Source organism: Gobius niger, assembly GCF_951799975.1.
Source record: "Gobius niger genome assembly, chromosome: 11".
In the NCBI taxonomy this organism is placed as follows: domain Eukaryota; kingdom Metazoa; phylum Chordata; class Actinopteri; order Gobiiformes; family Gobiidae; genus Gobius; species Gobius niger.
Window position 1 is genome coordinate 23,591,878 of NC_136862.1, and position 144,179 is coordinate 23,736,056.

At 41.6% G+C, this 144,179-nt stretch overlaps 6 protein-coding genes and 1 long non-coding RNA gene across 8 annotated transcripts; 5 read left to right on the forward strand and 2 right to left on the reverse strand.

Moving 5' to 3' along the window:
• The first annotated feature begins 11,415 nt into the window (after positions 1 to 11,415).
• Positions 11,416 to 41,400, forward strand: rad50 (RAD50 homolog, double strand break repair protein). Its single transcript, XM_079565940.1, has 28 exons — positions 11,416 to 11,525; positions 12,277 to 12,428; positions 12,551 to 12,634; positions 12,839 to 12,990; positions 13,089 to 13,274; positions 14,388 to 14,592; positions 15,223 to 15,351; positions 18,619 to 18,784; positions 21,037 to 21,095; positions 21,181 to 21,315; positions 21,473 to 21,679; positions 21,826 to 22,008; positions 22,918 to 23,075; positions 23,262 to 23,437; positions 23,568 to 23,805; positions 24,183 to 24,372; positions 24,832 to 24,958; positions 29,073 to 29,266; positions 32,400 to 32,510; positions 32,625 to 32,717; positions 32,792 to 32,905; positions 32,983 to 33,110; positions 33,185 to 33,286; positions 33,913 to 34,035; positions 38,910 to 38,995; positions 39,074 to 39,216; positions 39,463 to 39,596; positions 40,837 to 41,400. Exons 2-28 carry the CDS (start codon positions 12,300 to 12,302, stop codon positions 41,021 to 41,023), a joined length of 3,939 nt encoding a protein of 1,312 aa, XP_079422066.1. The 5' UTR covers positions 11,416 to 11,525; positions 12,277 to 12,299; the 3' UTR covers positions 41,024 to 41,400.
• Positions 41,401 to 42,037: 637 nt separating this feature from the next.
• Positions 42,038 to 42,693, forward strand: LOC306970050. The gene is made up of 3 exons (XR_013793374.1): positions 42,038 to 42,126; positions 42,389 to 42,496; positions 42,571 to 42,693. It is a non-coding gene; the product is annotated as an uncharacterized lncRNA (long non-coding RNA).
• Positions 42,694 to 54,403: 11,710 nt separating this feature from the next.
• Positions 54,404 to 56,463, reverse strand: pou4f3 (POU class 4 homeobox 3). Its single transcript, XM_079566963.1, has 2 exons — positions 56,188 to 56,463; positions 54,404 to 55,796 (listed from the first exon to the last, which is right to left on the reverse strand). Exons 1-2 carry the CDS (start codon positions 56,305 to 56,307, stop codon positions 54,879 to 54,881), a joined length of 1,038 nt encoding a protein of 345 aa, XP_079423089.1. The 5' UTR covers positions 56,308 to 56,463; the 3' UTR covers positions 54,404 to 54,878.
• A 2,100-nt stretch (positions 56,464 to 58,563) lies between these two features.
• On the reverse strand, positions 58,564 to 72,705 carry rbm27 (RNA binding motif protein 27). Its single transcript, XM_079566962.1, has 21 exons — positions 72,527 to 72,705; positions 71,423 to 71,541; positions 70,957 to 71,084; positions 70,786 to 70,865; positions 70,381 to 70,571; positions 69,417 to 69,842; positions 68,126 to 68,353; positions 67,705 to 67,869; positions 67,219 to 67,368; positions 66,482 to 66,629; positions 65,662 to 65,815; positions 65,329 to 65,562; positions 65,087 to 65,212; positions 64,257 to 64,379; positions 64,059 to 64,133; positions 63,612 to 63,788; positions 62,919 to 63,023; positions 61,802 to 62,023; positions 61,064 to 61,147; positions 60,858 to 60,977; positions 58,564 to 60,609 (listed from the first exon to the last, which is right to left on the reverse strand). Exons 1-21 carry the CDS (start codon positions 72,583 to 72,585, stop codon positions 60,514 to 60,516), a joined length of 3,210 nt encoding a protein of 1,069 aa, XP_079423088.1. The 5' UTR covers positions 72,586 to 72,705; the 3' UTR covers positions 58,564 to 60,513.
• Positions 72,706 to 72,910: 205 nt separating this feature from the next.
• lars1b (leucyl-tRNA synthetase 1b) lies at positions 72,911 to 101,731 on the forward strand. The gene is made up of 32 exons (XM_079565941.1): positions 72,911 to 73,032; positions 73,267 to 73,388; positions 73,499 to 73,586; positions 73,651 to 73,731; positions 73,948 to 74,085; positions 74,172 to 74,333; positions 74,916 to 75,028; positions 75,257 to 75,320; positions 75,386 to 75,474; positions 75,556 to 75,781; positions 82,047 to 82,134; positions 82,233 to 82,309; positions 82,398 to 82,451; positions 82,525 to 82,665; positions 82,748 to 82,825; positions 82,893 to 82,978; positions 83,060 to 83,125; positions 83,213 to 83,295; positions 84,324 to 84,462; positions 84,844 to 85,056; positions 87,092 to 87,149; positions 87,404 to 87,467; positions 90,264 to 90,447; positions 91,207 to 91,297; positions 91,663 to 91,803; positions 94,150 to 94,290; positions 96,098 to 96,208; positions 96,312 to 96,422; positions 98,306 to 98,410; positions 99,880 to 99,975; positions 100,687 to 100,819; positions 101,156 to 101,731. The coding sequence occupies exons 1-32, from the start codon at positions 73,027 to 73,029 to the stop codon at positions 101,359 to 101,361; spliced, it is 3,555 nt and encodes a 1,184-aa protein (XP_079422067.1). The 5' UTR covers positions 72,911 to 73,026; the 3' UTR covers positions 101,362 to 101,731.
• A 2,429-nt stretch (positions 101,732 to 104,160) lies between these two features.
• plac8l1 (PLAC8 like 1) lies at positions 104,161 to 107,229 on the forward strand. 2 transcript variants are annotated; one of them, XM_079566007.1, is made up of 4 exons: positions 104,161 to 104,195; positions 104,775 to 105,010; positions 105,295 to 105,431; positions 106,369 to 107,229. In XM_079566007.1, exons 1-4 carry the CDS (start codon positions 104,170 to 104,172, stop codon positions 106,498 to 106,500), a joined length of 531 nt encoding a protein of 176 aa, XP_079422133.1. In that variant the 5' UTR covers positions 104,161 to 104,169; the 3' UTR covers positions 106,501 to 107,229. The 2 variants fall into 2 exon arrangements, with proteins under 2 accessions (XP_079422133.1, XP_079422134.1); XM_079566008.1 differs by having other exon boundaries at positions 105,295 to 105,418.
• A 25,287-nt stretch (positions 107,230 to 132,516) lies between these two features.
• On the forward strand, positions 132,517 to 140,990 carry grxcr2 (glutaredoxin and cysteine rich domain containing 2; the record flags this gene model as incomplete). Its single annotated transcript, XM_079566001.1, has 5 exons — positions 132,517 to 132,573; positions 132,858 to 133,044; positions 136,040 to 136,149; positions 137,872 to 138,129; positions 140,610 to 140,990. 5 exons carry the CDS (start codon positions 132,517 to 132,519, stop codon positions 140,781 to 140,783), a joined length of 786 nt encoding a protein of 261 aa, XP_079422127.1. The 3' UTR covers positions 140,784 to 140,990.
• Between the last annotated feature and the right edge of the window lie 3,189 nt (positions 140,991 to 144,179).

Below are 144,179 nucleotides of genomic sequence, written 5' to 3' on the forward strand. Positions count from 1 at the left end.
TCCATCTGGGGGTAATACAAGTGTTGATGGGATGATTTGGGGGTATTTCATCTCCCCCTGGTGTCTCCACACCACAAACACAACTTTGCTGCGCCGGGTCGGAGGCGCAATACACACAAATGGAATCACGAAGAAGAGGCAAACAGGCTAATGGGAAAAGCTAACTGCGGGCTAGCACCACTTAAACAGTATTTACAGACAAGTTTGAGAGAAAATGATCTCCATTCTGTAATTGGATGTACAATATCCCTCTCTCCCTTTGTCTTTTCAGCGTAGTATTTACTCTCATGGACAATTAATAAGTAGAAAAACGCAACATGCTATGACACCTGCAGTAGTGCTTATGGCCTCTGGAGGCATGGGTTACATGATACTGCTCGTCATTTTGAAATAACATGTTCAGTTCCAAGATATAGGTGACTCTTTCTCTTCTCAGATTAAGAATTGAGAACTAAGAGTTTTTCCAAGTTTTTTCCCCCCAGGAATTAGCAACCGCTACAACAAAAGCAACACATCAACACTGACCATATCTTTCCAATAAGAATATTTGCCGGCCTGTTTCAGGCTATAAACCTGATGAAACAATCTCAGGGTGCGCTCTCCCGGCGATCATTGAAACACAATTGTCATCAAATATTTCAATGGAGCGCAAATAGCTCTCAATTTTGCTAAAGGGTATTTTGTTGCAGTACCTAAACAGAAGAATACTTTAGCAGAGTGGAGCTGAAAGCACCTGAGCAAAATAATTGTTCTGTCTGAGAAGGGAAAGGGTGACTTGGTGGAAAAGCAAATGGATTTTAGGAACAAGCTGTGACTCAACAGACTTGACATTGAACATGGATTATTATAGCAGGACTCCAATCTCTTGATGCCGTTTGTCATATTTGACTTTTAAATGATATGTTCATGAAAGCAGAAGAACTAATGAAAGGTGGGCAATAGAAACCAAAACAGGCAAAAGTTTAGAGTAAGTCTATAAGGTCAAAGTAGATTTTATTTTTTGTTTTTGTTTTAATAAATACAATAGCTTTATCATATTATCTAACTATCATTGGCACCGTCTTGGTTACTGTGCTGGGTGTGGCCTCCCTTCGTGGTTATTTATATCCTGCAAACACTGAACGCACCACTCCTTCGCTGGGAGGCTGAAACTGAAACCTGACATAACCCCGTGAGAGTATCATAAACGCTTTACTAAATATGCAGTTCACATCACCAAACTCTCCGTCCATCCATTCCGAGTTATCAGCCTCTGCTCTGACTGTGGCATTTGTGTTTGTTGTATCTCGGGTGAATGGAGTTGATGTTTGCTGTCGGGACACAGCCTGATCAAATCGAAAAAACATCACTCACAAACACAGCAGAGCCATTGTCCTGGACGGAGCTTTTCATCGCAGCTGCCATTGTTCTCTGCCCAGAATCTGATAAAAACCTCTGACAGAGACACACATGGGCAATAGATGTTTATAGAAGTCAATGTGTGAGCTCCCTACAGAACAGCGTGGTCAGTAAGTGGAGAAATAGCGGTTGTGTACTGATACGTGACTGCATGTGATGGTAAAGTAATGTACTAATCGATGGAATTCACAGACACGTTGACGAAATGGGAGAAGCGGCAACAACCTGACGACAGCAACAGCAAGTGCCAACAGACTTTTCATGAAGATAACAGGAGAATGGTTTGTCCCGCTGAACTACTACTACTGGAATTGTCAGGGGGGGCTTTCCTCCCCGTGTCGCATAGTAAAACATCTGAGGACAGTGCTTGAGCTCAGCCCATTGGGGATGACTGGGGTCGGGCCCTTTCAGGATCTGTGCTGCGGTTCGTTGAATGTACTGTACCTCCTGCGATTTTCCGACACGTGCGCTCAGTATTCGGCAAGTGCTTCCTGTTTTCCAAAGAGAGAGCAGCAAAACCAGCATGTAAAAGAAAAAAAGTAGAAAAAAGACATTCTCGAAAAAGTCTTCGAAATTTCTGACTGACTGAAAACACGTCTTCTGCCATGCAATTCGTGAACAGCACAGAATGGTGTGATTATGAGGCAACTTTACACACAAAATATTGCATTTCACTCGAAGGCAATGTAAAACTCTTGTGTGGGAGAGGCGCATGCATTTCAGGAACCAGAGACAACTTGTGCTGTACATGTAAAATTGCCTGCATTATAATAGCAAAAATATATACTCCTTCTATGCTGGATCTTATAAAGCTAAGAGACATCAAGTAAGTCAATCATTTCAAGGCAGCATTAGTCCTTTTGACATTTGTAATACATCGTACAATTGATTTCACATTTGCACATAATAAATGTCATTCTCAATCACTGAACAGAAAAGACTCTGCATATGTCAAAGAACAAAAAAAAAAGAAAGACGGAAAAGCAAAAAAAAAAAAAATCCATTGCATTAATTTGATCATGAAGTGAACCCAAACACAAAGCAGATGGATGCCCCATTTGACAGACAAGCAGAGCAGAGCGCATCTCCTGTTCAAAGTAATTGCTGCCTCTTCGGTTGGCAGTTGTGGGTGAGCTCTTCTGGAAACCTTACCTCTGCTGATTTCACGCGCCGCTTCACTCTCCATCACGCACAAATGCTATCAGGAGTCAGGCACGAGGCAGAGATAAGATGGGAAAAAACAGTGGTGAGAGCTTTGAACATGAAACATGACTGCTTTAAATAATGTCTCTATATTTGAGCAAGCACGTTTTGCTTGTTGGCAAGTCAAAACAACAGTGAAAGCCACATTACGTGATCATGACTGGGCTTTAAGTGACAAATTTCAGCGTCTCCGTGCATCTCTGTCGAGCAGTGTACAGGGAGTTACGAGGGGAGATCACCTGCTCACGATGAACTTATGATTGATGACCGCACGCTTGCAGGGATTTCTGACATGTTTGATATTTCTGATGAGTCAAGGGATCTTAGCGCTGCTGGAGCCAGCTGTCGGCTGAAAGCAACATGTACATCAGGGGTGTCAAAGTCAAATGGATGGGGGGCCAAATGAAAAATTTAGGAACAAGCCGAGGGCCGGACTGATCGAATGTTCATTGAAAAAAATGTAATGACCGCATAAAGTCTAGTGATCCCCATTAAACGGACTGAAAACCTAAAAATATACTACTATTCAGATGAGTCGTGATGTCACACAGAAAAGTCCAGTTCTCAGTGTCCACCTTCCGTTTTGCCATTTTTAAGGGTAGACTATCTGAAAGTTGACTTTTGAAGTGATGCTAATGCCCGCTGATGAATAATGAAAGGAAGTGGCCTCCCGCTCGGAGTGCCACCGTTGCATTGTGGGAAATGTAGTGCGTTGGTGCGTGTAAAGTACCTGGATGCTGCTGGCGTGCAGTGACCTGCGGGCCAGTTCTAATAATAAAATTATATAATCCCAGGGGCCAGAAAAAACCCTCTCGCGGGCCGGATTTGGCCCGCGGGCCTTGACTTTGACATATGTGATGTACATGATACAGTACCCGGCGCCAGGTGGAGGGAAACACAGAATGGACTCAGAGCACGGAGGAGAGTGAGGGCAACAAACCACTTAGCCTCTTCCTGAACATGTCACCGTACGCATGAAGGTCAGCAAAGGTTTAGTAAGTTATTGGCAGTCATTTTAAGCTAGGCATATTTTCATTTCATGCTTTTAGCCTGGCCTACTGTGTAGGTGTTAACGCGCTGCTTGGGAAGATGGTAGAACTCATATAAAGAAGAAGCGGCGTACGATCCTAACATACGCTGACAGTTAGCAAGAAGCCTAGTCCAGGAGACTTTCCAGAGTCCGTTATCCTGCTCAATGTATTGAGAACAGGCCACCGTTTTTCCATACTGAGATATGTTCCTACCTGAGCTTAGACAAGTTGATGCGTACCTGTCTGGTCTTTGTCCGTGTCCGTGGAAGAGCTTGGTCGATTCTAACTTCACCCCGTTTGGAGCTATGGGAATATGCTGGGAGAGGCCAAACGCTAACAACATGTTTGGTCTTTTTGCATGACTGAGGGCACACAGTTCTTCCATACTGTGATATGTTCTTACCTGAGCTTAGACGAGTTGATACGTACCTGTCTGGTCTTTGTCCGTGCCCGTGGAAGAGCATGGTAGGCTAGCGTGGGCGCCGCCATGAATTGTGCCCGCCCCTTTTCTTCTATCTGTTAACATGGGGCCGGAGAAGTCCACATAAAATCAGTCACTACACGAAAACAAAGCGGTTTTCAGGCCACGCAGAGAAACAGTGCAGTGTTGACTTGTTGGTGCAAATGAACATTGGACATTTTACACAAATCAATCTACTAAACATCAGATTTGAGCGGTGAACTTTTTCCCCTCGTTCTCCGCTTAATGAACGGGCTTCTCGCTCGACCGGAAGTGTCAGGACAACGCAAATGCAGAGACAAAGCAAAAAGAGTCAAAAGTGGGCGGGGCAGAATAAGGTGAATAAGAATACATTGCAAGAGGCCAAATGCTAACCACATCTTTGGTCGTTTTGCGTGACTGAGGGCACGCACAAAGACCAGGCAGTTTCGCATCAACTAGTCTAAGCTCAGGCAAGAACATATCTCAGTATGTATAAATGGTGGCCCGTTTCTTTAAAGAGTTTGGGAAAATGTACTGTTACCATGAATGTCCGCCATGTTTGTGGGTACTAGCAAATATTTTCCGTAGACTAACATTAGCTAAAAACAACTCTGCTGCTGAGTCACTACTGGTAAAAAACATTACGATCCTCCTGAACTCTACAGCCACCAAACATAGCCAATTATGAACAATCCAGATGTCTGTTGTCAGCCCATCGACCACACAGACCTTTTGCTATTTTACTTTAGATACAAATTAGCTCATAAAAGTGTCCTCCTAAATGCTAGCTCAAATTCTACTTTTTATGGGATCAGGTACACATCCAAAGGCCACTAAACTTCATCTTAGAATATGCTAGTGATACAGAAAGCACAGAATAAATGCCGTGAAAAGTACAAAACATACCTCCCATACGTCAGTAATGCGCTTGTTCAGGATTCGACGGCTAACAAAATGTGTGCATTTGTAGGAACAGCCTCAGATACTGTAGCAAAAGGGATTTCTGTGATTTCTATGGAAGAACTGACACAACCTTCATTCAGGACACAGCCACACTCTGCTCGGGGTCTCACTCCAACAGTGTTGTCAGGTCATCCATGTGCGTTATCGCTCAGTTTACATTATTAGCAACAGAGCTTGGAATCGCCTTGTGTTCAGTTGCAGAGAGTGGGTTGAAGACTAATTTTGCAGGTTCGAAATAGACCCAATAATCTCTCGATGTAAAAAAATGCTTTTACTCTCACAAAGACTAAGTTCTCCAGAGGAAGAGCCTGTCTCAAGATCTGAGGCATGTAGATGTGTTTTAACAATGGATTGCTTCCAAAACCTCTATGAGATAAAGGGGCACACTTGCTTTAAATATAGGAACATAAACATTCCCGCTGCATTTAGCATTTTGGTGTAAAGCCTTTTATTGACAACATGCTCTTCAAAACGACTTAACATGTCATAATTTACAACTGGAGCACATGCTGTAGCTTGTTTCCCGCATACTAATAATGCTAATAATAATGGAAGTACTGGAATTGAAGCTGTTTGGTAAATTCAATTGGACACATCCATCCCTTCCTCTTCCTTTCTGTCTTTATAGTGTAGATCTCCACTGCAGCCTCCGCGGGACCACAGAGTGAAAGAAAGACACTGGCCATTTATCTCAAGTTGCCAGATTTGTTGAAATTTCCACTCCAGTCTTCAGCCTCTGCGTCGGGCTGTTTAAGCTCCTGCTATCTCTGTCTCCAGCGGTGTCACCGTTAACCTCCTTTGAGCGTGAGCCACAGTCATGCTGAGAATCCTGACGTGGTGCTCTGCAAATAAACTGTGTGTTAAAGCCATTCATCTTCAGCACATTGTTGAATTGCACTGTGGACTGGTGCTGCTAATGGTGCAGAGTCTTAATTGCCGTTGTTTAAGTTCACCGGGGCACCTCACGTCTACCTGCCTTTTCACTTTGCCATCTTGCCATGCTATATTGCCATACAAATCTTTCCAAAAATAAACTCTCGTAAAGTGAATGCAATTGTGAAATGTGTGCTTCAGTGCTTAATGAGGTGTGCTCGGTGACGTTGGGTAGATTATCAAAATGTAATAGGACCATATATATAAACTAGAACAAATAGCCTGTTTGCTCTAATGGCCTTTTTGCATAAGTGAAACCTGGGAACCATCGATGAGCAATTACTCTCTGCAGCATTCAGGAAGCACCAACCCGAAAACCAGATTTATGAGCATTGGTAATGGGGTTTGGACACACTGTCACTAAAAGGTGAGCAAATACAACATAGTTATGTGGTGTTTGTGAGTAACAATGGTTGTGATTGACAGGCGGATTGTCCTATCAGCGCAACACATTCAGCTTTAGTGACTAAAAGCAGTTCTAAGTAACTTGTTTACCTTAATAAATCCTTTCCGTAGTCCCTCTGGGGGCAACACAAGTGTTAATGGGATGATTGGGGGGTCTTTCATCTCCCCCTGGTGTCTTTGGCCAGCAATCCACAACTGTAAATTCACTGCCTTCATACACTAATGGAATCACGAAGAAGAAGCTTACAGGCTAACGGGCAAATCTAAATGCGGGCTAGCACCACTTAAAGGAATAGGCCACCGTTTTTACATACTGAGATATGTTCTTACCTTAGCTTAGACGAGTTCATTTGTACCTGTCTGGTCTTCACGCGTGCCCTCAGTCACGTAAACACAGCACAGACGGCGTTAGCATTTAGCCTCTCCTCTATGGCTCCAAACAAGGTGAAGATAGAAGCTACCAAGCTCTTCCACGCTTTCCCTTTTTAAATATGGCTATGTGAAGTGGTACACGATCCAAGCATAGATACACAAAATGAAACAATGTGGATTTTCTAAGTGGATAAAAATGGGAACTATATTGTAAGGCGTAATAATACCAGGAGTACTTCGACATCCGCGCAGCACTATCTTCACTTTACTGTGCAGACGCCAAAGTACTCCTGGTATCATTACGCCTTACAATATAGTTCCCATTTTATCCACTTAGAAAATCCACATTGTTTCATTTTGCATTAAAAAAGAAAGGATGATATGGAAATGAGGATGAATAACACAGAATTGACAAAAGTCATCCGCATTTATCGTGGAATGATACAGAATCCGCTCCTGCAATTGAACAGTATAGACCCCAGTCTAATAATATTGCTCACACAAATAGACTTTCAAAAATCACTTTCAACTTCTGCTGCATGAAATAATAGACCAATAATTTCAGCAGTGCGTACTTTCAATTATATATTTCCACAGACATGACAAATAGGCCGGCGGTGACACAGAAAGGACAAAGGAGTCCTCATTATTAACATTAACAGCCTGTATTGCCCTCTGATGATCAGCCTTCATTGAGCCTGTTATCATGTGAGCGGGGGCCTCTCTCGTAATTGCCGGTGACAAAATCAATGGCCTCCACTCGTCGATTACAAAGTCACCGTGAATGGAGCGCACCCAAGGGCACCCTCCACTCTGATAAACAGGGCTTTAATACGGACTGAGTAATTGTCATTCGCAAACGTGAACAATGATGCTCAGACCGAAGCGCTCACCGTCGCTGAATTATGGATTCAACCTTTAAGTGGATGCAAAGGGCATCTCTGGAGTACAGTGAGAGATAAAATCATTAAGTAAGAGTGCCATAGTATGTCATAGTCATCATTCCACGTGCTGCTAACGGTATACCCACGCAAGAAGTTTGCATTTGTGCATGTTTGAGAAATGCATGTACGGTGAGTCTCCTTCTCGACACACTGCCGAAGCCGTGAGGTGGTAATCCTGGTGTGTTGTCAAAGTCCAAAACCAGTATGTCAGCTCTCTAATTCTGTACTCATGCTTGACAATTCTTTAATGATGCCGTGACAGATCAATGGTCAGGAAAGTTAGAGGAATAGCATGGGGAAACCAGAGCATAACCAGATATTGCGAGTCGTGATTGAAGTAGCCAAGGCAAACAAACAACAATAAATTATGTAGCATATTGTATCATTCGCTCTCACAATAAGAAAAACTAAAACAATCCATCAATTTTCAAGTATTGCCAACCTGAAAATGGCAAAGAGAAACAGGAACCAACACCTACTGGTATAAACATTGCATGAAACTCTCAGTGAAACATTGATTATTCTAGTGAAATGGAAACTTATCCCGCCCCAAGATCAAAGTCACGCTTCCTACCTTTTTTCATTTGAAGAAATATTCCTGGTGGAGAGAATGCAAGATTTAATTTTACCACATCTTACTGCGTTGGATTCGTAAGTCTTTATTCTCTGATCACATCAAGTACACGGCTTCAAAAGCAGACAGCGTCCTGTCACTGATTTCATTTCGGCTATACCCCTGACTGAGTGGGTGCAGCTTTAGAGATATGTGCATCGAGCAGCAGGCTTTACATCACAAACAAGGTTATTTTCAGACATCCCAGTGCCATCTCCCAAGCCCAAAAAGTGGCAGTATAAAATGCGATTGGTATGGCTGCTTTTTATAATGATCACTCACATTGACAGTGGTTCAAAGTGAAAGCGTTTTGGAAGAGTGTTGTCATAAGCAGGTGATGTCCCGCTCGGTCAAGACTTGAATTTCTATATATCTACTGGGTCAAATGTTAAACGCAGTGTGGCTATAAATCTGTTTTGACTTTTCCGAACTTGTGAACTTGAGGCCGCATTTTAAATCGGAGACCGCGCTTTCGAGACAAGTACAAAGGTGGCAAGAAGGGGACAAGTCACTTCCAATTGCCGTAAGTGCAGGTGAGAGGGAAATGCTGTTTCTTTCAACACAATCTTTCACTATTTTTGGCTCGGGGCGATTTTTGAGCCTCTTTCCCAAACGGAACCGATTTCCACTTTGACGCAAAGATTGCCTGTCCAGCTGAGAAACCATTTTCGCATAGCCTATGCAATAATGAAAAAAGATATCTATAATTTACAGTGAAGAGGATGATGTCAATCCGTCACAAAGCTCTGGAAGCGCAGTCAAGCTCTTCACTTTTCAGTCCTTTCAGATTTCACCGTTGCCTTTTTCTTTGACTGACTCCTATTTGCCACGAAAATAAAACACGCTCCAGGATTAAATCATATGACTTGCCAGTGCGCTGAAAGTGGAAGGTTGAGTGAGTCTGTCAGACCAGAGACTATTGTTTATTCAATAGATTTTTGACATCACAAAACACCTGCACTTCACATCAACAGTGATACAGGGGTTTTGTATGTCTAACGAATGGAGACATGCAAATACTTGGGCACAACAATAGTTCACAAACTCACATTTCAACCCAACATTGAACAAGATCTCTTCTTTTTCGGAAAACGCCATAAGCCCCAAGTCCACCGGTCTGTCCTGTCTGTCTGTCTGCCTTCATTCAGTGAGTTGTTTTGCATTCACCGCAATCACTCAACAAAATCATCAAACGGAGCAGTGAAATCATCGCATGGGAACAAGAAACGCTAATGGACATTTACAATAAGAGTCAGATCCAAATGACGACAGATTGCACACTCAGTCCTCCAGAAAGTCAGTTCAGGTCACTGTCTCTAAGGAAAAAGAAACAGACCTGCTTCGTACCCACTTCAGTCAGACTTTCACTAATGATCTTTTAAAGGAATAGGCCACCGTTTTTATATACTAAGATATGTTCTTACCTAACCTTAGTCGAGTTAATATATTCCCGTCTGGTCTTTGTCCGTGCGCTCTGCCAGGCAAACGGAGCACATACGCAGCCTCTCCCACATGTCATATAGCTCCAAAAAAGCTCACGATAGAAACTACCAAGCTCTTCCACGTGTTCCCTATTTAACTAAAGTTACGTGAAGTGTTTTCATGCGAAGTATATTTACACAGAAATGTAGCATGTCGATTTTATAAGCAGATAAAAAGGGGTACTATATTGTGAGGCGTAATGATACGAGGAGCACAACAACTACTTTGACAATATTAAAAATGTGACTTTGAAATCCAATGGTGACAATTATTGTGGTAAATCAGGGGGATGTCAACTATTTTGTAGCCGCGGGCCTCAGTACAACAACAACAACAACAACAACAACAGCAACAACTTCAACATAATTATGAATGTGCCAGTCAATTCTCTTTCTTTGTGTTTCTCTCTTCAAACTTTCAGGTTATGTAATCTTATAGCTGTCTTGCCAGCTCTCTAAGAATTTGAACGTTGCGGGAAAAAGTTTATTCAAGCTCATTATTGTGCATATCTCAGCTGGTTGTTGACATTCTCAAAAGGTGACCCTGATAAGATATGACTTTATATATAGGCTCTATACAGCCCTGATGTATCTCCATGGTACTGTAACTGCAGTGGTCCAGCGGAGCACAACACAAGGGCATGACGCCGGGATGATCCTGAAATAGAAAGAGAGCCACGAGCTGCACGGGCATAGTGAGTCAGAAAGCCGATAACACAGACAGACTGGACCAGTGGGCTCTGAACAAGGAGGGGGTGAGAGAGAGAGGGAGTCAATGAGATGATGAAGACCTCTTACCTCCACATGCAGGGACAATTACAGAAATAACTAGCCGACAGCATATTACAAGACATGACAATTACAGATCGTATAATCACAGAAGCTACCAGTGACACTAGACTAGGCCCTAGGTTATAATTATTTTGAAATTGAATGGAACAGGGAAATTAGCAAATTATTTCCACAATTAGCAGATTTGACCTGTACAGATTACCAGTAGGGGTGTAAATCCATCCACCAGATATACGGTGGGAGGAAAAAGTATGCAAACCCTTTGGAATTTTTCCTGTGAATGTGTATATGTTTTGGCCAATAAAAATATGACAACATGTAACTGTTCGGGTGGTATTAGTTTAAGCAGACACTGTTTACTCATTCTTGTGATTTCAATAAAGATCTGACCACATTTTTATGAAAAATGTAGGCAGAAATGTACTGTAACACATTCCAGAAATCCACATACGTTTCCCTCCCACTGTCTGTGTATGTCAACACACAGGCAAGACAGAACTGAGAGCTGAGTCTAATAATTCCATGGCAGGGAAACACTGCCCTCTTGTGGTGGCACAGTGTTCTGAAATATTCAGGATGGCGATATATGTTTTTTTTTCTTTCTTTCCTGAACTGTCATTTTGTTATTTTTCATCATTCTAAATGTGGTTTTGTAATTTCAGCGTAGCTCTAATAAGGCCTTCAGCTGTCTTGATTGGACAAAACAGAAGTTATATTCATTCTCACGGTCTACGGTACAAACCACTCTGATTTTGGGCTTTAAAATAAACAGTTAGCAACTCTGAGGAGGGTGAAAGCGCTGTAGAAGTCACTGGACGAGGAGTCTGCCAGATGTATGGATCCTACGTGAACCGGAAGTGTGCAGTCGACGTCGTGACGTCATATACCCACAGCGCGAAAAGAGTGGGGATGGTCTCTTGCTGAAGCTGCACATGTCAACACAGTTCGGTGAGCTGTTCATCTTTCTTATCTGCCAATATTAACTGTCTAACTGAATGGCGACGTTTTACGATTTCTAGAAAGAGACAAGCAAAGACCCTCGTAACATTAGTTTCACTTTCACAAATGTCAAATCATGTTAGCTTTGTTTATACTTGCACTACTAGCTGATGATGGATGAGATATTGATTTCTTCTTACAGTTACGGTTTGATGTTGAATACGTGTTCTTTAGTAACGCAGTCGGAAATTACGCATTAAGCTGTTTTTTAAAATCATAATGCAATGTTTATGCAGCTCTTCCTGCTAAGAAAGTCATTCTTCGAGAGTAGTGGCATGGTTTGAACGCTAGTTACTGACAGGCTGTCAATGATTGAAACCTCTTAACCCACACCTGAACCGAGCGCATTCAATGCCAGTTCGGCATTACCCAAATCTAAAAGCTTCTTTCAAAAAGCGTCAAAACAGCGACGAAAACAAGGTTGAAAAAGCAACAAAATGTGACAAAAAAAGCAACGACATAAACGATGAAAAGAGCAACAAATAAGCGACAAAACGGTGACAAAAAAAACAAAAACAAAAAATGAAAACGAAAATGCACTCAGTTAAAGCAGGGGGTAAGAGGTTAATGTGATCCTAAAATGTATATTCTATATGTCACTGTTGTTAAAATACACCACATGCACATTTTAACTTCTATCCCAGGTCCATATATTACTATTTGACCGTTTTTTTTGCTTCCTGTTCCCTCCCTCTCCCAGTTCTCCTTCAGTAAGCTGCAAGCATGTCGAAAATAGACAAGATGAGCATCCTAGGGGTGCGGAGCTTTGGCATTGAGGACAAAGACAAGCAGGTCATCTCTTTTTTCAGTCCTCTGACGGTGCTGGTCGGACCTAATGGAGCGGGGAAAACGGTATGGCCATTTTTTGGGACAAGTTCAGAGGTCAAAAGTTGAGGCGTGACGGTGACGGAGGGCTGGTTTCATGATGAGTGCAATGTTGTGATTCGTCTTTTTCTATACATCTTTGTTTTTAGACGATTATCGAATGTCTAAAATATGCAACAGCAGGCGAACTTCCTCCAGGATCCAAAGGAGGTGCTTTCGTACATGACCCGAAGGTCAGTTTACGAACTTCTCAGCCTTTTGTTGTTGATGTTTTGCACTTTTATTGTACTTTCTTGCTACTTAGACTGTTTTGTTGATTGAGCGAGTCTAAAAATATTCCTCTGTTCTTACTTGAACCAAATTTAGCCTGCTAAAAGTCACCCATATAAGCGCTTTAAGACCTTGACAGAGCTAAACTGAAAGCTGTGTTTTTACAGGATGCCCATGAGACCGATGTACGAGCTCAGATTCGTCTTTTGTTCTCCGACGTCAACGGGGAGAAAGTCACCATCCATCGCTCCATGTCCTGCACCCAAAAGGCTAAAAACTACTCGTTTAAAAGCCTGGAGCAGGTCATCACCCGAATAAAGTAAAAATGAAAAACCCAATCTATGTGAAATATTAGTTAATCATGTTGAAAGTGGTAAAATGTTCTTGAGCATCCATCATGTTTGATATGTTATCAAGGGACGGAGAGAAGGTGAGCTTGTCGTCCAAATGTGGTGAACTGGACCGGGAGATGATTTCGGCGCTGGGCGTGTCCAAGCCTGTGCTGAACCACGTGATCTTCTGCCATCAAGAAGAGTCAAACTGGCCTCTCAGCGAGGGCAAGGCGCTGAAGGACAAATTTGATTCCATCTTCGCAGCAACCAAGTGAGGCTGGAACTGCTTTTTCACCTTTAATCTCATCCTAATATGTACATTTTTAGTGTGTTAATATGTAGTCTCCAAAATCGACTTTTTCAAGCTTTTTACCATGTTCCAAGCCCAGTTTTAGGTCAATATTTTGCCTTAAAGTATAAGAGTGTAAAAAGATGGGTGTTTGAGATTAATGGAATACCTGCAAAAAGCATAATGTCCCCTATTCTTTTTTAATAAAGCAAAATTGTTATTATTTATTCATCCCTTGAAACATACATTTCCCTATTAAAAAAGATAAAGCTAATAATAAGATACAGCATTTTATTCAAATGATATTTTAAATACTGTTTGATGAAAAAAGAGAGAAACAGAAGCAGTCTGTTCTTGCTCTATGGTTCTGGAAGTATCTAGACTGAGGTAGGTGGGAAAATTGGTGTGGGCTTATATACAAATGAGCAGGCAGTTCTTACCTCAGCTGTACACGTAGGCTTTGAAATGATTTAGTTTTGTCAAGTAATCAACAGATTGCTCTGTCAAATCACAGCTTCTCATTGTATTCCCAGACTTCTTCACATGTCTCCATGGTTACTGCAAGTGAAACAGATCCTAGATGACTGCGGTATCTCCTATATTTGGAGATCCCAGAAAATCACCAATGTTAAGTGGCTGAAACTCAAAGTGGAACGAACCCTAAAGGACCAGTTTATACAGAAATGGAGAGGAGAATGTGAATTTAAGACCGTATTTGAATCAGAAAAGTATCTTTGTGAGAATGTCTCCCACAGACACGCCATTTAGTAGTAGTTGTAGGCCGATACAAAGGCATTGACCGAAAATTTCGTTATTGTAATCTCTGTAATGATAATGTTGTCGGTGAATGTTATGTAAGACATCCTTCAATGTTTAAATTTATTTCACTTATGCAAAATCAAAGTCAAAATGTAATCAGTAAATTTGGTACATTTTTGAAAAAGGTTCTTCTGTTGAAATGACATTTGTTATTACTTTGTTCTGTTTTGTTTTGTTTTGTGAACTTGTGCGTATGGTCGTGAGCACTGAAAAAAAAAAAAAAACATTCTGTATAGCAACTCAAGTCTGAGGTAAAGTTTGCCCTCTGTGTCCCAGGTACATAAAAGCCCTGGAAACCATGCGTCAGCAGCGTCTTAAGCAGAGCCAGACGGTGAAGGAGTGCCAAGTGGAGCTGCGGTACTTGAAGCAGAACAAGGAGAAGGCTCAGCAGATCCGCGAGACTGTGGCCGCTAAAGAGGCGCAGCTCGCAGCCTCCAAAGACAACGTGCAGCAAATCGAGAGCCAGATCGACCCTCTGGAGGTACAATGAAACACTAAAAGAGAAAGACTCAAGAACAAAAACAAGACCCATTAGCTTAGTTACAGACTCATGGATGTAATCTGCCCTGTTGCACTGTGTGGCATGTCCACACTTAGATCCGCTGCTATCACTTTATCACTTTATATCAATTTATCATCTTATATCAGTTTATACACCTGCACATCTGTAAATACAATCCCGCTGTTCTACGTCAAATTGTTGTCGTCTACCATATTTAATTATTTTTTTTTTTAATCCTATTTTAATATTCTTTAAGCATGCCTCTATAGCCTTACAGTTTAAAGTGTTATAGCTTGTTTTTTATCTAAATTCTGTATTATGTTCTATGTTGCACATCTGCAAAGAGAAAAATTCCTAGTTTGTGAACCTGTTCTCAAACAATTCTGATGTTAATAACTTTTATATTTGCTTCACCACTCTACTAAAATAAAGTTGGAAATGTGTGATAAAAATGAATACAACCAATCTGCCAGGCATTTAACACTAGACATCTGGGTTATTTATAGAAGGGGGAAAGTAAATGTTTGGATGGCAATGTTGGCACTTTATTTGCTGAAAAACATGTGTAGCATTGCTCTAATAATACTGACCTTTGGCTGTTTTTTCCAGAATCGCCTGAACGATATTGATATGAAGCTGAGCAAAGTGATGAGGCTGGACAATGACGTTAAAGCCTTGGAAAGCAGGAAGAAACAGATGGAGGACGACAACCGAGAGCTGGAGGAGACCATGGAGCAGGTGCCATACCACACTTTATACAAACTACGCTGAGTTCAGTCATTGTTTTTGTTTGGGATCTTATCTTTTGGTAAAAAGAAGTCAAATTAGTAGTCAAAATAAAAGTGCTGAAATGATTTATTAAATTGGAGCTTTTTAGCAGTGAGTAACGTACATGTAAGAATGTTTTTAAAACAAAAGAAAGAAATAGTGAAAGTCTTGGGAATTGAGCAGGTTCTCCATCACAATCGTAACTCTATTTCTCTTTCATTACAAACGAGTATCTGCTTTGTTTGTTGATCTGCTTTTTCCCTGTGGCTGGCTATCTTTTTACCTGTTCAAACGTTTATGAAACTTTATTTTTTTAAAGGTCCTATATCATGCAAAATCGACTTTTTGGAGCTTTTAGCCATGTTGTTATGCTATTTCTGTATCAAAAATACCCTCAGAGTGGTTTGTGGCTTCATTTACGCAGTTCTCAGTAATCCTCCTGAATCCTGCTCTCTGAGCAGCTGCTCCGCCCTCTCCTGGTGAACGATTTGCTCAGTTGTGTCGTCACAGCGGAACGGAAGTGCTCGACGTCTGTAATGTAATGTCTCAATTCTATGTTTATGGCCTGATTTTAATTTGTAAAACAGCTTTTTCATTATTTCTGTTGTAAGAAAGAAATAAAGTAAAAAAAAAAAAAGGAAGTGCCCGAGGCATTTCCAGGTCACCTGCGTACAAAACAAACGTACCCCCTGAGCGTCTGAACAGATGTCATGCTTGCACTGAAAGTTGTGAAGATGGAGCTCTTTCTAAACTATTATGGACACGCCTGTTCTGTTTTCTTACCTAACGATAATGTCATGGAAAAGCGCGTTTGGGTAGGCTGACTTTATTCAATCTGCCAAAGAAGAGGCCACTTGTCACAAGGTGTTTTTTCTCTCCGGGATTTGGCTACTATCAGCCAAAATTGTGTTTTTCTGTGACTGTCACTGATGGATGCTTGGTGAACCTTCACCAGAATCAAAGTGGATACACAACCAACACGAGTCCTATAATGTGATGGAGCGGCCAGGACAGAGTCAAAATGCGCGTTAGCTTGTGTGTTAGCCATTTATGAAGCTGTGTTGCAGATGTCAACTCCTTATAACTGCATCGTGAAGTAACTTCACTTTTTGCTGTGGTATTTTAATTTTATACAGTAAAGTTGTATGTGCGGAGAGAGGGGGCGGAGTCAACTGAATTGAAGCGTTGTGTCTTCCGGGTTTGAAAAATACCTCGAGAAAATGCTTATATTTTTCACAAAAATGAGTGCTCCATAGTGGTAGAGGTACAATATATCATATAAATGCCTATACTTTACTTTGGAATGGCTAAAATAGCATGATACAGATCATTTAATGAACAAATGACAAATATTTTCAAAACAAATGAAGTCCGAGGTTCTGCTAGACTTCATTTTTAATGCCATTCATTTCGGCCGACAGGGTCGTAAAATTTTGCCCATTAATTTTGCCCATTAATGGTCATACTGAATATTGTGTCATATTATCAAACACTTTGTAAAATAGTGTAGATCTAAAGTTTTCTGATATAGAAATATTGAACTGTTTAGTCACGCCCTACAAACACTTTGAGTTGGTCACTGGCTTAATTAAGTCCAATACCATCCATCCATCCATTTTCTTCCGCTTTATACGGGGCCAGGTCGCGGGGGCAGCAGTCTCAGCAGAGATGCCCAAACTTCCCGATCCACACACACCTCCTCCAGCTGTTCTGGGGGGACCCCGAGGCGACACCGGGCCAGCTCGGAGACATAGTCCCACCACCGTGTCCTGGGCCTTCCACGAGGCCTTGTCCCACTAGGACATGCCTGGAACACCTCCCGAGGGAGGCGACCAGGAGGCATCCGGAACAGATGCCCGAGCCACCTCAGCTGGCTCCTTTCGACATGAAGGAGCAGCGACTCTACTCCGAGCTCCTCCCGGGTAACTGAGCTCCTCACCCGATCTCGGAGGGTGCGCCCAGCCACCCTGCGAAGGAAACTCATTTCGGCCGCTTGTATTTGCGATCTTGTCCTTTCGGTCATGACCCAAATCTCATGACCATAGGTGAGGGTGGGAACGTAGATCGATCGGTAAATCGAGAGCTTTGCCCCCCGACTCAGCTCCCTCTTCACCACGACAGACCGATACAGCGACCGCATCACTGCTGACGCCGCATCGATCCGTCTGTCGATCTCACGCTCCATCCGTCCAATATATGTATTCTATAGCCATCTATATATATTCTGTATTAGTATTTTTATGACCTTGTTGACATCAGTCTGCCCAGGGACTACAGGTGGAAATTAGCACAAGCGCTATAACCTGGTACAATGCATCTCTCCCTTTGAGGTTAATGTATATTGTACACTGTCCCTGCTCAAATAAATAAATAAACTAAACTAAACTAGACTAAACCCGGAAACCATGATTTGGGTTATTCTGAACTTAATAATTCAAAAGGATCAATCTAAAAATAACCAGAGGTCAGCTTTTTTTCTTCAATCATTAAACATACTCAAAAAATATTGGTTAAAACGTACTTATTATTTTTCATGTATTACATGTAAAAAAAAGATAATAATTCTTATACGCGTCAGTTTTTTGGGGGTAAAATATAAAGAAACCAGACAAGCAGCAATAAAAAATTGTTGGCTGGAAAGAAAGCAAATTCAATTCATCATCAACACATTTTCCCATTTGTCTTTTGTTGCTGTTAGGTTTATTTGCCTAAACACCTGCCTAATGGGGCTCCAGACTCTGCACCATGTGCCGTTGCCCGTGGGGGCACAGTGGTAGAAGTCCACAGATGGTGAATGAGAGTGCGGGAACTCTGTGGTGACAAGTCTGTTCATCACGCGGCTGCACTCGGATCAGTTTTATGAGAGCCGCTTCCGAGGGCCCACAAAATATCATCTGCCGTGCATCTGTCTGGGACGTGCCAAACTGCGTTGTAGTGAGCAGTATTTGTTTTGGATAAGAGTGATTGATGTGGGCTTGATAATGAGAGCTGACGGACTAATCTTATTTGAACCATACTATATGAGCCATTAGGAACAAAAGCTAAATCGTCTGTGTCCATTGGGATTTACCATGTTTTATGTGAAACTATTTCTGAAATGAATGGGATAGTTTTTGTGTTCATTCCCCTGAGCGTGTTAAAAAGGTCAAAGGTTTTGGCTTGTGCTGAAATGTTTCTCTTTCCAATATGAAACTGGAAAACCCCTAAACAGCTCTAAAGCATCAGTGTGTGCTGCAGGTGTTCCAGGGCTCAGACGAGCAGCTGCAGGACATGTACCAGAACCACCAGAGGACAGTGAAGGAGAAGGAGCGCAGGCTCACCGAGGCCCAGAGGGACCTGGAGAGAGCGGGCCGCGAGTGTCAGAGGCTCAACAGGGTCAAGGCTGATCTGCTTGTGGAGCAAGGTACCCCCGCGCTGATCACAGTTAGGCCACATACAGGTGAAACTGGGAATATTAGAATATCGCTCAAAAGTTGAATGTTAATTCAACTAATTCAACTAATGACATGCAAAGTGACATATGTCAAGCCTTTGTTATAATTTTGATGATTATGGCTTACAGGGTTTTTACAAGCTGTGAGCCATAATCATCAAATCATCAAAATTATAACAAATAAAGGCTTGACATATGTCACTTTGCATGTAAGGAATGAGTCTATGATATATTAGTTTTACAGTTTAAGTAGAATTACAGAAATGATTGCACTTTTTAACAATATTAAAATTTTCCGAGTTTCACCTGTATTAGCTGTATGGTGAAAAATAAAAAAATCGTATCCATATAATACGCTTCAGTTTAATCATTAGCTCCTTATGTTGCGTCTATCATGTTACTAAATTGAGTAATCCTAAATCTTGAAGCGTTGGAGGGTTTTGATTTGTTTTCCATGGATATTTCTGTGTAACATATACTGTAGAATTGCCGGACCCATTCTAAGAAGTTCTGCACTCAAACTGTATTTTATCATAGCACCATGGATTCGTTACCATGCCGTGAGCTTTTTTTTTTTTACACAGCCTTGGACACAAATTTCTCTATTGTGAGATCAATAAAGACTTAACTTATCTTATCTTATTTAGACTTTTAACTCTTTAATGTTAAAAATCTGACTCTCCTCTCTGAGGTGGTCCAGGGGACACACAAACTGTCCTTTGGATATCATTCCATCTAAAGTTCTTAAACAGGCTTTTGACAACGTGGGCCCCTACCTTCTCGCTCTGTTCAATAGCAGCCTCAGCACTGGATCCATCCCTGCAGCCTTCAAGCGTGCTGTGGTTAGGCCACTGTTAAAACTGCTCTGTCCAATTTTCAACCTGTCTCTCACCTGCCATTTTTGTCCAAGGTTTTATAGAAACTCATTTTTATTCAATTTCAGACTTTTTTGGACAATAATTATATCCTGGAGAAATTTCAATCGGGCTTCAGATCGCGTCACAGTATGGTGTCCGCTCATCTTAAAGTGCACAATGACATTCTGCTTTTGGATGCAAAGCAGCTAGTGCTTTTAATGATGCTGGACCTGACTGCGGCCTTTGACACCGTGGACCACGCGGTTCTCCTCTCCCGGCTGGTGGAGCATGTTGTTGTTCAGGGCACGGTCCTGCAGTGGTTCAGGTCCTACCTGAGTCCTACCTGAGCTTTGTTGTGTCAATGATTATTCCTCTTCCTCTGACCCGCTGTCATCTGGGGTGCCACAGGGTTCCATCCTTGGCCCGGTCCTGTTCTCACTTTACATGCTGCCGCTTGGTCCATCATTGCTAAACATAATTTGTCCTTCCACCTCCCCTCTCCACCGGAATCAAGCAAGATCTGAGTTTGTTCTTTTTGGCTCCAGGGATATCCCTCAGATTCAGTCCAGGGTCATGGGCCCAGTCCGCGAGGCCACCATGGAACCTGAGAGTTGTCTTTGACTGAGAACTGAACTTTAAACAACAAATAAATGCTGTGGTCAAAGCCAGCTTTTTCCAGCTGCGCCTTTTGACCAAGGTGAAGCCCTTTCTCTCACGCCAAGACCTCAAGAAGGCGACCCACGCATTTATCAGTTCCCGGTTGGACTATTGCAATGCGCTATACTCTGGCCTCCCACAGTCCTCACTCACTGGTTACAGTTAGTGCAGAACGCTGCAGCCCGTCTTCTCACCGGTTCATCCAGACACAGCCACATTACTTCTTCTTCTCCTCCTTGCACTGGCTCCCGGTCCGTTGTCGGATTGATTTAAAAATGTGACTGTTCGTTTTCAAAGCTCTTCATGGTCTCGCTCCGTTATATTTAACTGACATGCTGCACAGTTGAATTAGACCTAATATTTTGTGGAAAATGTGGAATTCCTACATCTGCAACTAAATCAAGTCCAAACCATAGCTAGAACACGAAACAACCAAGTAACGCAAATTATTATTATTATTTTTTTAAATACCAGTAGTACTGAATCTTTTTTTTTCCAATACCACACTGGCATTGTTTAATGGTAGGTACCCAACCCTAATCAGTGCACACATGTTATTGTAGTCTGTTGGAGTAAGCATATTGCAAATAGGACCTCTGAAAGCCCTGCAGTACACCACATCAATTCATTATCTGCAAAAATGTGTAAAAGTGGTTTGAGTTATGAACATTAGTCCCGGCGTAAAAACAGTGTTGTTGCTTTTTCCAGGTCGTCTTCAGCTTGAGGCCGACCGTCAAGCTCAAAACATAAAGAATCGTGACTCACAGGTAAGAGAGGAGCAAGGATCACAGAGTCAGGAATACAGAATACAGCAGATATTTATAATCCTTTTTGTGTTTGTTTTCTGCCCAGGTTCGCTCTCTATCCTCTTTCCTGGAGCTGGAGGGCTACGACCGAACGCCTTTCACTAAACTTCAGCTGGAGAGTTTTCACCGACAGGTTTCTCAGAGGCTGGAGCAGGAGAAACAGACCCTTAGCCAGATTCTGGTAAGAAACTGAGACCATATGTGTAAGTGAAAATGATGAAACTCAGAAAGGAGGAAGTGGGGAAATACTATAAATAATAATGACTTGTTTACGACATTACTTTCCTTCTCTTTTGTGCTGTGATGATGGTTGTTGATTTTTGTGTGTTATTTTCCAGACGGACCTGCAGGAGAAGGAGCACCAGAAGCAGCAGAGCATAGATGAAATGCGGGATAAAAAGACGGGTCTGGAGAGGACAGTAGAGCTGAAGAGGGACATTCAGTCCAAGAAACAACAGGAGCTCAGGAACATTAAAGCTGACCTGCAGCGGCTTGAGGGATCCTCCAGTCGGCTGCAGCAGCTGGAGACGGAGCTGGCCAAGGCAGTGAGTAGCTCCACTGTGAATAGGTTGCGTTCATCATACAGTACCGTCATACAGAGAGCCTTTTACTTTCATATTACAAATGTTTTGACCTCTTTTTAGTGTGTTTACTGTACTATCTGTCTCTTTTACAAATGTTTTTTATCTAGGAGCGTGAGTTGCAGAGTGCAGTGCAGAACTCCAACGTGGACGAGCTGAAGGCCGAGGTTTTGGATCTTCAGAGGGAAAAGACCGAGCTGGACCAGACCCAGAGGCAGTTGGACCAGGAGATGGAGATGTTGAACACGCACACCACGGCACGCACTCAGATGGAGATGCTGAAAAAAGACAAGGTGACATGTGTGAAAGGCTTTATGTAGGGTTGGATGTTTGATGACAATTTAAAATTGTTAAAAAGTTAGCCAAGTGCATTTTCTTCAGTTCAGCTTTACCTAAATCTAGAAGCCCATTCAAACGGATATGTTTTGTCGCGTTGTAGTCACTTTTTTGTTACGTTTTTTTGTCACTTTTTGTCACCTTTTCATCACATTCTCGTCACTTTTTTGTCACTTTTTGGTCACTTTTTGTCACTGTTTTGTCACTTTTTTGTCATTTTTTGGTCACTTTTTCGTCACACTAGCAGTGAATTTTAAGTTTATCATCTTTTTTACTAATAAATGCGTGGTTTACTAATTTCTTTATGTACATCATAAGTTGTTAGCGCTTCACTCCGCACACAAACATGCGCTCGTTGTCTGCTTCTGCGTCTCCTTTGCAGATGTTTGTGTGTTGCTTGTCCAGGTGAAGGGGTGACATGGGGATGTTGTGACGCTAGAAGTGTGGAATTTGTTTTTGCTGATGAGTTAGCTGCAGTTTTCAGTTTGGCTGTAGCATCTGTTTAAATGCTCGTCCAGGAAAGACCACATTCATTATTTTTTTTTCTTTTAAACTAAAACAGCGAATCGAAAATCGAGATCAAACAATATGGGGAAAATAAGCGTGATTATTTTTTTTTCCAGAATCACCCAACCCTACCTTGTCACTTTTTTTGTCACTTTTTTGTCGCTTATTCACCGCTTTTTTGTCACTTAACTGTTATTCTTTGGTTGCTTTTTTTCATCTCATTTTTTTCACTATTATGTCGCTCATTTCTTTCAAGAAGCTTTTATATTTGGGTAAAAGCCAAAATGGATAAAATTTGCTCAGTTCAGGTGGGGGTTAAGGGTTTAAATAGTACTTTGTTGCTGCTTTGTTTTCTTTAGACCGAGAAAGAGGAGCAGGTCCGAAAAATCAAGTCTCGCCACAGTGATGACTTGGTGTCACTGCTCGGGCACTTTCCCAACAAGAGGGAGCTGGAGGACTGGATCTACAGCAAGTCAAAGGAGATCAACGGCACCAGAGACAGGCTGGCTAAACTCAAGTTAGTCACGCAAAACACGCTCGAACTTTTTAGTGATTCCAATTTTTTCCCTCGCAATTGGTTGTGTTTGTCAGTAAAGATGAGTAAAGCAATTGTATGAAGAATTGTATGACAAGAATTCCAACAGACCTTTCTCCACATCACTGCAACATCACTTTGACCAGTATTTGCGGTTGTCATTCGCAGTAAGGACCTGGCGTCGAGCGAGCAGAATAAGAGCCACATCGCCTCGGAGCTGCGGAAAAAGGAGCAGCAGTTGTCCGGCGACGAGGAGAAGTTTTTCAACGTCTGCGGGAGTCAGGATCTGGAGTCGGACCTGAGCAAAGTGCAGGACGATCTGGAGAAGATCTCAAAACAGAGAGGTTCGAGAAAACGCACAACCCCTGCCTTTATGCCAGCCTTTTTATTGATCGTTTTGAAGATGTCTTTCAAAAAACTAGCTAAGGTTTTGACATTATCCTTCCTAACACATATTCTATTCTCATTCTGTAGCCATGTTAGCCGGAGCCACGGCCGTGTACTCTCAATTCATCAGTCAGCTGACGGAGGAGCGAGAGCCCTGCTGCCCCGTGTGCCAGCGCACCTTCCCCTCCGAGTCCGACCTCCAGGAAGTGATCAGCGACATGCAGTCCAAGCTCCGACTGGTCCCAGATAAACTGAAGAACACCGAGCAGGACCTGAAGAGGAAGGAGAGGAAGAAGGAGGAGATGATGTCCCTCCGACCAGTCAGGTACGAAACGCATCCAAAAGAGGAGGATTCAACTTACAGTGAATATAATGTGAATTTTGAAGTATGGATGTGTTGTGCAGATATGTAATATATGTACAGAGAAAACATTTAAAAAAGAAGGGCTAAGCTTTGAGGGTAAAGACATTCAAAGCCTCTGTTCCCAATTGGCCTCATTGTAAGCCACAGTCTAAACTCATTCCCTCCTTTTCTAACATGTTATATTTTCAGATAAATTGTATTATGTCAGACCTGTTTTGTCCAGTAGATGGAGCTAAATGACTAAATGTTTAGCTCCATCTACTGGACTAGACTCTTATGTTTAGTATTAAAAGCATCCTTATGAAAGTAAATAATTGAATCCTTTGTGTTTTCCCCAGGGAAACCATAGTGCGTCTGCAGGAGAAGGAGCTGCCTGAGCTGAGGAACAGGCTGCAGGCGGTGAACAGAGACATAGAACGGCTGAAGGGAGAAGTGGAGACCCAGGAGACTCTCCTCGGGACGCTCATGTCCGAAGAGGACACCGCCAAGGCCTGTCTGCAAGACATCTCCCTCATGGACCGATATCTGGTAGGGCTTCACCAGTTAAGAAAGAATATAATTGTAATTATTGCAGTTGTATATATTGCAATAGATTTGTGACTCGTATTTCACAATCAATCATTTGACATTTGAATCATAATTTGAGAAAAGAGAACAATGATCACATTCATATATGTTTGAAGTCTAAAACAACAGGCTTTGGTACTTATAATAAGATCCCATCAAAATAAAATGTTTAGTTGTTTGCAGTGAACATTATGTCACTGTAAAAATGTCTTTGTCATTTGCCAATTGCGATCATACATATTACGATTTCAGTTTGTAGTTTGCAATTTCCAACACAGACGTAATGTCTGTATTGAAATATTGGCTAAGTACTCTCTTTCTTCCATGTTGTCACAAAGCAAAGTAATGATAGTTCCTAAAGTGTTTAGATTTGCATGTATGGATTTTCTTCTTCATCATTGATTTTATTCCTTGATTCAGATGGACCTCAAAGATGTTGAGAGGAAAATCGCTCAACAAGCGACTAAACTCCAAGGAGTCGACCTGACCAGAACCATTCAGCAAGTCAGTCAGGAGAAACAGGAGACGCAACACAGGCTGGACACCAGTAAGACCAACATGTTACTGTGTCTCTGATTCAGGGTTATTGATTAGAACAAAGTTGATGCATTTGGCTCCCATTAAAGAGGCACAAGTTCCATCACTAGTTTCTATGACTAAAGGATTGTGATCTCTGTTTAAATCCAGCAGCGTTTGCAACTAGTTTGTGCCATTTTGTGATATTGATTATTGATGTTGGTGCGGCCATACTCGTGTGAAGAGCTTGAGATGCCGGGTAAAGACAGAGGAAATACAAGACACAGTTTCTCTTACGTTTGCCGTGCCTCCGAACAGGTTTTTATGAATGAGCAACCGCCATTTATTTTCCGAATCCACACCGGTGTGTAGCCCCGCCCACACCCAAAAGTAGGTCAATCATTTGGAACACACCAAGTCATCACCCCCACTTGTTCCTGAATTGACAAGGGTACAACATTATATACAATACAAAAACATTCCTTTTTTTTTTTTTTTTACACATAGTCCAAATTCAAATACCGAAGAGAAATGTTTCAAAGTAATCCATTCTTACTTTCGAAACAGGTTTCGTAAAAATGTCTGCCACCATTGCATTTGTAGGACAGTAATTAACAGTTATTTTGCCATCACTGAGTACGGATCGAACAAAATGATGCCATATATCAATGTGCTTGCACCGTTGGCGACAAATACCGGGTTCTTAGAAAGGGCAATAGCACCTTGATTGTCTTCAAAAATCGCTACAGGTGTATATTCCAACCCATTATCCATTCCAGCCAACAAATGTGCAAGTTACAAACATTCCTATGCTGTCGCTGACAAAGCCATGTATTCAGCTTCACACGTGGACAAAGCTAGGGCTGTTTCTTAGACTTCCAGGAAACTATGGCCCCCCTCTCAGACAAACTAAAGCAGTAGCCAGTCACACTGCGCCTGTCATTCTGGTCTGCTGCCCAGTCTGCATCACAAAAGGCCAAAAGTTTAAGATTTACATTTTGTTTTCCTGGTCCACAGTACCTTTTAAATATCTCAACACATGTTTAGCTGCAACCCAATGTTGTTGTTTTGGTTCAGAAAGATATTGTGACAATTTTCCAACAACAAAACTCAGATCTGGTCGAGTAGATGTCATTACATAGATTAAACTGCCAACAATTTCACCATATTTCTTTGAATCAGCAGGTTCACCCTCACTGTCAAATTTCATTTTCATTTCACATGGTGTTAATCTTGGTTTACAGTCAGTCATGTCAAATCTTTCCAAAATTTTGGTGATGTATCTCTTTCGATTCATTTTTATTTCCCCTTGTTTTTGGGTGAAATCAATGCCAAGGAATGTCTCAGTTTCCCAAGATCTTTAATTTTGAATTTTGCACCCAACATTTCCTTTACACTTTTGAGTATTTGACAATCACTTGCTGCAATGATAAGGTCATCAACCCAAATGATCAATAAGACCCTTTCATTGTCGGATTGTTTACTGTAAACACAATTGTCTGCTGTGTTTTGGACAAACTTGTTTTCAATCAAGCATCTTATTCCAGTTTCGTCCTGACTGCTTCAGACCATACAGCGATTTATTGAGCTTACACACCAATTTTTCTCCTGCTTTTGTCTGACCTCAAAACCTTTGGGCTGCTCCATGTACAGCTCACAGTCTATTGTGGCATGCGGGTATGCATTTTTAACATCCATCTGATGTAGTTCTAAATCATACCGAACTGCTAGCTGCATTAAGACACGTACAGAAGTCATATCAGCCGTAGGAGAAAAGGTTTCGTTGTAATCAATACCAGCCACTTGACAATAACCTTTTGCCACATATGGAGCCCTGTAAATTGTCTCAACAGGATTTTCTGGCATAAACCCATCTGCCCCCCAATGCATGTTTACCTCCAGGTAAGGGTGTTAATGTGAAGGTATCATTCTCAATCAGAGAGTCCATTTCTTCATTCATAGCCTTAGCCCACTGCTCTGATTTTGAAGAGCTCAAGGCTTCCTGCAGTGTCTGGGGGATGTCACATGTCACACGATAGCAATAGTCAATATTTGTCAATGCTTGATCTTTGTCAAATTTGACTTCATAATCGCAGTCAGTATAGAACTGAGGGTGTCTCCTCTCCTTCGTTGGATACCGAGCACTATTACTGCTCTCACCTTCACCCTTTAACTTGGTATTAGATTCACACAACTCAATTTTCACCTCCTGAGGGTTTTCATTTGTCACATCAGGTTTTCGTGGCTGACTTTCAGCTTTCTTTCCTTTTCCAAAATGTTCGTACATGTCTTCATCTGTCTGAGTGTCACTTTCATTTGTTTTCTTTGTGACAAACTTCACCAGTCGGTTTTTCGACACTTTCCCTGTGTGTGGATAAAAGACCAACAATGCTGGACTGTTTTTGTCATAACCAACAAATATTCCTTTTTCACACCGTGTGTCTAACTTTTTCTAGTCCTGTTTGTATGCATAACATTCTGAGCCAAAAGCTCTCATTCTGGACAGGTCCGGTTTCTTCCCAGTCAACACGTAATTTGGGGTTTGTCCAAGACGTCTGTTATAGCATCTATTTGTGATTATTGCTGCAGTTTGTACTGCATATGTCCACAAATCTTATGGTAGTTTGCTCTCAATCAACATACATCTTGCCATTTCAAACAAGGTTCTCCATGCTCTTTCTGCGGTCCCATTCTAATGGGGCGAGTAAGGAGCTGAGGTTTCATGTCTGATGGCATTTTGAGTTAGCAGTGACTTAAATACAGAAGCTGTAAACTCTGGTCCATTGATATGCATTTGATCTTTCCATAAGAGGCAACATCAGCAATTAATCTCTCTGTAGCTTCAACTGTATCAGTCTTAGCTTTCAGATAATAAGTGAACATAGCTCCTGAATAGTCATCTGTAAATGCAAGAGCATATTATCTGAAACCGTCTTTACCTGCTGGCTCTATAGGTCCAGCCAGGTCTGTATGAACAAGTTCCAGTACTTTAGCTTTTTCATCTGGATCTGTATTTCTGCTCTGTGCGAATTTGCCTTTGATACACACTTCACATTTCAGATTTGCCTTGTCACTTTTCCCTTTAATATTCATGCCTTCTGTGACACTTTCTAGCTGGAACACGTCATCGTAATTACAGTGACCCAATATTTCATGCCATGTCTGGACATCATAACACACATTACATTTATCAGCCTCGTTTAGCAGAGTACTTAGCTAAAATAGTCTGTCTTGTGTGTTAATATCAAAAGCAGTACCATTTTTGTGGACGAAGCAATTCTGTCCTTCCTTGAAGATGACGCACCTTGCGCTGTTGCCACTTTGACCGAAAAGATGTCCTGGGAAAATTATGGGACGTAGAGCGCCTCCTTCAGCATCATTTCCACATCGCGGCCTTTACGGTCCATTATGCGCACTTTGGCGGTGCCTTTCTTCAGCGCAATCCCACTGGCCCGCTCTCCATCAGCCAACTCCAGAACATGGCTCTGAGGCTTAAAGCTTGGGTCAGACTCCCCGAATCTCCTGATGTCCGTGATGATCTGCTTCGTCGCCCCCGAGTCGACCATGAGGCCCTTCGCCTTGACCGCACTGACGGAGTCCGGGACGGAATCCAACTGCACCTTGAATGCAAACGTGTGGTCCTCCTCATCCACCGCTTGCTTCACCTGGTCCCGCTTCCTCCGCCGACAGTTAGCGTCCTTGTGCGTTGCGCTTTTACAGAACCTGCACCACAGCCGCCATATATTTTCCAAATGCACACCAGTGTGTAGCCCCACCCACACCCAAAAGTAGGTAAATCATTTGGAACATACCAAGTCAACAACTGATATTCGATGCAAGTTGGCCCGAAGTAACAACTTTTTGAGTGACAGTGCAGGATTTTAGAGGCAGTTGTGGTGAATAGGTCTGAGCTCATTCTACACATTTGGACATTGCTGGAACATGCAAGAAAATACATAATTTTAGCATTTTTAAGCTCTGTATAGTCCCTTCTGATTTCAGACTTATTTACCATGAGATACAGCATAAAACCTTTGAGCCTTTATTTCAGATTTTTCATCTTTTATGGTAAATCCAGTTTGAATATTGGATATTGGTAGCTTTCTGTTTTAGTGTTTAACCAGATTCGCCTCTGTTGTGTCCAGCCTCAAGTAAAATGGAGCTGAAGCGTAAACTGATCCAGGACCAGCAGGAGGAGATCCAGCGCCTGAAGAGTTCAGTGAATGAGACAAAGGCGGAGAAGCTGCAGCTCAGCAGCGACATGCAGCGGCAGCAGCAGCTGGAGGAGCAGTGTGTGGAGTTCACCGCGGAAATCAAGGCTCTCAACAGGGACATCACGGTACTATTTATATTAGTAGTGAGATACTTTACTTTGTCTGCTTTGGGAGAAGTTTGGTTTGGACAGGGTCTTGCTGCACATTAAGACACAAATACAATACACAAATCCATGTATCCAAAGCCTTGCGTGAAGTCAGTGCCTATGTGACAATTCTGAACAACGCGTACACTTACTACCAAATCTCTCCTATCCGCACACATATACTTCACTAACTTCAACTGGAAATGGATGAAGGTTAAGCGTTGAGTTTAAAATAACCCTACGCTACACATTGGCTGTCCCTGGAGAGAGTAGTGAAAGGCATTTGTGCCAACTGGGCTTGTGTGGTCATGGAGTTGGAAGAAGCTGCGAGGGGTTGCCCGATAGCAAAAGGTTTACACATCAGCTCCTGAAGCATGCATTCCCTGCTTTAACTCACCTGCTCGCTGATGTCTTGGCCACTGTAAGCCGCATGAATCTGACGTTTCAAAACATATCCTCCATCCAGCCCATTGTGAGCATGCAATCTGGATGACTTTGAAAAAGGGCCTGGGGATGTGGAGAAGAAATTTGTTTAGGGCTTTCGAGAGGGCACCTTCTGTGGTCATCAACTCACGCACGTGGATGAACACGGTTCCTCCGCCTTACGAGCGCAGCATATTGGTGAGATCAATAAGTCAATTAAAAAGAGATTCCCTTCTGAGGATGTGTGCCACGTTTCTGACCTCGACACTGTCCTCAACGCCTCTCGTTTTCCAAAGACGGCGCGCTCCAGGAGTACGGCTTGGATGCTGTGGTTCGCCTTGCTGACTTTTATAGTTTAGACCCAACGCAGCGGTCTCACTCGTTGAAAAGGAAAGGATGATACGGGACTTTCGTTCCGTGAAACATGTGCTTGCAGGTTCAGGTAACCAGGCATTTAAGGACTCCTGTAAGCTTCTCATCAACACATACGAGGAGATCTTCTCAGACTATAAAACTCTGGCTGAAGTAGCACTTGCTGCCAAGCGCGGCTTCAGTCTCCGAAATAAAATAAAAACTGCACTTCGAAGCTGTCTGACCAAGTCAAAAACACAAAATCTAATGACAATCGCCTCGGTGTCGCCAGCCCTGCACACATTCAATTATAAACAGGCGAGTGCTCAGTTAAAGTCCACAAAGCTGCGAAAGAAGGTTTAATAAGGTAGGCAAACTCCTGTGTGCTCGTTCCACACGTTAATACAGATTGTTTTCCTGATTTTTTTTATGCTACTTCATACGTTCACAAATTCAATTTGTTTGTAAACAAACAGCTAATAAAGCATGTTTTAAAGCACGTTTTTGGTTATACAATTATTTAATAAATAGCCTATATTTCACACGTGAAAATAGAGAATGATGGATAAAAATTGGGCTCTGTCCGTCATAATGATGGGCTGAAATTAACTCTTGCGAAACCACCGATTGACAGCTGAAATAATTTGTGCCAAGCAGGAGTGAGCTCTGCAAAGGTTTTCAACAAAACAGTAGACATGTTATCTGGGCCAGTAGCTTTGTTCTTAATGGTTTGAAAGGTTTTTGTGACTGATTGTACATCAATTTAATTGCTGCCTGAATTCATGTCACAAAGTACATTGTCTAAAACTATGCATGCATTACCATTGTCTGTGTTATGCCGCATGTAAAAACAAATCATCAATCAAATCATTGGCCGTGGCCATTTCAATCTGGGCAGACAATGGTTTTCTTTTTGTGTCCATATTTGTAATGTGCCTAATTGAGGCATTCTTTCTGTACCGACTCCTGGCAGCCTGTAGTTGGTGATTTAGATTTTTCTGAGCTGTTCGAACACCTGACTTGTCTCTAGCATTAAAAGCAGCTCTTTCTCCTCAGGCATTCCTTCACTCCACTGTCAAAGTATGGTTTGTTGTTCAAATACCGCTTGACAGTGACTTGAGGGATAATAGAGTCAACACAGAATGAGATGTAATGTTTAATTTTATTCCAAGTCCTAGCCAGGTAACATTGTTGCTAAACTGCAACCGAGTACCAGCCTAGGAGCGTCCGGCTTCTTGTGAAGGAGACGGTGCGCTCATTCTGCAATTTGATTGGCTGCTCTGCCAGCATGTGCGCTTGGTGGAATGTAAACAAGGCACATGAAGATGTGTGTGGCCGCAGCGTGATGCACAGCCATTCCAAGTCCAGTTTGCATATTTTCTCCCTCACTGCGATGTTATGGTACCAACAGTCTCTAATGTACATGTACATATACGCAATCACCACCTCCCTTATCCCGGAATTTGCGTTTCTGTTCAGTCTTGTGTGTGTGAAGGCCGCAATTTGTATTAGATTGTCTGATACATCAGCCCCAATGAGGCAGACTAATGAGGCAGGTAGGAGTTTTTATGAGCGTGGGTATTGGAAAGAACCAAAGGGAGCTCTGCCCCACGCCGCCCAACCGACCTCTCTTCCTGGCTTTTCTCTTCCTACCGTGGCCTTGATCCGAACCACGGAGCATCTCCCTGGGCCCGTCGTCTAGCAGGCCGGGCAGAGATTGTACTCCAACATGCCGTAGTGACATAAGTCAGTACTTTTTTACCACGCAGTCTATTCAGTCCTTTGTGTATAAGTATGTATTGTGTCAGACCTGGACCTCCCGTCATCTTGACATGAACTAACATTAACATTTTCGGAGCAGATTCCCTCCCTAACTCCCATAACATGTCACAGTGACAGTTGTATAAGCCTGGATACCGTTTAACAATACCAGTATGGTATCGGAAGCAAAAAGGTTTAGGTGATACTGGTATCGTAAAAATTCATAGTATCGAAAGCACGTACTGAAAAGAAATATAAAATCTTCATATTGAAGTTTTGATGCTGTTGGTCATAGAAATGTAAAGGGATAAAAAAAAATGAAGCACATGCAAATGAAATGGAAGGAAAAGGAATACATTAACTTATTCATTCTACAATATATGACAAATTCATTCGAAAAAAGTATTGTTCAGGTATTGGTATCGAAAACCAAGTATCGTTAAAAGTACAGGGATCGGAAAAAATGTAGTGGTACCCACCCCTATAAGCCATGAACAAAAAAATATTGTGTTGTGTAAAACTGTATAAAATAGTATATAATCTGTGACTGCCAACCAACCATTCAATTTGTACCCAGGATGCCAAGGAGCAGCTCTCGCCTCTGTCTGCAACTCTGGACAAACTCCAGCAGGAAAAGCTGGACATTTTGGAGCGCAAGAGGCAGAAACAAGAAGAAGGTCAAGAAAAGGTGAAAGAAAAATTATCATGAGCTTCTCTGATGCTTTATTTACGTTCTTCCAGTTTTTCACTCGTGATAGAACGTCTGCTCCAGAGTAATAAAAGGATGCATTTCTTGTCTCAGTTAAATGCCATTAAGGATCGAGTGAAGGTGGTCAGCGCATTGGAGCGAGAGATCAGCAAATATAGCGAAGAGGGAAAGGAGGAATACAAAGAGGTTTGTACGCATGTTGGTGAAGATTTTGGATTCCATACTGATTTATATTGAAACGGATAAATAATTCCTTGCAGCAAAAGGAAGCAGAACTCCAAGAAACCAGCCAACAGCTTCATGAAGCCGATAAACAGAAAGAGAAAATCAATAAAGACATCGGCAACATTCGACAGGACATAGATACGCAAAAGGTAACTACTACTGTTTACCGGCTTGTTTTTGCAGTCCTGCATATTCATTCTCCACTCACATGAATGTATTCCACCAGGTGCAGGAGCGCTGGCTGCAGGACAACCTGACTCTGAGGAAGCGAGTGGAAGAGCTGAAGGAGGTGGAGGCCAAACGTGAGGCTCTCCTCAAAGACATGGGCAACATGCAGGTCCTGCAGCTCAGACAGTGAGGACGCGCCATTGCCACCTTTAAGCTACGACGTAGAACTGTTTCACCTCGTTGGTTTGCTTTTGTCCCAGAGAGCGCCGTGATCTGGAGCGGAGACTAGAGGACCTGAAGAAAACCCGCAGCATTGCTCTGGGGCGTCAGAAAGGCTTTGAGGAAGAGATACTTCATTACAGGTTAAAATGTGCTTTAGTCTGCAAAGTACGATTTAGGGAATCATTTCAACATTGTCTGTCCTGTCTGTTTCTATAGCTTGGCTTTTATCGACTATTTTTAATGTATTATGGAAGTCGGAGAAGAAATGTTAGAAGTAGAAAAACATCTTGGGATGGGAATGCTACATACACTAAAAAAGGACCATCTCATATTAGATTTATGAGTTTTATCCTGGATAAATAAAACAAAATTAAAAAATATGACTTAAAATCACTTCAATTGAAGGCATTTTATGTTGAATTTGAGTCTGTTTGAACTAATCTAAGAGAAGATAAAATGCTAATGCTCCTTGAACAATCATATATCCCACTTGAAATCAGACAAATTCTCGTTTGCATTTAAAATATTGCTTTTTCACTTGACGTTTTATCTAAGATGAGACCAAACCTACTCAAACTTAGTAATTTTGTGCAATTTCTACCTTAAGATGATCTGATGATAAAGAACTTTGATCCTGCTGTCGATATTACTTTAAAACATGCAAAGCGATGTACTGAGTTGACATTAGCCGTATCGTCATTCTGGTGAAATATATTACAATAGACGCAAAATGAGAGTTATAATAAGTTTTAACATGTTCTGGCAGAAAAGAGCTGCGCGAGGACCAGTACGACAAGGCGGATGAACGGTACAAAAACAAGATGATCATCATGCGGACCACCGAACTCGTCATCAAAGACCTGGATCTTTACTACAAGGCCCTTGATCAGTGAGTACACAACAAAAGCAATATTTATCAAATGAAATGATCACCGCCGTATTAGTCAAGCGCTGATACAGACGGATGACTTCTCTGGGAAAATCACAAACCTGTCTTGAGTGACACAAACTGAAAAAAGATCAAAGCTTTTGGGGCTAAACCACAAAGGCATGACGCTGCAAGCACTTCCTCTTTGTGTTTCCTTGTGTCATGACATCGCTGCATTACGCACATTATATTCACTTCACAATAGTGGGCTAAGTGTTTCCCCCCTTACCATAGAGCAGTGCTTCTCAACTTTTCAGGTGTGCACCCTTTAAGCAATGAAAAATATGTTCCATACAACGCCCCCCCCACCAGGGCCCAAAGCATTACAAATAAGCACATTTTATCTAAGGCTGCATAAAAGTAGCTTTGGAAGTGCAAGTCACCTTAAAGCTGCATTATGCAACTTTTTATGGGAGAAAAAAAGTTGATATTTGTGCATATGTGACTTTGTAGTGCCTCACGGCTGTATGAGTGTCTCTTCAACGCTCCAGGACCAATTGCTTTGTAGGTTTTCTGGTGAGAGTCTCCGTCAGCAGAGAAAACCTTCCAAACAATTGATCCTGGAGCGTCCTAGAGACCACTGTGATGGAAAGTAAAGGCGCCATTCTAGCCACTAGGTCACTACAAGGTCAAATATATACAAATATCAACTTTTTTTTTTACTGCTTAAAAAGTTGCACAATGCACCTTTAAACATAAACTGAGAAATTTAAATAGATCAAATAGGCCATAATGGATTGATGTCATTGTTTCGGAAATAACAGTATCCAGATTTTTCAAGTGCACGTAGCTTGGTCGCGGCTGACTGAACTTCCACTCGTTCCTTTCAGCCACAGACAAGCAGAGGCTTTACAAAAGGTCCCTAGGGTCTTTAATTAAAGATATAATATTGAAGATCACATTTGAGAAAAAAATAAACCAAATACTATGATCCTGAATTATTGATATTCCACGTAATGTTCTGTGTTATATACTTAATAAATGAAAACTACTTGACCATTTAATTTCTAATGTCGTGTTCGATGGAAATGAATGTTCAATGTAACTTTTCATCCTTTCAAAAGTGAAATTGTCCTTTCGTAGTGAGGTGAGTGATGACGTTTTGCCCTTGCCATCCTTCCTGCTCAGCATCTCCACCTTGATTCACTGTGGGCTGCTCTCAGATGTGGGTGTATTCTGAGATTGGGTTTTTGATGTTTCGTTTTGGTTTGTCAGAATTACTTATGTGAACCTATTGTGTAGCAAAATCTTATTAGATTTTCCTTTTATTTAAGGGCACACTGCGTAATATTTTGGATTATACTGATGCCAGCAAAACGAAACATGCTCTTAATGACCAGCTAGACACAGAAAATGCTATTTTTTTTGCAGTGGGTTATCAAAGAAAGGATTTTGATGAGGACCTAACCTCTTCAAATCTCACATCTGGCTTCTTTTATTAATCTTCTCCATGGAGACGACCTGGAGACGTGCTGCTCACTGTAAAGTTACAGTTAGGTCTTGTTAGAACTGAGCCGCTCACAGGAAACACATTTGTTGAGTCATTTTTAAAGGTATTTTTCAATAAGCGAAATGCTTGTGTTCGATGAAATTTGACGCACCACACCAAGTGACAAATCAACACAAATGAATTATTTTTACCATTTGATTTTCTGTTGCTTATTGAACATGTTAATATTTTCCAACCTGGAAAAAGAAAACAAGTAGGAACTCTTGTCATAAATCAATATGACTTGTTTGGCGCTCGGACTCGGAGGTTGAGGGACTGGGGAAGCTGGAGATGATGCAGAGGTGGAGAGAGGGGTCGCAGTATGGGAAGGGAAGTGGATGAGGCTGTGTAGGAGAAGGCTTCAACACAGGATCCTGGGCTATGATTGGCTGGTGATGGGTCTCACCAGGTTGAATTTATGCCTAAACATGGTGCTGCAGCAGTTAGCGCTCAACACTTCACAGCAAGAGGGTTCAATATCCGGACGAGGCTTTTCTGTGTGGAGTTTGCATGTTCTTCCACATTTTAAGGTGCCCCCTAGATTGCGACCCACTGCTCCAAAACATGTTCATGATGATTTGTATTAATATCAATCCCTCAAACGTTTTAAAAGTCTGTCATGGCCACTGAGCTAAGTACAAGCTCAAGCTGTGGTGACATTAGATACCATCATCCTCCTGCTTTGTGCTGTGCCAACAAACTGCCTCACCGTTTTTTCGAGTTTCAGAGTTTGATCTGATAAGGCTGCAAAAAGTGTTTGTTTTTTTAATTTCTTTTTAATGAACTTGAATGACAAACGCATGCCAGTAATAACTAAAGAAAAAACATTTAAACAAATACCATTCTTTAAAAACACAGACCAATCTTGAATTACATATCAACCGCTAAATATCAGTGCCAATGTCAACTGGAAGTGCGATGGTTCAACCCCTGCACCCTACATTAAGACACTTGCAGTTCATGCAGGGCTGAACATTTGTGTGCGTGATGATTGTTTTTGATGGTAGTAAGAGACTGCGGCATCTCCTTCAGTTCGCCTTACATGCGATAAAGTCAATCAGTGTTTTCGCTTTAAATGACACTCAAAATCAAATCACCTTCGAATATGGTTGTAGAATGTGGATATTGCAGCAATACCCGCTTTGTGTCATTTGCATGATGCTGCAGGGATGTGGAAAACCTCATAGATAAGGTTCTGAAGAAGCTTTTGGTTTTTTGTTATCAGGCTAGTTTCTGTCGAGTTCCCATTCTGATAACTGGACCATTTCTTGGTATTGGCAAAGAAAGCGCATCCACATTCGATATCTATTCGATCAATGCACAGTCACTCATTTCATCTAATTAATTGTTCCACTGCTTTTGTCGACAAATGAATGTCAAATTAGTTACTGCACTATTTGCTTTGCTGAATCAAAGCAAATGTAATAAAGCAGTGGTTTTTTGAATCACATTGTTGTCTGGAGAAAGGCATGAGGCCGAGAACAACATGCTGTAGGTAGGGTGACCACCTCAAACAGGAATGAAAGTGGGACAAGTCTTGTGATGCGGTGGGACATGGAGGGACAGACGATAAATTAAAACTTAGATTACATGAAGATCAATGCTGAAAACGTTTCCTTTTGCAGATAGGAATAGGCCACAAAATATTCTAATCTTTTTCATGCAAAATTCTTTTCTTTTTTTAATGTCTTAAATGTAACAAACCTATGCAATTATCATTTCTAAAAATGTGGAAGCGTTGGATTAAGCAGGAATGGAGTCAAATCCTGAAAATGCAAGTTGAATGTGCTTTGGACCTACTTTTTGTATTGTTGATTAATTTATGGCATAAACGATCAAGAAATGTAGGTGTAATGCTGACTTGAATTAAACGACTGTAATCCTTTTCAGTGACATTTATGGCCTTAATTTTGGCACAATTCTTTTCACAATTCAGAAAACTCGGAAACTCTGGTAGATCTAACTTTATTGAAAAAGTGGGACATTACGTACAGTGGATTGAACAAGTATCCGTAACCCTTTAACTTTTTGACATTTTGACACGCTATGGACCACAAACATAAATATATTTACTTGAAATTTTACATGGAAGACGCACACTAAGTGACACACAATCGTGAAGTGAAATGAGTATATCTGAAAAGTGGGGCTTGCATAAGTATACATACCTCTTTCCTTTAGGCAACCAATTGCCTCCAGAAGTTGCCTGATGATTTCTGAATGATCACATGTTGCCCTAATGACTAAATAGAGTCTACCTGTGTGTAATCTAATGTCAGTTCAAATACAGCTGCTCTGTGATGGTCTCAGAGGTCTGTTAAGAGACTATTGGGGAGCAGAAGCATCATGAAGTCCAAGAACACACCAGACAGGTCCAGGATCAAGTTATTGAGAAATATAAAGCTGGGTTAGGTTATAAAAAGATTTCCAAAGCTTTGAACATCTCTCAAAGTACAGTTAAATACACCATCTAGGAATGGAACTGGCCGAACAAGGAGAGCACAGACCAGAGCTGTTATCAAGAAGCCTATGATGACCCTGGATGAACTGCAGAGAGCTACAGCACAGATAACTATTAGTCGTACACTGCACAAATCTGGCCTCTGGCAGAGTGGCATTATTAAAAGAAAACCATAAGAAGTCCCGTTTGCTGTTTGCCAGAAGCCACATGGAGGATACAGCAGACATGTGGAAGTTCATTTGGTCCGATGAGACCAAAATGGAACTTTTTGGCCGAAATGCAAAACACTATGTTTGGCATAAAAGTAACATTGCGCAAGATGGTTCGAGTTAATGGGAAGATGGATGGGGCCATAAATACAGGGTAATCTTGGAAACATGTTGGAGTCTGCAAAAGACTTGAAACCTTCCAGCAAGACAACCACCCTAAACGTTTAAAGCCAGGGCCACAATGGAATGGTTGAAAACAATCAGTCAAAGTCCAGACCTAAATCCAATCAAGAATCTGTGGAATGATCACAAGCGCTCTCCATCAAATCTAACTGAGCTCCAGCTCTTTTTGGGTAAAAAAAAATCCAGTCTCAAGATGTGCAGGACTGGTAGAGACATACCCCAACAGACTTGAGCTGTAATTGCAGCAAAAGACAGTTCCACAAAGTATTAACTCGGCCCACTGTAGAATTGGGAAAAAGGTCTAAATGGCTGTGCAGTGCAGCCAAAGGTTAAGAAGTATATTCATTTAAGTCATTGAATGAATTGTGTCAAAAGTAAGGGCTTTAAATGTCAGTAATAAACAATACATTTGATCCCATCAGGCTGGCATCAAGTGTACTCTTAAAACTGAATTTGAAGAGTAATGACTTTATCTTTTTTTGTCATTTTTCAGGACAATTATGAAGTTTCACAGCATGAAGATGGACGAGATAAATAAGATCATTCGAGATCTTTGGCGCAGCACGTACAGGGGCCAAGGTGCAGTTTTGGTAAATGCTTGATGTTTTCTTCACTAAGTAACAAATATAAATAGATATTTTCCTGTTGTTTGTGCAGATATTGAGTACGTGGAGATCCGATCGGATGTGGATGAGAACTCCTCAGCCGGAGTCAAGCGCAGGGTTTACAATTACAGGGTGGTGATGGTGAAAGGAGACACGGCTTTGGACATGAGGGGGCGCTGCAGTGCGGGACAGAAAGTACGTATCCGTCAATCTTGCAAAAAAAAAAAAGAGAATTTGATTACAGGTGAAAATCTGTTACGAAATGACTACACTTTGCAAGATGGACCGGTTGACGATATTTTTTTTTAAATTGTGCTGTTTCCAACAAATTTCCCATTTTTTTATGAGAAATTGGTTACGTTGACAGAACACTTGCATTCTTGAGGCATGAGACGCAGAAAAAAGCAATAAAAGCCTCACTTTGAGGTCTGTTCACTGTAGGTGCTGGCATCCTTGATCATCCGCCTTGCTCTGGCTGAGACCTTCTGCCTGAACTGTGGAATCCTGGCCCTGGATGAACCCACTACAAACCTGGACCGAGAAAACATCGAGTCCCTGGCCCACGCACTCGTCGAGTCTGTACTACTTTAAACCTTTTTGATATATAGATTGGGTTATTTCGCATGGAGGATAGCGGCTCATATTACTTTGTTGTTTAACCAACTTCTTTCAGAAAAGGTGCCTCTCCCACAATCACTCCTTTAGCGATTGAAAAGTGCGACAAAATAGTTTCACTCAGACAGAGAAGAGACGTGTTATCTTCCTACATTCACACAGTTTGGGCTCATTTTGGTCGATTTTGTGAGTTCACCAAATTACGAAAATCCATCTCGTGCAGCTCACGCTAATCTGTATGAATCCATCCAACTGGTGGGATGAGACAATTATGTGGCAGTATTTCTTAGCTTTACACTTGCAAACAATAAGAAGTTTTATCAATACTTGTGAACAACAGGATAATGCCGGAAAGGTATTCTGCTGCAAATCTTTCTTTACCTTAACCTCTTAACCCCCACCTGAACCGAGCACATTTTCTCTAGTTCGGCATTACCCAAATAGAAAATCTTTCAAAAAAAAAAAAAAAGCATCAAAACGAGGATGAAAAAGCAACAAAAAAATGGACAAATAAGTGACCCCAACAGCACAGCGATAAAAAAAGGCTATAAAAAGGCAACAAAAACATGACCACCGGGGTCATGTGGGGTTGGCGCTTAATTTTTTTATGAAATGCAATATGTGGCGGCCGGTGTTGATTCTGTGGCGGTTAGTCTATGTGTGGGAAACACCAGTAGTTGGCATTGTAACCTTTCCTTTGGCAGGTAACAAATGACACACTAAGACGGGTCTTAAACTTGCGATCACGACAATGCATTGAGTCCTTTAGCTGTGAAGTCCAGTAAAAGGGAGTCAGTTATTTAGGCTGTGTAATCCTTAAACCTAATCCTGTAATCCCATGGAGAGGGATTGAATTGAAAAGGGATACATTACTTTGAGTTGTATGGCTAATGTCAATAGAATCCAGAGGAATGTCCAGAGGAAGCACTTGTTGATTGGAAGTTGGATCCAAATGCTACAAAAGTGACGAAAACACGACAAAAACGCTTCAAAAATGTGACAAAATCACAGCGACGACGTGACAAAAAAGTTCCAATCACGATCTGTCAAATGAGGCGCTACGCTGGTGCTTTTAGATTTGGGTAAAGCCGAACTGGAGAAAACGTGCCTGTCCGTAATATACACTCATTACTTTTTACTTTCTACAGTGACCAATAAGTGAGTAAGTCATTTTGACGTTGATTTTCTGTCTTTCCTCAGAATCATCAAAAGCCGTTCCCGTCAGCGTAACTTCCAGCTGCTGATCATCACTCACGACGAGGACTTTGTGGAGCTGCTCGGGCGCTCCAGTTACATCGAACATTTTTACAGGATCCGCAAAAACCAGGACCAAAACTCTGAGATCACCAAGTGCAGCATCTCCTCACTTGCCTCCTATCTGCACTGAGAAGCTTTTGTCAGACTCAAGAAAAGATACGTTTGCCATTGATGTCTGTCCTTGTTAGACATTGTTGCCAAGTTTGGACTTGTTATAATCCTGTTTCAGACCTGGTTTAGTACTCAGAGAGATGTTATTTTATTTGGCGGCAATGGGTGTGAGAGATTTTTAGAACCACTTGATCCGATAGGATAAATTTGTGCCTTTTGAGAATTAGTCTCCATATATTCCATAAAAGCCGGACTTCAGTGTATACAAATCCCCGTATTTGCAATAACTAGAAAGTGCTGATCAGTAACTAACACACTAGTACCCTGGAATGGAAATATATTTAGCATTTGTGTTTTTCGACTCCCATCTTACAAGAACTTTTGCTAATACTTTTTTTTTTTCTTTGAGTAAATTCTCAGTGCCTTGTGAAGAAAAATTAATACAGCCTATAGACACTACTATAGTGCGCTTGTTTCTCTCAAAATGTCAAAGAATGAAGAGGAAAAAATTTGAATGCTCTTTGTGTTAAATTTTGATATCTGTATTTTGCTTCAAAAAAGTGAAATAAATATTGCTTTCCCCATCCTGTCAGCTCTATTGGCTAGACCCATACATTTATTTGACTTCTTTGCAACTTGATATCTCAGTCTTGGTTTTTTGCAACCACATGTTATCACCCGTGTTGATCAAATCTGTTCGAAGAAAAAAAGAGAGAGGAGAAAAAAAAAGAGCGTGGGGTGTTTCTGCTTTATAAGTCGTGTTTGCCTACAGCTCAGAACAAGTCTGACATTTGAAGGCATCGAATCAAATCTCTCAAGATGAGGATATCACTGTGTTTCCTGGCGTGTGCAGCTGTGGCACTTGGGGTCACCCTCGTCATCGCTGCGCCTCACCCCCACCAGAGTCTCAAAGAAATCTACGACCAAATTGAAGAATTCATGAAAGCCTACAATCAGTCACGCCCTCACGTAAGAACATTTGTAAAGTTATTCTGATAGCTGTTTTTTGCAATATGATGAAACTTTTCTTTTTTAATTCTTTTTTTTTATTTGTCACTCTTGTAGACAGAGGAGTATGTGAACAGTGCTCGTGAATTTGCTGAAGGACCCGGTCGATGTGGGGTAAATTGACTTTTTTTTGTATTTATTGCCATGTCTATAGACTTTAGAACCAAACTTGGGTTACTGTGGAAAGATTATATAGAATATGCAGGACTTTTAACATCTAAATCAGCTCAGGGACCAATATTACTCTGTTGGTGAGATGCTTTTTGGACGCCATACCCAGACTGTCCATCAGAAGACCTTTAGTCTGCACATGGAGGGGGCTGCAGATGTCATTTGGTCGTCAATTCTGTACTCATGGATTTCTTTTGCTCTTTAGAAAAAGTTCTTCTGCGCCGCACGTAACAACCTTCACAAACACAGCCCAGAACACAAGAAGATCACCACAATTGTGAGAAGCCTGAGGAACTACTTACAGGATAAACACGTGAGTAAAGATAATATTTGCATGTCCTGGCCAGTTATAAAAGCTGAGGTTTTTAACTCTGTGTTTGCTTTTAGGTCAACTGTACCCAGGCTCTAATGAACACCACACATACGACTCAGGAGCTGCCGTTGCCTCAGTTTTTGAACGACATTAAAGTGTGTATCCAATGCCGCAACTTGAATGCCACTTCGCCAAGCTGTTAGAATGATTTATGATCAGTCAGAATTATTTATTTTATTTTATTATATTTTACATATATATTACTTTTTGCACTATATTTATCAGTTTATTTAACAGCACCATATGTGGCCTATTTATTTTGTTAAGAATACATTGTTTTGAATAAATGTGTTTGCATTATATGGTTGCAGAATACTTTATTTCGGTTCATTCAGATTATTCTTCTAAGGCTACATTCAGCTTTGACCACCAGGTGTCACCAAACCTTCATTAAAAGCTGTTTAGTAACGAACACCTCCAGTTGGAAGAGTAAGGGGAATTCCGAATGCACATATTTGGCATATTTGAAACAGAACAATCCCCGCACCTCTTGGGCCTATGAAGTGTCATTTTTCGTTCATCACGATTGACCACACATTTGCCTATAAGTCTATACAATTTATTTATGCCCATTATAAATCCATATGGAAGCGTTTAGAAGTTTAAATGCTCTTTTAAATGTTAATGCGTGCGTAAATCATTCACAGTCTCATCCAAAAGCCCATAGTCTCTATCCCTCTGTTAAACGGGACGGTCCAGAAACGGCTCGGGGTGCATCCTTGGTGCACGCGGGACGGTGGACCATCTCCCTGACGGTAACATGTTTCACCACTCTTTTCCCGCTAGCCCCGGACAATGTAGCTGTCAGCGGTGACTTGATGCGATGTGAGAGCTCCGGGCCGGCCGCGCGCGCTCTGCAGCGGCAGCGGCGGGTGCGTCATGGAGCGACGTGTAGGCGCGCAACTGAACCGTGAGCGCCTCATGACTAAATAAAGAGAATCACTCGACTTTTCACCGGGTCTTTTTATAGAACAGTTATGGTATTCCCAATACTGTGCTTAAACTTCCCTTGCGTCTACTTTTTGTAGCCAACAAAGATGAAAAATGCCAAATTGATATCGGAAAATTGCGTTAATTTAAATAGCTATTTATTTGACTGGATCACAATGAATGACTTGCCAACCCTGATACGGAAAGTATCATGATTCATCTTTGTGAATCATGTAAATAGGATGACAGCAGAATACAAGAAGTCCCTTTGTGCTTCCTTATGAGTTGTCAAGAGCAAAGTCTTGCAGCGTAGTTCATGTTTAGCCTGCATGTCCTTGACCATGACGCCATAGATTTGGAACTGGAACCACAATCTTGTTTTCTTTTCTTTTTTAAAGAGGGGGTATTATGCTTTTTTCAATCACATAGCACCAGTCTATATCACAATGATGACCAAACCTTCTGTTGGTCTGTAAATGCAGTAAATTAGAATAACTGCCTCATATAAAATTGCTCTCTCAAAATGGCTGTAGTGAATGTCTTGAAATAGGCCTCTGTCTCTTTAAGAACCTCTGATCCTTTCCGACACGCCCCCTCGCTGTCTGTGGCATCAGTGGGGAGGGGGTTCTGCTGAGGAGCAGTGGTTGGTTACTCGGCTGGTGACGAAAGCTCGGAGGCGTCTCCAGGAGGTGGGGGCGTTCCTAGGAGGACTCAGGCAAACCTACCCCTAAAATGGCTGCCATCAGAGTTTTTACAGATGACTCAAAAATACGTGAATGTGCCAAGGCAACACTTCAGGCATGTTTTTAATGAGGGAATGACATAATAACATGATGTAAAGCTTGAAAAAGTCGATTTCGCATAATACCCCCGCTTTAAAGAAAACAAAAACAAAAAACATGTATGGCTTTTGAAAATTTTAATGGAACAAATAAAGTTCAAACACGGAAAAAGACACACTTGAACTATGAGGGACAGCTGTAGCAAATGAATGAGGTAGGCAGAATAACCGAGTTCAAAACTCATAGCTTTGTAGACTTGATTGAATTTGTGTCTAGCATGAACCTTTACAAACTGGATAAGGCCAGTGTGCTGATATGCATGGCTATACCTACCGTACTTCTAGGTATTTGGACAATTTCTTCTGGTGGTTTTGAATGGTTAGATTTTTTTTGCTTTTTGTTTTAGTCATAATGGCCTGGTTAAGGTCACGTTCATTATTTGGGGCCCACTTTAGTTTGATAACCACTGTGCCAAGTTATTGGGACGCACACTTTACAATCACTTATATGGTATGATGGCACACCATTGGCTTTGTTGGTAAAATCAAATGCATTTCCTCTTACTCCATAGCGCAGTCTGGCTGTGTGTGTAGTTGTATGCCACTCGTGTTGCTTCCTCCATTGTGTTTTTCCTCGTGGATTAGCCCGAGGGGTGTCTGCGGGGCCTGGGACCACTGGGAGCAAGGGAGGGGGGGGAGCTAACTCTGACTCTGCTGCAGTGTGGCGTCCTCCAGGGGCCCCGCTCTGTCCCAGCCTGGCTTTTTTATGTCTTGCTTCAAAGGCACAAACCCATAAGAGAGACAAAGAATAGTTAACATTGTTCTGTTGATACTGCAAGCATGGAAAGGTGACACGGCTGTAGCTCTAATGAAGGTTGGAACATGTCTGTAAATTCAAAACATTTCTATTTTTTATACATTAGTTATTAAGATCAATTTAAAGGGAGATTTGTTGCAGCTCTTGCTTGGTTGTCTACACTCATGCAGCACTATTGAAATAATTCAGCAGACTTGAGTGGAGCGGAGCAGTGATAGGGCGAGACCAGTTCTCATCAGCCTATAGGCCGGAGGTGCCGTTTTGGGACGTTTCCTCTGCTGCTGGCTCCTCATGGGTGCCGCCGCTGTCGCCCAGGTTTACCGTCACGGCGAGCGCGATGGCAGGGCTGACCTCACCTTGATGTGATCGAGGTAGAAAAGGGAACAATAAAACTTGAGACCGACAGGATTTCACTTGCTTTGTTTTCCATCATGGATTGAAAACTTTTGTGGTTCTTACCTGGGCTGTAAATTTACTATAATATATTTTCATACTTATTTATTTCATCACTGTCACTGTCAACTTCTTAACCTTTGACAATCGTCCACCTTCTCATGGTAAAACACCACAGCAACTTTTCCCAAAATCATAAGGGGGGGGGGAAGGATTAAGGCACAAGCAACCAAGGTATTGTCTCGGGGAAAAGGAGTTTTGTCCTTCGGGAAAGCGGGCATTAGTGTGAAGAAAAAGACGAATTATAAAGTATTTCTATTGATTGTGAACTGACAAGCTTGTTGTTTACATTCCCGTGACAGTATTGCTCCCTGAAAGTTGTGATGCATTCTTACAGTACTGAGAGAGCCTTGATCAAGGTGACTAATGACATCAGGCTAAATGCAGACGCAGGCAAGGCCACAGTTTTAGTCCTGCTGAACCTGAGGACCTGAGACCGGGACCGTGGGATCTTTCTTACTAGAGAGGTTACAAAACTGGATGTGACTCTCTGGAAAGGCTCTGGGGGGAGGGGTTTGTGTCTTACCTTCAAGACAGATACACTGTGTCGAGGTTAGTAGCTGTGTCTCGGACCGGATGGCATTCACCTGTGGGGTTCCTCAGGGGTCAATTCTGGGGTCCCTCTTGTTCAATCTGTACATGCTTTATTGGGTCAATTAATATCCAGTAACAACGTGTCCTGTCACGATTACGCAGACGATGCTCAAATCTATGTTTCTGTTTATGGGTCGATCACCAGGGTACAAGGAGACCAAGACCAGGAGAAAGTTTTAGGTTTGTTTATTTCGTAAAACCACTACTAAAATTGATTGAGGAGCAGGTTAGGTAGATGGGGTTCAGCTGATGCCCTTAGGAGTAGGAGGAGCTTGGTGGGGACATGGTTGGAAGGAACTTGAATGGGCTTAGTGAAGGGCTCTTTTCCAGGGGTCCAGGCTGAACGGTCGGCATACTCCGCAACATGGCTCGTGGTCTCTGTACTGGTAAGGTGCTATGACCCCAGCAACCACACGCCGTCCCAGCGGAGCAGCTGACTTGCCCTCAGACTGGCCTGGACCCCTGGTGGACAAGACCAAACCAAACAATGAGGGCAATGTTAAGAAATAAAACATTCAACTAATACATCTTCATTTATGAACAAGCATGAGTGAGGCTACTGACCTGGTGGACAAGACCAAACCGAACAATGAGGGAGAACAAAAGGTGCACAGGTGTTTTTAGATTAAGGTCCCGCCCCTACTAACTTAAGACATGGCCATTGGCCCACTGCAAACAAAGAAACACCCACAAAAGAAAATCACACCCAACTTAAAGTGGCAGTAAGGGAGATAAGGGAGACAACCCGTTACATTTCACTTCTGACAGCTGGTGAACATGGGCCTGTAGATACACTGTGCCATTGCATCAAACACAGTTTTGGATTCAAAACAACTTCCTCCAGTTAAAAACAGTTAATCATTACATTTTGTCTTTGGCCACAAAAACACAGAGATGTTGTCATTGGTCATCTTGAAGCTCCTTAACTAGAACCTAAAAATCAAGTTTGAAATCGAGGGGTAATCATTACATCAGCGGCCTATTACCGTCTAAAAACACATTGCTAAATTGCTAAATTAGTGTCTAAACCGGACTAAACCCGCTTAAACTGTTGTAAAGACCTGTTCACTGGCCTTTCCAAACGAGCTGTGAAACAACTGCAGTTTATTGCTGTCCGTGGGAATGCAAAATAAGTGTTAAATTAGTTTCTGTATTTTGAATGATGTAGTTCATTTTAGAAAAACTATATACAAAACATAACCTGCTGAATTATAGGCAAGCTAGTGGCTCTCTGCTGGTCCATCAAAGATAGGTTGTCTGTGCAGCTCCTTCATAAGCAGGGAGAGGAATTCTCTCTTCGGCCCACCAGTGTCAACCCCTTCCTCGAACCTTCCAGCATCATCAGAGAACTTAACTAGGAGATTATAGTTTTCAGAGAATGTTCCCCTTTTGAGTCCCCGAACAGCTCCATCCCAGATGTCAAATCGACAGATGTTAAATCTGCTGACATGTTTATGGTCGATCTGGAGTATCAGATTTTGTATTATATCTGAAGCAGACAGCTGTTCCACCCTAAAACCAGATAGTCATGATCTATGTTACTTCACAAACATAATGTAAATGATAGCAGATGAATCTAAACAGTTGTTGAGAGGGTGAGTTGTTTCTTACACTGTTTCTTCTGGAGTCTCATGGCTTTTATTGCACATTTTATAGCACATTTTGGTCACGTTTTTTTATCGCTCTTTTGTTACATTTTCATCCTTGTTTTGTCTCATTTTTGTCGCTACTTTGACACTTTTTTCCCTAGAAGCTTTAGATTTGGGGTAAAGCCAAACTGGAGAAAATGTGCCCGGTTCAGGTGGCGGTTTAAGAGGTTTAAGGCATTGGGCTATTCCATTCTCGTTGCTCCATCATACACATCTTCACACTTCCTCACCTCCCTCAGTCTCCTCTGTTCTCCGAAAAGGGTTGGAATGTCCTGTGGCCCGTGTGCCGTTTGCATGTTGAACTCTTCTCCTCTTCTTCTCATGCACAGATCAGCACCTGCGACATCTCTAAGTGCTTCACAGAAAGGAAAAAGGAAAAAAATCACGCCACAGTGAGTTATTTCTAGCTGGGTTAGTCTCATTTCTCTGGGCACTTTGATAATGGAGAACACCTGAATAATGAATGCGAGGGATAATACTGTTCCTCCCAATGAAGAGGCCATGGCTAAGTGTCTCTGACTCTGTCTCTAATTTTGACTTACCCAAAGCCTCTTTCTAAAATAAATCTAAGTCGTTTATCGGGAGTAAGATCTTGAACAAACCACCTCAACTTTCACGTGTCATTGCAAGCGATGTATGCTCAGCTGCTCATTCGCTTCTGCATAATGTATAGTGAGTTCATTAGCAGACGCGTGTCCTCAAACAAACTATGAGAACATGAACATCACGAATGGTAGTCATCAGTACTGGGGAACGTGCAAAGCTTCTGATATACTTAAAAATTACTGATATTTTTGCTGTTGAAAAAAAAAAAAAGCCTAAATAATGAAACAAACTTGTTTTGACTTGTCTGGCTAACTTTACTGGGAGTGTGACGCCTCCAGCTCGTCTCCATGGAGATGTTGACCAAAGGCAGCCAAATATGAGATTCAAAACGGTTACGCAGTGTGACTTTAAAGACACTATACCAACAGGGAGACACTATCTCCCCGTGTCTGCGTAGGTTTACTCTCTTTCTTCTTCTTCCTTCTTCTTTCTTCTTCCTTCTTCGTCTTTCTTCTTCTTCCTTCTTCTTTCTTCTTCCTCCTTCTTCTTCCTTCTTTCTTCTGCTTTCTTCTTCCTTCTTTGTTTTTCTTTTTTTATTCCTTCTGCTTTCTTCTTTCTTCGTCTTTCTTCTTCCTTCTTCTTCCTTCGTCTTTCTTCTTCCTTCTTCTTCCTTCGTCTTTCTTCTTCTTCCTTCTTCTTTCTTCTTCCTTCTTCTTCTTCCTTCTTCTTTCTTCTTCCTTTGTTTTTCTTTTTTTATTCCTTCTGCTTTCTTCTTCTTTCTTTCTTCTTCTTTCCAACCAGTACAAAAGTGATTGATTAAATCTGTCCTTTTGAAGAATTGGGATGCTACAAATGTTAGGAGAGGATAAAATATAATATAAAATAAAATAACAAAATAATAAAAAATTATAAAATATTTGAGAAAAAAAAAACAGATATATGGCATTTAATTAAAAATAATTTAGCATTAATTTTCTGTCTTTTTTCTTATTATATTATATTATATTATATTATATTATATTATATTATATTATGGGCTGATAGTGCACTTTTTGTACCTCCACGGTGGTGCAGCAGTCAGAAGTCTCTCCTCATTGCATCTAGTATCGTTTCTTTTGAGTGCTCTTTGTTCCTCTATCAACCCAAAACATGCACAGCAGGCAAAAACCTCCGGCCAGGTTACCCCCCTTCTGACCATGAACCTTACTTAGCTCAAGACCAGGAGTTGCTGCACTGCGGCCGCACCACAAACAAGAGGACAATTCTTCCCTATGGGGTATAATAAAGTCTGCTGCATAAACAAAGGTACAAATAAAACAACTTTGGACCTAAACGCCATCGATGCATTACTTTTTCATGCTCCTCCTCTGGTCCATTTAGCCCATTTGCCTGTTGCGTCACCGCCATCACCTGAACACAAGCGCGGATGACATATATTTTACACTTCAGCGCCCAGAGAAACCGGAGACGCGGATGGAAAGCACCTACCTACGCCCTTCCTTTATACGGCAACAGACTAACATAGACTCAAGTTTCTGAGAAGTTAACCGTATATATAATATGCCCGATTTGGCCCAGGTCTCACTCCCCAAGGGCGGCGGCAGGTTTTGGACCTTTGACGCTGATCCGAGGCGACTAATAGAGAGAGCAGAGGTAGCTGTCTCTTTTCGATTCGGTCACATTCTCATTTGTTGCTACTGGCATGAGATGAATTATTAAGTTCGGGGTGTCTTCTCGACTGCCCCCCCCCCCCTCTCCTTCACATTCCCAAGCGCGCCTCTCCCCTGTCTGTGTGAGTGCGAGAGAGATAGGGAGGGGGGGAGTGTGCATATGTACGCGCGTGCATTCTGCAGCAATTAACCACGGCTTTCATCCCCATTCTGTCAGAAAGGCTCTTCTCAAGCGGACTCTCCTAGGGTACATTGTTGTTTAGGCTGGATCCTCATCTAGTCCAATCTCTATACAGTTACAAATGAGTGTATTATGTTTTTTTTTTAAGTCTTGAAGCAGCTTTATCCGAAAAGGGGGGGGGGAAAGCGTTTTAATAATGTGTAAAAATAAATTCATATTTAAAATTTCTCCTGAAGTTCAATGTTTTTTTTAGAGGCTATAATCTTTCAGAGGCGGGTGGTATGTGAACTTGAGTGACTTTGGAAGTAACTGTTAGTCCAGTTTTATCACTAAGTACTTTTTACTTCATCCATCTTGTTTTTTCCCCCCCTTGAGCGACAGTCGGTTTCTCTTTCCACTGTGAGTACATTTGTGAATGACAATAGCTTGATGTTGACAAATAAAATGGATCAAAGTGTCATTGATCAAATTAGCTTTATAGTATATGAAGAACGGTTCCTTAAATATAATTTTTTTGTGAATTTGTTTTGTGGATAATTACATTTTTATTTTACACTACCTTGATACATTGTACCTCATTAAATTTAGTACAATGTAATGAGCTTTGTATCAGTGTGTAATAACTTGTACCTATGGGTTAGATACACAATGGAATAACTTGTATTAGTACTTTGTAGGTACAAAATGTAATAGGACACGAGACCCTCAGGGTTAAGGCTTAAGGTTAAAGTTAGAGTTATGTCTTATTACATGATGTACCGACAAACTACAAATACATAATATTCCATTGTGTATCTAACCCATAGGTACAAGTTATTACACATTGTTACAGAGCACATTACATTGTAACAAATTCATTTAGGTACAATGTATCAAGGGTAATGTAAAATAAAGTGTTACCCAGAATGTTCATCCTGTTTTATGTGTCTGTCCTGTTACATATGTTTTGTTGTCCTTATACTTGAATTACTTTTTTTTATTTAGTTATAGTAATTTTGCACTTACTTGAGTAAATATCTGACTGCTACTCCCTTTTAAAATATATATATATATATATATATGAGTAGTAAAGGCTTTTATGAAAGCTTAACACATTTGTAATAACCCCTCTTGCGTTGCTCCATTCACTGAGGAAGTCCTCCATGATTCTCAAATTGAGTCGTCGCCCTCACCTCGATTATGGCATGAGAATATGCAGGATTGCTCTGAGTGTCTCGTGAATAATTGACATGCCCCAGTCACCACATGCTGCGAGCGCTCACAGGCTTCAGCTCGACTTACCGCCGGGCGCCTGCAGTATGATACTCATCGTGCATACGGGGTGGGCATGGCCCAAGGAATCCTGGGACTCAAGTGGATGAAGACATTTAAACATCTGTCTAAGTTTAATGCTAAGTTTGAATGCTTTTACCACATGCTTTTGGGACCGGTTTTACATGAACTGTTTCTTTACTTGCTGCTTTGCATCTTTATTGTTTTTCCTTTGATATCCTTATTTATCTGTCTTTAGTCTGTTTATCAGTCAGTTTTATTTTTGACTGTGGAGATTGCACAGTCAGAGATCATAGAGTCAGTCACTAATTAAAATGATCGACAGCATCAATTTCATATTCAATTCAATTATATTATATATCATCATCATCAACCTTTATTGCAGACTCGAGGTCCAGTTAAAAAACAAAAACAAACACACAACAACATTTAGAGCAGACAGCTGTACCAGTGTCGCCACAGTTCAGACTGATAGCGTGTGGCACTGACTGAATATATAATATTCAATATTCATATTATAATATTCAATTATCATAAACCATGCCCATGTGGATGAGCTAGCTGATGGCACATTTCTGGCATTCGTTGTATATGGGAGACAATAAATACTCTTCTAAAGACACACATGCCATAAAACTCCAATGAGAAGAAGAATGATCACATTGCGGATATTTTTCTTTTTTTTCTTTCTTTTTTTTTACAGAAAGCAATCGAGGGTGTGCCCTTGCATCATTTTCATTCCAAACATAATCCTGGCTGAGAGCCAAAATGGATAACTGTCACACTGCCATAGCACTGTTGCCATATATTCATAGTATCAATGCCTAACTCTTGTATTGCCCTACACTGTACTCATTATTCATTCACTCCATACTCAGGGGTGGTAAGCTATGATTGTAGCCACAGCTGCCCTGGGGTAGACTGACGGAAGCGAGGCAACCAGTCTGTGCCATCGGCCCCTCCGACCACCACCAACCACTCACTCACGCACTACATTCTTTCTGGCCTATTGTACATGTTTTGGCATCGCTTTAGATCAAGGTGTGCTCACAAGTATTAATAAGCATTAGTAATCATTTTAGGGTTAGGGTTAAGGTCAGGTTTAGGGTTGGCTATGAATAAGCCGATAATTAATGGCCTATTAGTATGTTAACAGATACAAGTATAATAAGCGGTGTGTTAATACTTGACAAGCATATTATTAATGCTTATTACTGCCTTATTAATACTTAACGAGCACACCTTAATATAAAGCGTTACCCATGTTATAGTGGTTGGGGAAACTGAAGTACACGGAGGAAACCTACGCAGACACGTGGCCCCGGACCTTCTTGGCGTGAAGCACGAGCGCTAACCGCACCTCCTCCGGGAAAAGAAAAAGAAAAAGAAAAAGAAAAAGAAAAAGAAAAAAAAAAGGAAAGAAAAAAAAGAAAAAGGAAAGAAAAAGAAAAAGAAAAGAAAAGAAACCATTTTTATTGTGGGGCGAATGAGGGGAGACCAATATGCCATGCCAGCGATCATCTGTTTATTCTAATACAGCTAATAGGCCTATAGGTGCCTCCCCCCTTTGGGCCATTCATCTAATTCGCAGTTGTTAAGGTTAAGGTTGAGGTGTACTTTATCATCCCCATGGAGAAACACATATTTCTATATTGTAATTCCAGGCTTTTGTGTGCGTAAACCTGCTGCATTACTTGTCAGTAGGGTGCACCAGTAACAGACACGTCAGTAAAAGGCCTAATTGACTGTAACATCATGATCCGCCTCTGTTGCGTCGCTCTTACAGTGAAACATCCACGTTAACACCACGGATTACACGCCTTCAAAGGGAATATTAATCAGCGCCACAAATGTTTCCTTGCAGTTGCGAAGTATTGGTCCTCTGGCTGCAACAACTCACCGACAGTCTCAGAGGGGGAAAGCACACAACCTCAGGCCTCGCGTAACGGTGGGGTGGATCCGGCTCCGAAAGCCCTCATTTAATAACATCATTAACGGCATCACATTAGCCTGATTAAGTTTTGCATTGTGGACAAACCAAAACGCATGTAGGTGTGGGATATTAGTAGAGAAAATTAAAATAAGGCCTCAATTGTGCGGGAAACTGCAGAGAATACACACACGCGACGGAACAAAGGCGAGTAACCAAATTAGACGATGATATAGACACACAAAAATAGCCTATACTTACTTACTGGTCGAAAACGTAGGTTGTTTCGGGTAGTTTGGCGCGTCCTCAGTATCCAGCTTTTCCCCAGAGGCGCCGCGCGCTCCTCCGGTCCCGACTTTTACCTGCTCCTCCTTCGCATTTCTTCGTTTTATACCAATTTAGGATTAATATTGCATCGTCATTACTTAATAATTTCAAACCCCCCCTCCTCTCGTAACCCGGTGACACACGGGCATCCATAATTCACACGAGGCTAATTAGAGAGGAGAGGGCCATTAACGGCGCGGCGCGGATGGAGACGCGCGTTTTTACGCACCGCGGTGAGAAAACGCCTGTACATTGCCCGGCCTTTATTATACCACGGCGCTCGGATCATACAACGAGGATACATATTTAATCCCGACTGAGGCCTGGGGATCTATGAATTAAACAATGGGAAACAGAATTACCAAACAAACAGGAAAAACAGATGATGAACACGTCTGGATAAATGCAAAAAGGGCGCTTAGAAGAATTTAACACAATGATAATAATTAGAAAAGTATTCATACATTTTATTTTTCCACACATTTTCAAGTAAAACAAAAGGGTGAAGAAAATAATGTTATTAATATAATAAGTGGTTTATTGTATCTGGGCTAAAGAGCTCCAAAAAAACACATCAAAATACTTGTATAAATATAGCAGCATTCACACGGATTATGTGCCTCGTAGACATCAGTGTAATACCGTTTATAAGGGATAAACAGTGCGTCATACCCTGTGATATTGTGCGTAAAAAAAAAAAAAAAAAAAAAAGAATAAGTTCACGACATGAATATGAAGAATCTGTGACGTGACGTTTCGATCCTTTCCCCCAAAACACAGTGACAATCCCAGTTTGAACTTTCCAAACACTTGTAGAACACAGTAAAGTGAGTGTTGATAACTTTGGAATACGTGATTACCGTTTGCCCTTTGAAAACGTCCCCCCCCTCGTTACGGAGTGAAGTGATTTTCGACGACACGAATTAAAGTATTCTTAAACCCCAAACAGTGCAAGAAAAATGGTCGACAACATCAAAAGCCACCTCCTCACAGATCAACGACAGTTCCATCAAAGGGAAAAAAAAAAGTGCAACAACAGAGGTCTAAGTCCAGTTTTTGGAGATAATCCAGCCCAGACGCGAGCAGCTTGTTAATAAATCCCTGTTACTTAGGCTATTATTAATCACTCAATCAAAAATGTAGTAGGCTATTTTATTCATGATGTGTGAAAGTCAGTGCGCAGCAGAGTATTTCATTCGTTTCTGTTTTTGCCGCTGGTTGCAAAACCACACTCGAACCACGTTCTTTTTCAGGTCCAATTTCTCTGCGATGGCTGCAATTTTCTCGGACGAGGGCCGCGGCTGGATGGCAAAGTATGCCTCCAAAGAGCGCTTTTCCGGCGCGGCGATGGACGTGCGCTTCCTTTTCCGCTCATTCCCATTGAAAAGATCCGGCTTACTGCTTTTTTCACGGTACGCAGCCTCGGCTTCCTCGAGCCACGCTTGGAGAACGGGCTTGAGCGCAATCATGTTGTTATGGGACAGGGTGAGAGACTCGAACCGACAGATGGTACTCTGACTGAGCGACCCAACTCCTGGAATCTTTAGGTTGGCCAGTGCGGACCCCACGTCCGCCTGTGTCACTCCCAGTTTGATCCTGCGCTGTTTGAAGCGCTCCGCGAACGCCTCCAGCTCCCGCGGATCCGACTCCACGTCGCTGACCATGCCCCCGTGCATGGAGAGAGAGTGCGGGTGTGCCATGGTGGCCATGGCCTGGTGCAGCTGGCCCATTGTCTGCAAATGGTGGTGGTGGTGGTGCGTCTGCGCCGTCATCCCCGAGGGGTCCGGGGCGCCCATCCCGCTCACGGCCAGGCTGCTGGACAGGTGCTCCAGCAGGTCCCCGGCCTCCAGGCCCTGGCCCAGGTGCGAGTGGTGGTGGTGGTGGGACGCGATGGTGGACGGTACGTGGGAGATGGGCACAGCACTTGAGGAGGGGGCTGAGGTGCAGGGGACACTGCTCATGGTATGGTAGGTCACGTCTGCTTTGAACGCGTGGCTCTTGCTGTGAGAGACGATGCTGTCAGCCGCCGCCAGAGCCTCTGCCCGCGCCAGCAGGCTCTCATCAAAGCCTCCGAATATATTGCCCTGCAGCTGCAAGAGAGAGGAGAGAGCATACTGCAAGTCAGCGGGGAATTGTGTCAGCAGTCAGCTCTCAGGATCTTAAAAACATTTTTTTTTTTCCAAAGGCAGCGCAGAGCAGGCTCCTCAAAGCGCAGGTCATAAAAATTAATATGAAGCAAGAGCATTGCTTGAATTGACATGTGTGAGAGGGGAGGGGGGACAGACACAGAGGAGAGAGAGAAACTCGCTGGAACAAAGTCGTGTCAAATGTGCTCTAGTTCGTTCAGGTCATGATGCATCTGGAAGTAGTTTTAAGCTCCAGAAATCAAAACAGACCTCCATCCAAGACAACCGAGGCTCTTCCCTGTCAAACATTACACGCCTTATTACAGTGACATTTCCACCAAACTGAAGCACGTACCTGCGGGCCGGGCACACACACTCTGCGCATGCCCTCCGAGCCCGCGTGCAGGCCGGGGTACTTGGGCTCGTGCAGGGCCGGGTGCATGCTGAAATGCTGTTTGCCGTTCATGGTCATCATCCTCCTCCGGGGATGCCAAGGCCCCAGGCACGAGGACGCACAGTGTATGAGGTCCTGCGCGAGGCTCCGGTCACCCACAATGAGCTGCTCACGCGGCAGGGCATCGCCTCCCGGCTTCCCTCCCCCCTCCCAACGCACTCAGTTTACAAGTGCCAAAGTGTGGCCTCTTTGCGCAAGCGTCATGTGGCAACGTCGCCCTTTTGTGACACTTTTTAAGTCACAAAATTAATATTCTAAAACATGTTCATATTGACCGAGATTCTAACAGCGGCGTGATCCAAGAGCGGTGTGATTTTATTTGTATGAATATAAGGCAATTTAAGGACAGGCAACGGAAAATGCGCCCAGTTGGTTCAGCACCATGGACAGCGAGCGATGTCCGCCTGGCGCTGTCCATGGTCCTGAAGCATTACATATGAAAAGCCCGTGCAAATTACAATGTCGGGTTTGCTCTGAGGGTATATTTTTGACTTTTGAGAAATATCCGAGATTAAGTAAATATGTTGCTAGAGATATAGGCGCCTACATTTGCACAACATTACTTTGTTTAAAGCAAACACACACATTCACATCAGGAGATTAAGATTAAAACTAAACTAAAATTAATGGTCAAAATGAACACTGGCAACGTAGCTGTCCCGTAAAGCCCTGAGCCCCGTGTACGTCCGCGGGACATAGATGACACAGAGTGGCACCTGATCCACCTGTGCCTCTCCTGTTCCCCAGACCCTCAATAATTCAGCAGCCAGTGTCAGGCATCCATTTCCCCACTGGCATGAGCTTATTCATTACACAAATTAAAACAGCCAAGGTCTTTTCTCACCATGCAGACCTGTTGCCTGCAGAGTCACACAACTTTTAAGTATATTCAAGTTAATCAACAGCTTATCTTCCACAGACCTTTTTTTAATGTGACGTGCCTATTGAGTTAGTCCAGATATTCTATTCTAGACCCTTTCACTCTTGATTTCATCTTGAACTAGGCCTGGTGATCTTAAGACGGTCAAACGTTTTATGAGGTGGTGCTAAAAGTTTGAGAACTGGCCTGAATAAAGCATGAAGGAGCTTTTCTCGCCCCTATCTCACGCCTGTCTGCAGCACTTTTATATTTGTTAATAGCTGTCACACTGTTGTAGCATCCATATTTCAATAGCCATTGTTTACAACCCTGTCTAACTTTGGGGTTCTGGTGAGTGAGGATGGCATCTTTTATTGAGTGTTGACCGTGAGTGCGTTCAGTCTGGCAGATGCAGCTGTACTTCACCAGCTTAAGTCATATTTTAGTCTCAACTGTCAACAATGCTTTTACATCCTCCACATGTATTGGGCATCTTTACTTATAGGCACAAATGCTTCTTCTTTAAAAGACAATAAGTACTCATGTAACATGTTCTCCAAATACTTGAGTAATAATTTGAGTTCTACTTATTTGGTGAAACTGATCTCTGCATTCAGGAGCACCAAAAGGATATGGTTTTAAACATCCAAATAACACTGATGCCTGCAAATCATTATGAACTAAATGATCTCTGATTAATTGTGCATTACGCAACGTTTTAAGCAGACGTTTTATTTGACCTTTCAGTGACCCAGTGGCTGTACAAGTGGTTATCATTTACTTTCCATCCTCTCTGACACTCCATGATCAATTGTTCTTTAGGGTTTCTGGTAGGTTTTCACCGCTACAGGAATCATGGCCATTCCGCCTTTGCGATGCCCAATCCCGTCAGACCTTGGAAGCTAAGCAGGGAAGGGCCTGGTCAGTACTTGGATGGGAGACCACTTGGGAACACCAGGAAGCCTGGCGAATGTAGTGCCTGAGTGAGTGAGTGGTTGGTGGTGCTGATGGCGCAGACTGGTTGCCTCGCTCCGTCAGTCTACCCCAGGGCAGTTGTGGCTACAATAGTAGCTTACCACCACCGAGTATGGAGTGAACGAATAGTGCAATGTAAAACGTCTTTAAATGTCCAGAAAAGTGCTATATAAAACCAATGCATTATTATAATCTCCATGGTTACACTTGTTTCCATTCATCCAAATGTCAAATACACACTAATATAAACTTTTTCCCCTGCATAAAAAGTTACACTACATGAGTCTGAGTATTTCCACTGCCTAAATGTGCTTAGTAAAATAAAGGACACCACACAAGAGCTCAGATTAATATTGTCGTCAGGAATGCTTTGGCTTGCTTTTTTTTTTCTCCCACTATTTCATTTCCTTTTTTCTTTTCTTTTTTCCTCAATCTTTTTTTTTTTTTTCTTCTTGATTCAATCCAAAAGGTTCCAATCTTTTAAGTTATCTTTTCTTTTTCTTTCTTTGTATGTTACAAGCATCCCATTCCTCTCACTTTATTGCCCAAAGCAAACATGCTAGTAAATTAGAAATCCATTTTTACAAACAAAATACATGAAGAAAATACATCTACATCCTGCAAATATAAACAGTAACATATCAAAAGGAAAAAAAACAAAAAACAAAAAACTATTATCCAATCGACATTTTACACTTTACACTATTGTGATAGTTATAGCATACAGGGCATTTACAAAAAGTGAAACAAACACCTCAGTATCTTCACAAGCAAGAGTCCTGCCAGGTAAATAATGGTGATTCTTAAAATGAGCTTGACATTGTTAAATAATAAATCACAAAAGCAACTTGTTACAATGAGCTATGCAAAAATGTTCAGTCAACGATCTAAGTTGTTAGTGTCGCCAGGGCACGGGAGGGATTTCATTTCAACAAGGCCAAATTAAATGTTTCCTTTTTGTAATATATATATATATAGTGTTCTGTATTCATTGGTTGCTGTGAGTTTTTATTAATTTTGTAGTGGATGTACTTCCATCCCAACGACACTAGCGTACAGTATACAATGTGAAGACGACACATCACCAACGTGTCCACTTCCTGCTCAGTCACAGTGCGTTTGTTGAGCCAGACGGGCACATCTAAATAAATGTGAACATTGTGGAAAAGTGTCATGATCTTTCAATTGAAATCAATATCAATATCATTCTCACACACACAGATCAAAAATTGTGTCCTGAATCTCTGCACGTTTATTTGTTTGCGCTGAATAAAACCTTTCCCACAATGTTCGGATTTATTTGCACCCGTAGAGGTTTGGGGTTGCGTCCTATGTCTCTTATGTGAAGTAAACAGATAAATAATGTATACCTTAGATGGTGAATGACTCAAAGTGAAAAAAGGTTGCAACTAATTTGAAATAAAAGCAGAGACACTCTTGCTTTGCATTTCGACCCGACTCGGTGTGCCGTTTAAAACAACCAAAAGATACAACAGTAATTACTCTTTCAAGCATTTACAAAATGTACAAAAGTAAATGATAACTCTAGTAAAAATTCAGCCTGTCGCTGATTGTAAGGCAAAATTATACATATATTAAAATCAACGTCTCAGTTTTACATTCAAACGCCTGTCTTTCCGATCATGTGAGATGACTGTGGTCTCCCGGGCCTTTTGGATGAATGAAGAAAACTCGCGTGAAGGAAGAGTGACATGTTTCCAGATTAACTGTGGGAGCTCGCAATATTGGGATGGATCGGGGATGCACTTAAAGTTGAAATGGACGCTTCCTGCAAAACTGTTAGAGGTGGATAAAGAAGGCATTTGTAAACATCAATAATGAGTATTGCACCTGCACTGCTTTATGAGAGAGTATTGAATGTATCTAAAATAAGCATCCACATCCAAAACAAGTGAAGGAAAAAAAAAAGTAAATGTTTTATAGTGATATAAAGCATATCCTTATGTGTCAAATCTCCTTTTGATACAGTGCACTTGTGGAAAAATAAATTATCTTACTTCTTAAGTGAATTTATGATGGAATGAGCGTGTCCCCAAAACACAGGACAAATATCCTTCGAAAAATGGCGTTTCAATACAGTTTTAAGTATAAAAAATACCTATTCACAGTAGACACAAATGTTGTGCATTACTGATACGAATCGTCTGGTAAGCACACGGAGACGTACATAGATCTGTACTATATCTATGAGGACAACTTAGACACGCTTACCTCTCAGCAAAAGTGAGAAGTTTTAATCAGTTTGAGTTCCGAGGGGAAACTTTGACCCTCTTTCCTTTGTGTCTTTTGGTGTTTCGCTAAAGACTTGTGTTAAAAACAAAACAAAACAAAAAAGATTTTTGCTTCGAAATACTGGAAACAAAATGGAGTTTTTATCGCCTCCAGGATCTGCTCTCGTATTCGTCATCTTCGTCGTCATCCTCCTCCTCTTCTTCTTCCTCCTCCGCCAGATACGAGCCGCTCTCCTTCTGTTTGAAGTGAAACCACTGATTAGATTTGCTTTGTTGTGTGCTGGGCTGAGAAAAAAACAAAAAACTGCTGATTCTGGCCTCTTCCATGTTGGCCTGAGTTAAAACCACACTGGCAGATAACATGTGTTTTGACATAGCGAGCGGTGTCATATGACTCAGAGTCATTGTAATGTTTCTGCTGACTTGACTTAAGTATTTCACAAAGACTAAATCTACTGCAAAATTGTGGAAATTGAAAGTGATACCGAGCTGTCCTCTTCTTTGGCCTCCTCCTCCTCAGGTTCAGTTGCGACGGACGGCGTCTTGGGCTTGTACCAGGAAATCTGCAGCACGCGACCTTTGAACTTTGCGCCCTGGTTGGCAGCCTGCATGTTAACAAAACAAAAACATTTCAGAACTGGACAGATTTCTGTTTTTTTTTTTTACATGTAATATGTGACAGATTTCTTACATTTTCAGCTTCGCTTCTCGTCTTGAACGTCATGACGACGGTGGTGGCGTCATGGTCACGCAGATCTTCAATCTCTCCAAATTTCTGCAGACAACACATCAGTCTCTAACCTCTGTTTTAAAGGTTTATTCAGGGGGGGTTCCATTTAGCTGATGTACGCTTTGAAAAGGTGCATTATGCAACTTTTTATGTGGAAAAAAATGTATGAGTCAGCATGGCGCCTTTACTTTCCATCACAGTCTACGATGATCCAGGATCAACTGTTTGGAAGGTTTTCACTGCTGACGGAGCCTCTCACCAGAAAACCTATAAATCAGTTGATCCTGGAGTGTTGTAGACTGTGATGGAAAGTAAAGGCGCCATGCTGACCACTCATACAGCTCATGCCGTCACTACAAGGTCAAATACACACAAATATCAACTTTTTTTTTGTCACATAAAAAGTTGCATAATGCACCTTTAACTTACATCTATGTATGTCAACAGGTCAAAGTAAAAACCCCTACGATTTCTCAGCAAACAAAAGCATCTTCTGGCACAGAGGCGAGTGAAGCAGTTTTCAAAAGTTAAAAACAATAGCTAACAACTATTGGCAAGAAATGATTTTTAGTGGAGGCATTTTGGGTGCTAAAGATGATTAGAACTGAGCCTTTAAAAACACAGAAAGTGTGGCTAAAATCCACAAAAAGGTTACATTTGTGGAATATGAGCCCTGTATTTGACCATTTTTCTACTTACCACAAAGTGGGGCATGAGCTCCTCCTTCTCCTCCTGTGTGACTCCCAAAATGGCCAGAGCTCTTGGTCTGTGGTCCACCACCATTCGGTTTATTGTGCCGCCTCGGCCCGTGGCGTCCCGGCTGCGTCCTCGGCCTCGCCCCACTGCGCCGTGATCCACCGCCATCTTCCCTCGGCCTCTGCCCCGGCTCGAAGGGGCGCGGATCAGACCTAACCGCGTTGCCTTGGAGACAACACATGAGGTCAATAAGACAACGACTTCTACAGCAACTATCAAGTCCAACCAAAAAGTTCTTTTATTGTGGAGTCTGCAAATGTTTAACCTTTTACCAGGTGGTTCAATAGTTTGAAAACTAAACGTTGTCCATTATTTACTAAGGTTGTTAAGATAGTTGTATTTTAAAAGTCAAAACATGTCCTCAAGATCCCACACCGTGTTGTCTTAACATTGTGCTGCAAGTCACAACTTCATACAAACTTCTAACTTCCCCTCTCCCTCCGTCACTCCCGTCTCTAATTGTCACCCCACAGTTTGAAGCAGAGCTTTAATGAGACGCCGCTCCATCAGTGAGCGCCGCTGTCTGATTTGCGTTCGTTCGTGCCCGCTCCTCTGGGCTTTCTTAAGTGGCTGAAGTTTAATGTGCAGAAGGCGGGTTGGCCCGGGACGATGGGGGCCACGTGCATTTTTAATCTCTCACTAATTTAAGACCCAGAAGGAGGCAAGAGAACATGTCGGGATGGGTGGGGTGTTACGGACAAAGCTGTGGTTGTGTTAGACTGTGACACGTGTGACATTGAACAGCTCCCAATAGTTTTTGCTGGCTCGCCATAAGAGAGGTGAACAAAAGGGGTTTAGGGCTTATGTGATTAAAACTGACAGCTACATGTGCCAATACTGAAATAGCGTTAAAGATTATACTTTTCCTTGCATCCTTTATTCAGTAGTCTTTCTCATTATAGTCATCCTTTTCATTTAGATGCACATTTCTCTTTGATGACGCTTTCAATAAACAGATTTCCTGTTGTCACAAGAAAAAGGCTGATGAAACTCAATGACATCGCCCTTATCTTGATCTGTAGCTAAGCGTGTGTGGGTGTCTGTGGCAGAAGTGAAGCACCTCGACTTGCAGCTGCCCCAGCTTCCTCTTGAGGTCTGTAGTGTCCTCTCCGGAGTTCATCTTCTTGTGAAAGTCCAGCTCAGCGTCGAGCAGCTCCTTCTGGGCCTGGGCACAGTCACACATTAAATATAACAAAACGGCAGTAGGGCATATTATTGGAGTTACAAAACATGCAATAGAAGATAATGATCCAAGCCTGTGCAGTTAATGGTAACAAAAGTAAGTTTAGGACTTTTGCTAAACAGGTGGCACAATTATACACAGCCTCTGATGTGAGACATTTGGGTTATGACTAATATTAGACCTGAGAAACCCATTGTCTGAGAGCAGAAAATGATAATTGACTTAACACTGCAGATAATGGTCTGCAAGATGCTTTGCAAGCAGATAAAAAATTCGGATGCTTGCAATAAACAAATTGGAAAATGATGCAATCATTTAGCAAATATAATATTCTTAGCAAACATCCAAATATCCCGTCTTTACAGGGTCTTCTACAGTCCTGCTTATCCTGTAGTTTAGACTTTTAGAATCATAGTCCGAAATGCGTGAAATATTGCAATTCTAAAGTTCACCAACATAGAATTATGTGTCTTAATGTCAACAATATATGAAAGGTGCAATGTCGCCATCACTGGTGAATTATTGGTGCAAGAAAAAAAAAAGAGTGCAGTTTCGAAGATCTCATCTTACATCGGTTTTAGTCTTGGGCTGGTTGTGGTTGGCTTTGGCACTGGTGACCTGAGAGGCAGGGTTCAAGTCGTTCTGCAGCTGAGTGATTTTATCTGTGAGCTCCTTCAACGTCTTCATGATGTTTGCTCTTTCCTCCGGCTTCATGCCTCGGTTTTTCTCCAGGCGGTTTATTAAGGCCTTGAAGAAAGGAGTGTTACATGAATGAATAAAAGCAGTGCATGAAATGTACAGTGGGTCCAGGAAGCATTCATATATATATTCCAAACGCAGGATAAATGAGGCTGACATCACCAAGAAACACATTGAAAGTGTCCAGTTTCCACGTAGTTACCATCATTGATATTACACTTTCAGGAGACGTACATACATGACTACAAGAGGTCCTAAAACTTTTTGAACCCACTGTATACAATTAAGCATTCCAAGTAATTTGAGCAAATTTCTCACTTTCTGGCACTCAATTTGCTTCTCCAGCATTTCCTGCTTCTTCTTTCTCATGTCCTGTTGCAGCTTTAATGCCTCCTAAAAGAAAGCAAAAGGCATGATAAATAATAATGCCCTGGAAGATTTAAAAACTGAAAAGAAAAAAAGAAAAAAAAAGAAGTTCAAACGGTGCGCTTAGAAAGTGCGCGGAAAAAGTCTTGCCTGCTTCTGCTTGAGAGCTTCTTGTGCGATAAGTGCTTTCGCCGTTTTCCCGAGACTCTTGGACGACTTGAGGGACGTGGGAGCGAAGGGCCCTTTCTGGGAGTTTGTGAGGGCAGATGGCACCTGAGGACCACAGAAAACAGGGGTAGGGATAAAGAGAGGTGGCAGGGTGGCCTTAATGGTGCTGCTCAATACAGGAAGTTAGCCAATGTACTACACTTAAACAGTACGTACTCCTTTCTCTTATATCTGATATAAGGTGCTGTAATCTTGCTTAAATGTGTATTCATGGGGACCAACATGTGTCTAATGCTCAGTGGCTTCTTGACCCATCAGTGCACAACGTTGATTAAAAAGCGAGTCTTCAAAAATGTACTTTTTCCATTACCATCTTTAAAGGTGCACTATGTAACTTTTTATGTCAAAAAAAGGCTTGATATTTCTGTGTATTTGACCTTTTAGTGACTTATTGGCGTTACGGGTGCTGCATGGCACCTTTGCCTTCCCTCACAGTGGCCTTTGTGATGCTCCAGAATCAATAGTTTTGGGGTTTCTGGCCCGTTTCTGGTACGAAAACCTAAAAACAATTGATCCTGGAGTGTCATAGATGCCACTGCGAGGGAACATGGTCAAATGTGAACACGTGAGATTTTTTTTTTTCCACCTTAAAAGTTGCGTAGTGCACCTTTAATATTCAATATGCAACATAAACTCTCCCTGCAGACAGCGATTACTCTTGGTACATCTTCAAATAACTAATCCTGAACCCTTTCCTTAGATGCATGTCTTTATTTGGCATAAACTCAGGCTATAGTCAGACGAATCCGTACAATGATGGTCTCAGGACTGCTGATGTCCCCCGTGTTCGCTCCGGACGTCCCGGCGGTGCTCTGAACCCGAGGTTTGTGCACAGTCTTGTTCAAAACATAGGCGGCTGCATTGTGCTGCTTTATGCCCTGTACAGAATGTAGAAAACCACCATTAGGTTAGAGAAACATGCACTTACAAAAACTGCAGGGGGTCGAGAGTTGCCGGCAAGTTGAGCCCAACGACAATCTGAATGTTAAAGTACCTTGTGAAGATTGGCGTGCGGTGGTCCGTGGTTGGGGGCAGGTCCCGCAGGTTGGACCCCCGTGCCCTGGTCTGGAACAGGGGCCGCGGTGTTGTTAGCCCCGGGCTCTCGGTGCCAGTAGACCCGGATGAAGCGGTTGTTCAGGACGGCCTCTGCGCAGGAGATGGCCCGCCGCGCCTCCTCGTTCTTCGTGAACTGGATCAGCGCGGCGTCCATATCTCCGCCAAAGCCCACCTGGATCACACAAAAAAACAGCGAGATGAAGAGAAAATGTATAACACAATGTGACACCTCATTGCTACATAGACGTTTATTGACAGCATGTGTCTTTACCTGGATGTTCACAATGGTGCCAAACTTGCTGAAGTGCTCGTTGAGTTTGGTGATGTTGTTCAGGTCGAGTGGGATCTTCCGCACCTCCAGTTTGGTGTTGATGTAGTGGAGCCTCTTTGGGAAGGGGCCTTTGTGTTGGTTGTTGAAGCCTGGCCTAGAAGCACAAAAGACAGATTTTAAAATGACAAACTGGCGATGAGTAAATGCGTGCTGGTTAACTTAAGACTCCTGCTATGACATACAATATCACAGCCAATGTGGGTTAGGTAGGGTTATGGTAAAGCTTTTGCAACTTAATAGCATTTGTTTGCACCTGTGTCCCACGACAGAGACAAAAGATCGGCCCCTGACCTATGAGTCACCTTGGCCTGAAACAAGGCTCCTTCTCTCCTGCACTCAGGAGAAGTGGAGCAACGGTTTACTCAAATTTCAACACCAACGTGTGCTACTTCAAAATCTGACACAAAAAGTGATGTAAAGAAGCTCTTATCAACACAACAGCGCGATAAAACAGACAGGAAATTCAGTTTGACTGATCAGGCTTGTAATTATTCTACCTATGTGTCTGAATATGAAGATGAAATTTTAAAAAAATGCATGCAAATGCAAAATTTGTCTGAAAACACTGCAAAGTTTTTTTTTTTTCAACTATATTGATATTCGTCATCATTGTGCCACTATTTACTAACCATCTCAAATCAAAAGTAAATCTACTCATTTCTAGAACATACAGTATGACTCATCTCTAGTTTACTTTTCGCAGTGAACAAAATAATCACAATGCATTTTTCATTATTCCCGCTGAAAAAAAAAGACTCACTTGTCCATCCAGGGTTTCTTTATTTGTGGACCGACGGTTGAGCCCGTCTCAATGCTCCTCTTCCTGCTGTCCTGCTCCGAGTTGAAGCGGCTCAATCCTGGATTGCTGTTCCCAGAGGGTGGCTCTGTCTGGATCACTATATTTGCCGCTGAGAACATTTAAATGATTTCAAACCATTATTTTGTGTTTACGTGACATCATCATTTAGTTTCATAGTTAGTTTCATCAATAAAAACACACTTATTTTAATGAACGCTTACTTTTGGGTAAAATATTTCGCAGTAGGGCTTTAATATTGTGATGAGGGATGGGCCAGAAGTCTATGGTGTGCTCAAAATGCAGATGTGACCCAGTTTTTGTTTATGATCTCTTTTGTTGGTGGGCCAATGCACATGAAACTAAAACTGGCACGTACTGCATTTCAAAGACATAACCTTCTTTTCACTGCTGTATTCAAAAGTGGTGGCTTTAATCACAAAGGTGTAAAAATCTTATATTGAAAAGACTTTAAACCATAAAATCAACTTCACAAATTTGTAGATTAATTGTCATATTTATTGCTCTGTTTTATTGCCTTGATGTTTGGTGCAGCCCTGTGAGGCGACTTCTGTTGTGATATTGGGCTATACAAAACCATTAAACTTGAAACTTGAAACTAGATTCAATTCCTGACATCCCCCGCCCCCCATCTGAGATAACTGTATCAATCTAACAGACATGAGGCGGTGGTGTGGTACCTCTGGAGCCCTGGCCCTCGTTGGAGGTGAGGCCGATGAGGTTGGGCCGCTGCGTCTGGACTCGGGGAATGAAGTGGCGAAACGGCGCGTTCCGTCCCGATCCCGTCATACCCGGAGCCTCGGGGTTATAGCCCTCGGCGTCGTAGTTATCTGCACACACGGACAAAAAGCACCAGGATCAACAACGATCGACAGAACAATGGCAAACTCGTGCATTAACATCAAAATGAATGACAGACCACAAATAATAAATGAGAGTTGCCTGGACATTTCTAAAGAGGATGAACAGTGCTACCTTGTGGTCAATGGCTGTTACTGCAGTTTTATTCAAACATCACAAATTGAACTACATTGAAGTTGAATAAAAAAAACTTTTACTGCACTGAAGCAACACACATATAAAAAGTATGACGCTCTAGTGAAATGAAAAAGTTTCAAAAACAGAAATATAGTGTCAATCTGAATAGGAAAATCCCCAGTGCTTACATTCAGACTGGACATACGGAGGATGCAGGGAAACGGAGGAGGACGAGGGAGGAGGGAGGTTAGGAGGAGGCAGCCCAACGCCAGGCGGTCCGATGGGAGGAGAGGAAGTGACAGCGGATTGGTGGTTGGGTGGGTCAATCCCACTGGTGGCTATCAGTGGGGGTCCTGGGGGAGACACAAGCCCAGGCTAATGTCTCAGGGTTCATCATCAGCAAACGCTTCATAAGGTTAAGTCAATCACACGCTGGCGCCAAGACGCAGTAAAAAAAAAAACATGCTCGATCTTCCAGTTTAGCATAATGTGTGTACTTTTCAGTATTTAAAAGCGTCTGAAGAAAAGGCGCCTCAAGCTAAAGATGCAACAAACTTCAGCTAGGCAATACTTGAACTACAACTAAACAGCGTTCCCAACATTTCTCACCTGGAAAGACTCCCGGAGGGGGCGGTTGGCTGTAGGGCGGCATGGGCGTCATCCGGGGCGGCGGGGGCTCAGTGATGGGAGGCGGGGGGATGCTGGGGCGCGGGGGCAGCGGCAGGATGGGCGCTGGGGGAAACGGCAGCATGTTGGGCAGGTTCACGTCGTCCACCACCAGGGGGTCGTTACCGTGGTCAAACGGGCACAGGTCTCCGCGAACGCAAAAGCCCTTCACTGGAAAGAAAATGCCAAAAGTTACTTCTGGTTCATTCTTCCGTATTGCCTCGTCTCGAGAGATGGTTTCGCCCAATTGGATACAGACACCTTTTCCAGTAATGGAGGAGTATTTCCCTGAGTGAGAACACTGAAGACTGACAGACACCTTTATACAAACAACTGGGCCGCACTCAGTAGGTCAGATATATAATGTCAGTCACCTCTATTGTAATAAAGTTAGCAAATTCAATAAAATGTTAACTATGCTTTTTAAATTCATATGCTTAAAGTAAAAACAGCCTTCAGCATTCAACTATATATAATAAAAATCTATACAAATTTTGATTATATTTTTAGAGTTTGACAATTAAAAGTGGGCTGCAGTTAGCCCACGGGCCGTAGTTTGGACACCCCGGCACTAGACCATTTAGAGTTAACAATTCAAATCAGCCAACAGATCTTGTGTTTCAACAGTGGGACACCAAACGAAAATGGTTTGCTGCCCATTTCTCTACATGTTTTAAGCTCAACAGATTACTGCATATTCCTCAAATTTCATCTGCAAACCAACAGGAGAGCCATCCACTCTAAATTTTAGTTTCTGACCCTGAGCAGTACAACAAGACTGAATTTCAAAGTTATTCTATTCTTCCGCACAGGCTTTACCCTACAGTCTCATTAAACATCCTGGTCTGTATTGTTGTGTTGTGTTTTCCTGTGGGACAGAGGGTAAGTTTAACCCTCCCTCTCAGGACCCGTTCACGTGGGAGCAGAGATGGAGAGCTAAACAGTGGTCATTAGTGATGGGATTAGACAAAGCAGTTGGTGGCTCTCCAGAGTAACTATATAGTCTGGTGAAGAGAGATTTACATGAGAACACCATTAAGTCTGCAGGTGCATTTAAAACTAGAATATTTCAACACATCTAGTAACATGCAAACTTATTATTAACTTATTATTATTCGCGCTTCCTTTCATAATGTTTATTGGGATATTCACTAATCAAATACAATCTTGTATTATATTCTATTTATTGTGTGGAATGTTATAGAGTGCGGCTGAATATATAACATCTATTTACCGTCATAGTCCCGGCACCGCAGTTTGAGCGCGGGGTTCTTGTTGATGAATGGTTTGCCTGCGTCCGGCCTCTGGTTGAAGAAAGTCGACCAGCTGTCCGTGGTGCTGTCAGGCATGTGAGCGAGTGTGGACACGGGGACCCCCGGGGGCCCCGTCACTCCACCTGATGACGAGTATGGGTGCTGTGAGTGCGGTGGTGGTGGGTGCGGTGGGTGCTGTGGGTGCGGTGGGTGTGGAGGGGTGGGCAGCTGGGGCGAGGGGTGCTGGTGCTGCTGGTGCTGCTGCTGCTGCTGCTGCTGCTGCTGCTGCTGCTGCTGCTGCTGCTGCTGCTGCTGCTGCTGCTGCTGCTGCGACCCGTTTCCCGATGGGGGTGTGCTGTAGAGTTCCGAGCCGTCTTTCCTCTCCACGTCAAAACTGGACTTGAAATCTTAAAATAAACAAAAAGAAAAAATTGGTACGGCTCAAAAAGGAAAGCCTTTGATTCTTGCCTTTTCAGTTTAAGCCTGTTGAGCCAATACAGATACTTGACTTTCGGCGACACCCTCCCATTTAACAGCTAAAATGCCTAATTAGCCCCATTTCCCACACAGCCTGCTGCTAAGACACTGAAAAAGCATCAATACCGTAGAGCTCTGCACAATACAAACGCGACTAGTCACAGTCACTTAAATGATACACTACGCATGTTAAGCATTCATATCAATCTCACCTTCAATGTAATAAGAGTTCCAGGGCCACCTTTTAAATCTCCAATTACGTTGTGGATGCAATACATAGTTCCTCATTTGTAAAAAAAAAAAAACACTGATTACCGCGATAACCTTTGTGAAACTTAACTTTACACAGCCATAAACCCTTCACAGGACAGCGGTGACGCTCTGCTGAAAGACTGAGTGCTGCTTCCTGCTTTGTTGTTGGCTGGTTGTTATTAGATGCGCCTCTTTCTCTCTCTCTCTCTCTCTCACCTCTGCCTCCCCGGTGCTCCTGGTTCTTCCCTCGGCTGCCACTTCTGCTCCGGCTGCGGCTGCGGCTGTAGCTCCGCCCCCGAGGGCGACGATCATGTCTCTCGCGGTCGCGGTGGGAGTCGTTGCCGCTTTTCCCGTGGCGGTCGAAGTCCCGCCGTTTACGGTCATCTCGCCTCCGCTCCTCAACACGCCTGGTTTATGAAAGGCGCACAATGTTTTGCTCATTGTCAATAAGATACATTTTTTCCAGAATATTTTGGTGCACAATGGGGGATGCAGAAGGCCATATCTTTCAGGGGTATTACTTTTAGTTGGTGTAATAAATATATTAAACAATGATAAAAGCTCATACCAGGATAGAAACATTACTTTTTAAATAAAATAGAAAGCAGAGCAGGGCTGTACCTGGTTTCGTTGAAGTCTGCGCGACTCCTCAGAGGACTTCGCCTGCGTCTGTTTTCTCTCTCCTCCTCCAATGCATCAGGCTTTTAGGGGGGAAAACAGGCAAGTGTTTAGATTTGCAAATGCTGATAAACAGACACAAACTTACATCTAACTTTAAGTAGTTGTTTTTACCTCTACAATCTCAATTTTCACGATAGGTTGCTTCACCTCTTCTTTACAAGGTTCCCTTAAGGGCGGGTTTCCCAGGTAGTTTTTTGTTGTCAGGCATTCAAACAGTTTATCAACGAATCCCATGGTCTCTGTAGTGACAAAACATTAAATTCATTTTTGCACTGGTGTTGAATTCATTGCACATCTTTTTGACTACTATACAGGGTATAAACTGCTCCTGAAGTCACTTGCAAAACATGGTAAACAGGAAAACAGAATGGACACAAATAAATTGATACAATTTAAGAATATAATGTAAAAAGGCTTGTATAACCTCGTAAAACCACAGGCACTAAAGTGCCATTATATTTGCAGTCATGACAGTAATAGTTTTAAGGCATCGATAAGTTAGTAATAACCTACAAACAGGAAACACAATAGCAAAATGATCTTTCTTAAAGTCTTGGGAGAGACCAGTTTGTCAAACCTTTTTGTAGGAAGACTTCAAGCTGATCAGCACAGAGCGCTTTGAGGTCCTTCTCAGGCTTGTCCTTCTTCACAAGAGCCACAACATAGTTAGCCAGAGCCGCTGGGTCAGCCTCACATCTGAGAGCAAAGATCCACGTCAGCTTCATGATCAACAACACTTTGTTGTTCTTTTCAGACATGCACTTTCCCCAAAACAATCTAGTGATAAGGTCAGGAGATTGTCCAGAGGAGAGCGCATATCTGTAAAGGACTTACAATGAAATACAAATTACTGTGAACATGCTAGAATTTTGAAAATGTTATGGATAAGCAAGAGAAAACCCAGTGACATTGTGTGTTTTATTTTACTTTGCAAATCATGCAAATGAAAGCTAGATAGTCTTAAAAGCAAATTAGGTTCACAACTTCAGTACATTTACAACAACATAGAGTTACAATCTGTTAGCTGTGTGTTCAAGCTTAGGAATGCTTTCATTCATTATTGCATTGCATGTTTTGCTTCATGAATATCTATGACAGGTTGCACTGAACATTACAGTTATGTAATAAACTGTGATCAGCGTGAAGGTAAGACTTGGATTTCGTTTAATACATCAGAAATATATCCAGTGCTTTCCAGCATCGTTTCTAAAACTGCCAATTTTTTTTATTTTTTTTAGGAACGTCTATCTACAGAGCAAATGTTTAATTTTGTATCTATGGAAACAACTGGAAACAAACAGAAGCAACGTTTGTGTACGTTTGAGTAAAACAAACTATTAAGTTAACTATTAACGCTATATGTGTATAAAACTGGACGGTGTCTGATGTACGTTAGGCATGTGTTCCAGAGTTGATAGCTTCTACTGTTCTAAAGTTACATTATTTGGAGCTAAATGTACACTAAAATAAGCCGAGGAACCATATAAAACATGCAGAAAGCTATACAACTTATAAAACGATTCTAGCATAACAGTGTCTGCCCTAAACTGTGCATGCAGCCAGGGCTGCTGGCTAACTCGTGCAGAAATTGCCTTCAATCTCTAGCAAGCTCATTGATGCACAGCGAGCTAACGCAGCTATGTAGCATCCAAGCTAAATGTCATCTCAATTCAACACTCACATTGGCTCCAGGAGTTTCGCTAGCCACGTCTTCAAGACATCCACATGTTCTATGATCATTGTGAGAAAGGCTTAAACACAATCTATAAAAAGAAACTGCTTGTCAACAATCCAGCTTTCATCGTCTACGAATTTATAAGCTTAAAGGCCTTCGGCTGTTGACTGGCAGGTCGTAGTCGTACAAACGTTTTACGGCATGGCAACACAAGTCTTGTCGTAAAAAATACAGTAGGAAACATCAACCCTTAGATAAATTACTTTGCACAATTATGCTAGTTTGTCAATTTATTTTAATAAACAAGGAATAGTGATACAATAACATTACAACAGTATGATAATTCAAATATTTGTGTGCGGACTTCATTTCCCAGAAGGCACTATGCCTCTCTGATTGTGGATGTCATCAGCCGAACACCGGTGGCAGCGTGGGTTTCCCGTGTCAATCTGGAAACTGTTGCTGTCTGATATTACTTCTCCAAATAGCTTAGATCTGCTTTCAAAATGACGGTATGTTTATGCTTTAAACATCACCACCTCATACGATGTAGAGCAGAGTTCGATATACGCCCAGCACCGCTTATTATACCTTCATAACTTACTGCTAAGCTAACAGTGCTAGCTGTCCAGCCACTGACAGTCTTTAAATTTAAGAAAACTATTGAGAGTAATGGAAAATATTGTAACGCTTTTAATATGAATCAAAATGTAGCTCCTAAACTGTATCCTAAACTGTGTCTTTAGGAGAGGAAAGGAACAGCAAAGTTGGACTTCTTGAGAAAAATAGAACTTGAGATCCAGGAGAAGTGGGAAAAAGAGAAGGCGTTTGAACGTGATGCATCCACAACAATTGGAGGAAGCACAAAGTAGGTTATTTTAGATTTGTATCATTTGCAATACTTTTATTTACTTTAGAGGCTTGTTACCTCAGCTTATATTTTTTCTCTGTCAAATACATATATTTTCTACTTTGCAGCAAAAACAAGTACTTTGTTACTTTCCCATATCCTTACATGAATGGTCGTTTGCATCTTGGACACACGTTCAGCTTGTCAAAATGCGAGGTAAACATTAAGGACGCATCAGTAGTGGCCAGTTTCAAATGTTGATGGTGTTTCTATTTTGAAGTTTGGCGTGGGCTACCAGATGTTGAAGGGCAAGAACAGCTTTTTCCCCTTTGGGCTACACTGCACAGGAATGCCTATAAAAGTGAGTGTGACAACTTTCACCTTTACTGATGTTTGCTTTAGCTGCAGTTGATATTCCTTTCTATGTACCATCACATAATTGATCTTCAGTTCATATCGTTAGCATTCTTCAGTATCTCTCCAGTTCAACCAGTCTTGCATGTGACGCATCATGTTGTTATTGCTGCATAAGCATTATTGCAGACTCACTTTAGAAAGTGTGATCTTTGTCTCTTAGGCCTGTGCAGACAAACTAAAGCGGGAGATGGAGCTGTACGGAAATCCTCCGCAATTTCCTGATGAGGAGGAAGAGGAAAAGGAGAAACCCAAGATAATTGATGAAATTATTATCAAAGACAAGGCGAAGGGGAAAAAGGTATGTCTTTGAACATTTGACCAATTATAAAATGCGACAGTGTATAAGAAGAGACCCTGACTAATTTCAACTTTCTGTCACTACAGAGTAAAGCCGTTGCCAAATCGGGCACTGCCACATACCAGTGGGATATTATGAGGTCTCTGGGTTTAAATGATCCGGAAATTGCCAGTTTTGCCAACGCTGAGCACTGGCTGGAGTACTTCCCTCCTCTAGCTGTCAAAGACCTTAAAGGCATGGGGGTCAAGGTGCGTATATCAAAGTTATTTTATCGCTGTCTTTACTGAAAACACTTAATACATTGCCATGTCAATATTAGTAGTTACTGTAGGTATGTCAGTTGCCAAGACCAAGTCTGGAATGAATAAAGTAAATTAATAGCTGTCCTTTGTGAAGCGCTTTTAGGTGTACTAATAAAAAAAAAAAATCCTTGCCGCTTTCCTTCCTGTCTCTTGCAGTGTTTTCAATTTTAATACATCACTGGTGTTGCTTCTTGTATTATCAAGTTACAGATCTGTAAAAAATGCTAAAACGAGTCAATCAGTGACAGTAATACTACCGTATTTTCCATGCCCAGGTAGTTGCCAATTGTGAGACTTCACAACTTATGTTTTCTTGTTGATTATGCATTTTTTGGCTGGTGCGACTTATGCTCCGGAGCATCTTATAGCCCGGAAAATGCGATAGTGAATACAAATTTTCCCCTAGGATTGTTTTACCATATTTTCAGCCGATGTCTCTGGTTAGCACTGCTTGTGTCTGTAGTCTTTAGACATTCAGGCCACATATTATGCTAAATTGTTCCCAAATGTCGCGTTGTCTCGTCTCAGGTCGACTGGAGGCGTTCATTCATCACCACTGATGTCAACCCTTTCTATGACTCCTTTGTCCGATGGCAGTTTGTCACATTGAAGGAGAGAAAGAAGATTAAATTTGGGAAAAGGTGAGATGATACTTGCGGGAATGCTGTTATTTTGATTTTTAATCGTCTATATATCATGCAAAATTAACCTTGCATGATATATAGATGTGCATTTAGCTGTGTGAAAATGTTTTATCATCAAAAAACATGGAATGAGGTTTGGTACATTTTTATATTTCAGTCATTGTGCACATTTTGAAACCTCACCCAAGCCCTCTCAAACTGTATTATATCCATTTCTCCTGGCAGGTATACAATCTATTCCCCCAAGGACGGGCAGCCATGTATGGACCACGACAGACAGACTGGAGAGGTGTGTTATTTGGACTTTTGGTGAATGGTTTTATTTTTATCATGGATATTTCTTTTGCACATAAGGGAGTTGGACCTCAAGAGTACACCCTTATCAAAATGAAGATTGTGGAGCCATACACTGCCAAATTTAAGTCCAAAGTCTTTTATAGCAGGTACAAAGCTATTTCAATACTCTGAATGTCACTCAGTATTGCACAAAATGTAACTTTTGCCTTTGGGTTTTCTGTATCTAGTGGCATGAAGGGGAAAAACATTTTTCTGGTCGCTGCCACTCTGAGACCAGAAACTATGTTTGGACAGACGAACTGCTGGGTGAGGCCTGATATGAAGTATGTGGCCTTTGAGACAGTGACCGGAGACATCTTCATCTGCACACGGAGGTCTGCGCGGAACATGTCCTTCCAAGGATTCACCAAAGAGAATGGAGTTGTGCCCGTCATCATGGAGATTCTTGGACAGGTACAACTGGTTTCCCCACTTCCTAGTTTCCTATAAAAAAAAAACAACCACATCTGTGTGTATAAAAATTAGGGATGCGGGATAATATGAATGCACAAATTAGCCCAATGTAGGAGAGAGTGTCTTGCTTTGGTGCAATCTTATCTACTTAATGTGTAATGCAAACATGAATCTGTCACAGGTACAGATTTGGCATCACTTCTCTCTCATGTCAGTGACAGGTTCCAGCACAAAACAACAGGGGGAGGAAAAAAGACACGCCTCTTGACTAAATGAAATATTCTATCTTTCAATTTCCACCACCTTGTATCTAAGAACTCATTGGTATGATATCGATTGTTGACAAAAAATACTAACAAGGAAGTACGATTGTTATTTTTTTTTTCAAGAAGATATTTGACACCTATGAGCAGAGACGGAGACAGACCTGGGGCCTCATTTATCAAGCTTACTGCGCACAAAATGAGGCCAAAACTTTGCGTAGCCACTCCTCTGCGCCAAAGTTGGTATTTATAGAAAACAAACTGAACGTGAAACATTGCGCTGCTCCACGCAAACTAAATAGACCGGGAGCCAGACCTGCTCCTCAGGCACATTTTTGCTACCTTTTCCAAACTAGTATCTTTCAATAGAGTATATCTTGGGTCATTACCAGTGGGGACCCCCCATTGCAACTCGGCCCCGTTCGGCTGTGGGACCCCAAAAACCACTTTAACGGGACAGGCGTCAGACGGAACTTTGTGATTCTCTCCAAAGTAGTGCTGTGGTCACATACAGAGTCACAGATGAATGAAATTTAGAAGAAAGAAAGCTGACATGATGAGGAACAAAGGAATATGACAGTTTTGGGCTTTAGCTTTTTCTTTTTCCATATATTAAACTATATGTCTACAAAAATGCTAAATAAATGTCATATTGATAAGAAAAGCGCTTCACAAATGAGTGCATTAGTGTCTTTTGTGTTTATCTTTACCTTTTCAAATGTAAATAGAAAACTGCCCCAACTCATTAGCTTCACATTAAGCGCAAGATGAGCTCAGTACCTCAGACGGATCAGCAGCTATAACAGAAAATGTGTTCCATGTTCCCTCTCAGAGCTGTGGAATTCTCATGCATTTGTCCATATAGGCCTGTGAGAACATTCCATGGTGAAGTTACAGCTCTTAGCACAACAGTTCAACTTCACCTTTTTGGATTTGCTTCAAACTTGGCACAGTTGATGTTGATATACTAAATATTCTGTGAATAAAATTTGAGCTGCATACCTTTTTTAATTTATGAGTTTTAGGGGATTTCAAAAGGGGGCAGGGTTAAAATCAGGCCTTGATGCAACTAACAAGTTTCACTAACTTAAGAGACTACGGACGTTTGTGACAAACTGTTGGGAATTTTAGTACTTATTATATTAATATACTTTATATATTATTTTATCGAAACATTGCATTAACAATATATAAGAATATGTTGCCAGTGTCATCACTAAGTATGATATATGACGGTTCAAACATATGTAACATTAACAACAACAACTAAGAACAGTTTGGGACCTGTTCATCAGCCTAATGCGACTTTACTTAAACTGCTCAGTGTTTACTGAAGCAGCATTTATTGCTTTGTGGTTTATCATCTTTCTATGCATTTTCATTGCACCTGCTGTGTTACTACTGGCAGACGAGTCAACTTGTGGGTAATAACTTATTGAGGACTTTTTTCATACAGTCATCAATTTTAGGTTCTTTGTTTATGTTTTCTCCCTCAACATCTTAGTTTTATTGTGAGAGTAAATGTTGGACCAAATTCACACATTAAAATGACCATTTGTGAACATTCACCTTTGGATTTTTTTTCTAAAATTATTAAAAGTTTGTGTAACGCATTATCCACTCACAAAAACCTGACCTGCCCGGTGCAGTTATATTAGATTAGATTCAACTTTAATGTCCACCTCGTTTAAATTTGTCTTTGGTTCACCATTCAAGCTCATTTCTAGCCTGATTTCTAGAGCTTTGAATCCCTAAAACACAAGGGAACCTGTCTTGACTTTTCCAGAATTACACAGACTAACGTTTCAGGAATCATCCATTTCACTTCTTCATTTCAATGCCACTATATTGTAAAATGGCTGGTTATTCATTATTCTGAATAACAATAATAATAGTATTTTCTTCTTCTATTCTGGATAACTGAGCGTTCTTTTTAAATTCTGAGTCTATTGTGGTTAAGCTTCAGTTTAGACCACGCTTATGTGTGTTTAGACTGGATTTTAGATCACATCTAAACCCAGTCTAACCTTAAAAGGAACAGGTTTAGGCTCTGAATCAGTAAACACAGACACAGACTGGGTTAACTCAAGCTCCAATTAGACTGACTCAGGCAGGGTTGCCAGGTTCTTGGGCAGGTTTGACTTCTGAAACCTGGCAACCCTAGACTCAGGTCAGCTTCAGACTGGGTAAAGAGGAAGGGAATCTTATTTTATATAGCGTGTTTCATGACACAAGTCCCCCAAAGGGCTCCTCAAAAGGAATGGGGATTTTCATTCATGTCATACCAGCTGCAATGCAGCCAGTTTCTCCTGGGGCAGACTGACAGAAGCGTGGCTGCTTACATCTAGACCACCAACTCACATTCACTTAGACGTGATGTATAGATGGGCTTTGATTGGATTTAAAGTGGATTGGACAAGCTCAAATTGAAATGACAGGAAAATATTACCAAACACCAATGCCACCAACGCTTGGGTCTCCAGTACTCAGCGGTGATAAGCTACTGCTGTAGCCACAGGTGCCCTGGGAGCTGTGGCTATGGAAGCAAGCCTGCCCATATGTGTTTAGACCTCTCCGACCAGCACCTCTCACTCACACACTACAGTCATACATGGACAATGTGGGTTAGGTTTCTTGCCCAAGGACACAATGGCAGTCTGCACCTGCGGAAGCTTGGATTCTAACTGGCAACCTCACATTCATGACCCCGCTTTACCATCTGAGCCACTGTCGAGGCATTAAGTTGTTTGAGAGCTTCCAGTTAAAAACAAATCCTTAAGACTTAAACGTACACTTTTTACTTAAAGAGGGGGTGTTCTGCTTTTGTCAGTCCCATAGCACCAGTCTATATCTCACTACAATGATGACAAACCTTCTGTCGGTCTGTAAATGCAGTAAATTAGAATAACTGCCTTGTATAAAATGTCTCTCTCAAAATGGCTGTAGTGAATGTCTTGAAATAGGCCTCTGTCTCTTTAAGAACCTCTGAGCCTTTAGACACGCCCCCTCCACACGCTGTCTGTGGCATCAGTAGGGAGGGGGTTCTGCTGAGGAGCAGTGGTTGGTTACTCGGCTGGTGACGAAAGCTCGGAGGCGTCTCCAGGAGGTGGGGGCGTTCCTAGGAGGACTCAGGCAAACCTATCCCTAAAATGGCCGCCATCAGAGTTTTTACAGATTACTCAAAAATACGTGAATGTGCCAAGGCAACACTTCAGCCATGTTTTTAATGAGGGAGTGACATAATAACATGATGCAAAGCTTAAAAAAGTCGATTTTGCATAATACCCCCCCTTTAAAGGATTTTGACCCCATATTATAGCAAAATAGTTTTGTTGTAACCTTGTATTGAGTCACAAGAACAGAAACAACTGTATTTGTATTTGATTTAAGAAAAATAAGTCTTTTACAATTTAAAAAAAGTCTAAAAGGCTGCTGGGCACGCCCCAAAGGGCACCTGGGTGCCCGTGGGCACCACGCTGATGACCCCTGCGTTAAACCATCGTGTATATTATTTAGAGATGACACTGGCAACATATTCAGTATTGATTGTCAAAGATATTTTGAAAAGTAGAAATAAGTACTAAAATTCCCAACAGTTTGTCACAAACGTCCGTAGTCTCTTAAGTTAGTGAAACTTGTTAGTTGCATCAAGGCCTGATTTTAACCCTGCCCCCTTTTGAAATCCCCTAAAACTCATAAATTAAAAAAGGTATGCAGCTCAAATTTTATTCACAGAATATTTAGTATATCAACATCAACTGTGCCAAGTTTGAAGCAAATCCAAAAAGGTGAAGTTGAACTGTTGTGCTAAGAGCTGTAACTTCACCATGGAATGTTCTCACAGGCCTATATGGACAAATGCATGAAGATTCCACAGCTCTGAGAGGGAACATGGAACACATTTTCTGTTATAGCTGCTGATCCGTCTGAGGTACTGAGCTCATCTTGCGCTTAATGTGAAGCTAATGAGTTGGGGCAGTTTTCTATTTACATTTGAAAAGGTAAAGATAAACACAAAAGACACTAATGCACTCATTTGTGAAGCGCTTTTCTTATCAATATGACATTTATTTAACATTTTTGTAGATATATTGTTTAATATATGGAAAAAGAAAAAGCTAAAGCCCAAAACTGTCATATTCCTTTGTTCCTCATCATGTCAGCTTTCTTTCTTCTAAATTTCATTCATCTGTGACTCTGTATGTGACCACAGCACTACTTTGGAGAGAATCACAAAGTTCCGTCTGACGCCTGTCCCGTTAAAGTGGTTTTTGGGGTCCCACAGCCGAACGGGGCCGAGTTGCAATGGGGGGTCCCCACTGGTAATGACCCAAGATATACTCTACTGAAAGATACTAGTTTGGAAAAGGTAGCAAAAATGTGCCTGAGGAGCGGGTCTGGCTCCCGGTCTAAAAGAGCTCCCGTACGAGGTCCGCACTTTTCAGAAACACTGCTGAGAGACGGGAGAGCAGCGACATCACTGGTTTGAGGAAGTCAGGTTTGGTTTGGTTAGGTTTGAAATGGTTTGAATTTACTTTCTTCAGCAATGACAAAGATCAGAATGAAATAAGCAACTTATTACGATGTTTGTGAATATTGGTGCGCACATACGTGCACGCTCGTACCCGTGCACGTATGCGCACAGGCGCTAAAGCCTTTTAAACGGGAAGCAGGAATGATCCTGCTGTCCTGTGCTTTGAGTCATCTCTGGACATAAGTCTGACCAACTGGGTTTAGGTCCAAAGCTCGGGTCACATGACCTTCAGACGAGGCCGTCTTTACGCAGTGCGCACCGGCACCGCGGCTCCACTGCGCGCGCCGTCCTGAGACACCACCGGACACTGACCTCTCCTCACTCACACCACCCGGACACTGACCTCACCACACTCACACCACCCGGACACTGACCTCTCCACACTCACTCCACCCGAACCGAACCGCTGCTTCATCCTACACAGAACATGACCTAATGTACAGCGTGTGCTGTTTGGAGTTTGGAGCTTGACTGAAATGCTCCACAGTTTATCATGTTTTATTGGCAAATTCAAATCTTGCTATTGGCAAATCTAGCCGACACTTAAGGCTCTTCTTTACGTTGTAAACATGTGTTTTGAAAAGTTTTATTGATGGAATATGTAGAAAGATGCCAATACGTGTGATCAGAGAAGCAGAGTTCACTCTTCAGTAAATCTCCTCGAGCCCGTGTCGTCTCTGCCCGAGCTGCGGCAGCATCAGCCCCTCCCTCTCTGCACCTCGCCTTTGGTAAAACCCACTCATTATCGCCTCATGGTTAGGGAAATCTCATTCATAAGTCACTTTGCATTGCCTTTTATGGTCAAATGGAGGCGGGCAGAGGGCGTGGCGTGAGGTCCGCAGCTTTCTGCTCCAGGTGGAATCAGCGAAGGAAAGATTGCGGTCAGGTGTGCGTACCGGCGCATACGCAGGGTTTTATAGATCGGAAATAAACTTTGCGTATGAATTTTTTTGTTACTTTCCTACGCACTTTCAAAGTCAGAGTCTCACGCACAGTTTGATAAATGAGGCCCCTGCTCACATGATGGGAAAGTAAAAACCCTGAGCTTTTAGAAAGGTGGAGACCCAAACCCAAAATAAATCTCATTATTTGATCTATTTTTTTGTAGAGTTTTTAGATTTTGGGCAGAACTGTGAGCTGTTATATGTGCAAATATATATATATACCCTGTATATATACATAAATATTGGGTGTCAAAATTGAGCATTGTTTATCTGGATATTATTTGTTATCAATATTCAAATTTCCATTAGTGTGTGAAGAAATGTGTGCTTTCTTTGACTAAATGCGAGCAAAAAAAAGGAATGACATTGTTCATAGTATTATAATTTTCAGCTACATAACAGATTTAGATCTAAATTCTAAGGAAGGTGATTAAAAGGATTATTGTGATAACGATGCTTAAGGAAGACTGAAATGTCCTGCATACGGTACGAGTAAAGATTTGTAAAAAGCTTGGATTTTGCAGGACATTCTGGGCTGTGCTTTGAGCGCCCCTCTGTCATCCTACAAGGTCATCTATGCCCTGCCTATGCTCACCATCAAGGAGGACAAAGGTATGGTTTTAATATACACAGTGAGCGCTTATTTGAGTAATGTTTGAATCCGCGAGTATGACCCGTCTATGATTACTGCAAAATCTCTATTCTTTTAGGCACTGGGGTTGTAACAAGTGTACCCTCTGATGCTCCTGATGATATCGCTGCTCTCAGAGATATCAAGAAAAAAGAGGTAGGATTGTGCTAATTGGATTAAGTCTTTCTGTATCTGTATCTTGAGCTACTGTGTATTTAACCTGTATCATATTGTGTGTCTCAAGGCTCTAAGGGAGAAGTATGGCATCGAAGACAAGATGGTGTTGCCTTTTGAGCCGGTATGTGGATTTTTATATCAGCAGCATAAACCTTTATTACATATTATTAGTGATACAGTCTTGGTGGTGTTAGGTCCCCATCATTGAAATCCCAGGCTATGGAAACCTCTCCGCTCCCCTGGTCTGTGATGAACTCAAGATTCAGAGCCAAAACGACAAAGAGAAGCTGGCAGAGGCTAAAGAAAAGGTGTACTTGAAAGGATTTTATGAAGGGGTGAGCTCTTTTTGTGACTTTGTTATGAGCAAATGTGCATATGTGTGGACTTCGCCTATATTTAAATTTTTTATTTTGTCAGATCATGTTGGTTGAGGGATATAAAGGTCAAAAGGTTCAGGATGTCAAAAAACCCATTCAGAAGATGATGGTGGAGAAGGTAAGTTTATAGTTATTATTTACATATATTTTGATTTTTTTTACAACTGTGTGTTAATTTGAAACAGGGCGAAGCGATGCTCTACATGGAGCCAGAGAAACAGGTCATGTCCCGTTCAGCTGACGAGTGTGTGGTGGCTCTTTGTGACCAGTGGTGAGTGGAGTTTTTAATGTTGTATGTTTTTTTTTTTTTACACAAAGAGTTTAGTCTGATTTGTCGACCTTCATGTTTCAGGTATTTGGACTATGGAGATGCAGAATGGAAGGCAAAGGCCAACGAAGCCCTCAAGTCATTAGAAACGTGAGTTAATAATTAATCTTCTATAATTAAAGTGACCATTTTTCTTAATACCTCCATGTGCCAATTTTTTTCTTTTTTTTTGGACAGATTTTGTGATGAAACGAGAAGAAACTTCGAGGCTACCTTGGCTTGGCTACAAGAACACGCTTGTTCCAGGACCTATGGACTTGGTAAGAGTTTTAACCATTGTTGCACAGTGTTGATAAAAAGCACAAAAAGTCACATGTGCAAAGTTGAATAATTTCTCAAAAGTTAGTTGTTAGTCTTGTTTCTACTTCAAAATATTGTCCAAATAAATAAAAACACCTAGTCCATAAGATGCCTATATTTAAAAATGTCTCCCGTTTTTTTCTTGCACTCATACTGAATACAAGCTGCCTTGGCTTATATACAAATTAGTTTTAAAGTTGTGTTTGCTTTATCGAGCATTTGACTGCCGCATGTTTAGCCTGTGGCCTGTAGAGGGAGACAGAGGAGAGGATTGCTACTGAAGATTCTCTCCCCATTTGGGAATCTTTCCTGTTTGAATAGCCAAAGATTTGGACAGGAAGCCATCTGGCACTCAGCACGTACAAGTACAGTACACAATAGACTCAATGTTGACTGCTTTTGTCAACAACTCATGCATATTCACAACAAACTTCTCAGAAAACGCTTTTCTTGCCTAGAACAATCTGTGTATATATATATCTTTCCCCCAACATGCTATTTCTCTATTTTAAATATATATTTTGGTTTATTCTGTCTCAAAGTTCTTACTATTACTAGTACGAGTGCTACAACAGTACATATTTATTTTTTAACTGTCGAGTTATTGTCAAAACAAAGATTACCGTGTTCTAATGTCAAGAGTTCAGAAATACTGCGCCTTTTAGTTTTTCTCACTTGGAATATGTGTAAATTGTTTTGACACTTTTTTTAAATAAACCTAAACAACAGCACTTTCACTTTTGTATTGTCTTAATCTTGTAAATAGATTCATAAACCTAGCCTCAGAAAGCCCTTGCGACAAGTGTTTAAAATCAACACGTGCTGAAAACAATACTTCTGTCCAAAGTTGATGTTAAAGTAAATAAAAAACACAAAAATTCTCCTCATGTGGCAACCATCTCCCCATTTTCTATTCCCTTTTCAAGTCGAGATCAAGAAAACCATTCTGTGTTTGTGTGTGCTTTATTCTCTCACTTGGTTGCTATAGGAACGCGCCTGCCTTGGGACGAGCACTGGTTGATTGAGTCCCTATCGGACTCTACGATCTACATGGCTTACTACACCGTGGCCCATTTACTCCAGGGAGGAGTGCTCAACGGACAGGGACTCTCACCTCTGGGCATCAAGTACGGAGAGTCTGCGGACACACAACAAACGCACTGTCGAGCACTCACCGCGCGATCGATACAGCGTGGCATTTAAACAAGGCCATAATCACTCACGCATAAGCCCGCTGACTGTCAATTGGACGAGGCAAATGGCATGTCACCGCGCATCATTATGCTTGTAGGCACACGTTTTTTGCCGTATTTTAATTAATTGTCTATTTAGTGCTCTAAAGAGAACTACCCATTTCTTTTACAAGTCGTGATATGCATGCAAATGAGAAGCCGGCATGACAGCTGGGGTATTAGCAGGAAAAAACAATGGAAACCAACCCCAGCCTTCCCACTCACGACTAAATATGTATAAGGCGCGTTGTGATGTTTGTTTTCTGGCCTACACAGACCTGAGCAGATGACTAGAGACGTTTGGGATTTCATCTTCTTCAAAACGTCTCCATTCCCCAAAACCTCCATCCCAAAAGAGCACCTGCAGAAGCTGAGGAGGGAGTTTGAGTACTGGTATCCTGTGGACGTCCGAGTGTCCGGCAAAGACCTGGTGCCAAACCACCTGTCCTACTACCTGTACAACCACGTGGCTATGTGGCCCTCCGACAGGTCAGTCAGGCACTACCGGAGGTTATTTGAAGCGTGTTGACCTCCGGGTTAGAAGGGGAAGGGTTTTATTGGGGTAGTGCTTTTCACAAACATGGTCACAGAGCACTTCACAAGGCCATTAATTAACTCTCAGCATTCGAGTTACGTATCGTGGAAGAGCAGCTGCCAGTCTGTGCCATCGCATCCTCCGTCCACCACAAATGACTTCACACGCCGCGTTCATACATAGTGTAGAGGAACCTGGATTCCAACCGGCGGCTTTTGTATCCGTGGACAGATGCTCTAGCCCCTGAGCCCCTTAACCAATTTGATTTACTCTGATCTGGCATATCCACTTAGGCCTGGAGGTGACCATACTGTATGATCACCTCTATCTCAAAGTTCAAACTGTAAGAAACCAGATAGTCATTATACCACTACTTCATAAAGATCAATTCCTCAGTAAAAATAAACACTTTTTAAATAGTTTTGGTATATTGGGTTTCGTCCGATACGGCAATACTGTTTAATATCCCATGCTGCTGGTTTGAGCAGAGGGGACATGCTGCTCTCTGGGACAAGGAAAAAGACTGAGTATCCCTGCTGAAATTAATTAGATACATTTATTTAGATACATTTTAGGTGCTCGTCATATAATTAGAATATCATGAAAACGCATATCTACTTCTGTTGTTCAACTTAAAATGTGAAACTATTGTATGATATAGACTCATTACATGCAAAGTGACCTATGTCAAGCCTTTATTTGTTAAAATTGTGATGATTATGGCTTACAGTCCATTTTTAAAATAGTCAAATTTTCTGTGATTTATAATTTGCGGTTATTACAAGCTGAGAGCCATAATAATCAAAATTATAACAAATAAATACTACACATATCTCACTTTGCATATAATGAGTCTATCATGTATTAGTTTCACATTTTAAGTTTAAGACGTAAATGTTCTTTTTCATGATATTCTAATTACATGACGAGCACCCAACTGTAATATATTCTGTATTAGTAGTTACAGCTATAAAAATTTAATATGCTTGTGTTGCATGTACTGTTTAAAAAATTTAGCAGAGTAACAATACTTTGAGTTACTTTTAAGTTACTTTTGGCAAAACATAAACCAAAAATAGTAATAATGCCACGAGCAAAACTGCTGTCAAAGATTTCCTTTTCCCTCTCTTTCCCCCACTGTGTTTGTTGTATTGACGACGTTAGCTACGAAGTTAGATCTTATACACCAGTGTCTGTTTTTTGGGGGGAGATTGGCTTTTTTTGTTCATACATTTAAATGCACTTGTAACTCGAGTTACTTGAAATGTAATGACTAATATATTCCGGTATTTTGTGTAAGTAATATCTTCTATTCCTTAGGTACTAAAATAAGTTATATATTTGTTTAACTTTGTAACTTTTGCCATACGTTACCCAAAAACATGGTTAGTTTCACAGACAGGTGGACAGGAGCAAAGTAAAATAACTAATGTACAAGGAGAGGTCTTGAGGATCTGTACTTTCCTTGAGTAATTTTGTTTAAAATGTCTTACTTTTACTCCACTACATTTGAAAAAATAAATATGATGCTTTCAACTACACCACATTTCTAAAAAAATAAAGCCTCAAAGCCCTGCCATGAACATCCAGAACAGTGGGCAGGCGTACTCTCACTACCGCTTACTCACGACAAGCATTATTTTAACCACTTTTGATAAGATACTGACAGCCGTGTGTACTTAAGCTCGCACAATCACCTCCTTTACTTGCACAAGTCTTATTGAAATCCAGTATATGCACATGTGGCCTTTCACAAACTCAGTCAATCCTTTGCGCTCCTATTTTAACTATGACAAAACATTAATTTGCTGCATAATTAATCTCGCCCACTCAAAGGCGTCATGGTGAAGAGAAAATCTAGTCATAAAAAAAAAAGCTATTCATTGTGCCATTATGCCTGATGATCCACGTGCAGTATATAGCACTTAATCAGATTTGATAATTAGAGTGACATTTTGGAAACGATCTCTGCCTTTTCTTTTCCGACAGTGGGAAGTGGCCTCAAGCGGTGCGCGCCAACGGACATCTGCTCCTCAACTCCGAAAAGGTCGCCTAACTTTTGAGCCGATGCAATGTTATTTTTTATTTTGCTTTACGTATGACCGAGTCTACCAAACCGAGCAGCAGCAGATGCCAAGTCAGAGATGCGCCTGTTGTGACTCTGCGTGCTGCTGATTTGTACTAATTTGCTCTCGTATTTCCAAACACAATAGCTCTGTTGCGACAGTTGCTCAGTAATGAACTTGTGTGGGTGGGTACTTGACGGTCTAGCTGCTAACATCTGTTTCTGTATTTCGCCAGATGTCCAAATCCACTGGAAACTTCCTTACTCTCAGCCAAGCTATTGACAAGTTCTCCGCAGACGGTACACCATGTCTCCAATTTACTCCACTCCTGTTTGTCTCCTCTCTTTCTTTCTTAGTGAATTAGTCCATCCGTCAGTCATTGTCTGTAGTGTCTAAAGGCCCACTTTTTTGTCATTCATCTATCGCTCTTTTTGGCTGAGTCTCTTTAAAGCCTTCAGGGACTTGTTCAATGAGACTTAATCTTCATTTGGGCCTAAGGCTGAACTAATTACATAATGTTTAAAGTTCAATGTGACTTTACAAAGCATATTTTAGGTGTAGTAATTAAGAGCATTGTTTCCCAGTAGTGCAACTCCTCAAAATACTTTGAGCAAAAGTTGCACAATTATGAAAAAGGACAGTCAATTTGTAATAATAATTTGTTTAGGTATCGTTATTCGATACTAGTACAGATACTTGCTTTGCGATACCAATACCTGTCGTCTAGAACCATAAAACTGAATAATAATGTTAATTTATTCCATAAAATTCTATCTCCTTTAAATGTATCATTTATTTGAGCAGAAACAACCCAGTAACTTTCTCAAGTGCCGTTCCTGGACCCAACAAGCATCTAAAACAGGGGTGCCCAGAGATAAGGTAGCCTTTATTGATCTCACAATGGAGACATTTAATTGTTACATTCAGCTCTTAGAAACACTCAGGGTGTGCAAATAGGCAGGAAATGTGAGGAAAAAAAACAATTAAATAAAGTGTGGCCCTCCGGCTTCATGTTGAATTGGCACACATCTCATTCTCCAGAGATAGTAATTTTTACTCCAAGTTTCCTAATTCCACATGATTAAAACGTCAAAAACTACAATTTTATTGCAAGACAAAGCTGGCATTAAAGCAGTACTAAGTAACTCATGCCCCTAGAGGCCATGAGCGTTACAGTGCAGGTGTCGCAGCAAGTTGCAATTTTTTACTCGTTAATTGTCCTTGAGAGTAAATACTACACTGACAAGAGAGACAAAGGGGGAGAGGGATATTGTACATCCATTACACAATGGAGATCATTTTTTTCACTGAAACTTGGCTGTAAATACTGCTTAAGTGGCGCTAGCCCACAGTTGGCTTTGCCCGTTAGCCTTTTAGCTTCTTCTTCGTGATCCCATTATTGTGTATTGGGGCCTCCGACCCAGAGGCAGGAAAGTTGCAATTGTAGTTTTCTGGCCAGAGACACCAGGGGGATATGAAAGACCCCCCCCAATCATCCCATTAACACTTGTATTACCCCCAGAGAGACTACGAAAATGATTTAGTAATGTAAACAAGTTACTTAGTTCTTCTTTACGTTTTCAAGCCTAAATAAAAGTGTGGTGAACGTTTCCCTGCACCAATCCAAAATTTTCTTTCCAATTCATGTAGTACCTAAACCATTTTTTACTGATATCGTCTTATGGTACCCAGCTCTATTTATATAGTGCTGGATACCCAAAGTTGAAGTACTTTGCACACTGGAAAGCTACACACTAGCCACAAATGCCCTTAGGCTGAGTAATGGACATAGCTGCTAATCTGTGCAACAACACCGATCACGCTCTTTCACACAGCCCATATTTACTTCGAAAGGCACGACAACAGTACGCATTGATTGAAGCTTGGATTGAATCAGCAACTTTTTCCGTTTATGAGACTTCAATCCGCATTGGCCACCTTTTCATTGCAAGCCAAGTCACAACACCAAACATGGCTCTATCTGTCGACTTGTTATTGCTGGTTTAGTGCAGGTCTAGGTTTCAAGCTGAAGTGTCTAAAATGTCGAAGGGTGATTTCAGAGCAGCACCTCGAGGGCTTTTCTGTAACTCGGCTCGTTCGCTCTCTGGACTCAGACCGAGACACATTTATCAGGAGAAGGTTAAGGTCACAGTCGGCCCATTTTAGCGAACGTGCTCGGAAATGCCAGGAGGGAATTGAGAGCGACAGTGCGTCATATCTAAAAGTCATTGGTTGGTTTTCTGTGTAGCATGCACAGCAAAAATGGCTTCACGGTCTATAAATGGTGACCACATACTGAGGAAAATCCTAGCGGGCATAGATCACGGCGCTACTTACCTTTTGGTCCCTGAGGCAAGATTAGGACAAAAAAAAAAAAATGATGATGAAAATAAAAACCTTAACCAAAAACGAGCTAAGCTAGTCATATTCATATTTTATTCATTGTTTTATTACTCCCTCATCTAACACATCAAAGATGAGCTTCCCCTCGTATATCTTCATTCAATCCATCCTTTGCACCACAGTCGGTTATATTGCCGTTAAGTACTGCACACTACACTATTCGAAGCTAAGAGTTTGTTTTGGACTTTTCTCTCCGATGATGAACAGTTTCTTTCCTGAGACGCAGACTACCATTAGTTTTGTTGGCAGGAGCTTGTCTGCTCGGCCCGTCTATTGCGTTGCTTTTCGTTTTTAGTGTTGCTGTTTTATGTTCAGAGGGGAAAAAAAACACCTGAATAATAGATAAACCGGGAACCACTGCTCCTGATTTACGCAGCAGTGAGCCTGACAGCAGACAGACGTGTTGACGTTACATCTGCTGAAGGAACACTATTGATTTTACTTGTGTGGTGCTGTCAAAACTTCCTGCAACTTACTGATTGCAGATGATGTTGACTGAAGTTCACTGTAAAGCTTAACTAAACCTATCGATGAAATATGTTTGTTCTTATGACACTATTTTAATGTTTCTTGGCCCAAGTAGTCTAGAAAAGTTAGAGAAGAGCAGTTTAATGACTTAATGACTCACTATCTGGCCACATCACCCATAATACGTGCTCTAGCTCTTTTTTTTTCATGTTCCTTCCTCTCAGGTATGCGTCTAGCCCTTGCCGATGCGGGAGACACTGTGGAGGATGCCAACTTCGTGGAGACGATGGCGGACGCAGGGATCCTGCGCCTGTACACCTGGGTTGAGTGGGTCAAAGAGATGATCGCCAACCAGAACAGCCTGAGAACTGGTCCCGCCGATACTTTCAATGACAGGGTGTTTGCCAGGTACATAAGAGCAGTCCTATTTGGGAAAAGATATCCTATTGCACCTGTTTTGCTAAGGAATTTACATGTATGGAGGTATAGTTGCTTATTTTGCTTGTACTGTATATTGTATTGTCCAGCCTCTCCCGGCAGCATGTTGTTCATGCCCCCATTTGCGACCTCGTTCCTCTTGCTGTGGCCATCTAGCTTTTAGCCCGCAATGAACCTTTTTTGTTTCCTTAATTGCATCAAGAGTAACCTCCGCTTTTCGCCAGTCCCGCCAGTTTCTCGCTCACGCCAAACTTTCTGTCTGCTGCTCGATTACTGTTTTTTTTTTTTGCTTTTCTTTTTTTTTCAGTGGTACATGAGTTGTACACGAGCCTAGAGTGCCCTCTCACGACTGTCAGTGTGAAAATAACAAACATGTGAAAGTATTTATTTTTATATATAAGTCGCACCTGAGTATAAGTCACACTCCAGCCAAATTATGAAAAAAGTGCAACTTATAGTCCGGAAAATACAGTCAGTCAGTAGCTTGGCTTGATATTGTCTCCAGCATTTTGAACATAGACAAAAGCCAACTTGATATTTAGCACATATTTGCAAATGGTTTCTGCTCAGACCTCTTTGATAGCATCCTGCACTTTTCCACCAGCCTTTTTACACCCCAGCGGTCTTGCAAAAACTGAAAAACCCACTGGACTTGTACCTCAGGAATCATAAATGCTTTGGAACGCCGCCTATTTCACACTGATTGCATGGATTTTGTGTTCTCCGCAGTGAAATAAACGCAGGCATCTTGAAAACGGAGCAGCACTATGAGCGCATGATGTACAAGGAGGCGCTGAAGAGTGGTTTCTTTGAATTTCAGGTAAACGCACAAAGGAACAGGAACAGGGCTCGTTACTGCTTATTGTAAACTAAAGTATAAACAATTACCATACGAGGAATTAAACCAACTATTATTATTCCAAACATATAAAACCAACAATCAGAGAAAGTACCCAACAAGGTAGTCCCAGTACTCACGAGTCCAACTTAAGCCCAGAGGAAGATATTTGGTTTATCACATAATGTTTGCATTAAGATGAGTCCAACTGTCTCTATTATCTGAATAATGATGAGATAATGATTGTCTTCTTGCTTTTGCTGGTGCTTATTCATGTATTTCATTTTGCTCTTTGGTATTCACAGAGGGAATTGTAACTGGCATTTTGAACGATTATTTGTTTCCAGGCTGCCAAAGACAAGTACCGTGAACTGGCCATTGAGGGCATGCACAGGGACCTGGTGTTCCAGTTTATCGAGAGGCAGACCCTCCTGTTGGCTCCCATCTGCCCACATCTTTGTGAATACACATGGAGCCTGCTGGGGAAGGTAACTACCACCTCGCCGCTTGCCTTTTGAATGCTACATTTCAGTATCTTCTTAAATTTTCTGCAGTCTTCTTGCCCACTGTGTACTTACTCAAAACAGAATAATAGACCTTGGAACTTGCCGTGTTCATTTACATCCGTGAATGCACCTGGGAGCAGCAGTGGAAAATATAGCCACACGCTTTACATGGGCCTTTAGTTGTGTAGCTCCCAAGGCTCATTTACCTGTGTGAAATGCTTACCAGCAGCAGGCACGCACTCCCTTCGTGGCACGACGTGTCCATCAGGAGCCTGTTTTCACACCATGCATTATTTTATTTTAATGTTGTCCTCTTGAAAGAGATGGAAGTGTCAATGCATGTTCCCGAAAGCACATCCAGCCTGTAGTATTTTTCACCCTGGAGTTTATGAATATGAAAAAGGCCCCGCGTGGCTTTTCAACTGTCGCTTAGCAACAACAAAGGGCCCATAACTAGTGTTTTTTTTTTTTTTTATATCATCATGTGTTGAGCATGGCTAACAGGAAAGTCAAGAGGCAATCGGAACTCTGCAATTTGGATGCGCGCACATGCCTAGTTATTACGGAGCGCCTCTGCCGAGCTGCAAGACTGCACTGACCTCTGCCTTTGGTGATTTCAAGAAGGTTTTGAAGCGCTATTGACTTGACTTTTGTTTTTCATTTTAATACTGTGTTATTATAAGAGGTCAAAAAGTGAAACAGTTCACAAGTCCACAGTTTTAAGTCTAGGTACTTTAAGTTTCATAATGAAGGGGTGGACAAGGGTAACAAACAGCCAATCTTAAGAAGGTCGCTGTAATTTATTGAATAGGTTGTGTGATGGTGTCATATTGTCAGATGGAGGGCAGAGACCAATGTTACTATAATAGGAGAGGGATAGTTTTTGAAAGAAAACGGCAACATGAAAATCTACAAATGGTTAACCTGATCTTGATTGATTGTCACCACTTTTGGAGGCTGTGAGAAGATAAATACATGTCCTATTTTATAACAGAAAAGACAGTTTTTGTTTCATTCTTTGCATAGAAGAATCGATGGACGGGTTATGGTAACTTTAGTGAGAGTAAGGTCCCCTTCACAAAAGAAAACTATAATAAGCCGCATTATCTGTGTGAGTTTGCCAGAATAACCTGTGCATCAATAGGAGCAGCCAAAAGTCATTATTTTCTTTTGGCTCATTGATGTCAGCGTAATAGAAATGTCACTCTTGCTCTTGCATAAATAAATGAGTCGAATTAAGGTAGAGATCAATGTGTTTACAGAGGGATCGTCTCCAGCATCTTTCCAGGGCCATAGGTCTTTTCGCTAATTAAAAAGTCCAAACTGTTCGGCATATTAATTAAAAGTGGAAAGTAAATGGCTGGTCATGTACATTTTCTTCACTATACCTTCACTAGAATATATCTTTTTGCTTTTGTTTTAAGCATAAGCCAATAGCCATGGTAATAGTCTAGGGGTTTAGTTCCCATACATCCCAATAGTCCCAATTATAATGGTTGATTTTGACATTTTTGTGGTTCATTGTCTGCTGATATACACTTTGCCAATATCGGCTCAATAGTAAGCTAGTAATCTAAGCTCACCGTAAAAAGAGCTCGTTCTTGGGCTGGGTAGGATCTTTCTGTTTGGAGTTTGCACTATCGCACTATCCTGGTTGAATAAGGACCAAATAAATTAAGAAATAAAGTATCAGATGCACTACACTCATTTACCAAGCGTTTGTTCAGGTGCAAAACAGGTGGCACATGCAAAAGTGAATCAGCTGCAGAGTCATTTGTGCAGCATTCTCTCATTTACATATCAGATTTGAGGTTCGAATATCATCACGCACGCCTCTTTAAATGGCCCACAAATAGCTATTTGTAATTTCCAGTTTGAGCTCCCTATTTAGCAGCTGATAAATGACCCCCCTTATACTGTGAAATGGCTCCGAGACTCTAACTCTAGATTCAGATTGCAGTTCACATTTTGAACACACAGTATATCATATGGCTGGGGCGACCATTTGGGAATACAAGGTATTGGAGTGAATAATAGAAAAAGTTCTTTGTGATGTGATTTGAGAGACTTTAGTCCATGAAAAGTGCTATACAAATAAGATTCCCTTCTCTAACTCATTTTAGAACCTGTTTGTGGAGATTCTAAAAGTTGTATAAAAGTTTGTCATTAAACTTTTATACATGGGACCCTGAAAAGACTGGACATTTTGTGGTATATGCAGAGGATAATTATGTCATCTGAAAATGGCATCTACTGCATGGGGATTTGCAAGTTGCTCCCCACTGTGAATCAAGTTGTAAGTCGATTTGTTTCTTGTCTCCGTTTCAGACCACCTCCCTGATGAAAGCGTCGTGGCCCGTGGCAGGCCCCGTAGACGAGGTGCTGATCCGCTCGTCTCAGTACCTGATGGAGACGGCCCACGACCTCCGGCTGCGCCTCAAGGCCTACATGCAGCCGCCAAAAAGCAAGGCAAGACCCATCCCTCCTGTCCCGCACGCTTCGCCGGGCCCGCCTATAACCCTCCGTCAACTTTCTGATGCCAGATTGATCTCCTCCTTCTGCGCCATTCGTTTTAAATCCCAAGCGTTTACGGACCGCGGTAAATAAATCACATCTAGCGGAGTGTGGCTTCAGTCCCCCCAGGTGCTGTTTAATACGCAGCACAATGAGGCGTAAAGTAATGAAACTTCAGCTCAAGAAAGTTATCAGATGATGCTGTGGCTAAGGGCATTGTTTCTGAAGTTTAGTTCATCTTAAGGAGGTGTTAAATTTGCTTAAGAAATGAGCACAAAGTCAGATACAAATCAAATGTGTTGAGCGAAAAGCAATTAGCGACTTCAGTGATACGCCAGAAGGGAAACGGGACAGTTGGTAACAAATTCATGTTGTTTTGTTGAATCCAAATTATTTCTCACCCTCCAAGTAACGACTTAGCATACTTTTTTGTTTTGATGTTTGCACATTGTTGTATTGCTTAGGTTTGTCATCAAAAACATACCTTTTAGTAGTGTTAGGGTTCAGTAATCCTGCATATTCAGTCCGTCCCGTCTTCCACACTCCTTCGATGCCCACAGCAAACTTGATTTTTTCCGTGTCAAACCCTTTCATGCAGAGATTAGCTTGTTTGCCGGTTTAGTTTTTGCTTTACTGCTCTGGTCACTGGAGCAAAGAAGGAAGAGCTACGTTCGAATAACTTCTACTGTACATCTATTTTCTAGACGCATGCATTATTTAAAGTTGTAAGATGTCTCTGTAGGCTCGCAGTCGTACAGGAGTTGTCCATCTTCAATTAAGGTTCTTGACTCGTCTTCTGTACTCTGTCATTGAAGTGTAGAGCATTTTGCCTTTCATCCAAAAGGCTTCTTCAACTAAAGTTACAGCTCAGCCCGCAGACTAGATATAGACCACAGGGAGGAGTTGAGCTTGGTTAAGTCCCTCCTCTCTATTAACGGCCACTCTCACCAGTGGGTAAACATCTTTGCAGTTCTAAGTGTCAGTCTAAACAGCCCTACTCCCGGCTGATCACTGCTAATTACCTGCCTATAGATCTGCCCTGGGCGGAGTTTCAGCCTCATTAGGTGTGAGTTAGATCGTTAGGACTTAGAACTACAAAGACAACTACAAAGGTGTTTACCCACAGGTGAGAGTGACCGTTAATAGAGGGGAGGGACTTAACTAAGCTAAACTCCTCCCAGTGGCCTATATCTAGTCTGCGGGCTGAGCTGTAAGTTTAGCGTTGCTGACGAAGCCTTTTGGATGAGAGAAACTTTCGACACTTCAACTACAGAGTACAGAAGTCGACTCAAGAACCTTCATTAAAGTTGTAAGGTGTACACAAATAATATGCATGAAAAAGAAAGCTGGAGAAGAGGGAAAATAATAATAATTCCATTTTGAAGAAATAAGAAGTTTGACATAAATCTCTATTGTGAGTTTGCCGGTTTCTATACTTCCCCCTGAATTGGCTTAAACATTGATATTGTTATTAGGACTGTGAGTGACCTGGGGAGCGGTATTGACAGGCAGACACAGTATCTCCTGCTCCCAGCCTGTTTTTAATCGATCTGCTGCAAATGGAACCGGGGATGAAGGATGATGCAGGAAAATATCGCAAATGGCTCCTAAATAAAGTTACACAGTGCCCAGAGAAGTAAAGACTTGGTTGTGTTAATGCGTCACAACTGTGCACGTCATGCAGCTGTCTTTCATTTCCTGCGACTAGCTTAAAATATATGGATGTAAATGTTTTTTTTTTTTGTTTTTTTTTCCTGAGCAGAAGGGTGACACCAAGCCGCCCGCTAAGCCCTCCCACTGCACCATCTATGTCGCCAAAAACTACCCCACCTGGCAGCACAGCGCCTTATCCCTGCTCGGCAAGCACTACAAGGTACAAGTGACACCTCAAACATAACAGTTCTGCACTATTTATGCTTGAATAGTCAGATCCGTTTGGTTCTTATTGAATGGGTTTGTGCTCTTTTCTGTCTCAGAGCAACAACGGAGTCCTTCCCGACAACAAAGTGATCGCAACCGAACTGGGAGCGCTGCCAGAGCTGAAGAAGTACATGAAACGAGTGATGCCATTCGTGGCTATGATCAAGGTACAGCTACTGTGGTTTTTGGGGAAAAGAAACATGGATCTGTGAAACATTCCCGTTGATCATTACTGCATTATTTTGTAATTAAATCATACATTTTAGATGTTTTTCTGTCATCCAAATTGACAGTCACTCGAGGCAAGGGCAAATGAGGCTAGAACGCATTGCTTGGGGCTATTAACCTCTTAACCCCCATTTTAACCAAGTGCATTTTTTCTAGCTCGACTTTACCCAAATCTAAGTTTCTTGACTGGAGTTTACAGCCTATAGCTTGAGTAACGCCTCTTTTGAAGGAGCTACAAAACTGATTTAAACCATGTTTCGTCACTTTTTTTCACATTTTCCATCACTTTGTTGTTGCATTTTCATCACATTTTTATCACATTTTTCATCACTTTTGTATTGCATTTGCATCGCTTTTTTTTAAACTCAGATTTTTGTTATTTTGTCTCTTTCTTTCACAGGTTTTTGTTGTGTTTTCATCCTCGTTTTCTTGTAGTTATCTTCGCTATTTTGGTTAAGAGCTTAAAGCAGTACTAAGTAACTTGTTTACCTTAATAAATCCTTTCTGTTGTCCCTCTGGGGGTAATACAAGTGTTAATGGAATGATTGGGGGATCTTTCATCTCCCCCGGTGTCTCTGGCCAGAAAACCACATATGCAACTTCACTGCCACCGGGTTGGAGGTCCGAATACACACTAATGGAATCACAAAGTAGAAGCTATTTGGCTAACGGGCAAAGCTAACTGCGGGCTAGCACCACTTAAACAGTATTTACAGCCAAGTTTGAGTGAAGAAAATGGTTTCCATTGTGTAATTGGATGTACAAAATCCCTCTCTCCCTTTGTCTTTTCTGTCAGCGTAGTATTTACTTTCACGGACAATTAATAAGTAAAAAAAAAACGCAACATGCTACGACACCTGCAGTGGCGCTCATGGCCTCCAGGGGCATGAGTTAGTTAGTACAGCTTTAAGCGAGCCCTCTGTCTGATATAATATACAGCAGAAATCAAAATGACAGCCTCATCAATATTATAGGCTCTTTTTTTTCTTTCAAAAGAGCGCTCAGATGCATCTGGAGCTGATGCATTGACGGTTGTAGTCTTTAAGCGCAAACATTTTGTAACCGCTCCACTTGTACATCCCCTCCTCGCTCCCGATTGATCCTGGTTTTTAAATATACTTGTCTGATTGCTGCATCTGCTTTCTTATTCTTTCACCGTCCAACAACAGCACAAAGGGCCGTTTGAGTGGAGCAGTTGTTGTATATTGAAATAACTTTAATAGTTTTCTTATTGATTGGAGAGAGGGATTTTCAGGCTGCTACTTTTCTCTGCCTTTGTTCTCGTCTGGTCGCAGTGGGAATACTAACACTTGATTCTGCATCGTTAGAGCTGCATCTCAACTTTATTGTCCCAAATCTTATTTTATGTCCACTTTTTATCAATAGAGCCTGCCTTCTCTACACTGTGCGAAAGTTGTTTTTTGCTCTTGTAGTTGTTGTTGTTATTATTAAGCCATAAACTTTGTTTTGTGCTGACAGACTTTTTGAAGAGATTAGGCCAGTGCTCCCCGGTTGTGCAGGTGTTTCTGTGTCTCGCTGCAGACACGGTGAAGTTATTAAATTATCGTTATTTCTTTGTTTTCTTCCTAGAACTGTTCAAGTGGCTAGTTTTCTCACTGCGCGCCCGTTGTTTGATGGTTTGTTTTGATAAAATAATAAAGCATCTGAAAGCGTTATTCTTTGCTTCGTCATCTCATAGCAGCCGTCTCAGCATCCCAGGGATCTTTCTGTCATAGATGGAGTCACTTGATGCTCCAAAAAAGTTTCTACTGTTACAATAAAAAGCAAATTATTTTTGTCTTTTGTGTTCTTTGTGCTGTAGGAAAACCTGGAGAAGAACGGCCCCAGGGTTTTGGATCTGGAGCTGGAGTTTGACGAAAGGGCTGTCATCATGGAGAACCTGGTTTACCTCACCAACTCACTAGAGGTGAGCGAAAGGAAGATGCTTGAGTATTCTGTGTTTGACTGAAATTATCTGCTGCAGTATTGATTTAAATGTTATGTAAGTACAATTGAAAATTAAAACTTCATATTTATTCACAACATTCTTTGCTAGTTAAGCCTCTGGACCCACCTTCAGCCTGTCAAGACAAGCTGCAACTCAACCAAAACGTTTGACCCGTTATAGTATATATAGTAAGATATGAAAAGGATTCTACTCCCCACCTCATTTATGGTGGTAGGGTTGTCTTAAATTACATACTTTTGTGTGACATGTACATATGTTAAGCCTTTATTTTGTCATAATTTTGATGATTATGGCTTACAAAATATTCTATTTTTTTTGTGATTTTTAATATGGGGTTTTTACAAGCTGAGCCATATTAGTCAACATTTTAACAAATAAAGGCTATACATATCTCACTTTGCATATAGGCAAGGCAAGTTTAGTGGTAGAGCACAATTCATACACAAGGCAATTCAAAGTGCTTCACAGCTGCATAACATTACAGGAAAACTGATAAAATCAAGGAAAACAGATCAAATCAATCAGTCTATATAATATTAGTTATTCATAATATTAAATTAATCAGTCTATATAATATTAGTTTCACAGTTTAAGTTGAATAACAGGAGTGAATGCACTTTTGAACGATATTCTAATTTGCAGAGTTTCACCTGTAAGTAGAGTCCATTTACCATTTACAATGTTTATGAATTAATTACTATAATTACAAAAGATCCAGTGTTGTGGAGTGCAGAAAGCTTGAAATGAATATCGTTAGTGCATATATACATGACTGATGATGGCACACTCAGACTGAAGCCTGGTGAAGGGCTGGAGCCGGAAACATCCCTGCCAGTGTGAGCAATAAAAATTGGTGAGCGTTACAGTTTTGCGGATCTAGTCTTTCGTTTTTTTACTACGCTTGGTACTTGGACATATTAGATGTGTCTAGCTTTCTCCAGCCAAAATGTCAGTATTATGAGCGCCCCCACCTCCTCACCAGCTCTGTTAAACTCGGTGAGACGCCGCTGAGCTCAGCTGCCACTCAGGAAAAGCCCCTAATGCTCCAGTCAGCATTCAACACAGACAAAATCCTTCTACCTATATATCCCCAAAAAGACTTGTGAAGAGTTTGGCTTTAACCCATGTGTGAAAGGCAAACAATTGTATTATTGCTATTATCAGTTTAAGTGAACGATCTTCAATTTAGCTTTTGCAGGTGTAGTAACAGTTGGGGAGAATTTCAACATTTATCTGCTGTGCTCCGTGAAGGACAAAACCTCCCCGGACTTAGATCCTAATCTCAGTCCGGAGAGGTGTGACGGATTAGCTCTGAGCCACATGTTGAGCCTCTAATCGCCCGCGGAGCCTTGTTAACACTTGTAAACACACACATAGCGGCCAGCTGACACTCATTATTTGTGCATTTCATATTATTTTCCCCGCAGTTGGAGCAGATTGATGTGCTGTTTGCATCTGAGGCCGATGACAAGATTAAGGAGGACTGTTGCCCCGGGAAACCGTTCTGTGTTTTCAGATCTGAGGTACCTGCGGGCTGTTTCATTAGCATGCTGTGGTTTATTTGATGCCGCAAATGTAAATAGGGCTGCATACTTCTGTTGTTGCCAAATAATATTTAAAACATAATCTCAAACACATCTTTATCACTATATTACACTTTGAAAAGTTGGAATATCGATCTAAAACAGCTGAAACAAAATATCCATATGCTCCCCTTTGCTGTGCAGCTGTTTCAATAACAGCTGGTGTGGCTGTAGTGAAGCCTTGGCGAGTGTTTTTACTCAACAATAAAGGATTAGGCTTAGCAAGATATGTGGTGAGGAAAGCATTTCCTGGTTACGCAGGACCTCAATAAGAGCTTTCAGGAAGCTGCTGTGGCGTTGCTAAGAAGAGCCTCTGGTGAAGACTCAAAGATTACTCAAAAGTGTGCCAGCAGCTCAAAACACAACTCCAGGTATGTTTTGATGAGGGAACACATTAAACATTAAACACGTAAAAAAAAAAAGATCTAAACGCATGATACCTCCGCCACTTTGATATTCATTTCACAACTTCAAACATTTGTGTCTTCAATATGACTAATTTGCAAATGTTAGTATGTTTCACAAGCTTTGAGTTCTGGCAACAACAACACAAGAACAACTATAATAATCCTGGTTCTGATCATCTATTATATTTATGAATATTGACATGCAAATAGAATGATAATCGATTTGTTTGTCTGTGTTTTTTAGCCCGGAGTGTCTGTGTCCCTCATAAACCCGCAGCCCTCCAGCGGTCTGTTCTCTATGAAGCTGGACGTCCGTCAGGGCGACAGCAGGGACAGCATCGTGCGGCGTCTCGCCAAAGTCAACAGACTCATCAAAGGTCAGTGCAATTATTATGCCACAAGGCTTCAAAAAGTACAGCTAAAAGGAAGGGAGATGTTGCAACTCGAACATGCTCTTGAAAATTATTCACGAAGTTGAGACTGCAGAGTGTGCCGATCAGTAAAGTCTCTTTGATAATGCACAGTCATTTTACACATTTTTGTAAGATGTATTGGTCAATGTTAACCGTTTTTTGTTTTTTACTATTAAGTGATTTTTAATCAATTAAGACTATTGTAATGTTGATTTACTAAAGAACTAGATTTATGCTCTCCTCCAGTTTCCCCACCTGTCTTCATTTAAACCGACCTCTGTGTGTATCATCCAAAAACAGATTTGTCCCGCGTGAAGCTGATGAGGTACGAAGACCCCCTGCTGGGCCCCCGCCGCGTGCCCGTCCTGGGAAAAGAGGAGCAGGGCAAACTCCCCATCTCCGAAAAGTCCGTGTTCAACGTCAACCTGGAGCAAAGGAAGATCACTCTGGCTGACAACGGGCTCACGGTGGACATTGGGGACTCTCTGGTCTACATAGTTCAATAAACACTATGTAATGGTGTCAGTGGTGAAGTTGTGTGGAACGTCCGGGCTTTGACAAAGAAGTGCTTACATGTTTACTGTTCGTCATTTTTAATTGTATTTTCGGGTGATTTAAAATGTAATGCATTTTGCTTATACCGACAAATTCACACCCCTGATATATTTTGTGTAGGGACCTAAACATTTTTTCCTATAAATATTAAACTAAAGCATCATTGAAAGAATAAACCTTTCCCTCTAAAAGGTCAGTAAAGCTTCTCTCTCATGGCAATATCTCTGCTGGTTTTTTCACTTGTGTAGATTTCAATGTCACTCTCCTCTGTCGGATAATGCAAACGGTGGATAAATAAGGCGCTATCTTTGTAACTTTTAAATAAAGTTTTCTGAATTGAATAGCCAAACATCCACTTGAATATAGCAGTTATTTTGAAACTTTTTTTTATTGCCGTTCGACCTCCTGTGGTTTTAATATAGATGCTAATGGTGTGTTTTCTGTGTCCAAGGTCAGACAAATTCCTTTCTGGACTGCAGTTCTTCTGTAGTCACTACTTTGACGTTTACAGAGAATTTTTGAAATATTTCAAACAAAATTCTTGTTTTCATATTCTAGTGCATAGATGGACACAATACTTCAAAAAATATCGCATATGCAACTCACTTGTGTTGTGAGTTGGTGTCCAATCTTCAGCAGAGCTTAGTTTATGTCTTGCATCACTCTCCATTCCCCATTTCCTGTTGTCACCTACTATCAAACAAAGCCAGGGTCAAAAATATATCTCGTACTAATGTAACTCAAATGGCTACTGCTCCTCTGGTAGTTTTTATGGGAGATGTTTCTCTGTCTTCGCCCTGTGGAGATGCACAGAAAGACCATCCTGTGTATATGTAATAGGAAATCAGCATGCAGGCTCCTCAAGGCTACAGGTATTGACGTGGAAGATGTGCCGAGAAGATGGAAAAGCCGCATTTTACTTGACTGAATACGTAATACAGAAGCCAAATTAAATTGAGTCTCTTTATCCTTCAAGGCTATGTGCACTTCATTTTAGACTCTTAGATTAAATAAATGTGCTAAGAGCCAAATGTAAATATTTTAACACTGACCTATTGGGAGAGGGAAGTTTAACAGGGAAACCTTTTGAATATTAGTTAAAATATTCAACTGATGGAGACTGTGGAGAGCAATTTATGGCCCATTGCTTGCCCGGCCAGCCTATTTTTCCCCTTTCGATACTTTCAATTAGAAAGTAGGAATGGCCAGACTGATGCAATCCCTCTCCTTTAAAGGAAGACAAAGCCAAATTGGTTTTTCCACAATGAGAACGAGGCTTTCTTGGGTGGAAATTTTCCTCAAATAATTCCCACTAAGACACAGTGCTGTGGATTACAGGTAGAGTTGTCCTGAACACTTACCGTATTTTCTGGACTATAAGTCACACTTTTTTTCATCGTTTGGCTGGGGGTGCGACTTATATATCAAAATATATAATTAAACATGTTTGTTATTTTCACACTGACAGCCGCTAGAGGGCGCTCTAGGCTTGTGTACCAGTATCTGCTACTCCTCTACCACTGAAGATCTTAAAAATGGTAATCAAGTGGCAGAAGAAAAGTGTGGAGTGGGGGAGAAACTTGTGAGGGACTGGCGAAAAGCGTAGGTCACTCTTACTGCAATGAAGAACACCAGAAAAGCTAATTACGGGCCAAAAGCTAGATAACCACAGCTAGAGGAACGAGTTCGCAAATGGCAGCTTGAACAACGTGCTCCCAGCAGCACGTAGTTGCTAAGGCTGGTGCGACTTATGTATGTTTTTTTCTTCTTCATAAAGCATTTTTGGCTGGTGCGACTTGTATTCCCGAGCGACTTGTATATCTTTTTTTCTTCTTCATAAGTGGCTGGTGCGACTTATACTCCGGAGAAAAGTATAATGTATTTTTCTTCATAATGCATTTTTTGGCTGGTGCGACTTATACTCCAGAGCAGTGGTTCTCAACCTTTTGGTTCATGACCCCCCGCCCGGGTCACACCGTGAGAAATCGGAACATTAGCCTACATAATTCTTAAAAAACAAAGACAAAAACAAAAGGCTAAAATTAAATTCATCAAATTGCGAACATATAATGGCACTCACTGCTAAAATAGCACACACATGCGACAATACAATATTATAATATACGCTAAAAAAAAGTATATGTATATTTTATCTACATGATCTGGCATGTAGTTCTCATGCCAGTGGTTCTCAACCTGGGGGTTCTCGACCCCCAGGTTGAGAACCACTGCTCCAGAGTAACTAATGTACGTTTTTTCTTCTTCATTATGCATTTGTAAGCTAGTGCGACTTATACTTCGGAGTGACTTCTAGTCCGGAAAATATTGTAGTTGGACACCTGTTTTCATATGAGTTGTACTTTTATGATTATGTTTTTTACGTATGCACTTTATACGAATCTAGGTTGTCTCATATACGTCACATTCACATTTTGAAGCCCAACCCCATCATCTCAAAGAGGCATTCACACATACCACATCTGATAACTCCCAGCCTATTATTCACATTCATGTGTTTTGATGTCCATCTGCTTGCTGGTGCCGTTGCTGTTGCTCTTTTTTTTTGTGCCTTAAAGCTTGTGAAGGGTGGCAGCGACACAACTCTAGGCTTATCTCTGTCACCCAGCTCCGGGGCCTTCAGAGCGGCTTTATCTGCCCGCCACACACACCCTCTTGCTGGGTGAAGTGTCGGCCTGGTTCCCCCCTAAGTCTGCTCATTCCTGCTGACTCCAGTGCACACTGAACCCCCCCCTTCGGTCATGGAGCAGGCTGCAGTCACACAACAGTGAGTATGTCTTAGCGCTGCGCTGTGGTTGTCACGGACGGCACAATCGAATTAACACCAAATGGCTTACTATGGCTTTGTGGCTTCCAAACACTGCTACTGCTGCTGTTGCTTATTGAGCTACTGTACGTTACCTCCTTGGTGGATATTACAGTGTTTGTACTTGATAATTGTGTTTCACTAATTAATTGGTTGTCCAGTAATAATAATAATATACATTTACAGAACCAAAGAGGAAAACAAACTCAAATATATAGGCTAACGCAAAATAGATTAAGTACTTTTAAAACCTTTTACACTTCCCGCCTTTACACATTCTACTTTTAACAATTGCTAACTATTGGGAGAAAAAGCTTTGCCTCGCTTTTCACTCTGGCAGCCTGACTTACTTGTGTTGGAAGAGAATACCTAAACCCAATGGGCCTCTTTAGAATGGGCACAGAGCTCCCCTATTTATCCGTATTGCACCACATGAAGGTGAAGTTGCTCCACTGCTACTGCTTTTTTACCATAAAAAGGGTTTTTTTGTTAAATAAAATGGATACAATTTGCCCCTAAAAGCCTTGTATCTCCTTTCAGACCAAGCCTGTCGCTCACCAAGCGCTCCTCTTCCGACCTCCAGTACCAGGAAATGGCAGAGTTTCACCCGAAAAGTGAGGAGGGCTGCTGGAGGTCAGACTTTGCCCCTTCGGTGACGGACATAGTCTTGACTCAGCCTGGACTGGGCGTCACCACGACAAACGTCACCACGATCACACAGACGGGTGGAGACTGGAGCACTGGGCTTTTTGACATCTGCAGTGACAGGAACATAGGTAACCCAACAAAGAGGTACAACAAGTTACTGAAGGGAATCTCACAATTTTCAACTGTCATTTCAGTTGCTCTCGATGTAGGATTCTGTTTATTGTTCTTCATCTGCCTATGGCTTTTGTTGTTTACCCTCTTGCTTGGGGAGGAATTTCATTACACGTTACCATAGAATGTCTCTATTAGAAATAATATGGGTTTGGACTCCTAAACTCATTGTGGCAAATATAGCATTTTGTTGCTATATTGCACAGTTTGAAAAAATGTTCTCGCAAATCTCTTTTTTTAGGTGTTCTTGGAGCATTTGTGCCCTGCTGTTTGGACCTGAGTTTGGCCCACCAGTTCGGAGAGAGTTTTTGCCTGACTGTTCTGCCTGGATCCACATTTGCTCTGAGAGTTGGAATCAGAGAGAGGTACAAGATACAGGTGTGTCATTCTGTCCCCAGTGAATTATTCCAGAGGAAAGGTTGCAGGCTCAGTAAAGATTACAATTTGCGATTAAAAAACACTGTCCTTGCCACATTTGAAAAAACTTTCTGTCCAAATCGTTATGTTCTTCACAAGCATTCATTGCTGAAAAGGTGTTGCTTTTGCCCCACTTCAAATATTACAGTATGCACCTTTCTTTTTTTAAAATATGTGTTGCGACTGCAACTGTATTGGTAATATAATTGTACATAATTAATTAAATATATTTATTTTATTTTATATATCATTATTGAAATGTAAAAGTAAAACAGTTGCAGCCCAACAACACCACCTTGTGGGAGCCCTTTGCTTGTTTAAGGGCATACCTCCTTTGCTTTGCCTGATCCTGTCCGATCCCGGAAGCTAAGCAGGAATAGGGCCTGGTTGGTACTTGGACGGGAGACCACTGGGAGACACCAGGAAGCCTGGGGGAATGTAATCTGTGAGTGAGTGGTTGGTGCCACCAGTAACTTTGACCCAGACTAAAACCTTTCCTCTGATACTATATCTCAAAGAATTTCTCAAGATAATGTAGTTTACTGTGTAGACTACATTATCTTAGAGTGTCTAGTTAAAAAAAGCGAAATACTGAACATTAAACACTGATCTTAACATTGTTCACCAAAATGTTAATAATCATTGTCTGATGCGACTGCTCCTCCTTCACCAATCTTTGTTATATAAATGTGTCGCATTGTGATAAAAATGAATATGATTGGTAGGAAATCCAAAGACTTGTTAATATTGAATAACTTTGCAATTTACATGTGAACTTACTCTTAAAGCTGCGTTTAGTTGAGATCAAATTACTGAAAGTTCAGTTTTGCCCATCCTTTGACTGTAGCCACTTGCATTCATGGGTGCATTCTTTCTTCTAAATGTCCTGTATTTCTAGGGCAACGTCTGTGATGACTGGACCACCGTGTGCTGCTGTTACCCTCTGGCCTTGTGTCAGATGATGAGAGAGATGAAGAGAAGGATGAAGACTAAGACCTACCATGTGATGACGGCCCTGGACTGCAACTAACAGAGTGTTAAATTGAGTTACACATTATCATACAGCATGTGTGGTATACTGATAAAGAATCTAAGACTCATCGCAGCAGAACTACCACCGAGAGAGAGAGAGGAGTGAAGGAAGAAAGAAAGCAGGAAACTGTGAAGAGACTTTGAATATCTAGAGACAAGACTTCATACAAGTGGAAGAGTTAGTGGCAGTCACCTATATTTAACTAAAAACTGAGATAAGAACAACTGGCAGATAATTTGAATTGTGTGGGACGCTGTTGTGCTCCTAACAATAAAATAGACACCTGTAACTGATTGTGCCCTTGCTCAGATACGACGTGAGTAATTCACACTATTACACAGAAGCAAAAACTCATCAACTGCGTTTTGTTCTGCCGATAAAACCAGGCACTTGGCTCATGCCCGTTTAATGCGGCGGCGTCAACAGATAACCAAATCTCCCAACAAATTCCAATTAACCGTCACTATTTCTTATCTAATTTTCCTTTTTGGGAGCGTTTTTCAGACACAAAACTGAACCGTGTGTGTGGACGCTTGCTCCAAGTAAAAGGCGGTTGGTGCAAAGGTCACATTAACATGCCCTATCAGACCGGACGTGAGATGAAGAGACGAAAGACAGCGCTTTAAAAATATACTTTCTCCTGCTTGCCTTATGTATCCATTCAGCAACAAGCACTTTCACGCCTAAACTGAGAATGACTTGTTGTGACAGGTTTTTGAGTTCAGTTTGAGGATTGATTTGATTCATTGAGCCTCTTTAGAGTTTCTCTGTTTGAGCGAAGTGTTTCCCTCCCAACACAGTTCAAGCCCTCAGACAATAATAAAAACCTGTTTCCATATTTCACACATTTCTTCTGCTTTTTTCCCCCCAGGCATCTCCTGAGGCACTCAATCACACTATTAATCCTGTTTTGATATCCGTGCTGTGCCCTCCAACCAAAATGCCAGGCAGCACAAAATATGGAAATGATATTTTTTTTTCACTAAGGGGTTGGGGTCCTCATAGGACGGAAAACTGTCTTTTGTTTCATGTTTGTTTAAGGATGTATCGCACAAGTCTTAATTTGGACCATGCTGTTTTGTATTTATTTATCTATGTCAGGCAGACTATTATCTTCTTTATTCCATGTCTTTTGCAGGCACATACGTGATTTAAAAACGTATGGGAAGTAGGCAGTTTCAATGCTGCTCCCTTAGAAGTGCACATCAAAGGCACAATATAGCACACACATTTTCAACTGTTCAAAGGCCCTTCTGGTTTTTTTGTGGATCTTTTTTTTTTTTTTTTTTAACATAGCCTTATATGTAAGATACATCTCCTCCTTTACAAATAGCTCTCCAATTTCATCCAACATTTTTATGTCCTAATTTCTATCCCTCTCCCTTTTGTCAAGTCACTTCGTCTCTTCTTCTTCTCAACACTGGGGCGCTTTATCATTGCCAATCCCATGTGGACTTCCTGTCGTGGTGCTGCTGCAATATCACAGCTTTTATTTGAGTTTCACCAGGACTTCGGTGGCTTTAGCAGGAGATGGCCAGAAGTAATCCTGAACTCATTCCTTCTTATACACGGCTCAGACCTGCTTTAAGTCCTGCTCTGAGCCTGGATTACTAGGAAAGCCTGGATAAATAAGTCCTGCTGGGTTTCTGGGTTTCTCATTTCTACTAAGTTGAAGAGAGTTGTCAGATAAAAGCAGAAATCCTTTCGTATCTCAAGTAAATTCAATTATAAGCTACTATAAAACCACTCACAAGTGACTTTTGGCTCATGTAGCTTCAACCATTGCATAATATGGCCTATACTAATAATACCAATATATTGTTTATTGTAGTGATTTCAGTTGTATGTCATATGTATATAATATATGTATATTCACAAAGCTTTTAAAGGTACGCCTTATTGAAAGTGTTATTAATTGATTCATATATCGCATCAAATTGTGACAATTGAACTGAACTAAACTGAAATTATGTCTACCTGTATTGAACTGCATGGAAGAAGTGCACAAACTCATAGGCTTTTATTTGTTATCATGGGGTATTTACATGGCAAATGTATTTAGCTGAAGTATTAAACTTAAAATAGATATGGTTAATGTGGAAAAGCTGAACATCTTCTGCATTTGTAAAGTTCATCAATCTTGTCTCATACATTACAACCCAATACACACTGCCTGCTGCCTGCCTTACGTCATCCCTCCCCTCTGCTCCAGTAGGGGGCAGTATTGCTTAAGCCCATTAGACATTCATATACATACACAGTACACGCTATTTCCCATGTTTTGGATTGTTTAGATTCCCACAACTGTAGTGTGGGTCAACACCGCCAAGACTGAAGCTGCTGTTTATTCTGCAGTCCTAGATGAGTGGAGGGTGATTAAGTTTTACAAGGGGTCACACGATAAACCTCAATTGTGACAGAGGGCCGCACCAGTGAGCTTCACACTGGTTAGCTTTCCTCGAGATTGAAAATGTGCACATGAAAATTGCCCTAAATTATAGATATGAAGAGCCGGTAATGGGTAGAGTTATAATAATCTGTAAACAGGCTATGTGGAATTGTGGTGTACAGTACAGGTCAAATCTGAATCAGTGAAATTTAATGTGAGCTTGTTAATCTTCACAAACACTAAAAAGTATTAAAGTGCAAATATGCCCAGAAATAAATGCACTTGTCAAAAATATATATAAAGACATTATTTCATCATGATAGGATCCAGATAATGAAGTACGACAAATTGTACTGAAACGCGAGCACACTGTGCACTTTTCCCACCTGCGTATGCCATCAGCTTCACCATCCTCTTTGTAACCTCATCCACAACAGCTGTCTCTTTACTTGAAGTCCCTGCTTGCGGCCTTTGTAATGATCAAAGTAGGGAGGCGCGCTGTCCAACATGGTGTCCTGATAATCTTTTAACTGAGCAGAGTCCCAAAACACTATCCATGGTTCTTGTATTCTGTGACATCCCTGACAGGTGACAGGTGACAGTCACAGCGCCTGTAAGACACCGCTATGGTAAGAAATTAAGCTGAGTTAAAGGGACACTGCGTAACATTTTGGACTATACTGTTGCCATCAACACAAAACATGCTCCCAATGTGCAGCTCGACACAGAAAACACTATTACTGTAGTGGGTAATCAAAGAATGGATTTGGATGAGAACCTAACCTGTTTAATTCTCAAATTCTGCTACCTTTAGTCACGTCTCCATGGAGACTAGCTGGAGACGTACCCACTCCCGGTAAAGTTCAATGATGTTTTAGCAGAGATGAGCCGCTCAGAGCAAAAGCACATGATTGAAAAATAAATGCTTATATTTCAATTTAGCCTATTGGGTGGAATCGTACGTGGTGTGGCTTTAAATGCCAAAAAAATGACATCAATTTGGTGGGCCAGATCTGGACCGCGGGCCGTAACTTGCTGACCTTGACCTTAAAATGATCTCTGCCACATTTCCAGTTTTTATAACCTCCTTATGTTTCAAGAATGGGGCTCAGAGTCAGGCTGTTATTGACAAAAGAGACCCCCGTGAGACATGCACTTTGTTGGTCCTTGGTGCACACAATATTTATGCTTTTATCTTGCCGGTATAACAAAACACTACAGTTTTCTTCACTTTGCACCAATCAATCCCCCCTCCTATCAAAAGTGTGCAGCGCCAGCACTTCTTTTTTCTGCTTCATATAAGTGCATATTTGGACGGTGTTACTAAATGCTTGCACAAAAGTGGGGAAGGGGGGGGGATGGAGGAGAAGAGGAGGCACTGACTGCGCTGAGACTTGCTAAGCTAGTCCCTCTGGTGATACTTCTATCCAGGACAACGGAGCCACCTGGGCTTTATGTAACACACATCCACACAGACGCACATGCATCCTGTAGGTTGCATCACACGCCGTTTTGTCGCCTGCGAATGTGACGCATCCTCAGTCTTTCTATTTGACTAAAACAAAAGCATTTGCATGATTTGGGGATGGAGAAAAGGGATGCGTAGCTGAAGGGACTTGGCAGCCTGAGATGTGCAGAGCCATAGTGGGTTTTTTTTAGGGAATTTGAAACCGGTCTATTATGTGACTTGTAAAGTTAACTACAACATCCATTCTGCGATGTTGTAGCATGTTGTGAGGTGTAGTGGAGTGAAATGCTTGTCAGGTCTTTTGTAAGTCTTGACCTACATTCAGAAAAGCTGGAGAAATCACCTGTTTCTTTTATGTTTTTGTTGTCAGAGAAACCACTGGTACCCGGAGCCGTCTCGATGTGACGTGAGGCTCGGAAATAGTTTATTCTCAGTGGTCATACATGAAGAAGTGGAAGTGTTAAAGCAGAAATGAATATGCTGCTTTTCTCCATTGTGATATAGGATGCATTTGGCAGCTGAAGCCGGAGATGTTTTTCCACTGTTCCTCACGACAGGGTGCCATTCACTTTATGCGGCACTTTATTTAAAATTTCTCAAAAGGAACAAAAAGCAGAGAGGTTTGTATTCAGAATAATATAGCACTCCCCAGAAACTACAACTCGCATCTTTATTCCCCCCCCTCCTCTCTAACTTTAAGAGCAATTTATTATCTTACTGCAACCACGGAGATCGACTACTTTCCTGTCGCCTTATGCGAAATGGGCGAAAAAGTAAGTCACTCCCGAACTGCTGCATATGTAAAATCTTTTATGCATTTGGGTCATGTTTACACCATAAATGTCAGGACTGTCAGTCACTCATGTCTAAGCCTCTCTGTGAAAATGCCAGCTGCGGTTGATAGGTGTGACTTTGGCTTTTTGGTGACATTTTTCGCCCCCAAAAACAAATGTATTTATACATTTGTACATCCATTTTTCTTCACCGTTTGTTTTTGTGGCCTCGGCTTGTTTATTTTAACATATTGTTTACCCAAACGTCCATGATCCATCAGTTATTGTTCGCCTTAGCCCCATGAATGTGTAATGATAATGACCATAGTTCACTCGGTTGCTGTTTAATTGGCTCTCCACAGAAAATAGTTTTGTTCAGAGTATCATCCCTCAAAAAACGCCTCGGACTGAATCCTGTTTATCTCATTTCTAGTGCCAGTCGCCATATTGCTCGATGTCAGATGGCACACTAGGCCTATAGTGGACCCTCCAGGGATCAGGAGCCTCTCTGAAGGTGTCATGACGGCTCCTCCTGCGATAACTTCAAAGTGAATGTTCGGGACCCCCCGCCTCTCTGCTACAGGGACTTTCCTCGGTTCCCCTTGTTGTGATGGGGAAATGGTAATCTGCAGTGTCTTTATTCAACTGCTCCTGCCTCCAGCGCGGCTCTGACCCCCCCAGGCCCCCACTCTGATCTTGGATCGCTCTCTACACTCCCCCACGACCCCCCCCCCCATGCGCAGGTCTCATTCTGAAAAGTAAGTTCACATCCTCGAAATAAGATCCAATTCCTGCAAAGCAAACTGTCTAAACTCAAGGGTCCTACCCATAACCTCCCCGATCACCAAGCGTAAACACAATTTCAGGTTGGAGTGGGAACTTTTACCTCTAAAATCAACTTAATCCACAGATGCCTTCATGTTTGCAGCAGCCTCTCCATCAAAACATAAGCGTCTTCCTCCACAGTGAACAGTTTACTTACAGCGAGTAGAACGGCCTGCTAAGGATTTGTCACTGGGGCATAGTTATACTATTACAGATCCAGATTTTTTTTATGAATATTGTCATTTATAGGGGTTTCAAATTTAGGTACTGTATGTCTAAATCATAAATTAACTGTTTTCATTTGTGGATCAGCAAATTACAAAATGTCTACTTTATGTTTTACTGATGAGAAAGTGAGAACCATGGGACCGGTCACTGTAATGCCCATAGTGTGTAAATAACTAGCAAAGAGAAACTTTTTGGAAAAATAAACTGTATCCCCGGGCATCTACAAATACAAACTTATCTTAAATACCAACTCATCTCAAAAACTTTATTTTTTATTTCTGATATTGCACTTCTGTAGAGTACAGGGCATCAAGCCTTGGGCCTGCTTTGGGGAACAGTGGAAACCTGACGACTGAAATGCAAGAGACTTTTGCTGATACAGCATAAAGATGCATCCATGCTAGAACGCTAGATGCTAGAACGTTTATAATAAATACATTATCTTTCTACATTATCAATATTTGATGCTCAAAACATAGATCAAAAAGATGTTTTATTTCTGTTTCAAAAGTTTAAAGCAGCACTAAGTAACTTTTTTACCTTAATAAATCCTTTCCATAGTCCCTCTGGAGGTAATACAAGTGTTAATGGGATGATTGGGGGGTCTTTCATCTCCCCCTGGTGTCTCAGACCAAAAAAACACAATTGCAACTTAACTGCCACCGGACTGGAGCCACTAATACACACTAATAGAATCACGAAGAAGAAACTAACAAGCTAACGGGCAACGCTAACTGCAGGCTAGCGCCACTTAAACAGTATTTACAGCCAAGTTTGAGTAAACAAAAATATTTCCATTGTGTAATTGGATGTCCCTGTCTCCCTTTTGTCTTTTCTGTCAGCGTAGTATTTACTCTCATGGACAATAAGTAAAAAAAAAATTGCAACTTGCTACGACACCTGCAGTTGCGCCTATAGCCTCTAGGGGCAAGAGTTACTTAGTACTGCTTTAAAATACAGTAAAATGTGTGAAAAAGTTAACTTGGACACTCGCCACAAACAAAAACACAAAAACTGATTTACTGCTGTTGGAAAGTGTCACGATATAATACAACGATACTGTACAGCTGTAACCACAGTCATTGTGTCTTTATATCAACATGAACAATGTGGGTTTTTTATTTTTGGAGACACATTCCCCACTATCCACACATACTTAATCAGTAATTTGACAGAGACATAGGCTTCTCTAACTCGAGGATGTTTTCTCTCATCCTTTCCTTCATGTGCAGGAAACTGGACATTTCATTTAGGCAACAAACACAACTGCCAAAGAGGACCATGTTGCCACTATTTAAGATCTGAATGCATTGTTTATTCCTCATATTTACCCCCATGCTCAATAAAAGTGTTTTGAGACTAGTTTGCATAATAATGATACCGTGCAAATTATGAATGATATACAAGGACCACAGATGCTTTCAGTTTGCTGTAGGATTTAAGGCTGTGTGTATGTGAAACAATGACGTGCCATGCAATATGTGAAGTTGTTTTGTTTTGCGCAACATCTGGAGACAAAGATGCCAGATGCTCGAATCTATAGCAGCCCTGGAGGGACAAACTGTTGAATGTGAATAGGTTAACCTAGAACTTGCATATCGTCAGCCTCGTAGCATAACTGCCCTTAGTCATAATTTAAGGTTTGCAGTAAAATGGGGTGGACAAACATTTCAGAACCCCCATAGATCAAGATGAGTAGTAGCCAATAGTACTTAAAGTGTTGTGAGAGTAGAATGAAACAGAAATCTCACTTTCAAAGGAAGAGAATGAACTGTTTCCTCCTGATGTGCAAGAACTAAATGTGAAATAATTTCCTCACTGGGCAATTCTGGGCATTTTTACACATAAAATCACTTAAAAGAAATATAATACTTGAATGAAAACTAAACATAGAGCATGTGTTTTCTTATATCCATGTCAGTAATCTCTGCAAATAGATAAATAATGATAAATAGATCTACAAATTGAATTTTATATCCTATTCACCCGCTGTGCCTTAACCAGGAAGTGCCTTTGAACCCTGGACCTCAGCAAGACAGTCCCTGCAAAACAAAACAGGCGATAATAGATATAATTTCAATTTCAGTAATTTTAAGATATGGCAACAGGCCACATCTGTGTTGTCCGGACTGAACAATATCTGAACAAGCTTCTGACTCAGGCTTTGCTTGCACGCTACAGAACACGAAGACCATGTCAGTGAGATTAGCTGATAGACCATAGTCATTATGCACATAATGTGAAATACACATAAAGTACACACATAGCCACAAACAAATGACTCACGGGTAGGCATCTACCCCTTTGGATGCAGGAGTGCAACACTAGGATAAAAGGGAACTGTCAAAGGAGGTCAGAACTTCACTTCTCTCTTTCTCTAAAGTCCCCAGCTGCTTATACTTCTTTGTAACAAGGAACAACGGTAATAATTGTCTTATCTTTGAGACGAATTCCATCTCCAGTCTATGCATTGGCTATATCCAAATGTCTATCCTCATGATTCAAAAGAGTCGGGTCATAACAATTGGTGCCGTGACCCAGATATCTTTGCGAGAAGAATTGCCAGAAGAATAAGGGTCGGGGAGGCTGTTATATTTGCCTATTGTTTATTTTTTATTTAATTTCACCAGTAGCCTCGGACGTGACAACACGGAGATGGTAAATGGTAAATGGTCTCAACTTATATAGCGCTTTTCCACCTACATTAGGCACTCAAAGCGAGATCCCCCTAATTGGACAGACCAAACATTAGCAGACGTGGGAGACACAGCCTGAGGACGAGACCACTCAAAGGGGAAAGAGGCCTCCGAAAAAGATAAGCAGAAAACCTTCTCTAAATTTCTTCCACGCACCAGCATGTTATTTCCCTATATTATAGTAGCCTCGCTTGGAACTGACCTATTTACATTTTTGACATACACTGCTCAAAGGCATGAGAAAAGTGACAAAAGAGATTGCCGTTCCTCATTACAAGGATTCCTTTAGGTAAGAGTTTTGTCTTTTTGTTTGTTTGTTTGTTTTTAGGTATAACATAAACATAGTGTTCATGTAAACAGACCTGCAGTTTTGAGTTCCTAATGAGGTTGTGGTGATTAAGTTGCTGCTTATTTATAGATCAGAGCGGCAGCCATGTTGTCAGTATTGTCATCTTTACGGGGGCAGAGGATAGAGCTTCTGGGCATTTTCAGCCTGTCTCTCTGTCAGACGTGTTTATTTGAGCTGTACGTCTCTTCGCACACACTCACCTACAGCGGGGGGACATGCTGGATCTCTTGCGCGATGGTTGTGGATGACAGGAGATGAAAAGGGCTGTTTCAGAAGTGCCGCGTGTTGCTTTTATCTCAATCCGACACTTCCACAGGCAAGAGTCATTGATGTCCCCTTATATTCTGTACCGTTAAAACGTGTGTTCTGCTTCTTGTCATCACCGCCCAACAGAAAAACCCATAACATTAAGTAAGCGTTTACAGGAATAGTTCTCAAACTGGATCAGGGTTTAGTCCAAGTTTTGACCAACAGTCTGGTTATAGACTTAGTTTAGGACTTCTTATAGAGGATTTTTCTTTTCCTAGATGGTACAATGCAAAATGTACCCTTGAAATAATTCCTTGATTTGAGAGTGTAATTATATTTACACTTAAATTGAGATAATACAACTACAACTGTTTTATTTCAACTAAATTAGGATTTTGTTTATCTCGTTTTAGTTAAGTTAAGTGCTTTATTTGTCATTGTACATTATGTAAATTATGTTCAGGTGTACAGGGCTAGTCCTGAGCCGCTGCGATTGAGCGTGCCACCGCTGTGGGCCATCTTGACCAGCATGTTTTTGGAGGTAGAGGAAACCGGAGCACCCAGGAGGAAACCTGGCTGGCTGTCCTCAGTGGTCCTCTCAGTGAACGTCCATTAGCTAGAACAAAAGTCAGGATAGAAGACATGTGTGGCCTAGCTGCAAGTCTTGCCCTGATACCTCCTTGTTTGCCCTGTTTTTTGTTTCCTGTAGAGCCTCTTGTGACGCCTCCACTGTGCTGTAGCTGTGGCGGCTCTTGGTGCCTCTTCAGTGTTTCAGAAGATGAAATTTGTAGGTCTCAATTGTCTTTAGCTCATAAGCTAGCTGTTTGTTTACTTTTAGCAAACTTCTACTTCATGGCTAGTTCAGCGATTTCTTTCATCAGCCTCATGGACAGATTTCTTGAAGTTAGACTCAAATCAAGAACAAGTTAACTTATTTCAAGATTATTGATGAAAGTTTAACTGTGATAGTGAGCCAAGCAAATAAGCACAAAACCAGCATATTTGGAGATACTTTTGATAATTATCACAATTCGCCCCTTGGAAATCTCAAACCTTTTCACTTTATCAATAATTTTTCCGGTCAATGTTGAGGAAATACATTTACTCACCGGGTAATTTTACATCCCAACACTAAAACCACTCGGGTGCAGGGATGAAGAGATTGAGCTAATGAAGATCATCCATTGGCTTGGCTTACGCTGCTACGTTTTTGGAAACAGACTTTGAAGTGTCTTTTTGGCAATCCTTCCTGCTTTGATGTCTCAGCACGGTCCAAAATGTCTTATCTTAATGATGTATCTGACGCATAAAATAAGATTACGGAATTCCGCAGCCCTAAGATGCTTTTGCAGTGACAAATGTTGGCACCGAGATTATAAACGAGTAATTATCGCATGGCACTTTATCACTTACCACCAGCTATATGTCCTGCGCCTTGATGGGCAATAAACATCAATTTATTCCTCGCTCACAACAGAACAGAAGTTATGCTGCCCTCTATTTCCATCATTTTGTATAAATTGTGCAGAGATCTCTTTCAAACTGGTCTGATTTTAGCAAATGTATAAAATCAATAGATTTAATTACCCCCATTGCTTCTCTGCTTGTGTTTCAATGCGAGGGCTCTGTTCTTTATTCGGCCCAATTTAAATATCTAATTAGACACAGCGTCCCAGGAAAAAAATGTATGAGGGGAAATGGGAAATAGACAATGCCTGTGTTTGCATGCTCATAATAATCACATTATTGGACTAATGTACAAAGTAATGGCCAATTAGGATGTTAACATGCTGCGCACTTCGCTGTTGTATCCGTATTTCCATGTTGTTGACTCTCATTACTGTCTGAGAACATGTCTGCTGCTTTTATGGTTCAAACTGTGACCTCGTGGACACACTGACCTGTTACCAATTAAGAAGGGAAATGTGCCTTTTCAAATCAAATAATTCCAATGAAATAAGCCCGTAATTGTGAATAATACTTGTTTACAATACAATGAGGAAGAAGGTAACTTTGTAAAAGGGTCACATTTTGTGGGCACCTGTTGTTGGTTTAGCCACGTAAATGTATTCTCTTTCTGCTGTTTGTGTTCATGCTTGAAATGAATATGGAAATAAGTTTTCAGTGTCATCTTTAAACTCATACACTTCCTACTTACAGCTCACTTTCACCAATTGACCTTCATTGATTTTATTTTCTGTCTTTGTTGTATTTCATACAGCTGCACAACTTTCCCCTCCTTGAACCGTCTCCTTATTGTGATAGAGGAGCTTGTGCACCCGAAAGCCATGTTTTTGTCAGGGGCTTTGTGTGGTAGTAGTGTAGCAGAGCGGGGTTTACTAGTTATTAAAATAGGAGGTTGCCACAACGCCACCCAGTAGAACTGGGAAAATACCTTAACAACACAGATGAAAAGGCGTACAGGTTCGAAATCACTGATGAGGCAGAGACGGTCACAACCAGTTTGACAAGATTTATTAAGGGCTTCAAGTTACTATAAAAATGTATTTTTATTGTATTTTTAGTAGTAATTTATATCAATAAAAAAGGTAAGGCACTAAACATAAAAGGTGCAACTGCACGCAAGAGAGCTGAGGCTTGGCCAGATGTAGGGGGACAACAGAAGGGGGCAGAAACTTAAACAAGAAGACACACAAAACAAAAACACACCAAGTAAAAGTGCACCTCAAACCAAGTAAAAGGGACCACCACCAACGAAATCCACCACCACCTCTGGGACGGGCCAGCAGCTTCTAGGCACAGAGACACAATTTTAGTTTACAAAGATGCATGTCACAACCATTGCAAGAGGACTCGTAAACACTCCACATATTCCTCAAACAAAAACAGTTATAAACAGAATCGACTATGCGCCGAGCAGCTGGGCGTCTCTCCAGGTGATCGGACTGGGGAGATCTCAGTGTTCAGCTGGGGGTGCAGTGCAGAGTCAGATGTTGACTTGTGGAGGAAACGTTACGGTGGGCAAAACAGCGGCATCTATATTAACAAACAGGGGGCATTTAATAGAGGCTGCCTACATAGAAGCTCCACCCAGGGAGTGCATTAGCGCTTACCGCTTTTGAGGCTAAACGCAACGCCTAGGACGGGGAGAGGTAAACAACTGGGAGACAGCCATTACGGTGTAGCGCACAGCGCGTCTGTCCCTTCTCAGACGAGCGGCGGCCTGTACTGCCATAGCTACACTCAACCCGGAAGCTGGACACGGAGGCGGAGAAAGTGTGCGAGGTCAGACGATAGGCCAGGAGCCAGACATTTTTATAAGTCGCTAGTCACGCAAGTGACCAATCAGAGATGTTCCCTTAAAGTGGCAGAGCCCGCCTGCAGGCCATACTGACACAATAGCTCTTTTCGAAAATGGCAGAAGAGCTAATATACTGTACTTTTTAACATTAACTAAGGCCCTGTCCACATGAAGTCGAGCTCAGGACTAAACGCAAACATATTGTGTCAATCCAGCGTATCATCCACACGAAACTGGCGCTTTGGGGATCTGTAAACAAACCTTTTCCAAACCAGGTGCCAGAGTGGAAAGATCTCAAAATGCTGTTTACGTGGCTCTGACGTTTACTAAAACAATGACATCACAGCACCGGCGTCGTGTCTGTTGTACATAATCTACTGACCTTAGAATGAGTTTTACTCCGCTCCTCTACTCCGCGAACAACAGGTGACAAGGAGTAAAACACGGCAGAGTTAGCCTCAATTCAGTCTGTGTTTGGACTGACAGTGAGAGTCCGGTCACAGACAGTTTTTCTGCTTTAGTCCTGTGAGTCTGAAGAATAAACTTGTCTCTTTGTCTCTCTGTACAACATAAATCCATGAATCCCTTTCATTTTCACTGTTTACATTTCACAAACGTTCACTGCGCATGCGTTATCTACATGCTGTTCTATTATCTGTGGTAGCATCACAGCGCCACACACAGGTCTGGTATATGAATTGCAGCGGTTTTACACACATGACTGGCTTCATGTCGACGCACACATTTACCGAGCTGGTGTTTCTGAAATTATAAGTGTTTTGTCTTCGTGTGGATATTGTCCAAGTACCCAAAGAAGTAGGAAGAGGAGCTGGTTTATGGATGAACCTTTTTTCCCATTCTAATCACTGAGCCACTGTTGCCCTCACTGTACAATGTTGTGCTCCCACCCACATTTTGACAAGTCATAGAAAATGTTGCTTGTTTGGTGACTTCAACTTACTGTGTTTGTTATAATATGCTCATAAAATAGGCTTGTATTGCCTGGCGCTTGCTTACATTGTTGTTGCCCCAACAGCTCAACTTCTGCTGGCTCCGCTTCACTGTTTTGAGTCTGAAGTAGATTTTAATTTCTGCCAAGACAGTGCAGGAACGTGTTGTCGTGGGTATAGCTCCAAAACATCAGTGCACTTAATTAGCTACAAAGAAAAGTTCATTCGAGTGTTTCTGCACGGTGCCCGTAGTGAATGCTGCAGGCGCGAAAATAAAGACATCGAGGGGGGGTTGCCAAATGTGCCAGATTCAGAAAATAGGTTGAAAACAAGAGAATGAAACATCACAACAGAGTAGTTCAGTGGAGCTTGTTATATGGGAATTTGCTCTTTCAGACAGCCTTCATCAGTTTATGTGAACTCCCAGACTTTACAAACTCCTTTGTAGCAAACAAGAAGCACAATCAAGCAAAATGTAGATCAAAGACGACTTAAAGTTTTATGGAGTTGTGTGCAGTTATAAGAAGTAAACAAGTGAAATGTATTGCTCAGTCTGTTTTGCCGTATAACTATTTATTATTCGTTGCGTATGCTCAAAGGCACTTCTCTGTTTTTTTTTACAATAGAATTCTTATTGCCTAAGTTTAGCTTGGGCCTTGTGGTTGAGTGTCACTTTGAGTGTCGCCTGTGCAAAGTTTAGGGGGGGGGGGGGTGGTTACAGGTCATAATTTGCACTACTTAGTGATTGGTTGAGAGGCACAGGCAGTGGGCTGTGATTGGCTGCCACTGAGAGACAGGTGAGCGAAGGGAGACGTGAGGAAGGAATTGGTGTCATCGCTGTGTTTGGATTTGATGAGAAAAGTCCAATGAAAAGTCTCTGTGGGAGCAAGTTTGAAAGAGTAAAAATAAGCCAGAGCCAGCCGCCTGTCTCCTGCAGAACTTAGGACTGCAGGAGCGTGTCCAATCTGGAGCAGAGACGCCGCATCTTCACAGGACGAGCTGTCAGTCAAACAAAACCAGCACAATAAAAGGCAATGGAGCAAAAATGTGCCCAACTGACTATAGGGGGCAAAGAGTGACATCACAGAAATAGATGTGTCTTGACGGTTTGGTAAGCTATACTTAATTGTTCAATGAAAGGTTTTGTTCAAGATGACCTAAATGAATCCATGCAATCATGGTTATTTTACGTCACATGTTGTTCGTGAGCAGCGTCACTCGATAACCATCCACGGATGGTGCATGGGCCGAGAGTAAATGACTAAACACACGTCAACAGTGGGTGAGTTTTGTGATTTCTAATCACTGTTCCAAGTTCAAATATTACTGCAGAGCCGCTAATAATATCGCATCCTGTTTGATTGCGTTTGCTCCACCTCAGAAATGTAGTTGATGGCAGTTTCCAGGCAAGAGGAAAGCCATCAGTGCCAGAAGGAAACCCACAGTCAACACTGAAAGGCTCGGAATCAAACACAAACTTTGTGAATCTTTGTTTAAAGGGACTATACAGAGTTTAAAAATGTGAAAATTATGTATTTTCCTCCCCCTACATGTTCCAGCCATGTTCTAAGGTGTAGAATGAGCCCAGACCTGCCATGCATGAGCTTAATATAGAAGGTGCAGTTACAGGTATGACCTGAGGTGGCAGTAGTGAGTATAAAATGCCCAACTTGCATCTAGCCCCTTTAAGAATACATTCAATGTAATAACAGTATATTATAACTTTCAAAGTATCCTACAACAAGAAAAATAAATTTGGCAGTAGCAGAAATAACATAGGAAAAGTTGTCACCATAATATGCTTTCCGAAGCAGCTTGCAACATATTTTGTTGATATGGTTGAAGTCAGTCGAAAATATCTACACATTCACGGAACCATTTTTCAATGGGTTCATTTTTCCATTGAACTTTTTTCCATTGACCTTGGTGATAGTCTGTAAGTTTCAATGTTTGCAGATTTCATAGATTGTGTATAAATGAGTGCCTGGACCTACATTTTGATATATTAAATATATATATATATATATATTTTTTTTCTTAAGTCCCTCCATTTCTCAGACATTAATCAGACTCCATGGTGCCATTACTTTGCCCAATGAGACGAGCTTTCCTGTGAACTGGCTTGTCAGGCCCAATCATGAGGGGAGAGGGAGAACATGCAAACTCCACACAGAAAGGCCCCGTCCCTGGTGGGAATCGAACCCAGACCTTCTAGCTGTGAAGCACGAGCGCTAACCAATGTACTACCATACCGTTAAGTCTGTTATAAGGTTATTTTTTTTTATCATGTTTTAAGCTTTACAGCTTCATTTCCGTATTATACTTTATTACACATTTAATTCTTATTTGGATCACAGCTCGTCATCCCATGGATCTGGTGCGTCCCCATATCATGTTGAAAACTATCAAAAATATCTAAAGTGTATTATCCACATTGAATCACACAAGTGTGACACATGTCAAAATGTCTCTTTCGACAAGTAACTTATTTGTGCTGACTCAGCTTGAAACTTTGTGCTTAGTTATCCGCGGCTGGGTTGGTGTGGCCGCGGGCGAAAAACAGCGAAAATGACTGAAAAGTTCACAAACGCACAAGAACTAACCTTTTACATCCATCACACTCTGAAGTACCGCCAACAGCTATGCATATATAACGCCATGTAATAGACGCACGCACTGCAGGGGCCCAAACGACAACACGAAACCGGCATTTCGGAGAGAAGAAGAAGAGCAAAGAAGCCTCCATATGCTTCAAAATCTCTTGAGGTCTTTTTTTTTTTTTTTTGAATTTCATTGCAGGAAGTCATCATCTCGAATCTGTGCACCTGGAGAAGTGTGTGTTTAAAGGAACGGGGGGGAGACACACTGAGATGACACAGACAGGTGGAGGCGCCGAGTAAATCAAAATCCCGGAAAACAAGTGACAGCGGAGAAAGTGGGGCTCTTTAGAAGTGGGGGAACAGACGGAGTGAGAGAGCAGCAGCGGGTGAGTTTTGTGTTTAAGATGAGATATTGTTAGATTTTGTCAACTCACCGCCTCTGCTGCGCACTAAGAGGAGGATTAAAGCGCTTCAGGGCAGACGGGTGTGTCAATGGGGACAAAAAATGTGATGATTTAATTAGAGGAAACAAAGCGGGGAATGCGCAGTGAGTGAGAGGATCTCGCAACAGAAAATGCCTTTACCGGAGTGACCCCAATGCGCCCTCCTCCCAAGCTTGAGGAAGGATCTTGGGAGAAATGCCAAGCTGTTGGATGTTTTAGGTCGGTGCAGGAAACCATGACAACACATCGAGACATTGACAACGCCCTATGAGTTTGAGAATTGAACCTGACACCACTGTATTCATGATAAGACTCTCTTTGACTGCCCCAAATAAAACCCCAAATTTCTTCCCGTAAAACCACTTCCTTTAAGAGTCTGCACACATTTTCAGATTTGACAGGTTTTCTCACTGCCAGACTGTTTATTTGTTTCCCGTCAAAACCGAAATGTTGGAAATGGTGTCACTGAGAAGGTCTGGTAGTCAAAAGAAGAGAAGATCTGTGGGAAATATATAATATAAAAAGCCAACTTTCAAATATTGAAATAAGCAAGGACATCATTTTAATGTCTTGGACTTGCAGGACCTCTCCAGCTCTGTGACAAATGCAGCGGAAAGGAGGCAGTGCATTGGTACCATTTTGAGGTCTATTTTCCATGGAGATAACCATGCCAAAAATATGGATTTTCCACTGCTACAGCGAGTCATTTCAGACTAGTGCACTCGGGGGAAAAACCCCGTACAGTTATTTATTGCAGAGAGCACACCTTTCCCCTCCACACCACTGTCATACAGAGTGGAGAGAGGAGTTAAGTGAGGAAGAATAAAGGTCAAAGAATAGCAAGGAGAAATCCATGTGGTCTCTGTTACAACGTTGTCCCAACCTGAATAATTTGTTAAGTCCTACTTTAATGTGACTGTATGGTGATTGTGTTTGATTTCCCTATAGAAATTCATTCAGAAATGTGAACCAAATCGTCAAGATTGAGCTGTTTGACCAGCTGAGAGTGATAATTTAGAAAGAGGAAAACTGCTCTGGATAATGAGAATAGAAACTAAAGAATGAGAATTAATGAGACGAATCAGTGATACAACTATCTAAAAATGACCAAAATTTAATAAAGGATAGTGCCTGTGACAATAAGAAAGCAGCAGAAATAGTTCTACTTTTCTACTTTTGTTTATCAGTGGATGTCAATTCCACTTGACCATCAAACCATCAAAAGACCATCATCTGACTCGAACTCACGACCCTCTGTTTATAAACTGGACACTCCCCTTACAGAGCTACACGTACGGTATTGCAATTGTATTATGTACTAGCCTATATCTATGCTTTTGCGTTGCACTTCAATGTGGACGTGAAAGAGAATTAAACAGATGGCTCTTGTGCTTTACACGTTATATCTGTTGAACCATTTTTTTTTACCAGGGCAGCATTGTCTCGTGCCCAACGTTTTGGGCAGCCCCAGAAGCAGGCGCTCAGGCCTGAGAGCACCTATGGGATCGGCGTGTGGTAGGCTACATAAATCCTAAAAGACATAATGAGCCAAGTGTTGCTCTCGTTCAACTGGTGCTCCCTGCTGCTCGCTGCGTACAACACTAAGATACAAAATGACACAGTGACTGTGTCGGTCACACGACTTTTCAAGCGATACGCACGGCGTATCGCAATGCTTAAAGGCATTGCTTTAAGGCATTGCTTTAAGCGCATGATATGTGGTTTTCCCTCTTACAATGATCCGATATGGCTGATTTGAAATGTCCTTGCTTTACTTGTTCTTTTATCGCTCTTGTTTGTCTATTGGCTGTCTCCTTTTCACATTCCTTCTGGTGTTCTTTCTTGCATGTGCTGAATGATCTCCCTGTCTCCCCCACATATGTTTTATTGGATGATAGGCATGGGATTTTTGTATATGACATCACATTTCCGGTCTTGGTAGATGGTGTCTTTGGGTCTGATACCAAAGACACCATCTAGGCGCCAGTCAATAGGAGGCGTAAGCTCTCCCTACTCACTGGAGAATCTATGAAAGCTGTCTACGACGCGTCACCACCACCAACAGGTGACGCCTCTGAGGAAGATCACAGGAAGTGATCGAAATTAGTAAAGCAGCTAAACAAACCTTTCTGTCTTACCAAAAGAACAAACAGTCGTAGTTAAATCGAAGAAGACAGTATGAACCTTTTACAAAGTCAAAATAGATATCACAGTGAGCTTTCGTACAAAAGAAAATATGTGATTTCACATTGTGTTTATCTAGAAATTGCGTACAAAGCCACATTTTTTTTTTTCATACAGAATCAGCATAATTTTACTCCTTGTTTCAGTTAGTGACTATAACTGACCTATATCAAGATTACAACTGACAAAGTTGCACTGTCCAAAACAACAGAAAAGGGAAAACAAAAACTGGCACTGACAAAAACTGCCCTGAAGGCATTGAAAGCACTGCTGTAAGCGGTGGACGAATGGAAAACCAGCATATCTGAAAATCTTACAGTACTTATGAATGTCAATAGAAGCACATCAATGTCCCACATCAACCAGTTTCTCCATTTAAATGTAAATCCAAATGGTTTCCCACACCCAAACGATCACAGACTAACAGGAAGTGTGGTGGAAATATAAAGTTTTGGTGCCAAGCTATTTATTCTGTGAGCCAAGGACGAGAAAATGACAAATTTTGGTGCAGGGCGCTGTTTTTTGTATAATGACATAATCCATCATTGGGCTGTGTGATCTACAGGACCAACCAGGGGCCTCACAGGGACCACAGGGGGAGCAATGGACATAATGTACGTGTATATCTGCACGCCATCTGAATGTAAAGTATGTCACATCAAACATACTGCCATTATTCTTCAGATGCACCACCCAGTGGGAAGAATAGGAATGAGTTGATATTGAGAATATGCTCATTTCCAAAGAATGTGCATCGTTCGTACTGCATTAAAATGAGCTCAAATAAATGGAAGAAAATTAGTATAGAACTTCGAGTGCTTTTCAGCTTTCAGGATGTTCATGCGGTTATTCGGGACAAAGATAAAGAGAGTTTCTATATAGAGAGTTCAGCACATACAGTAAAGAGTGTGCTGCATTTATATTTCTGTTGAATGCATTTTTGCGATGGAGCTGTTGCGCAAGCCTCCCTGTTATCGAGAGCGTTCCTGTTGTTTGTACATGCGGTAATGCCTGCCTGTGCGCTGATGATCTCTTGTTTTTGGGCTTATCGGTCAGGCTTCAGGACACGGGCAGCTTGGGCCAAGCCAGCCAGGAAATTGTAAGCTGCTTTATGTATTCCAGGAATAAAAACAACATGAAAAACTAAAAACAAACAAAGAAATGGAATTAAAATCAGGGGTGGATGTACGGTTTTCTGTGTTTTATGGACACATTTTATTACAATCATTGTTATAAACATCTATTTCTCATAAGACATAGTGGTATTTTTGCTAAAGAATGAAAGGTTTTGCTGCCTGTCACATTTGCAACGATGTTAATATATTTAAGTAGTCACAGCCAGCACCTTCGACTATTACTCCATAGTCGATCAATTTCAACAAACCCTCTTGGCACTGCATTTTCGTGACAATAATAAAATTTCTATTTGCTCTTATACCACAGAACTCCCAGATCAATAACACTGTTGAGCCAAATGAAGTAATAATCCCACTGGGTTCTGTTCCAAAGCACGCAAGCCTCTTTCCATCAGACTATAAGGTGTTTCCAATCACTCTGAAGGTTTATATAGAGTCCAGCTTATTGACCACCCGCTGCTGGGTCTGGTGCCCAGCTCCCATGATAGATGTTCGGTGTTGATAAAACTTCCTTCCTTTCTTTCTTGTTTCTGAGTCGTCCAGAACTTTTTTCCCGTGGCACATTTTTCCTTAAAACCTTTTATTAAAAGAGGTTAAGAATACATTGAGAGTGAGGAATTTGGAAAGACATGTTCAATAGTGGGGTGTGACTTCTGGTTCCAGAAGTGAAGTTCACATAGATTTTTTTCCCCTTGACCACCATCTCCCATACACTCCCGTCTCCCACAGAAAATAAATGTTAATGTGGAATTAACTTGCACCAGTGGTGAGCGGCACTTTTATATGACACTGTTAATGTTAGGTGCGATGCTCACTCCACAGAAGTCACATAATAAAATAATACTTTTTAGAGCTTTTAAAGTAGTACTAAGCAACTCATGCCCCTAGAGGCCTTAAGCGCCACTGCAGGTGTCGTAGCATGTTCTGTTTTTTTGCTCATTAATTGTCCATAAGAGTAAATACTACACTGACAGAAAAGACAAAGGGAGAGAGGGATATTGTACATCCAATTACACAATGGAGAAACTTTTTTTCTCTAGTTAACTGGTTAAGTGGCGCTAGCCCGCAGTTAGCTTTGCCCGTTAGCCTGCTAGCTTCTTGTTTGTGATTCTATTAGTGTTTGATGGGGCCTCCAACCCGTAGGCAGCGAAGTTGCAATTATGGTTTTCTGACCAGAGACACCAGGGAGAGATGAGAATCATCCCATTAAGACTTGTATTACTCCCAGTTGGACTACATTTGTTAAGGTAAACAAGTTACTTAGTACTGCTTTAAGAGGTTAAGCTAGTTGCAATGCTGTTCCCTCCTGGACCTGGAGTTGTGTTTCGAGCTGCTTGTGCATGTGTCAAGAAACACACAATATCCGACCAAAAAAAGGAATAATAATATATTCAGTCACCTCATATTCCCTAAGACATCTCTCATAGTCTCCTACATAACTTTACAATACATTTAAGCATTCCCGAAAAGCACTTGTCTGCGTGCACTTCTTTAAGGTCAGGTGGAGGAAGTGCTGATTCGCCTGTTCTTCTGTCCTGGACCCGCAGCCTTTGCCTGTGAGCAGCTGCTGAAAAACTCATGCATCATTTCTTGGAGTTGACTTTTTTTTTTTTTATGCGAAGATGAAATTATGGAGAGGGGAGAGTTCACACGGCACCATCGCGGTCGACTGAGCTTCTGTTTTCACTGTACAGATGATTAAATACACGCGGAGCAGTTCCCTCAGTGAATGATGAAGGATTAATACGGCAAGGAGTGGGCATCTTTCATCTGATGGACAGCGTAATTAAGATAATGAAGTGTAAATGCATTAGCGCCTCTATTTAAAACGGACACTTTTTTTTTTTTTTACTTCAGGACGAGCAAGTTTTCTGCTTCATCATCGTTTCACATGAACTTCAGCACGCTATGCTACTCAGGGCTGTCCCAGTAATGTTAAACTGCATGGAAAATGCAATTATAAAGTAGTTATGGGTGCTTGTGGTTATCGAGTATTTTGTTGACATCACATCATGTCAAAGCTTGCTATTACGTCAATGATCTAAACTTGGCACAGTCATCCTAATTATGGTTTAATCTAAACTAAGGATGTGCAATCTGTTCCCCCCCCACATGAGCAGCTTTCATGGAAGACAAAACAAAAACGTCAGAGAGCTGCTTATGCGTTGAGGATACTTGAAATACATCCTGGACACAGCACGAAGAACGGAAATTAATTTAGCCTCATTTCATATTTACCTAAATCTTATGTAGAAATAGAAAGCCTTTGGGGAGCGACTTGGAACGGGATCTAGAGCTTGGCGGTCCCCATTATTTCCTGTTAATGCGAGAGATGTAAACAAATATTATGTTTGATAATATGTTACAGTTATAGGAGCCAGACTAGCAGCTTCTCCACAGTCCGACGACGACCCATTAGTCCGTGTCTCATTATTCCGAAAACGTATATGTAAAACTGAAATTGTCCTGCCCAAAATTAGGTTCAGGCAAGAGTCCAGTGACCTTAAGGTTAGGGCTAACGCTTGTATATGGCTCTCTAGTCCACAACACAACTGGGTTAAACATTTTGGACTAATAGGACCTCTGCTCAATGGTAATTTTCAGAATAATGAGACATCAGACTAATGGCATGGCACCCTCTCAGTGTCTTTGGCTCAACAACAATGATCAGGACAGGGCCCGTCCGACCGACCAATCTGTTTTTTGATAACTGAACATGTCCAGAATCACAACATATTCCAGGAATTACATGAATAAATTAAGGAACAAAACCTCAAAGGAACCAGGGCTGAAAAGGAATGGACAAAGGACACTGGAAACATGGAGGTACAGTATAAATACATGAGGGAATGAGGCACAGGTGTTAAACATCAGGGCGGGGCAGGCAGTCAGCACGGGGGAAGTAAAGGAAAAAAACAACAACAAAAGGACAGAACACACACGTGTCAAAATGGACAACAAAACAAACCAAACAGGGGAACAGAAACGGGTCAGATAGCAGTATTAGACCTGGAAATGTGTGTGACTGAGTTTGGCAATGAAGATGTTGAAGCACATTGTACCAGGGGCTAAACAGTTGCCCATTTTTGACATTCCTAGTTACTAACTCTTTTTCTATGCCCAGTCATTGTTGTGTGTTATTTGCCCTGGAGCAACAGGTGTTTACCTCAGCATCCTTCTCCTTCTTCTACAAACCAATCAATGTACCTTGGTCAAGTTGTCTCTTTATAGTCTCTCCAACACTTCTGGTCCATGGCCAATTTGATTTCCACTCTGGTTATTGTCAAAAAGGAACAAGGTGGTATAAAAGTGGTGAAACTATTTCGCTGTCCCCCCTGTCCATCCGCCATTTCCCTCGGAGCGCTGTAAGGCAGAGGTATTTTCTCTTGACCTTTAAATGCAGTGAAATAGTGCAATCTTCTGACAGACCTGGAGATAAATTGTTGTTCATATTCGTATTCGACCTGTTTGAATCCCTTTTTTTTGCTCCAGTTTTGAGCGAGCCATCCATCTATCCGTTCCCTCCGCTCCTCTCCGCTGCCCCGTCGGCCGCCTCAGGGCACAGCAAAAATGTACAAATTACATCTGTGTCTGAGGGGGGGAAAGAGAAATACAGAGACAGGAGGGCTAATGGTTTTATTTTAAAAGGTTTCCACTGGTAATGCTTGTTGAAGATTGAAAAGGGCAGGTCACCTTGTTCTTACCTGGTATTCACTTTTGTTTTTGTGGATGGATGTAAGCCGGGTTTCTGAGTGGTCTGTGTTATGATTTTGCTGTTATAGAAGCTAAAAAGACGTCCAGTGATTGTCCTGGAGCTTTGAAAGTTTAGGGGGGGAAAAAACAAGCAAACAAAACTCATGTTACTGTTATGTTCATTTGTGTATGATCAATGGATACTGATCCTGTCAATATTGGTAGGTCATAGGCAGGAAATGCAATCTCCGCCTTATTAAGCTTTGATTTAGTAACATTTTTGTATGGAATTATGGTATGCAAATATTTACTGTTGTCAGAATGATCACATAGATTCTCTTCCTGTCTCTGTCGAGTGCAGATGTGTCTTCTGACCTCTCCTGACTTTCGTGCTTTTTTTCCTGCCTCTGACAGTGCCTTGCCTGACTTTTATTTTTCTTCTTGGACCTCTGCTGGCTGTCCTCCCAAACCGCTAAACCATGGAATTGATTAACTGGAATCTCAGCGCAATTGATATGTTTTTTTCACAAAGTGAGGCCACGAAAGAGGTTGTCTGCCCTGACTGGATTGTCACAGCTCGGTTGGCGATGTGGATTGTTGTTTGCCTAGCAGAAAGTAAATATATATTTTGGGTGGGAAAAGGATTAACTGTGAAGGGGAACTACCTGCTCTGAGAACTGAACCAATGTTGAGACCAAGTTAAAAGCTCATTCATTATAAATTTATGAACTATGGAATAATTCTGGACCTTATCTCCCCCACGCCGTCAACACTTTCCCTTCAAGGCCAAGCCACGGGGCTAAACCAAATACGGACTGAGCGCTCTGGGTCATATTTTGCACAATATTGACTTTCAGAATACCCAAGTAAAATCCGCACATGACCTCGTGTACTGTATATTTCCCATGTATTGACATTTTTATGAATGTCCTTTGCCTTAACTTACCCTGATTGTAATTTTGCATATCTTCTTTTGTAAGGCGCCTTGTGTATGAAATATGTGGCATGAATAAAGTTGCCTTGCCTATTAGTGCCGAGAGAGATGCAGAGACAGCTTAGGCCTACCACAGTGAACTCCTGCCATCTCCAGGGCACTGCATATATGGAGCCTGTAGAGAGTATTTAGAGGCGATAATGGAGACAGTAGAATTTACATGTGGTGCTAATATGAAGACACGGAGAGGCGGGTTCTTAATGGCCGAGGTTTAAAAGTGGAAGCAGTGAGGATCCTTGCTCACTAAGAGGTTTCTTCACCGCGTCGCGTCCCAAAACAATTTCTCGCTCGGCTGAATCCAGTTGCTTGTTCTGCAATCTGATTAACTGCAGCCTCGGTCAGCGGAGGAGACAGGAGCGAGGACGAGAGAGAGAGGACTCAAGAGGGGGATCCATATGGGACATGTTCGCTCATTTCAGCCGCTCTGCTCCCAGCAAATCGTCCTCTAGTCCCGCCGAAGCAACGCGTTTGTTAAGATCATTTGGCAATTGATTGGTACAAGCCCACGGGTAAATGGGCTTTTTGTTCAGTCAATCAGATTCATGTCGAGAGAACCACCAGATGACTTATAACGCTGTGGAACAGTGTGTTGCAAGCCACTTGTATTCACACGCAGGTGAAATTGAAATAAAGTCAACTTGACATTGACAACTGGCCATCTATCCAGTTCAGGGCATGATTTTCGCACTTAGAAAACATAGAAACATAGATCCAATAAAATTCACGATGAGATCATATCCTGTCTGTGACATTGCAGTCAACTGGCCAAAGGAATCTGTAGAAAAGAGAAAGAAAACAAAACACACTGATCTTTTTTGTTTTGCCTCAACGCCAACGTTCTCTTGGTGATTCAACTCTCCACTAAAGTTCAACTGTATAAGTAATCCATCAGGGATCTGTCTGTTTTGTTTTTGCTACGCTGCTCTCGTTACGAGTGCTTAAAACGAGGAACAGGATGCATTGAATGCATTTTGTATAAGTGACTATAATCATGTCATCAAACCAAGTGATATTTTCTCGAAATCTTGAGGTATAATGCAAAAGGTAGAAAGGCTAATAGAGGGTGCAAACTGAGAAATTAATATGCTATTTTATGAACATGTTGCACTCAATTTACCATTTGATGTGGCCTGTATTGCAACATCAGGTCTGATATGTAAATAAGACAATACTGCATGAGTAGAAAATGCATAAACTAGTCTTCTGGTGATCCACTTTTACCTTCATGTATGTGTTTTTCTTTTATCTAGTCTTGAATTATTTCTAATTGCGCCACTGTTACATCCGACACATGCAGAGAGCGCTGAAGTCATCACGGCACAAACCTGACGTCGAGGGAACTTCTCGTGAAAGCGCACGTATCAAACGTCACGGCGACTTTTAGCGCATCACCGCCCCCCGCCCACTCTCTCACACTGCCCTATTCTAGTGCCTATTATTATTTAATGACACAGCTTCTGGTTTCCCCTGCCTCTCTCTGTGTAAATACGATCCCGCTGTGAATAATTAAGCGTGGAGCTGGAAAGGTGGGAGCCTAAAACAGCAGGTTAGCCTGACGGGGAAAGCAAGCACACTCTAGCACACGCCAAAATATAGAAAGAAGTACTTTACGTTGTACAAAGGGAGCCGGAGTGGGATTTCTGTCTAGTTTTTTCTTCTTTTTTGCCATCCGGGCGAACTTTGATCCCACCAGGAGCCACAGGGATAAGTCCAAGGGCAGCTGATGGATTGAAGTTTGTTTCTTTAGTTTTTGACTCCAACGAAAGATTCAGCCATGGAGGAGCTACAGAAGAAACTGGACCAGCGCTACGAGAGCACCAAGCCCAGGAAGGTTGGCCAAAAACTGTCTAATTTGTCTCATCATGTTGAGAAACTTTACGTTATGTTTAGTTTAATCTAACATGGGAACACTTGTACAGTATAAGCTGAATGTCCTCCTATGCTGACATGCTGTCTTGTGATTGCTCGATCCCGTAAACACTTTTAGGATGATAAAACTCGACGAAAGCATGTGCCACTGTGTATGTAAATGAAGACAGAGCTGCAAGGGGCCTTGAGTACCACCAGAAGGAACCCTGCAGGTACCCTAATTTTGTCCTCGATTCCAAACCCCAGGTGCGGTTCAAGTTGGCGTCGTCGTACAGCGGTCGGGTGCTCAAACACGTGTACGAGGATGGGCAGGAACTGGACAGTCCCGCGGAGAAATACCCCCACAGTTTTGTGCACAGGAAAATCCCGCCCAGCCACCTGGAGATGGACCAGTACTGCGGCTTTGAGGAGGGCCCCGGAGCAGACCACCCTGGTACTTTTACGTTCATCTGTTCGTGTGGGCTCAGGTTTGAGGAAGGGAGAAAGCAGGCACTATACCAAGCTCTGTGTGCGCAATTGCTGTGCTGAAGGAGGCCTGATTTCCATAAAATGCTACGTGCATGATTGGCTCAACATGCATCCGTGAAATGACACCTCTTTCCCGCGAGTGAGAAGTGTTTGAACAGAACTCGTTGAATGTGAATGTGATGATGAAATGAGCAGTCGTGTTGTTTGATTAGGCGGAATAACAGCCCACACGTCACTGAAATGATTGGGTCTTTGAGGGGGCAGTTCACTTTTCTATATTCATCTGGAGAAAAAGGGAAATGGCAGTTTTTGGACTGATAATTGGCAACAGAAAAAAAAAAAAAAAAAAAAAGTTTTGAGATCATTTTTGATTAAATAAAATTCATGAGAAAAAAATGAAGTTGCAAAAGGTTGGCTATCTCATCTCAAAGCGCAGGTGTTGACTTGGTGTGTTTCTGAGGTTTGCATGTTTGTCCTGTGTGTGTGTGTGTAGATTTTCCTCATGATCTGAAGGCTATTCCTACAGCCTCCTCCAGTTTGATAGTCATCTCAAATACTATCGTACAGTTTTTTAGAAAATGCCACATTGACCTAAAACAGTTAAACACAATATCCAGTAGTATCATGTCCACTCAATCTCTAAATAAGCCTGTGCCTCCACCCATCCTCTTGCTCCCCCTCACTGAAGATCCAAAGTTTGCTCAAAGATGCGCTTAAAACACTACTCCATTGCTGTGCAATTAATCTAAATTAAATTACAATTCTGATTATTACACTAAACAATTACACAAATAGCATAAAAAAAAAAAGATTATTAAAGGAACAGGCCACCGTTTTTCCATGCTGAGATATGTTCTTACCTGAGCTTAGACGAGTTGATACGTACCTGTCTGGTCTTTGTGTGTGCCTGTGGAAGTGTGTGGTAGCTTCCAACTTCACCATGTTTGGAGCTATAGGAATACATTGGGAGAGGCTAAATGCTAATAACATCTTTGGTCGTTTTGCGTGCACAAAGACCAGACCGGTATGCATCAACTCGTCTTAGCTCATGCAAGAACATGTCTCAGTATGTAAAAACGGTGGCCTCTTCCTTTAAGTATGTCCTCCCGCTTTTCCATCCGAAGTGCAGAAAGCGGTTTGTTTGAACGCATATGATCCAGCGTGATTAGAACTGTTGTGTTTGTCACGGATAATTTTAATAATTTTTATACGTAGCTCTTGAGATAACCCTACTGACACCTTTTGCTGAAAGGAGAACATAAGTTTAGAAGCCTCTATATCCTTTGCCCAGGCGCTGGTTGTGGGTAGCAGAGTCTAAAACTCTTCAGAGGAGCCAATGTCACAAACGCAGCTCAAAGCAAACTTGCATTATTTCATGCCGCTGCGATGGTTATTTCTGTTCCCTTCGCATTTCACATGCTTTAGTCTGACATAAACACTTTGCTCGGTTTGCTTGTGCAGGTGTGAGTGCTGGCCAGCAGGGGGCAGGTGTGACATAGATCTCTCAATAGAGAATCTATTATAGAAAAGGCTATCTCAATGGCCGCCGCCTGGGCGCCGCCATGTTTATTTCCCATACCGACTTTGAAGCTAAGCAGGGAAGTGCCTGGTTAGAACTGGGATGGGAGACCGTTCCTCGGATGCTAAGCAGGGAAGGGCCTGGTTAGGACTGTGATGGGAGACCGTTTGGGAACACCAGGAAGCCTGGCGACAGTACTGAGTGTGTGCGTGGTTGGTGGTGCTGCTGTCCGAGGACAACCCGTTGTCACAAAAACGCATCCAAACAGAACCTCCATCATCCAACAAAACCTGCTCAAACACGAGCCTCTAATCAAACGCGCTGCTCCGACTGATTTATCCTCCGTGTGAGTAAAAGCGAAAATGAAACTACAACTTAACGAGCGCATGGCCTGCACTGCGTAGTTTTTTTTCTTTTTTTTTTTTCCTTTGCTGCTGTACCATTTGTTTTCTATTGTGCTTTCACGTATTGTGAGCCCAGAGGTACATTTTCTTCTAAAGCAGCTTTGAACGCATTGCCAATTTTATTGTAAGGTTATAAATACTGTCTAATAACGATCACTAGGCTATTTCAGTTCAAAACCTACTCATTATTTTTTTTATTGTACACTACCGTGATGGACCAAACCACGGGTCCTGCACCGTGAACCAAACCGTTAAAGCTGAACCCCTAATATTTATCAATAATTATTCCACTGTCTCTTGAATCCTGTTCCCCGAGTTTAGCGAAAATATTGTTGTAGTTTATAAGAAAGGAGCACGGGTGCATCAAACACTCCAATTGCAGTTTGTTTGAAATTGTTTTTTGCCTTCATTCTTTTACTCATTTGTAGTGGCCATAGTTTTTGGAATGGGTTGGGAACCACTGGTCTACAGCTGAACTGTGTGACGGGTTGGACATTTCTTTGTAATCACTCACAATCTCAGAATATCAAATGTGGAGACTAGCGAGGCCCGGCCGAAGGCCGGGTCTCAGCTAGTTAGTATAGAAACGTGAGCATTTCTATACTAATGAGAGACATTAGTATAGAAATGCTCTATACTATAGATCTATGAGAGAGATTAGTATAGAAACTTGAGCATATTCAATACAATTAGGACTTTTTTTTAACTGTCCAAAGAAAATATTTTGCATAGATTTTTTGAGATAATAAGTATAATACAAACATTTTTTTAAAGGCAACAAATAATCATTTTAATACTCGTGATTTCCATTATTGGTATGGACATCATGCATTTAACCCATGATGTCACTGGGGCAACCGGCTGTGCCCGGGGAATAGTCAGGATCACCTGGCTGGAAGATTACCCATTGTGCAGGTTTTGGGTTGATGGGGGAAACCGGAGCACCTGGAGGAAACCCACACGGGGAGAGAACAAGCAAACACAGCACATCCAGCTCCTGTCTTGTGCACTGACAGCCCGTTGTGGTGTGTCTGCAGGTGCCTACCCTCCCACGGGTCTGATCGCGCACCGGATCAATGTGTATCGCGGAGTGGGGACCTACAAGGCGGCTGCAGGCCAGAGCGGCGCAGACGATGGAGACGCTCAAGTAAGAAACACTCCTCCGGCTGCCACTTCACTTCTGTTGGAATGAGTGAGAGAAAAGCACACTAAACAGTATTATTCATGAAGTCTGACTCCAAAGTGTAAAAAGTCTGAATAGTCGTCTCTTGATTTGTTGTTTCTTTTCTTTTTTTTCCCCCATCCTTTTTGCACTCTCATGTCTGATTATCACATCTGAGAAAAGGAACTAATCGCGCAAAACTTTACGTCTTTGAAAGCAAACTACTTCACGGTTCCAGTGACTGCATAGCAATTTGTTTTGCTATGACTTTGCCGATGTAAACTATTTCTCTCTCATTTTTCACAAACATTATAGAACAGTACAGATAAAAAAAAGTCTCTACAATTATGTTATTGTGGTATAGTAGTTTGGGATCATGCCATACAGCCAAAAGAGTCTATCAGTTAAATCACTGATAAGTATTTAGATTCAGATAAAACATTGACTTCTTTGTGTATTCAATCTGAGGATACAAAAAGTATGATTGGAAAATGAGGATGTTTTATGTCGCTGTTGGGACAATAGTTGTTAAATGGCTCATTTCATTGGTGCCTCTTATTCGTGCTGCGAATCCTGAGTGGGATTATATTGTCCACCAGTGTCACAATCTTTTGTCATCAAACCAAAGAAATGCTTAGTAACAAAGGCAGGATTTATCATGAATGCAAGAAAACAAAATAGCCAAGATTCTAAATTCAATTCAATTAAAATTAAATGAATTTGTTAAAAATAGATGAATATTTAATCCAGGATTTAACTAACTGTTACTTATTTTGTGTCCCTGCAGTTGATCAGGAGTAGGTTCAGCAACACTGTGTGCCCAAAAATGAGATAATCTGGCATCCTGAATTACCAGGTTATTCCATCAATGGATTTCAACCTGGATAGACTCAAACAGACGAAAGCGGTGATTAGGAAGATTTATTGACATGTATATTAGTTTTGGCGATCAGACCCCGGCGGTAGACATCGATGTATGAAAGTCAGTATGGATAAACAGCTTGTAGTTAGGGATGCCTTCCCCCGGAGCCTGGACACTGGTGGTGGTATGGAAGATCCGTGAAGCTGCAGCAGGTAGAAGCCGTGGATGGAAGAGGCGGAGATGGGGTGGAGGTGGGTCGCAGCGCAGCTGGGAAGCGAACGAACCATGATTGCTGGGGCTTAAAAGCGGGACCGAGGGCGATGATTGGCTGCTATGGAGGTGTGGCTCTTACGCTGATGGCTGAGGTGGAGGCGTGGCCCTCTCGGAAGCGATCATTGGCTGGAGGTATGTGATGCTGGAAATCGTCTCCCAGGTTGAATTAATGCCTAGGCTTCATTTCTTCTTCCCTAATGGCACTAGTTTATTCTAAGACAACAATGTCAGGATTCCTCAGGCTCATATTGTGAAACAGTGGTTCAGGGAGCACGAGACATCATTTTCACACCACAGAATCCAGATCTTGACCCCATTGAGAACCTTTGGGATGTGCTGGACAGGGCTTTACGCAGTGGTCACACTCTCCGAGCATCAATATCAATATAATCTTGATGTTTTGACATTGCAGAAGCTTATAGAATCAGATATGCATGCTTTGTTTCATGTGTACTTCAGGTCCTTTTTGGGCAAATGTAACTTCTAGTAAAAGATTCGACATGTTAAGCACTTGCCCCAAAACTATTGTTTGAGCTTTTCCCTCTTTTTCTGTTTATTTGACTTTCTTCCAGAATACAGTATTAGACTTTGGTAAAATCATCATCTACACCAGTAATCTACGCATCATCAGAGCTCATCCTCCGCCTCCGCCTCCGCCTCCTCCTCCTCCTCCAAAGAAGCCGGAGACAAAGCAACACCATGGAGGACATGCTGTGGAGAAGGAGGGGCGCCCAAAGGCCAAAGAGAGAGGCAGCAGGAGGAGGAGAGCGACGAGCTCCCAGCCATCTGAGGAGAGAGTGGAGAGAGAGGGCAAACTCACAGAGGGCAAGGTAATGGACCCTGGTCAAATGGACCTCATGTGGGCTGAGCTTTATTTCCACTGTGCGCATCTTTTACTGACCGTGTCAGAATCACTGTGTCCTTCTGCTTGTCTTTTACCACAACCATTTTATAAACAAAGTCATTTCATTCATTTGAGGCGAACATGTACATTCCCTAACAGCATTTAATACTAGAAATGAAAGGCATTGTACCTGTATTTTGTTTACAAATGTGGCAGAGTGGGGAGATAGTTGTTAAATGTAATCCTGTCGACAATGCCAAGTGTGGCAAAGTGAGCTGTGATGATCTGAAAATAAATATTAGCATGAGCATGACATGAAGAAAATAATCCAAAGTAAATAAGTAAGCAAGTAAGTAAGTAAGTGCTTTATTTGTCATTTGTACAACCGTTCAATGATATTGTGTTCAGGTGATAGTCCTGAGCCGCTGCTACTGAGCGCACCACCAAAACGGTACTAAAAAGGTAATAAAAAGGTCACTTCATTTACCAAAGCTCCATACTGGCATTAGGGATGGGCGGATCGATACCACAGTATCGATATAGCGATACCAAACGGCTACTTTTTGAGAATCGATATTGGGCCAAAAGTATCGATACTAATTTGCATATGTAAAAAGTAGGCGTGGCAGCAATTTTAAACATAAATGGACAATTTACATCTTTGCTCTGAGCCAAAACAGTCCATAGCAGCAGGGAATTGAACTAAACCAGCCATATCATTCTGGTTTAGATTCTGTTTGTCATTAAAGTATTAGTTTTAAACTTTGTTTATGTATTTAATTTCACATTAACATTGTATAATTAACCAGTTAAAGTAATATCATTTTAATGTACCTATTAATTATATAAAATAACCAGTTTTAAAAAATGTATATTGATTGAAATACATTCACCCATATAGAAATAACCGGTATCGGTATTGGTATTGGTATAGAGAAAAATGACCCCAAAAGTATCGGTATCATATCGATTCCAAAAAATGTGGTATCGCCCATCCCTAACTGGCATCCCCGTGTACTTTGCTATTGTAGTAGGGTAAATACAAGAAGAGGGCAGGTCCTCTTTGCTGTTCAGAATATAATATACTTATTTACAATGCCCTTCTGTGCTGTCGGGTATAAACGGCCTATTTGTGCCTCTCTTTTATGTCTCCTCATTGGACAACTGCACGGTGCCATTGTCCCTGTGTTATCTGTCAACTGAGCGCACTCCTGATGAGTCCACACTTTTTCACCGTGCCCTTGCAGCATATTGTTACCACTTACCACTGTCCTACAAGGATATACAACCTCTCTGTTATTACTGCCCCCTCTCACGCTCCCCCAAAGCTGATTATAGGCTCCGGTGTCCTGCAGCTTTTCTCTGTATTCTTTTTTAACAATTTTCTTGTTGCAGGAAAGTCAATCCAATTAATTTATCTTCCTTGCAATTTATTGAGTGGCTACAGGCCTTTCGCTGTTATTGACTTCAGCCTTGTTTTTCTACATCATATTTTGCTTGATCTCTTCTCGTCAACAATATTTCGCTAAATGGTATTCATCCCGACACACTACATTGCGCCATTGTGGAGGTACAAATAGGATTGCTGTCACAGTACATTACTCTGTATTGGATGTAAAGGTAGTCCATTTCACTTCTATGCTTTGTGTACAGGTAGGTTCTCTGGAGTGTTTATTTAGTAGTTAGTTAGTTACCGTCTACTTTCTAATTGTGAGCCAATTCCTCATTTCGCAGAATGAGTGTCCAGTCAGCGATTCATACTGTAAATCTATAAGTAATGACCAACTGGCTGCTGCACAAAGACCTGAATTAACTTCCAAGAGCCACATTTTCCTGATCTTGTAAAGAGTGTTTCATTGCATATAGGACAATACTGTAAATGCTGATCCGGTATGGCACGGTCTCTTTTCTCACTTTGGCCAGTCACATCAGTCATTTGGGGCTTTTTTGAGTTTTCCTTTGAACAGGCTCTAAGTACAGGGGATGCCATGACACAATCCTTGTTTAACCGTCAAATGTTTTCTATTCACTTTAACTATTTTCCTTTTTCAAAGGCTAGAAAGTAATAAAAATCACTGTGAACTTGTCAAAAACGAATCTTATGTGCTGACTAACAATGATAGGCATTTAAGGGGAAGAAAAGTACCGACTTGAAATAAATCTTCTCTTGGTGTCAAAGCATGGCCTTTATAAACTCCTAATGCTATTTTCATTTTCAAAAGGTTTATTATTTTTTACCCGTAGCACTCCGATGGGCGTGACACTTGAGCTCCTGACTATACCAATAAGATGAAAGCTGTACTTGGCAAATGTTCAGTAAATTCTGTATCCACTTATTGCCAACTTGAAAGCAAACTGTGCAGCTACAATTTCTTTCACTTCTAGACAGTCAGTGACCCCATTAACATCTCACTCTTTACCTACCCATGCGATTGCCCATGAAATGCCCCTCTCTCCTCTGTGCAGGAGCCCGGCAGCTGTCAGCTCTGTGGAGGCTCCGGCTGCGCCCCGTGCTCCCTGTGTCACGGCAGTAAGCTGTCGATGCTGGCCAACCGCTTCAACGAGTCCATCAGTGACCTGCGCTGCCAGGCTTGCTACCCCCACGGCCTGGAGCGCTGCCCGTCCTGTGCCGCCAACTAGCACATCCCTCAACTGGGCGAAAGGAGGGGCACTGAGTGAAAGAGAGACAAGTGTTGTCCCTGTGTTTGTGTTGCGCCAGGGTTGTCTCAGTAACTTAAAGCAGTACTAAGTAACTTGTTTACCTTAATAAATCCTTTCCGTAGTCCCTCTGGGGGTAATACAAGTGTTAATGGGTTGATTGGGGGTCTTTCATCTCCCCCTGGTGTCTCTGGCCAGAAAACCATAGCTGCAATTTCGCTGCCTCCGTGTCAGAGGCCCCAATACACACTGATGGAATCACGAAGAAGAAGGTAACAGGCTAACGGGCAAATCTAGCTTTGGGCTAGCACCAAAGCTAGATTTGCTCGCGAGTGTGAAGTATGTGACTGTCTAAGCAAAAAAAATATCTCCATTGTGTAATTGGATGTATGCCCCTCTCCCTTTGTCTTTTCTGTCAGCGTAGTATTTACTCTCATGGACGGCCTCTAGAGGTATGAGTTACTTAGCACTGCTTTAAATTCAACAATTATTTAAACTCTTTTCACACCATCCAGAAAATGTATTTGAGGAAGAGTGCGCCACGTCATGCTATCAGTTGGTGGATGGGGAAGGGAATATGCAGGATTACTGAATATAATAAACACAACTTCAAGAAGAAAGCTAAAAGAAACCATAATATCATAATACAGTAGACACATGTTGAAAAATAAACCCAAATTGCCTAATCCAGGGCTTCCATGGGACACCTTCTTCTGCACCTACCCATCAGGAGTTGTTTAGAAACTATAAACATGTGGAGGAACAGAAGCTCTACAACGAGCTCCTCGCCTTGTCTCTAAGAAGGCCACACTGGAGACAAAATAAATGTGTTTGCTTTGAGCCTTGAACTAAATCGAGAGCCTCACCGGATGAAATGAATCTGTATCACTTGCCGGCCCCGCACCACTCCGTGAAAACCATTTCTCCAGCCTGGGCCAGCAGCTTTGTGACAGAAGAACGCTGAGGGCCTGTGACTTTGAAGCATAAATAGAAAAAAACACAATTACGGTGCGCAGTGAATGTGCAGGCGATAAGACCGGCGCATAATCACTTCTTTGTTGTGACATTATTTCTGTGGCTTCCTTCAGATAAACAAAAAAAAAAAAAAAACACTGGTGTGACTAAAGGGTTATCATCAGTATAATTAAATTCATGCAAAATGATCAGGTTATCCTTTCATCTGAGCTATTTCTATTTCAGAATAAAAGCCTTTTTGTTACACCCGCTCCTGCCATGTTAGACATAGGATAATTGACGCTCTTTCATGGCTTCAAAACACAGAGGAATGGACAAAAGCGCAGGTATAAATGACATAATGAGGATGGGAGACAACCCATTATCGAGCCAATGAGGTCTGGGGCGCACTCTCTACATAAAAAAATACACTTTTTTAGGTTAATTTGAAGCTTTTTATGGTGATATTTGGTAAAGAAATTTATTTGGTTTTACACTGTACATCATGTAATCAAGGTTCGGGAGATTGAGCAAGAACGCTGTTGCATACATTCTTTGAGTTGAACATTAATAAAAGACCTTCATCACCGCATCATGCCTTCATTATTTTGATTTTGATAATAAGTATAATCTTCTGAAAGTATGTGGAAGAGTCATATTCTACCTCAACTAGCAATGGTCCAAACCACTTTTTTTTTAACTTGCCTATTCTCATCCAAATTGAGAATAGGGTCTCAAGTTGGATGAATCCATTCCTAAACTAGGATCTAACCATGACGAAAGTAATTGTGTACTCAAAAAAAAAAGTTATCAAATTGTCTCTAAATCAAATAAAGACTAGAACTGGTAATAGTATTTATGAAAAACATGCTCCCTGCAGTATGGATTGTTATACTGAGGTTGACTGCTTCACAACTTACACAAAAGGAATGCCCAGGCTCCGGCCCTATATTATGTTTATCTGGTGTGTGATCAAATAAACCTCGCGCAGCCTATTTTGTGGAGCTGCTGAAGTGGCATTTTTCTCCACACAATCTGTATTCTGCAGCAAAGATGATCAATCAAGATCAGGCTAACACTGGGAGCACTGACCACGGCCTCAGAGGTGGAGTTATGGAGAAACCTTAGAGCCCGAGAGCATTATGTACTATTATCCCCTCCCTTCAATATGTTGTACGGCGCTTCTGTCAGTGTGTGGATTTAATTCATAAAACTCCTCAAATAAGGTTCCATTCCATTAATATACATACAGTATGAACAGCTTGAGTAAATCTTTTAATTTCCCCTTAAAGTAGAACTAAGTAACTTTTCCCCCTAGAGGCCACAAGCACCACTGCAGCTATTGTGGCATGTTGCGTTTTTTTGTGCTCATTAATTGTCCGTGAGAATAAATCCTACGTTGACAGAAAAGACAAAGGGATAGAGGGATATTGTACATTGTGCCACAATCCAATTACACAATGGAGATTTTTTTTTTCTTCACACAATCTTGGCTGTAAACACTGCTAAAGTGGTGCTAGCCCACAGTTAGCTTTGCCCGTTAGCCTGTTAGCTTCTTCTGATCGTGATAAACCAACAGCGTTTGGCCAAAATGTTCATCAACAAAAAGGAAAGCTGTAGACAGAATACAGTCAAGTATTGAGAGCAGTGAGGGAGATGTTTTCCATTAGTGTGTATTGGGGCTGGCGGGTCGGAGGCAGGAAAAGTGTGGTTTTCTGGGCAGAGACACCAGGGGGAGATGAAAGATCCCCCAATCATCCCATTAACACTTGTATTACCCCCAGAGGGACTACGAAAAGGATTTATTAAGGTAAACAAGTTACTTAGTTCTGCTTTAAAGAGTAAAATGGTAACTATTTAATCATATTTTTGCAATATCATGCTATGTCACTTCACAATTTCCTCCATTATTCCTTCAATCTCCATATTCAGTAGCATTCAGCTGTTAGTGTAGTTTTGACGGCTTTGGCCTCTTCTGTATTTGCCCATTATGGTTTACTAGTTGGTTTACACGAAACCAACCACTGGTTGTGAATAAGCGGGTAAAGCCATACAGTCTCGTCGATGCCCGTTCTCGTCAGATCTCAGAAGTATAGCAGGATAAAATAAATGATGGTGGTCTGAGGATCATTTATAAATAAATCCAAAACATCTAAAAAGGCTTTATAATTAGATGATCATGCACAAAAGTTTTTTTTTTAACGAATCCCTGCTTTTATAATAAGTAAACTCATTTTCTTTCACTATTGGAAAAGAAAAAAGAAAAATAAAGAAAAAACTATAAGGCCTATAAATAGCAGGTATGTCTGTTCAGGAGCCCGGCCATCTCACCAATTAGCTCCAAAATACATTCTATTTTTAGAAAAGAGAAAAGTTCTCTAATGTGTGTGTTCTACTAACCCACAGGCCCAACACCACATACTG

Bases quoted from the DNA above. Each gene is read 5' to 3' on its own strand.
- rad50 (XM_079565940.1), top strand. From the start codon at position 12,300: ATGTCGAAAATAGACAAGATGAGCATCCTAGGGGTGCGGAGCTTTGGC. The intron at 21,680-21,825 runs GTGAGTAGCTCC...TTTTTTATCTAG, and splicing joins AGACGGAGCTGGCCAAGGCA to GAGCGTGAGTTGCAGAGTGC. The intron at 32,906-32,982 runs GTAACTACTACT...GTATTCCACCAG, and splicing joins AGGACATAGATACGCAAAAG to GTGCAGGAGCGCTGGCTGCA.
- pou4f3 (XM_079566963.1), bottom strand. From the start codon at position 56,307: ATGATGACCATGAACGGCAAACAGCATTTCAGCATGCACCCGGCCCTG. The intron at 55,797-56,187 runs GTACGTGCTTCA...TCTCTCTTGCAG, and splicing joins TGTGTGTGCCCGGCCCGCAG to CTGCAGGGCAATATATTCGG.
- rbm27 (XM_079566962.1), bottom strand. From the start codon at position 72,585: ATGATCATAGAACATGTGGATGTCTTGAAGACGTGGCTAGCGAAACTC. The intron at 65,816-66,481 runs GTGAGTCTTTTT...TTGTGCTTCTAG, and splicing joins AAGAAACCCTGGATGGACAA to GCCAGGCTTCAACAACCAAC. The intron at 60,610-60,857 runs GTATCACTTTCA...CACTTCAAACAG, and splicing joins CCAAAGAAGAGGACAGCTCG to AAGGAGAGCGGCTCGTATCT.
- lars1b (XM_079565941.1), top strand. The intron at 90,448-91,206 runs GTACATAAGAGC...TGTTCTCCGCAG, and splicing joins AATGACAGGGTGTTTGCCAG to TGAAATAAACGCAGGCATCT. The intron at 100,820-101,155 runs GTCAGTGCAATT...ATCCAAAAACAG, and splicing joins AGTCAACAGACTCATCAAAG to ATTTGTCCCGCGTGAAGCTG.
- plac8l1 (XM_079566007.1), top strand. From the start codon at position 104,170: ATGGAGCAGGCTGCAGTCACACAACA. The intron at 105,011-105,294 runs GTAACCCAACAA...CTCTTTTTTTAG, and splicing joins CTGCAGTGACAGGAACATAG to GTGTTCTTGGAGCATTTGTG. The intron at 105,432-106,368 runs GTGTGTCATTCT...CTGTATTTCTAG, and splicing joins GAGAGAGGTACAAGATACAG to GGCAACGTCTGTGATGACTG.